The sequence below is a fragment of the Carassius auratus genome, chromosome 41 (genome assembly GCF_003368295.1).
Source record: "Carassius auratus strain Wakin chromosome 41, ASM336829v1, whole genome shotgun sequence".
Taxonomy (NCBI): domain Eukaryota; kingdom Metazoa; phylum Chordata; class Actinopteri; order Cypriniformes; family Cyprinidae; genus Carassius; species Carassius auratus.
Window position 1 is genome coordinate 6,253,237 of NC_039283.1, and position 144,179 is coordinate 6,397,415.

The 144,179-nt window shown below is 36.5% G+C and overlaps 9 protein-coding genes and 1 long non-coding RNA gene across 24 annotated transcripts in view; 6 read left to right on the forward strand and 4 right to left on the reverse strand.

The window, feature by feature from the left end:
* The first annotated feature begins 8,997 nt into the window (after window positions 1–8,997).
* On the forward strand, window positions 8,998–31,766 carry LOC113059935 (protein kinase C alpha type-like). 5 transcript variants are annotated; one of them, XM_026228641.1, is made up of 18 exons: window positions 8,999–9,209; window positions 9,294–9,355; window positions 10,302–10,665; window positions 13,133–13,164; window positions 14,813–14,895; window positions 17,375–17,486; window positions 18,209–18,337; window positions 19,695–19,851; window positions 19,973–20,174; window positions 21,973–22,155; window positions 24,603–24,776; window positions 27,123–27,214; window positions 27,868–27,930; window positions 28,013–28,151; window positions 29,595–29,675; window positions 29,778–29,885; window positions 30,045–30,185; window positions 31,007–31,766. In XM_026228641.1, exons 3-18 carry the CDS (start codon window positions 10,436–10,438, stop codon window positions 31,166–31,168), a joined length of 2,088 nt encoding a protein of 695 aa, XP_026084426.1. In that variant the 5' UTR covers window positions 8,999–9,209; window positions 9,294–9,355; window positions 10,302–10,435; the 3' UTR covers window positions 31,169–31,766. The 5 variants fall into 5 exon arrangements, 4 of the variants coding, with proteins under 4 accessions (XP_026084427.1, XP_026084428.1, XP_026084426.1 ...); XM_026228642.1 differs by lacking the exon at window positions 9,294–9,355 and having other exon boundaries at window positions 8,998–9,209; window positions 10,435–10,665; XM_026228640.1 differs by having other exon boundaries at window positions 8,999–9,355.
* A 2,658-nt stretch (window positions 31,767–34,424) lies between these two features.
* LOC113059937 (voltage-dependent calcium channel gamma-7 subunit-like) lies at window positions 34,425–66,212 on the forward strand. The gene is made up of 6 exons (XM_026228645.1): window positions 34,425–34,721; window positions 56,037–56,232; window positions 56,976–57,062; window positions 57,148–57,288; window positions 61,026–61,171; window positions 62,941–66,212. The coding sequence occupies exons 2-6, from the start codon at window positions 56,037–56,039 to the stop codon at window positions 63,409–63,411; spliced, it is 1,041 nt and encodes a 346-aa protein (XP_026084430.1). The 5' UTR covers window positions 34,425–34,721; the 3' UTR covers window positions 63,412–66,212.
* On the reverse strand, window positions 52,168–52,653 carry LOC113059938 (uncharacterized). Its single transcript, XR_003278176.1, has 3 exons — window positions 52,518–52,653; window positions 52,306–52,391; window positions 52,168–52,193 (listed from the first exon to the last, which is right to left on the reverse strand). It is a non-coding gene; the product is annotated as an uncharacterized LOC113059938 (long non-coding RNA).
* Window positions 66,213–76,859: 10,647 nt separating the features above from the next.
* Window positions 76,860–84,858, forward strand: LOC113059936 (voltage-dependent calcium channel gamma-3 subunit-like). The gene is made up of 5 exons (XM_026228644.1): window positions 76,860–76,995; window positions 77,168–77,392; window positions 81,086–81,169; window positions 81,926–82,066; window positions 82,543–84,858. The coding sequence occupies exons 2-5, from the start codon at window positions 77,170–77,172 to the stop codon at window positions 83,370–83,372; spliced, it is 1,278 nt and encodes a 425-aa protein (XP_026084429.1). The 5' UTR covers window positions 76,860–76,995; window positions 77,168–77,169; the 3' UTR covers window positions 83,373–84,858.
* Window positions 84,859–85,380: 522 nt separating this feature from the next.
* On the reverse strand, window positions 85,381–104,666 carry LOC113059942 (voltage-dependent calcium channel gamma-6 subunit-like). Of its 2 annotated transcripts, XM_026228655.1 has the most exons (6): window positions 103,169–104,666; window positions 99,384–99,880; window positions 99,117–99,305; window positions 91,049–91,123; window positions 89,622–89,759; window positions 87,817–88,080 (listed from the first exon to the last, which is right to left on the reverse strand). In XM_026228655.1, the coding sequence occupies exons 2-6, from the start codon at window positions 99,472–99,474 to the stop codon at window positions 87,857–87,859; spliced, it is 717 nt and encodes a 238-aa protein (XP_026084440.1). In that variant the 5' UTR covers window positions 99,475–99,880; window positions 103,169–104,666; the 3' UTR covers window positions 87,817–87,856. The 2 variants fall into 2 exon arrangements, with proteins under 2 accessions (XP_026084439.1, XP_026084440.1); XM_026228654.1 differs by having other exon boundaries at window positions 85,381–88,080; window positions 99,117–99,880.
* A 334-nt stretch (window positions 104,667–105,000) lies between these two features.
* On the reverse strand, window positions 105,001–111,835 carry LOC113059940 (splicing factor U2AF 65 kDa subunit-like). 7 transcript variants are annotated; one of them, XM_026228650.1, is made up of 12 exons: window positions 111,358–111,835; window positions 110,663–110,721; window positions 109,222–109,348; window positions 109,019–109,128; window positions 107,823–107,974; window positions 107,522–107,638; window positions 107,244–107,412; window positions 107,074–107,153; window positions 106,542–106,664; window positions 106,355–106,453; window positions 106,016–106,267; window positions 105,001–105,935 (listed from the first exon to the last, which is right to left on the reverse strand). In XM_026228650.1, exons 4-12 carry the CDS (start codon window positions 109,038–109,040, stop codon window positions 105,801–105,803), a joined length of 1,149 nt encoding a protein of 382 aa, XP_026084435.1. In that variant the 5' UTR covers window positions 109,041–109,128; window positions 109,222–109,348; window positions 110,663–110,721; window positions 111,358–111,835; the 3' UTR covers window positions 105,001–105,800. The 7 variants fall into 7 exon arrangements, with proteins under 7 accessions (XP_026084435.1, XP_026084438.1, XP_026084433.1 ...); XM_026228653.1 differs by lacking the exon at window positions 110,663–110,721 and having other exon boundaries at window positions 111,690–111,835; XM_026228648.1 differs by lacking the exon at window positions 110,663–110,721 and having other exon boundaries at window positions 106,355–106,441; window positions 107,274–107,412.
* A 554-nt stretch (window positions 111,836–112,389) lies between these two features.
* LOC113059943 (isochorismatase domain-containing protein 2) lies at window positions 112,390–115,988 on the forward strand. Its single transcript, XM_026228656.1, has 7 exons — window positions 112,390–112,452; window positions 112,668–112,790; window positions 113,417–113,541; window positions 114,496–114,708; window positions 114,866–114,936; window positions 115,281–115,398; window positions 115,766–115,988. Coding segments are annotated over exons 2-7 (594 nt in total). The 5' UTR covers window positions 112,390–112,452; window positions 112,668–112,789; the 3' UTR covers window positions 115,832–115,988.
* A 1,150-nt stretch (window positions 115,989–117,138) lies between these two features.
* On the forward strand, window positions 117,139–123,426 carry LOC113059946 (forkhead box protein J2-like). Of its 2 annotated transcripts, none has more exons than XM_026228661.1 (10): window positions 117,139–117,422; window positions 117,723–118,043; window positions 119,497–119,571; window positions 119,738–119,815; window positions 119,893–119,988; window positions 120,657–120,807; window positions 120,954–121,235; window positions 121,318–121,419; window positions 121,792–122,160; window positions 122,588–123,426. In XM_026228661.1, exons 2-10 carry the CDS (start codon window positions 117,738–117,740, stop codon window positions 122,689–122,691), a joined length of 1,563 nt encoding a protein of 520 aa, XP_026084446.1. In that variant the 5' UTR covers window positions 117,139–117,422; window positions 117,723–117,737; the 3' UTR covers window positions 122,692–123,426. The 2 variants fall into 2 exon arrangements, with proteins under 2 accessions (XP_026084446.1, XP_026084445.1); XM_026228660.1 differs by having other exon boundaries at window positions 117,140–117,422; window positions 120,654–120,807.
* A 692-nt stretch (window positions 123,427–124,118) lies between these two features.
* On the reverse strand, window positions 124,119–135,280 carry LOC113059944 (epsin-1-like). 3 transcript variants are annotated; one of them, XM_026228658.1, is made up of 13 exons: window positions 134,890–135,280; window positions 132,969–133,118; window positions 132,476–132,576; window positions 131,347–131,505; window positions 131,123–131,251; window positions 130,519–130,639; window positions 130,174–130,316; window positions 127,706–127,777; window positions 127,078–127,161; window positions 126,436–126,688; window positions 126,160–126,324; window positions 125,294–125,545; window positions 124,119–125,214 (listed from the first exon to the last, which is right to left on the reverse strand). In XM_026228658.1, the coding sequence occupies exons 3-13, from the start codon at window positions 132,542–132,544 to the stop codon at window positions 124,727–124,729; spliced, it is 1,935 nt and encodes a 644-aa protein (XP_026084443.1). In that variant the 5' UTR covers window positions 132,545–132,576; window positions 132,969–133,118; window positions 134,890–135,280; the 3' UTR covers window positions 124,119–124,726. The 3 variants fall into 3 exon arrangements, with proteins under 3 accessions (XP_026084443.1, XP_026084442.1, XP_026084444.1); XM_026228657.1 differs by having other exon boundaries at window positions 125,294–125,548; XM_026228659.1 differs by lacking the exon at window positions 127,706–127,777 and having other exon boundaries at window positions 124,727–125,214; window positions 125,294–125,548.
* A 7,909-nt stretch (window positions 135,281–143,189) lies between these two features.
* The window catches only part of LOC113059947 (serine/threonine-protein kinase SBK2-like), a 4,917-nt gene continuing 3,927 nt past the window's right edge, over window positions 143,190–144,179 (forward strand). Inside the window, exon 1 of the mRNA XM_026228662.1 lies at window positions 143,190–143,723. Within this exon, the coding sequence (XP_026084447.1) occupies window positions 143,718–143,723 (6 nt within the window). The 5' untranslated portion in view covers window positions 143,190–143,717. The remainder of the gene's footprint in view (window positions 143,724–144,179) is intronic.

Below are 144,179 nucleotides of genomic sequence, written 5' to 3' on the forward strand. Positions count from 1 at the left end.
TGAATTTCAGCAGCGTCTGTATGAGTTCCTAATAAAACCACCCTGCAAGCTGGAAATAAAGAAAGCTGCTGGTTTTACTAAAATATGTGTGTGTTTGGCTTCTTGATGGGTATATAACTACTTGTTTGCTCACCAATGGTTTCTCTGCAGTGAATGGGTGCCGAATGATCCACACGACTCCAGTTCATCAATTAACATCTTATGATGGGAAAAGCTGCACGTCTGTAATAGACAAATAAATAAACATTAAGGCATTTTAACTTTAAACCATTGCTTCTGGCAAACCTGTCAAAAATCCATAAAAACATGTTCTCCGGTGAAAGTCCATCTGCTGTCCAAAAACAATATTTGTTTAGAACTTTTTTCATCTGTTTTCGTTTGTAAATGGTACTTGTGCAAATTTCTCTCCTGAATCGGATGAGGTGACTTTTTGCACTGGAGAAAGCAATATTATGGATAGAGGACTCGATTTTTAGTGGGCAATGATTTGAAATTAAAAAAGGTTTATTGATGAATTAATTTCTTACAAACGTGCAGCTTTTTGCTTCAAAAAAAAAGTTTATTGATTTGTTTTGATCTATTGTTGAGCAAGTGATGTAATTCAAAATTTCTTTCGATGAAGAAATAAACTCTAAATCTACATCTTGGATGGCCTCGGGATAAAAAATTAACATTTTCATATTTAAATAAACCATGCATTTAAAGCAAACACTGACTACCCATTTGAAATAGTCACATTGTATAAAGTCTGTTTGAAATAATCAATGAGGTCTTTAATTGCAGTAGATAGAAGTTTTTAAGCCAATCATCTGAGCCATAAATGCCGTGTGACTGATCAGCCGCAGGAAAATAATGCAATGACAATGCTGATCGACTGATGCCACAGTCCTAAGCTATTTACTAATGACAGTCCTGTGACGCCAAAGGCACCAGACAGGGAAAAATATAAGCCCATTTCATGCTTTTAAGATCATTCCAAAGAAAATGGGCACTGACAAAATATCTACTATAATTTAATTGAATATTTACATAACACACTGCCATTTTTCAACGTCAATAAGGAGAGATGCTTGGAAATATGAAATGTTTATCATATATATAAATATAAAGGACATTAAGCATGTACACATATTGCTGTGTTTACGGTGTCGATAATATTGAATTAGTATTTTAGTGCAGACGTCATTTACATATTAAAGTCTAAAAGACACAGTAACAAAAATAGACTAGCCAATAATAATACTGAAAGGGTGAAAAATTTTGTAAACCTACATAATGACTGCTTTTGGTGTAAGAAACCTTGACTAGTAATAATGAAATGATGGCCCATTTAATCTTTTCCCAGGAGAGTGTACAGGTGTACGCATCAAATCAAGTGGATAAATGTACGTCTCAGATTTAAATCTGCACATTCATGAAAATCTTTCAGATGAGAATCACTACAGCAAGCCTGCAAAAGGTTTAAGGAAAATCCTGTGAAAGGGAAGTTATTAATATCCTCCTGCCATTCCTCAGACTCATTTAGACAGCCTCATCATCCTCATTCATATCTGTCAAACGTCACACAGGAGGTGTCAGTGACTCACTGATGATTTAATGAATGCAGCGCTTTTTCAGAAAATAGGCTGCCATGTTTCAGGTTAGTTTAACACTGCTTTTGTGCCTGAAGCAAAAGTGTCTGTTATCAATGTCTCTGGAATTAAATGCCTCAACCTTTATCAGCAAACTTAGAGGAAGAAATTGGCTCTGAAATGCTGGGGCTTATATGGGTACTATGCAGTCAGAATCAAAAAGTTTCAGTCGGCAAAAAGTGTAAATACTGGAAAATTCAAATTCAAATAGGTGAGGGTTATTTTACAGGCATCCATACTGATGAATTAAATTATGCTGGTTTTGTGTTTGCTGGGGTTTTTTACTGCTGAAATGCACTGTAACGGCATCTCGAACACAGATCTGTATGTAACATTTTTCTATGTGTGTAACATAGTCATTTTAACACAATAATGGCCCCAAAGAGGTAATGAAGGATGAGTTGTGAATGTCTCCAACTCTGAACTACCTTCCCTCTGTCCCTTACAAGCCTCCAGATAGTCAGTGACTATTGCCTTTGTTCCATTTTATCACGGCCCCTCTATTTTTTAGCAACTAATCAGTAAAAAAACAATCTCTCTCTCTTGTTCTATGTGAGAGAGGTGTGTTCCCAGAGTACTGTGGGCATGGTAGAGTGCTTTATGGCGGTAATGTATTTCCACTCAGCATTGCCATAGTTCATTTTTACGAGCAGGAGCAGGGCATTGTAAACCAGGCAGAGATAGCGCTGTGAAATATTCCTCCCTGTGTCCACAGCATGACCGCTGCTCTTGTAATTTAGGCTGCAATCTACCAAAATAAAACAAGGATTTTATTACTGTATGTGTGTGGGTGTGTGTGTGTGTGTATATACAGTGGGGAAAATAAGTATTTGGTCAGCCACCAATTGTGCAAGCTCTCCCATTTAAAAAGATTAGAGAGGCCTGTAATTTTCATCATAGGTACACTTCAACTATCAGAGACAAAATGTTAAAAAAAAATCACATTGTAGGATTTTTAATGAATTATTTGCAAATTAAGGTGGAAAATAAGTATTTGGTCAATGACGAAAGTTTATCTCAATACTTTGATATATACCCTTTGTTGGTGATGACAGAAGTCAAACATTTTCTGTAAGTCTTCAGAAGGTTTTCAAACACTGTTGCTGGTATTTTGCTCTCTAGCGAACTTCAGACATGTACTGGCTTAAGCAGTGGGACACGTCTGGCACTGCAGGATTTGAGGCCCTTGCGGTGTAAAGTGTTACTGATGGTAGCCTTTGTCACTTTGGTCCCAGCTCTCTGCGGGTCATTCACTAGGTCCCCCTTTGTGGTTCTGAGATTTTTGTGGTAATTTTGACCCCACGGGGTGAGATCTTGTGTGGAGCCCCAGATCGAGGGAGATTATCATTGGTCTTGTATGTCTTCCATTTCCTAATAATTACTCCCACAGTTGATTTCTTCACACCAAGCTGCTTACCTATTGCAGATTTAGTCTTCCCAGCCTGGTGCAGGTCTACACTTTTGTTTCTGGTGTCCTTTGACAGCTCTTTGGTCTCGGCCATACTGGAGTTTGTAGTGTGACTGTTTGAGGTTGTGGACAGGTGTCTTTTATTCTGATAACAAGTGGAGGACAGAGGAGCCTCTTAAAGAACTTGTTACAGGTCTGTGAGAGCTAGAAATCTTGCTTGTTTGTAGGTGACCAAATACTTATTTTCCACCATAATTTGCAAATAAATTCATAAAAAATCCTACAATGTGATTTTCTGGATTTTGTTTTTTCATTTTGTCTCTGATAGTTGAAGTGTACCTATGATGAAAATTACAGGCCTTTCTCATCTTTTTAAATGGGAGAACTTGCACAATTGTTGGCTGACCAAATACTTATTTTCCCCACTGTATATACTGTATATACACACACATACAATGTAAAAGAAATTTGGGTTTAATCTAAATTTATACGTGATTAGTCGAATCATTCATTTAACCATTTTTTTTTCAAATAAACACTTTTTCAAACTGTGTTTGAAATTGCTTCCTATAACTTTATTTAATTCACTAATTGAGGGAACAGCCATATGTAGTGTCCAAATGTAAATTTAACATTATCAAGTGCACTCATAAATCCAAAAAAGTGGTTACAAGTGTACAACCTTTGTGTTCAACAGCTGTTTGCTAGAGAATATATATGTAGATGCACTGTGGGGATCGCACAGAATGAATTCCTGCATCTCACCAGTTTTTTCGACACACTATGTATGAAGTACATACTTGTTTTCATTGACTCCTTAAAGTGGACTTTATTAGTGGACTAATAAGGGAATAGTGAATGACTGTATAGGGGATGGTTTCAAATACAGTCACGGATTTATCTAGAAATTTGTCACTGAAGTTAAAAGTACATTTTTCTCTTTGCACTGCCCTGTATCACACTTTTTTTAATGCAAAAATATATATTCACTGTGCATGTCACAGTGTAAAGGCTGGAATGCTCTACACAACATTTTATCACACTAGGTATCATATATTTTCAGATTTTGTAAATAGTTAAAGAAGAAAAACTGGACATTATACACTATACTGTACAACCTAGAATTACACACAACCAGACTTTCAGGTAGTTCCAAAAACAACCATATATATATATCAAAATATCAAACATGTTTGAAATCCTCTGATTGGAAGGAGTTATATTCTGAAAAATAAATTTTGTGCCCATATACGCAATTTATTTGTACAATATCTGTCAACGCAAATCAGCAACTATTTTCGATGGGAAAGAAAAAAATGCATAATTAGTAAGAGTGCTGGTGCTGTGATTGCCTCGAGTATATTCCCCTCTAAGGTGATGTTGAAAAGCTCCCATTTAACAAAAATGACAGGTGTGAAAAGGCTAAATATGATACATATCTGTGATTTGCCTCATGGCCATGTTTTTAACATGAAATTGAAAGCCTGCCATACTGTGGCACCGTATATCAACAAATATGCTGTTCAAGTGTTTAGAGGTAAAAATTAGTTTATTATTAATAATATATATATATATTATTTTGTCCTCTTTTCCATCACATTTTCATTCAATCTGCACAAATCATTTCTTGACTAGTTTGTCCTTGTATTCTTCATTTTTACAAATGTCTTATTACACTACAGAAGCCTGGTATTGCAGTTGCATCTTTTATTAAAGGGATGGTTCACCCAAAAATGAAAATTCTGTCATCATTTACTTATCTATGAATATAGAATGGGGCTCAATGCTGGAAAAAAAGACCATTTAAAATGGTTAAAATGATTTGAATGGTAATTGTATTGATTCAAACAGAAACTGTAATGGTCCCTATGGGTCTCTACTGGTAATTTGTTTCTTTCTATTCATGCCAGAACACACAACTGGACAGGGTTGCCAGATCAATATACTAAAACCAGCCCAAGGGGCAAATACAAAATAGCCCAGTATAAGTTTAAAAGCCCTATCCAAATATCAAAACTCAACATACAGTATGCCATTGCCAAAATATATATTTTTTTATTTGTTCTTTTGAACTCTTTGTAAAATAATACTAAATTTTAATCGTTTAAAATCATGGTTACAAATTTATGCAATATGCCAAACCTTTAAACCAGGGATAGGCAACTCCGGTCCTGGAGGGCCACTATGCTGCAGAGTTTAGCTCCGACCCTAATTAAACACACCCGAACAAGGCAATCAGTGTTTTCGGGATTACTAGATAGATACAAGCAGGTGAGTTTTTATGAGGGCTGAAGCTAAACTCTGCAGTATAGTGGCCCTCCAGGACTGGAGTTGCCTATCACTGCTTTAAACCATGGCAACAATATAAGTAACCCAATTCCACTTGAAAACCGGAAACTTGCCAACACTGCTCCTGGAAACCATTAGATAATTATTTTAATGGTTAAGAGGTTATGGCTTGTAATGTTTGTAATGGAAACCATTTCAACTTCTGCAATGATTTCTTCAAGCTTAAAGAAGGGCTAATCATAGAAGTATCATAAAAGTGGTCCACATGACTTGTGCACTATATTCACGGTCTTCTGAATTTGTACACAAGCATCGTGTGAAGAATTACTGTTCTTCACTGATGGTATTGTCCTCCAATGAGCTGTTAACTATGGAAGCTTGTTTCTGGCATTGGATAAATTCTGACTGATTCAGTATTTATCTCACATTTCTGACTTTTTTCTTGCAATTTCTAAGAAAAATATTAGAAGTGTAAGATAAAACCGCATTTCCTTTTTATCTTCATAAATTCATAAATCAGTCGAAAATTTCCTGTTCCACACACTAAAGCTAAATGGCCTTAGATGATTTGGAATAAAGCAAATGAGTGATATGGCTCTATTTTATGATACGTTTATGGTGCTTTTACCTTTTTTTGAAGATTTCATTGTAATTGCATGGAACTGAGTGACCAATATAATTTCTCAGAATCCTTCTTTTGTATTACAAAGATTAAGAAGGTCACAGGTTTTATACAACATTAGGATCAATAAATAATAAGTGATTTTTTTATTTTATTTTACGGTGAACTTTCCCTTTAAATGCAATCTTTTACCCTCTCCACATAACAATATAGAAGATGACTATAGATAAGTGAAGGCCCTTCACTTTGTTAAGCCCATCTAAATTCTGCATTATGATGCTATTTCAGCATGACCAGAGACATGAAGCTGGTATTGATTTATCACTGCAGACATTAGACACTAAAGCTCTGAAATCATTGCTGCAGCATGTGCCTCTATCTGAGATTAAGATATACAGCACACTGACCTACACACCCTCCCTTTCAATGACAACAACACACACTCACACACCTAAGTCTCCATACACATACCTGTCCAATGACACCGTTTTGCTCTCTAACAATCTTGATAATTATAATTGTTAATTAATTTTCTCACAGTGTCCCCATCCGGAGACTAATAACCTACATTTTACATAATTAGACCTTCAACCTTTTACTCGCTCTCCCGTTCCCTCCCTCTTCCTTTCATCCTCTCCTTCCCTTCACATCACCTTCTGGGCTCTGTCTCACTCCTGTTCTCTGAGTGTTAGTGGGTTAGTGTTATGGCCTAACACCGCTCCTTGCTCACTTTTCCCAATATAACAACACTATGGCCAGATCCCTCATTGTCGCCCTTCCCTTTGGTCTTCCTCCTTCTTTTAATGTCAGTCTGACTGTCATCTTGTCTGCCTCCTCTCTGTCTCACATACACTGTGACCTGGTTTCAGATGCAGACGGGAGAGCTACAGATAGCCACCTGTGTGCAAGTGCATCATGAACCTGTTTGTTTTCAGGGAGCACCAGGGGCACTTCTGACTCACTTATGCTCTAGGCAAGATAAGACATGAAATCTTTTTGTGTGTATGATGTCCAGAGGTATAGTGTGCAGGGTGAATCTATCGATTCAAATCCTCACACAATACAATATATACGTGTGTGTGTGTGTGTGTGTATACATGTGTGTATGTGTGTACATATTATGAGGTGCCAAAAAGGAAATAATTATGTAAATATCTGAATATATAGATGTAAATCTGAATATATAAATGTAAATTGTGAATTTATTATGTCTGAATATATAAAAGTACATCTGAATATGTACTTGTAAGTCTGAATATATAGCTAGATGTAAATCTGAATATTTAAATGTAAATTATGAATATATTGTTATGTCTGAATATATCAAAGTAAATACGAATATATACTTATAACTCTGAATATATAGAAGTAAACCTGAATATATAGTTATAATTCTGAAAATATACACCTCAATCTGAATATATAGTTATAAACTCTAAGAATATATAAATTCTTAACATATTCAAATTAAATTAAATTAAATTCATACATTCAGCAGATGCTTTTATCCAAAGCGACTTACAGTGCATTCAGGCTATCAATTTTTACCTATCATGTGTTCCCGGGGAATCGAACCCCCAACAATGCTCTACCACTTGAGCTACAGGAACACTATATATATAACCTGAATCTGAATATATAGTTATAAGCCTGAATATATAAATGTAAGTTGTGAATATATAGAAGTTAATCTGAATATATAGTTATAAGTCTGAATATATAGAAGTGAATCTGAATACATAGTTCTGAATATCTGAATAGTTATAGTTCTGAATATATAAATGTACATTTTGAATATATAGATATAAATGATGAATATATAGAAGTGAATCTGAACATATAGTGTAGTTATAAGTCTGAATATATAAATGTAAATCATGGATATAAATGCATATCATGAAATCTGAAAATAAGTATAAATCCTGAATATACTGTATAAATGCAAATATTGATATATATTGTCTACATCTCAATATAACTATATCAAAAGCAGTAATATTGTAAAATATGTATTTTACTATTTAAAATAACTGCTTTTTATTTGAATAGCATCATCACTCGAGTCTTCAGTGTCACATGATCATTCAGAAATCATTCTAATACTCTGATTTGTTGCTTAAAAAAACAAAAACAAAAAAATTATCATTAATAATTTTTAAAACAGTTTAACAAAAAAAAATCTGCAAATCAGAATGTTAGAATGATTTATGTAGGATTGATTTTAAAAATCAGCTTTGAAATCAAAATATTTCACAATAGTACTCCTTTCGCTGTATTTTGGATCAAATAAATGCAGGCTTGGTGAGCAGAAGAGAATTCATTAAAAACATTCAAAATCTTATTGTTCAAAAACCTTTGACTGGTGGTATATATATATATATATATAGAGAGAGAGAGAGAGAGAGAGATACTTTTGTTGTATGGAATGGTAATGGTTTTACATTCAGTTTGTTTAGTATGTTTGTATATTATATGAGACATATAATTTACGAGTGACATCCATTTTATTTACATTAATTGTGCATATAAAATTAGAATTTATATTTATTTTTTGTTATTTATTTATTTGGGCTTACAAATCTGAGAGGGGCACATGCCCAATTTGAATGAACATGACTGCTCTGTCTGCATAAAGAGATGAAGCACTGTTAAATGCTGTTTAATGCTTTATGTTGCTCTTTTCAGGAATGCTAAACTTCCTGTCTCATTCTTACATATGAACAACATGGCTGCCAAGACACCTGTCTGTCAAAACACTTTTATTGACTGAGGCTGGCAGTGTTACAGACTGAGGCTGATTATTGATCACTGATCAGATTTCTTTGCTTTCATCACTCGTCTGCACTGGACGAGCTACAGGCTGACCGAGGATGAGCGAGCTGCTGGCCAACATCTCCCTCCCTTTCTTTCTCTGTCCTCTTTCCTCACCCTCCCATCATCTGTCTCTCTTTTACTCTCTAGAGAGGGGTAACCCAGATTTCAAAAATGAATTGCTGCCTATTTCTCTTCATCTACCCCCCCCCCACCCCACCCCCTCTCTGTCTGTCTCACTTCTCCTCATCCCCTCTTTCTGTTGGTAAAAACAGAATCAATCTTGGAAAGTGAAATTCGCCTCTTTTCCTCACCCCCTCTATACTCTCTATTGGATAAAGGAATATACGGCCATACAATACTCCTTCTTCTTTCTTTCCTGGAAAGCTGCTGTATCATCGTTCCCTTCATTCTTAATTTCCTTTTTGGGCTTTGATTCTTTTTTCAGGTGCGTTTCCTCTCTTGTAAACCCTCTGTTTGGTGAGCTTTTTTTCCTTTTCCTTTTTTATAAGCCAATAGATTGATTGCATAGAATAACAAGAGCCTTGAGAAGAAGTGAGAGGAAGAGGAGAAACCATACTGCCACATTTACAGGTATCTTTCTTTCTTTCTTTCTTTCTTTCATAAATGTAGTCGGTGTCACTGGTGGATGCCCTAAATTCTTTGTGTTTCCTTTCTTCAGTCTCCTGCTCTGTAGATCTCCTTTAATTAATGTGACGATCATTTGTTCAGTGTTGTCTCCTGTGTGTCATCATTCATTTCAGCTTTTCTTGATGCATTCTCTTTTATTAATGTGAGTCTGATCGATCCTAAAGCACTCCACTTCTGACTGACCTCAAATCAGCCAAAAAACAGCAGTCAGTTTATATAACAGATATTCAGTTGTATACCTTATTCATTGCTTTATATATATATTTATATATACGTATATATAGTGTGTGATCGCATTAATAGTACTGTATAATAATTATATTTATTTAAATTATAATTCAAAGCATTTATTGTTTTTGTAATTTTAGTTAGAATTTCACTACTGAACACTATAAAATACATACACAATTGCACACACTAACACACACACACACACACACATTTATATATATATATATATATATATATATATATATATATATATATATATATATATATATATATATATATATATATATGATACTGTAATACTAATTTAACAAATTGTATAAAATTATAATGTGGGGAGACAATGAGCTTGCTGAAAGTGTGTAAGAGCAGGTGGTGGGAATCTGGTTGACACGGAGAATGTAGGGTGTGTGTGTGTGTGTGCTTGAAGTAGGACAGAAGGTACACTAATCGCTATGCATTTTGAAGTCCCAGTGGAAGTTTCTCTTAGAGTGTGTATTAACCTCTTTTTCTCTCTCTGTTTCTCACCCTCCCTTTCCTCCTCCTGGGAATCTCTTCCTTTTGTTTCTTCAACATCACAAACTAAACTGCCGTCACATCCTATTGAATTCCTTCCTTTACATTCCATGTGACCTCTTATGCTTGATCTGTGTTTTTCCAGACATTTCTCTACTTGTTTATTCTCCCCCTTTCATAAATCCTCTTGTTGGTCTTTAACCCCTCGCTTCCAAAAACCCTGCATCCTTCTCCCATTCTTCTTCTTTGCGTCTTGCTCTGTCCAACTCAACTGGTAGCATGTCTACCCCAGTCTCTCCATCTCCGTCTCTGTCTCCCCTGGCCCTGTCCTCCCCATCTCCCTCCTCCTCCCCGCTCCCCTCTCCTCTTTCTCCTCCCCCCAGGCTGCCAGTCTTCCAGAGGAAGGGGGCTCTCAAGCACAAGAGGGTCATTGAAGTGAAGGACCACCAGTTCACAGCCCGATTCTTCAAGCAGCCTACTTTCTGCAGCCACTGCACTGACTTCATCTGGTACTTTACACCTTTAACACTGCTGGCCACATCAATAACTCCTAACATTATTATGCTGTAAACCGATACTTCTACCTTAACCTTTACACTGGACTGCATTTGTGTATTGATTTAATCCTAAAATCTTAATGCTCATTTCATAACTCATATCATAACTCCCTCTCAGTGCTGTACTGGCCTCGTCATGTAATTTGTAGTTCATTGTGAACTGTTACGTATAATCTCTTCAAATACAGTCAGCCATAACACTAGATCATTATTTATGTATTAAAAGACAATATTTTAAATGTATTTTTCATAATTTGTTAAGTTATTTTCTTTCAAATCTTTTTTGTACTACACTATTGTTCAAAAGTTTTGGGTCAGTAAGACTTTTGAAAATGTTTTTGAATAGAGTTTCTTATGCTCCCCCAGACCACATTTGCTTAATCAGTAATGTTATTAAATATTATATGTATTTCAAAAAGCTGTTTTCTAATGTAATTTTTTGTTATGTAATGTATTTAATATGTCTATAATTTATTCTGGTGATGGTCATTACTCCAGTCTTCAGTGTCACATGATCCTTCAGAAATCATTATAATAATCTGATTTGGAGTTCAAGAAACATCTCTTAAGTGTTTTTGTGGAAAATGGGATACATTTTTGCAATGTAAATGTCTTTACTGTGATCTTTGATCAATTTGATTCATCAATGCTGAATAAAATTATTCATTAAAAAAAAAAAAAAAATATATATATATATATATATATATATATATATATATATATATATATATATATATATATATATATATATATATATATATATATATATATATACTGATCCCAAACTTGGATGGTGGTGTATGTACAAAATGTCATTCTAAAAATTGCTATCTTCCAACAAGGCATATTTCCAAATGGACCATACAAAAACTTAAGCCGGAATAGAACTTAATCAAGCTTGTGCTTGAAAAAAAAAAAAAAAAACACCAACAATGTGCTAAGAATAAGTAATACACAATTCAACATATGCTGTTGCCAACTGTGTAAAGAAGTTAATTTATCTATAAATATTTTTATATTTCTACTGGAAAACAAGTCAAAAGAACTGACATTTACTAAAAGAGTTGGCATTTACTATGGGTACACTTTTGATGACAGACACAGAGAGTGCAGAAGAACACTGTCCCACACATGTATTACATGACCACACTTGTTCTCAGTTTCCTCCATGCCTCATAAAACTCATGCCCTGAAGGGCCTCCTAAATTATGCAGTCCCCTCTGTTTGAGCTGCCATTTAACCACAAGCTCCACAGAACATGCTTAGAGCTGCGACTGGCCATATGGCCCAAGCATTGCCCGTTTGTAGACCTCATGTTCATTAGAACTGCTCAGATAGCTTCTGATAGATGCACCTGTTTCTCGCTCTGTCCTTTCACTTGAGTTCACAGAAGTTTTATTGGTGGGTCTATTGGAATACAGTACAGCATGTCCAAAGTCTTGTGAAGTACATTTGTGTATATTTCTAGGTTCATAATTTTCATGAGCTACTCAAAGTACTATTAATCTACTATATGCAAGTGGTATGAGTACCATCAGAATATTTAGAGAGTTTTTTAAGGAGAAAGACAAGACATCAGACTTTTACCATTACAAAGCCAACTGCAACATGTCCAGGAAAACTTTTTTTTTTTTTGTAAAAATAAATAAATAAATAATATTCTGAAATATTATAACTATTTCAGATGCTCATAGTAATAATAATTTCCGATCCTTCAAAAATCATTCTAACATGCTGATTTGCTGCTCAAGAAATTTTTATAAAATATAGGGCCAAATATATGTATATGTACATTTTTTTATTTATTTTTTCAGGATAGTATTTTATTATTATTATTATTATTTTGGCATTGAGATGACTGTGTGACTACAGCTAAATTTACCTACTGTAAGCTAACCCTACTGTAGATAAATCACTACTGAATCCTATTAACTTGAATCCTCTTTTCCCTCTCTCTGTCTCTTTGCCCTTGTCCTGTCTCAACCTATATTTCTGAGTATATGTTGATGTTGATGGCTCACACTTCTCAAACCTTTTCAACTGGTCTGAAGGATGCTTATAAAGAGCCGTAGATAGTCTCAGATGCATTTAAGAGCAGATCATGCCCAAGTGTTGGGTGTCAACGTATTTTATTTTAGCACTTGAGGGATTTATGCTAAGTTGTGTTTTGCATAGCAAAGATATCAGGAGCAGAGCAACCTGCTATTATGGTGAACTGAAGAGCCCTTAAATTGCCTGTCAGATGAGGATATTTTGAAATGACCGTATCTGTCATGGGCACAGGAGCTCATGTCTTCTGTTTGCCCTCTGTGCTCATACACACACACTACAGCTCTCTATGATCTCCTCTTTTTACAAATCGCAATTACACACATAATAATTAGATGGCATGATGTGAGTTGTTCTTTATGTTTTACAGGGGAATTGGAAAGCAAGGATTTCAGTGTCAAGGTAATCATTTTCAATGTATAACACATTTTACAAACATTTATTTAATTTACACTTACATTCCACAGACAGGAGACAGGTACAGGAAACACAAAATAACTTTAGATTCTGCCTGGGACTTCTCGTCGGAGTTTTTTATATATCTAATTCACAGCAGTCTGTCTTTTGTTTTCATGTACCCTTTATTTTATGGGCTACATATGAAATAAGTATTGCTATCATGCATGAGGATCCAAAGATGTTACTAAATATTTACTCAATATTTAAAGGGGTCATCAGATGCTACATACACTTTTACAAGTTGTTAGAACTGACATGTGTGTTGGGAGTGTGTGTACACAGCCACCCTATAATGATACAAATCCACCCATTGTTTTTATTTTTAATTTGCTAAAATCTTTACCCCTTTCTCAAATTGTTCCGATCTCTGATGCCTGTCTTTATGACATCACACAGACAGGCCCCTCCCACAATAGTTTGATTGACAGTAGTGTTTCAGCACAGACTGGAGTGGCGTCTTACCTTAGACCTGCCCTGAGTGAGCGGTCATTTTAACCAAACTATTTTACAGACTTTTCATTAAGACCCTTAATAATCATATTGACTTGTGGAAAATGGGCATCCGATGACCCCGAGGCCAATCTTAAAGTATAGGCCTCTTTCATTGAAAAACCCATCAATTTGATCTGAATATTGGGGGAAGATATGTTCCACAGTATGTCTGTAGTGGTTATAGCCCTGTGAATATCTGAAAGTGTTTTGCTAAAGCTGAGGCAGCAAAATCTGAGCAAAGACATTTTTTTGTCCCAGCTTGTTGTCCTTTCTGATCTCAACCCACCCCCCACCAACCCTCTCTCTCTCTCTCTCTCTCTCTCTCTCTCTCTCTCTCTCTCTCTCACTCTCATATATATATATATATATATATATATATATATATATATATATATATATATATATATATATATATATATATATATATATATATATATATATATCCACCCCCCCAAAAAAAGGGTTCAAACATTTAAGTCAGCATGAATTGACAGTTCACCATTTTTTTACAAGCATGTAATTGATCTTATTGTAAACGAATCATCCATGCATATGCTTATTTTTTGTTTTACATTTTCATTTTCATTAAATATTATAATCATTTAGTCAGCTTAAAGTCCACCTCTTTCTGATAATCAACTGCAAGCTCACATTTAGCATCACTACATTAAAAAAAAACCTATAGCAATTTAACATGTTTCCTCTATTTAATCCCACTACAACAGTGTATTTTTGCTGCATCATGATTTTTATCACAAAATATGACATTTAGGCCCAGATTTACTAACAGATTGCTCCAAACCCTGTCTCCTGCAGTCTACTGTCAGGATACGCATTGAAACAGTAGTGATGAAACATTTATATTTGCATCTGACCTGAACGCATATGCATGTGTAAGAGTTTCCCTTACAGAAGCTAAATTTATGGGAAGAGAGTGTTTAAATGAATCATGCAGCGTGATTTACTATGGTTTGTGGGAGTCAGTTTATTGGTATGTACTTTATTATTTATCACCCAAAAGAAGCATGCACCAATGTGATATCATCAGCTCTGATATGGTATGTGTTTACTGACGAGATATGGTGTGTGTTTCTTTTAGTGTGCAGTTTTGTGGTGCACAAACGCTGCCATGAGTTTGTCACTTTTACTTGTCCCGGAGCCATTACTGGTCCCAAAGCAGAGGTATGTATGTTGTTCTCTGTTCATTTATACAGTAAAGTAATAAAACAAAACGCACACCTTTTAGAGGTGTAAGTTATAGGGGCAAACTAAATAAAGAAAAAAGTTAACTGCATACTCACTTAAGTGTCATTTGTTAGTTAACAACATTTCGGGAAAACAAGCAGCATTTGTCGAGGTATGTAGGTAGTAGGTCATTTGTACAGCTGGTCATCTTTTGCCATTTAGCATTATTATTATTTTTTTTTCCTTTCATTATTTTAGCTTGATCAGCATATAACTCTTCTTTTCATGCTTGATGTTCTGCTATGATCGCTGCAGTTCATCTTTTATTCTACTGTATCATCCATACCCCAACTGTCTCTCGCCTCTTCATTTTCACATTTTTGCACTGCAGGCCATTTATTTATTTTTTTGGCTGAGTAAGTCAATATGGAAGTAGGTCTCACGGTCACACTCATCTTTTCTTTTTCCTGACGAGCCTTTTATTGCTCTCTCTTGCATACCTTCTTTAAAAGAGGAGGCTTTAAAGAAAAGAATATCAATTTTCACTCTCTCTTGCTCTCTCTTATTCTTGCTACACTTCGATAAAACGTGCAGGGGATGTGATATGATGGTGTTACACTGCTACTTACACTCAGGTAGTGCAGAGTGAGTGTGAGAATATGTGTGAAAAAGAGAAGCAAGGAAGGGGCTATATTGTAACACACTTCCATTGCTCCATGTCCTAGTTTCATCAAAGGCATCATGGGCTGCTTCCAAAGGCTGTTTCAAAAGGCAGACAACTTAATTTTGCTGCCTCCAAATATACTTTCTTTATATCTGCACATCTTTTGTGGGGAAGGCATTCCCAGAATACACTGGGATAACGCTGAAGTGAGATAAATGTTCATTAGAAACGTACTGACTGTATATTTCATTCAATACAATTAAAATGTTCAGAAAAATGTTTCAGTGTAATTAAAAATAGATAATCTTACTCAATATCTGTGTTTGTATGTATTATGCATAATATAATATAATATAATATAATATAATATAATATAATATAATATAATATAATATAATATAATATAATATAATATTGTTAAATTTATTCAATATTAAGATCACATTAACTAAACTTTTACAATTATTTTGGTATATACATGTTGCTAGCATTTACATTTAATTCTGCTAGCCATGCAAGGATATAAAAAATGACTATAAATTATACTATAATAATATTATTATTCAAATAATTTTAATATTAGAATAACTTTTCAATTACTCTGATTTTTAACTTGTGGGAGTCTTTGGCTATATCTTGTGTTTTGCAGTCATTCCTAGATTGCATTGCAACAAGCTTGCTGAAAAAAAAAAGTGTTGAAAAGTATACTTAAATTTATGCATTTAGCAGACGCTTTTATCCAAAGCGACTTACAGTGCATTCAGGCTATACATTTTTTCTTATCATGTGTTCCCAGGGAATCGAACCCACAACCTTGCACCTGATAGCGCAATGCTCTACCAATTGAGCTACAGGAACACTACTTAAAATGTACTTATATAATAATATATTTGTTTATGTATTTTATCACACTGTTAGCTTAGCATGCTTATGTGAGACTCGTTTGAAATCAGTGGGCAAGTGAAGCTGGCACATGGCATGTAAAGCATTCCAAATAAGCCACTTCTTAAGATGCTGTCTTAAAAGTCTGCTTCCTATGGAGGTAGCATGACAACATACTAGGTTTTTTTTTTTTTTTTTTTTTTACAAAGCACAGTTTTATTTCACACTCTCTTTCAGGAGAATAGTTACAACTTTTTTTGATATTTAAGCAAAAAAAAAAAAAGTTGTAAAATTAGGTAAAGGAGGAGTGCTTGTGTACGGCTGTGCATGAGCGACTAGGCTGTATACGGAAGGGTAGACAATGATGCCTGTGTGAAAAGCAGATGAGGCAGACTGACAGAGAGGAAGAGAAGTGGAGAGGAAGATTGTCAGAGGATGAAGAAAAGGAGCAGGCAGCATGCAGAGAGTGAGAATGAGGAGGAGAGAGAGAAGCCATGCTGGGGTGGAAAGGGTTTAGGCATTTAGGAGGATTCAGTTTTCACAGCTGAGCTGAACTCATATATTCATCCACCATTCATGCTCAAAATAGCCCTAGCTAATTGGCTCCCAGTGAAAAAGTCACTTCAAAATGAAGCCTTTCCTCTGGACCTTTAAAGAGAGAGAGAGAACCAGGGGAAAGTAGTGTATCTGTTTATTTGTACATATGCTTGCTGTGTCAATGCATAAAGATAAATAACAGTATGACAGGGTTTCTTATCAGACACATATTTTGAATCTCTTTTTCTTTCTTTCATGGCCAACCTACTTTCAAGAACTGAACTGGGTGTACATGACGGCCCTCTCTGTTAAATACAATCACATCAAAGTGTTTTTTCCAATAAACAATTCAATAATTAACTTAGTATAAAAAAATTGTATCCCTCTTTCCAGGATCTCAAGAGCAAACACAAGTTTAAAGTACATACATACTCCAGTCCCACCTTCTGCGATCACTGTGGGTCTCTGCTCTACGGCCTCATACATCAGGGCATGAAATGTACCAGTGAGTCCATTTATATAGAGATCCAAATGAAGTTCATCTAGATTAGTAGGCTGACATTATTTTATTTTATTTTATTTTATTCTTAAGACCACATTAGCTAAACTTGAAGTTTTTAAGTGGTTACTTGGTTATTAATTTACTTGCATTCTTGGTGCATGTTAAGATTTGCAGCTGTGCAAGGATATATAAATGACTGTAATTTTTTATATTTATTAATATTAAATATTCAATTTGAGTTACATTAAATATTATTATTACTTTCACTTTCAGTGATTTGATACTTAATTTCATACAGTTATATGTAACTGCAGAGTGATGTTTTTCAGGCTTTTAATAGATATCTCATACTGTATATTAGATTGAATTAATTCCCTGTAACTCTGGTTCAATCCATTTAATAACAACCATGTCATCTAATATAATTGCATGACATGATACGCTTTTAGAAAATAATAAAGCAGGCGGTGGAAACTCACAGCACTTGCTGTTTCAGCATGTTGTCTCGTAAGGTACAATGTACTGCAATGGCTGTTGACACTGTTTATGATAAATTTAGAAGGTTTACAGTATTAGGCAGACTGCTTTTTATAATTATTGTTTTTGGACTAGTGGGAGACTGTAAGTCCATTATATATAATTTTTTTCTCTTTCTCTTTCTCTTTCACTTTTTCACCCTCTGTTATTTGTGTGTGTATGTGTTTATTTGTGTCTGTGTGAGAGAGGTTGTGACATGAATGTACACAAGCGCTGTGAGAGCAGCGTCCCGAGCCTGTGCGGACATGACCACACTGAGAAAAGAGGACGGATTCGCCTGACCGTGCGTGGAGAGAAAGAAGACATATATGTTACAGGTGAATATAACTGTAACTTCATGAGTTTAAAACTAATGAACACTGTTAGACTTCTCAAACAGCACATTCATCAAAGCATTACACTGTATGCCCCATGACTTTTCTGTGGAAGCTTACCGTATTTTCCGGACTATAAGTCACACTTTTTTTCATAGTTTGGCTGGTCCTGCGACTTATTTATCTAAATTAATTTGACATGAACCGAGAGAAATGAACCAAGAGAAATGAACCAATAGAAAACATTACCGTCTACAGCCGCCAGATGGCGCTCTATGCTGCTCAGAGCGCCCTCTCGTGGTTGTATACGGTAATGTTTTCTCTTGGTTCAGTCCAGTGCTACTTATATATGTTTTTTCCTCGTCATGACGTATATTTGGACTGATGCGACTTATACTCAGGTGTGACTTATAGTCCGAAAAAATGTTTTACTTGTTTTTAATGCTACAAAACAGATACAATAATGTATACGGTATAATTTAGCCCTTTCCACAGCATTATGGGAAGAATTAGTAGGAAAAGTTTTTTTTTTTTCTATTACACTTTTATTAAGAAAAGATTCAAAAATTAAGCTTTTGATAGCTTTCCCCAAGCTCAACCATTCCACCCTGTTTTTCAAGTTATTGTAAGAAAAAATTACATATCTATATTTTTTTCTTTAATATAAATATAAAGGTAAGTTTATCGACATATATCATCTATAATTTGGTTTTAAACGAGATAAACAGTGACAGCCTAATATAATCTACATCATATAATCTTCAAATGTATCTATTCTATAAGTTTTATGTAATATTTATTACTATGTAAAAAAATTACAATGTAAACTCTCTAGGATCAAAAAGGAATTTACTCATGCCCCACGTTAAGATCCCCCTATTCATACCCCAGTGAAAAATTACTCCTTCGCTCACTGAGAGAATTTGCTATTTAAGGAAGCACACTGAAGATGCATCATGTGCCACATGGCACAGCTCAGCTTTCCTCCAGCAGAGAGAAATGTGTGCATATAGCATCATGAGGAAAAAGATAATTATACACACACACAATCTGCTGTTTTACAATGCATTAGCTGCACTGTGTCAACTTAACTAAGCCTGTGGCTCTTAGATCAGCACCACCATAGAGAGCCTAATGAGTACTAGTGAGAAGACTACTAATGCTCTACAGAGAATGTGAGCATTTCAAATGCATTGTTCTTTTAAAGGCAACCGGCTTTCTGACTGTACAAAGCCTACCATCACAACCACAGAAATATTCAGTTTGCTCAGTTGCATAATATAATTAATGCACTATAATTTAATACGGTTATGTATGAACACACATATAATGAGTTCTCAATGTGTAATGTTTGTTTTAGTGCACGAAGCACGTAACCTGATTCCCATGGACCCTAACGGCCTGTCGGACCCTTATGTGAAGCTCAAACTCATCCCTGATCCAAAGAGCCAGAGCAAACAAAAAACCAAAACCATCCGTTCTACACTCAACCCTATCTGGAACGAGAGCTTCACCTTGTGAGTCTTATTCATGTTTCTTTGTTTGTATGCGCATACGATGCAGAAGATGTTGCCAGGGTGCTGCTGTGGTTTTCTGAGTGGGTGCTAGGCTATCTCTCTCAGTCCTGTCTGTGTGTAGTTCGGTGCGTGGGAGGCAGTGGGACAGGCGTTTGTCTGTAGAGGTCTGGGACTGGGATCGGACCTCACGGAATGACTTCATGGGCGCTCTGTCGTTCGGCGTCAGTGAGATATTCAGACGATCGGTCAGCGGCTGGTTCAAACTACTCAACCAGGATGAGGGAGAGTATTATAACATCCCTGTACCTGACGCAGACCTGCAGGTACTCTCTCATATCATCTGCATTTTATCATAATTATAATTCATTATACTGATTCCAGTTGATTTTTTTCTGTTATTTGATCTGACCAGATTTCCAAATTTTTAAACAAAATCTGATTATTTAATTTTTGGTAATATTCTTGGTAACATGTTTTTTCTATCCCACTTTTCTATTGTCTTAAAACTGAATATACACCAACTCATAGGGACTCGTGTCACTGTCAGGTCCTAAACTGAGGTATCCATGGGGAAACAAGCATTTAAATCATACAGAATAAGTTTATTATTATATATATATATATATATATATATATATATATATATATATATATATTTTTTTTTTTTTTTTTTTTTTTTTTTTTTTTTTTTTTTTTTTTTTTTGAGAATATAAAAATGCTGAAAGTTTGCTGTGAGGGTTAGGTTTAAGTGTAAAGTTGGTGTAGGGTGATCAAATATACGGTTTGTACAGTATAAAAACCATTACGCATATGGAGAGTCCCTACAAGGATAGTAAACCAGATGTGTGTGTGTGTCTGTTTGTATGTGCGTGCATACGTGGTCCTAGTATTCCCTACATTATGGACTGAATGTAACCATAAAATGTACTAAATAGTAATACCAGTAAATTTTGACCTTGTGGGCATATTTTTTTGGTCCCAATAAGGAAACAAGTGTAAAAATCACACAAGAAATCTTTTGAAAATCTTAAAATACAGAAAGTTTTGTGTGAGGGGCAGGTTTAGGGGTAGGGGGATAGAAAATACAGTTTGTACAGTTTAAAATCCTTTACGCCAATATGTTCCCCATAAAATATGGAAACCATGGTGTGTGTGACATTTGTGTTCTGACCAGCTATACAGCTCATTTTTAAACATTTTGTACATTAACACAAGTTAATGCAATTACTAAAATGAAATATAAATGAATACAGCATTTATTTATCAATATTAGTTTCTACATTATACTTATACATTTTTAATATTTTATGTTTTTTAATAATTGTAATAATTGTTTTACTATTAACTAAGGTGAATTGATAATAAACAGTATATTTGTAAATTAAAATTAACAATTAACATTACTATGTTTTTAATAAATAATTGTATTTTCAATCAACAATACAGTAGATCCAAGTTTTGATCATCTGGATCACTCATTGGTACATTACTAAATTTCATTTAATTAACGATTCAAATAAAATATCTGTATAGCAACTTCTGTGAATTTTAACAAATAGAGATATATTGTCTCCCTATTAGCAATTTTTGTATTACCTACCATAAGCACTAGTAAGGTGTGCAGCCTGCAGCTTTTGGGTTGCCTTCCATAAGTTGTGGTAAAAGCAGAATCGTTGTTGGCTCAGATCTTCAAGACTAACTATAAAGCATCATTATTGTGCCCTTGAGCAAAGCACTTTACTCCATTTTGTTCCAGGTGAGATTATCCCTGTGATAGGTGTACTGTAAGTCACTTTAGATAAAAGTGTCAACATGCAATATTCAGCCAAGAGAGTGCTGTAGAAGCCTAGGGCCATCTCAGGTCCACAGATAAACACATCAAGCTAAAATTCTTCTTTTTGACACCATGGAGTCGCAAACAGCCAAATCTACAAATGTCCTCTTATTCTGACTACATTCTCAAGTCTTCCTTAGTGAGCACCTTAATTGTGTCGCTTTCATAACACATCCACAGGAGGGCAGTGTAGTTCTTTGTTGAAACAAAGTATGCTTGTGCTCTCTCTCTCTCTCTCTCTCTCTCTCTCTAACTCACTCATCCCATCTTTCTCCTAATTTCTGAAGGAACCAGATGTTGCTCTCATGCCCTCTGTTCCTCCTGCTCCTGTTACTGTGACAACGCCTGTTCCTTCTGTGACCCTGCCTGCTCTGAGTCCAGCTCCCACTGCACTGCACATGAGCAAAGGCCGAGTCAGGCTGCATGATTTCAACTTCCTCATGGTTCTGGGCAAAGGGAGTTTTGGCAAGGTGCTTGAAATAACCTAAACTTTTTTCATATACATATACACATACAGTGGGATCCAGAAGGCCGCAATGAAAAAGTGATATTCAAAATCAAATTTGAGCCTGGGGTTAGAAAAATGAGAAACAATGAAACGCTGTGATGCAAAATGCAAATCACTGACATTTGGACCCTGCTGGATGTGTAATAAATGGTTATATTTCTCCTCCTGGTTGTCAGTGGAACAGAAATCTTTCAAGGAGACTCTCCAGACTCAGACTCAGACAGCACTCCCACAGTCCACCCACTCTGTTCACTGATCGTCTGACGCATATTGAACACCAAAATGGCAAGCGCTGACTATAATCAACAAGTTTCAGTCTGTTTGGCTGAACTTCCAGGAGAAAAAGACAACATCTTTTTTTTTTTTCATTAGTCTATCAGTAAACAAATTATATTTACAAGGTAATGAGTTGATACAGTGATTACTTTAAAGGACAAAATAATGAGTCTGGCAGATTAGATACATCAGTGACAAAAATATGTATATATATTAGTCCCTTTCAAGTTAAAACAGCATATGCTGGTTAGATATGTTTTGAAGCATGGCTGCTGGTCATGTGCTGGTCCTAAACTGGTCAAAAGCAACTAGCTCGGGACCATCTTAGGATCAGCACATAACCAGTTCATTCAAAACATATCCAAAGAGCATATGCTGTTTTTTTTTTTTTTTTTCAACAGGGACTACAGGAAACAAAGGGTACAAAGACATTTTTATCGAGCTAGACTTCTGGTGAGAATTAACACAAACACTAGACCAGAGTAAAACTTTTAAGTGTGCATGTGTCAAATCAAATTTAGTTTTGAAGAACTGTTGCTGTATCTGAAATCAGATCCTGTTCAGTGGGGAGCTTGGGTACTTGAACTTTGGACTTGGACTTGAACTTAAACTCTGACATGGACCTGGACTTCGACTGCAGTTATGATATTTGTTTTAGGTCCTTTTTTGCTCACTATTTTATGAACGCTGTGAATTTGGACATACTAATCAGCTAACACACACTGGTTTTTATTTATTTATTTTAATTATTTTTGTCCACAAGGTGGCAAAACTGGCCCAGATTGTGGTTTCACAAAGAAAAGGCAGAGATGGAACACAAACTACTGGAGACCGTAACAACAATAGATTTCATCTAAGTATACTTTGGGCTTCAGCCTAAGTTAGTGGGTTTGGGACACAGAACAGATTTTTAATGCCGAGCGTCAGGCTACATGAGACTGCACTCAGCCATCAACAAACACGTCTACTTCCATGTTCCCTATAGATGCAATAAGGAGTGCAAAGGGTACCGTGTCCTTGGAACTGAATTAGGCCCTTGTCTCATTCGTTCCTGCTGCTGCTAATTCAGGAAGAAGGGGAAACGCTAAAGCTTTGGTCTCAGCTGCAAGAGGAGGGGGCTGATTTCCCTATCTAAAATTTGCAGCTGTGGCTCTGCTTCACTTCCTCTAGGAGGCAGAAGCTCTGACTCAAGGCCCAGTGAGATGCAGACCTCATTCACCTTAAAATACCTGAAGCTATGTTGGCACACAGTCATTTCTGTGTTCGGCCAGTCCGGTTATGTGGTAAAATAAGGCTGAATTTGTGATACGTGTAAGAAAAACAGCTTGTGATTGCGAGTCAAGAGAAGCCCTGGGAGTGTTGGAATATTTCAGTGTGAATGCATTGTTTCGGTCAAACAAAGCACTGTTCCTCTGTCTGCGCTGAACAGAATCTAAATGCTGTTGTCGTGTGTCAGCGCAGAGCACACAAGTAAAGGACTCTGAGCTGTTTGATCCCTGAGGAAGAATGACATGAGAGTGTGTGTGCATTTACACTCTTTGCTTGAGCGTGTGGGGGAATGTTTGTTGCCTTTGTTGTTGTGCTCATGTACAGTATATAAAATCATTTTAAAATAGTGTGTGTGCATGAGTATATCTGGTGAGCATGCACACATGCGCACGCTTTGTGTGTGTGTGTGTGTGTGTGTGTGTGTGTGTCCTCACAAGATATTTGGTTATATAAGAGGCCAGGGTTATACTCAGTAGACAGCACATCCTCCAGGGCATAGAACCGTGCTAAAGAAAGGATAGAAACGAGGGAAGAGATTAAAGAGAGGAGCAGAGGAGAGAGACCTGGGACCCAGAGATAAAAAATTACACAAAGCAGGGAAAAAAAGACATTAAGGGAACAGGATCACACAAGTAAATGAAATGAAAGAATATCTGTTCTTTTTTAATGTATATATTTTTTATTATTATTATAGGTAATGCTCCCTTGTGCATGTTAAACTCGCTTTGAATGATGTTTTCTGCTCTCGCTTGTGTTTGCCCAATTGAGTCGCAGATGCAGGCAGATGCAGCAGATGCAGATGATGAACTCTAAATGATTAATGTTCAAGAAGTGTTAGTGCAAGGTTTCCTTGTCATCCCGCAGGTCCTGCTTGCAGAGGAGAGGGGCAGCGAGCGCTTGTTTGCAGTGAAGGTGTTGAAGAAGGATGTGCTGTTTCAGGATGAGGACACAGAGAGCGCCATGGTGGAGAGAAGAGTGCTGGGCCTCGTGGGGCGACCTCACTTCCTGACCTCCCTCTACTGTGCCTTTCAAACCGAGGTCTGTGTGTTCATCACTGTGTGTGAGAGCGTGTTAAAGATTAATGATTAAAAGAGAGTCGGAGCCTGGGGATGAGGTTAATATATGCTTATGCATATTTGTAAATCATGAAATATATTTGGGCTTCATCCCTTAGTGATGGAACAAATCTGCTCTTCACCTTCAAGGCAAGTTTTAAATCGCACTTCTGACATTCTTGCACAGCTGGAACACAAGTATTTACATTTTATGGGGACACATGTTCACATGTGGTCTCCTGGGGCAGAAACTGGCTATTTTCAAATATGAATGCAATAAATCTTTCGTTTTTGTTGTGCTGGTTGATAGTACACTGACACCTAGTGACATGGATGCAGCATCACACTTTTTAAGGTACTGATGGCATTCTGCAAGTGATAGTGTTTGTGCACACAGGATTACCAAGACAAAGCAAAGCATGTTGGATTTACCATAACTACATGATTCTGAATTATAAAAAAATGTTTAGTATCTTTATAAATCTTGTAAATAAATTTTGTAAACTCTGACTCTCAGTCTCTTTGACTGTTGCAATGAAATGCTGAATCTATCAAATGATGGCAGCTTAATGTAGTAAAATGTAGTAAATACTAAAAGTAGTTATCATGTATTATTTCTGTTTAATAATACCTATAATTGACTATTATTGTCTTATTAATCCAAGGTTTATCTGAAAATGAGCAAAAGACTTACAATACAGTTTAATGTAGCTAGAGGCTTTGTCTGTTGATTACTCAAATTATACATTTGATTTGGGTGAAACAGTCTGAGAACAGTCTAGCATATCCAGATTGCCATCTAGTAATTACAGTTATTAAACAATGTAACTGAACAATATTCACCTGGGCATATGATTTCAAAATGGCCACCCCTCTGAGTTAACCCACTCCGTGTAAAATAAAAAAAAGCTTTTATTAGGCTACTAATAAACCTGGATTCTTCACCATATGTGTACATCATATATCTAAAGAAATGTTCTTTTAAAAAAAAACTGCACCGCTCTTGAGCTTCCTACAGATTAATGACTGTATCAGCTATGGAGTAAAGGTGTTTAATCATAGTTAAAATGCAAGCATCTCTGTAAATATATTTCTCTTACCTCATTAAATGGTTGTTTACAGTGGCTAAGAATGAGACCGATAGATGAAATGAATTTGCCCTGAACAAAGCAGTCTTGAGAGGGAGACAAATCACAAGAACAGATTGATTTTACAATATTGACTAACGGTGTATAAAATGTCAACAGGAACAATGGGTGAACAAAATAACAGAAGCTTCTGACAATGTAATAATTATGTTCTTGGAACGCTGTCATGTCAAGTCCCAAACTGGCAACCTGGAACAGCCTATGTAATAAAAGGTTATTCGTTGATCATTTTGTCTATTTCACTCTGAAATGATAATAATTTTTGTACCTATTGAATCTGAAGGGCTGTTTTGGAATGTCAGTTGCCTCATTTTGCTTTGAAAAATGACTTTTCATAAGGCTAATTGTCTGACCTCTTTCAGTAGACACGTATTGCAAAGTGGCAATCAACCTAATTGAATACATTGGCAGCTTTCTCTCTGAAAGAGTAAGAAATATGAGTGTGTGTGTGTGTGTGTGTTTATGTTTGGCTTTAATGGTTTGTGAAGGTTTGAATTACTCTTGTTGAATCACTTGAATTTTTTCTCCCCTGTCGACTGAATTTGTAACACACACTCTATGTGACTGTGTTTGGTAATGATTTCTTTGTGTAGCCTATGTCTCATTGTATCAAGTGCAAGAAATGGAGTTTCCTGTCAAAGCTATCAGTTGCCCAGTGGAGAAATGCAGCATCCCACTGGTCAGAAGTTCAAGTCCTACAGACACCAGATGCTGTAGTCAGATGCGTCTGGAGATAGAGTGGGCTGTTATCTTGCCTTGGCTGTAGGTGACAAATACAGAAGCAACAGATCAAACTTGCTGGTCTCATCTTACAACACAGAGTTCATGCAATTCATTGTACAGGGTTTGTAAATTACAGTTAGATTTTCATCATTACTCCAGCCCCCAAGTGTCAAACGATTCCTCAGAACGAATTATTTTGAAAATTTTTGAATCTTTACCCATGCTTTAATGTAAGAAAAATTAGATTTTTCTGCCAGTGAGTGATCACAAGATCTCATTTCTATTCATGAACTTTTGTCATTTAATTTGACTGATTGCTAATCTGCTGTGACATTTGCTGTATTATTTACTTGCACAGCATGAGAACAAGCGAACTGATTGATGATTCATTTCTGATTCCTATTAGTATGATGAGATTGCATATCTGCTGATTACTGATGATGAGTTTTGTGTTGTAGGATCGTCTGTATTACGTCATGGAGTACGTGAACGGTGGTGATCTTATGTTTCACATCCAAATCGTTGGCAAGTTTAAAGAACCGCATGCAGCGTGAGTTCAGCACAGCGTTTTATCTTAAAGGATTAGTTCACCGGAAAAAATAAATAAATAAACATCTGCTTATAATGTACTCACCCTTTTTGAGAAATTTGGAGAAATTTACTATTACCATATTTTTCGGACTAAAAGTCGCACCTGAGTATAAGTCGCATCAGTCCAAAAATACGTCATGATGAGGAAAAAAACATATATAAGTCGCACTGGACTATAAATCGCATTTATTTAGAACCAAGAACCAAGAGAAAACATTACCGTGTACAGCCGCGAGAGGGCGCTCTATGCTGCTCAGTGTAGACTACAGGAGAACTGAGCAGCATAGAGCACCCTCTCGTGGCTGTAGACGGTAATGTTTTCTCTTGGTTAATTTCTCTTGGTTCATGTCAAATTAATTTTGATAAATAAGTCGCACCTGACTAGAAGTCGCAGGACCAGCCAAACTATGAAAAAAAGTGTGACTTTTAGTCCAAACAGCTGATAAAAACATCACAATAATCAACAACAATTTCTTTAATCGTACTTGCCTTTTCACTTTTTGTACTGTTGAAGTGCTTCTTTTTTTTTCGGTTTCTAAATACACCTGTTTAGTTTCATCCTGTCTTGCAGTGGAAGAATGTGTTTTTAATGAGAGGTTTTCTTGTTGGCAGGTTCTATGCTGCTGAGATCGCTGTGGGTCTGTTCTTCCTGCACAACAAAGGCATCATATACAGGTACAAGACATGATGACGGTCTCCTGTCACAACCACACCATATGTAACAGGCACTTAATATCCTCTCGCTCTCGGTCTGCAGAGATCTAAAGCTGGACAATGTCCTGCTGGACAGTGAAGGACACATAAAGATAGCAGACTTTGGGATGTGTAGAGAAGGCATGATGGAAGGGGACACCACTCGGACCTTCTGTGGCACACCTGATTACATCGCACCTGAGGTTTCCTTTACTCTGTCTCCATCCTTCCTCTTGCCGTCTGATTCATCTTCTCTTCTCCATGACCTTGGCTCTGTGTTTACGTGAACACTCAGTGGATGTGCGCAGTCAGCACATGTCTGCGTGTATGTGCATCTACGTGTCTCTGTGTGATTTCATTTAGGTTCACTGCGGTGTTTACCACACGGCGACATGATGGACATCCCGCTCGAGTGATGTATGTGCTAAATCGTCAATGTTTGTGTTTTGCTGTGTGATGGATGGAAAGGCGATGTAAATGTGGGTCTAGCATCAGTACTGTATTATCCCAGCAGTTAAACTGGCTCACATTGATCACATTATGTAAAAAGAAAAAAAAAAGAAAAAAAAAGTCATCGATCTTTGTGTCCCTGCCATTTTGAAAAGATGCAATATGTGTCCCTGCAGGCAAGGAAATTAATCTCTCTTTCTCATGCTGTGACACACACTCATGGCTGACACAGAGACACTGGCATATTTATTGTGTAATTATCTTTAATATGATTTTCATGAGCTTATCTGCACATTGAAGGACTGTAATAGCATCCATCTAACTATGTAGTGGGAATATTACTAATTTATATGATTTTGAGAATCACTTAAGTTTCCAACATGCTTCATGTTGATTTGCTCTATCTTTTTAAAAAACATAACAATGTGTATTAATTGATTCTATATAACTAGTATGCTACTGTTTAATAGTTTGAGTTCGCTAAGTTTTCTTGAATGTTTTTATTTTAAAGATTTTTAAAGAGAATGCTCATCAAGGCTATTTTGAAATATTTACTTTAAAATGTTTAAAAATGTAATTTATACCAAAATAATTGATTCGTGTGATGTAAAATCAGATTTTTCAGCAGCCGTTACTCCAGTCTTCAGTGTCACATGATCGTTCAGAAAGGAACCATTCTAATTTGCTGATTTGGTGCTTAAGAAACATTACAATTATCATCGAAGTTGCGTTGCTTAATAGATTTTTTTTTTTTTGGATTCTTTGATGCATTTATTTGAAAAGGAAATCTTTGGTAACATTATGCTTCCTTGCTGAATTTTTTTTTTTTTTTTTTACCTCCCCACGTTGACCCCACACTTTTGAACGATAGTCTAGGTATTTCATTATATTGAATAAATAGCTTTTTAATGATATACATATTTTATAAATGATGTATTTATAAATGCAAATGGAATAATAATATAAATACAATAATTACATCATCCCATATATTCATACTAAATGTAGTTACATTAAATATAATTTAATTTTACTTTAAATAAACAATTTTACCTTAAATCCAAACTATAATTCTACATCCTGTTTGCTACCTCTATACAAATTACAGAATTTAGTTAGAAGTCAAAAGGCATTCTCAGTTAACATTTTGGGAAATCTTCACTAAAACCGTTATAACAGATCTGTGTTGTTTTCAGATTGTGGCGTATCAGCCGTATGGTAAAGCAGTGGACTGGTGGTCATATGGAGTCCTCCTCTATGAGATGCTGGCTGGACAGGTTATTTTTCATCCTCTGCTTCCCTGAACCTTTAATTTAGTCCTTTTCTCACTAGATCTTCATTCCCGGCACCCTCTCCCTCTGTCTCTCTCTTTTCATCAGCCTCCTTTTGATGGCATAGATGAGGAGGAGCTGTTTCAGTCCATCATGGAACAGAGCGTTTCATATCCTAAGAGTCTCTCCCGGGAGGCTGTGGCCATCTGCAAAGGGGTAATCTACTTCCTATTCTTTCATCTCTGCTGCACAGTGCAATCTATTCCATCGTTAATACTAACATAACCTCCAAAAAATTTACTTAAATTAGCATACAAGTGTATTTCCATCCTTTCTGTTTTTCTTACCCTCGTTCTCCATCTGTTTCTCTCCCAGCTCCTCACGAAGAACCCTGCCAAGCGTTTGGGTGGAGGAGAGGAAGCAGAGAGAGAGCTGCGGGAGCATCCATTTTTCCGCTGGATAGACTGGGACCGGCTGGAGAGACTGGAGATACAACCTCCCTTCAAACCCAGAAGTGTCAGTATCACCTATCACCTCACCTGTCTCTGTGTGTGGGTCAGGCTTCACCCCAGAAATGCCCCACAATGATAGTAAAATGATAGTCTGGATTATTAAACATGCTCAGTAATGTCTCACAACAATTTCAAAATACAAAAAGCTTATGGTTTAAGCTTAAGGGTAGAGAATATAAAAAAAATCATTAGCTGAATAGAAACATTAAATTAAATGGAAACTCCCTACCATGATAGCAAAAAATGTGTATTAAATATTAAATAAACAAAGGATTCAGGATTCAGTCAGTAATTTATTGAAAATAAATATATGGATGGAAGGATGGATGGATAGATTAAAACTTTTGTGTACATTTTACACTTAGTTAACTTTATTTAAATTTTTTTTTACTATTTATTGTAATTAGCTTTAAATAGAACCAATATACATTTTGTTATTGTCCTCATTTTCTTAGGAAGATAAATGTTGCCCAGTGTGTGTATGTGTGTGTCTTTGTTTTGTTCATTTAAAACCGTAACCATGTAAATGCCTGCTCCTCCTTATTATTTTCAGTGTGCATCTGTGCATGTGTGCGTGCACATTTAGTGGGGTTATTTTGTCTTGTAAGCGGTAAGCCTGGCCTTTATTGCCTGTAGCTCTATGCCCATATTATGCATGCTAATCTACGTGGATATTATGCTGTGTCAATGTATGTGAGCATAGCAAATAAGCAGAGGTGCGCTAAGTTCACAGCACTGAACTGATGTCAATAGCATTCACATAATTTCCTTGATATTTAATAGAAATAAACTTAACCCGATGGATTCTTTTTGACATTCCCACAGGGAGGCAGAAAAGGAGAGAACTTTGATAATTTTTTCACATCGGCCCCCTCTGTCCTCACACCTTCTGACCCGGATGTTCTTGCCGCCATAAGTCAAGAGGAATTCCAAGGCTTCACCTACATTAACCCCGAATTTCCCCCCACACCCCTCACAGCTGTCTGAGAAAACCTTGATCTATCCACACCAAACATCTTTGGACTTTTTCTGCTCCTGTTCACGATTTAAACTACAGTGACCAAAAAAAAAAAAAAAAAAAAGGATTGTGTAATTTGTCTTCAGCTTGCATGCAATAGTCTTAATTAGACCAGCCATCACATTCTAAAATGATACCACATTGATTTTAATCATCTTAACGGTAAAACAACTAAGCATTAATAATATTTAGCCAGTCCACTTTGAGAGTATCAGCCTGAATTATTTAGGGATCAGGCATTCATGCCATTATCTCATTGGACAATAAGATCTTATTGGATATCCCTTTGGATGCTAGTAGTTGCCATGACCTAATTATAATGGAGTACACCATAGAAACCAGCATGAACATGATTTCCCCAATGTTTTAAAGTTCACTTCAAGTAGATTTTTTAATCTCAGATCAAGCTAATGTGCTTGTCTTTTTGTAAGATCATGTTTGGTTTCGGTAACTAAATAAGTGCAGAGAGGTGAGCAAACACTGGCAATCCTTTCATTTAACTGGTATAGAAACTCTGTATTATAATTTAGGAGTCACACACGTGATGGCTAGATGCAAAAAAAAAAAGATTAATGCTTAAGCATATAAACTATTTGTTTGTGACATGAATGTTAGTGCATACTGTATATCTCTGTAGATGTGTTAGAATTCAATCCAAATATGATTCTATACAATCTATACAAGTTTGTGTCGTTTTAGTATTTTACAAAAATACGTTTTTGGGATCCATGTTATTAATACAAATGACTTTATGAAAAACACAAATTAAGATAATTATGATTTATCCCATATATTTATATACATATCTATATAAAGTATGTGCAGTGTATTATATTATATTATTTCAATAATAGAAATTTTCTATGAACATTTTAAACTTCATCAGCATTTTTACATCAGCATAAAATAAAAATGTGCATGGCATCATGTTTTGCAACCTCTAGTTTAAGATAAAACATTCCCAAATTTTACAAAAAATTTGTTTATAGTGCACAGGATTAATTAAATGAAATTATTTCTTACTATTTAATCAATTTGGTCTCAAAACAATGTAAATTTGGTCTCAAAATCTCACATTTTTGGGTGAATTCATTTAGTGTTTTTTTTTGTATAAATATGGTTAGGTCTCAGAGATCATCATGCACTTGTCTTGTAGATTGAAATTCATGATGCCTGACCTGGAATGACCTACAGTAAGTCAGCACGCTGTGCCCAGATTGTAATATAATTCTAATATAACTTGAAAGTTACACTGATGACATAATACTGCCAACAGAAAAGTGGGAACATTTCACTCATTACATGGGGACTGTTAAGAAAAAAAAAAGTGTGAATTTGGAATGGAAATAATTGAAACATACTTATTAATTAATAAGAAAATTGATAACTGCCTGATTATTGTCGACATTTCCCAGCCTTTAATTTCTATCATCATGTTGCTGGTCTTGTGGTTGTATATTTTGTAAATCAGGCTGTTTTCAGTTCTGCTCCTGGAAGTCCAATCTCATTTCTACAGATTGGTTCCAGCTATACAGCACACCTGCCAAACGTTCAGATGAGCAGCCGTGCTTGTTTTGAGGTTGGAACAAAATTCTGTAGTTAGAATTACATAAACAACTGTTACAAATGTTCTAATTAGTGAAAAATCCATGTATTGATGTATTTATGGTATATACTATGTCCCTATGTGTTTCCAATCACAATAAACGATCCAACCTCAGTATCAAAGATAATTTGATTAAATGTGCAATTGTGCATAATAGATAGATTTTAGTTTTGAAATAAAATAGTAGTTTTGTGTTTTCAAATTGTGAAAATAAAATAGATGCAGTAAACTGAGTACTTTTGTGTGTGTTTACTCCATCATTCACTTGTTTGGCCTCGTCTCACTGGTCAGGTCTCTGGAGTCTGTGCTCGTGCTGATGAGATGACAGACCTTCACGCTCATCTCTCAATCTTAAGACGTTCTCTCTCCACTCATCGCTCCATCAGTGCCATCCCAGTGGGCTCGAGTGATATAACAGGATACCCTGCCTATTAAAAACTACCCTAACCTCCTTACTGTAACTGTCTTCATCTCCGTCACTCCTCTTTTTTTGTAATGCTCCACTCTTACTTTCTTTTTAGTTCTGTGACCTCATCTTTTGTGTTGAACTGAAGATTTCCGGCCTCTGAAATTGATAAAGGTTTGTTAAAAAAATCCAATGCTTTGAGAAACTCTTGCTTGTCATGCATAATCTTTTTCTCTCTCCCTTCTTCACTTCTTGAGGTCAGAGTGTACTATGCTATTGATATCATGCCTAAAAATACTTTATCATGAGGATGAGGCCACTATGAAGTGTAATGGGACTAACAGAGAATTAGATGAGGTTTGACTCCATCAGGGATGATGAGAAATGTGAGCATTTATCTGAGCTTTTTTTTCTGAATTTAAAGTGTACATGTGTTTGCAGATAAGAAAGAAACATCACATCTCTGTAAAATCTCAATTGTTTCTCTCAGATTTTGCTTTTGTCGGCTGCTTCTCAAAAGACCCCAGTAATCCTACATTTATCTAATTAAGAGTTTCAGAAGAAACTTTGTCATCATGCTGCACATTTTCCTTTGTTAAATCCAACAAAGATTCAGAGACATGTAAATCTTGGGTGTCCCTGCAAAGACCCTTTGAATTATGACCAATTGTTAAGGGAAATTGCACTAATTATTCATTTAAATTATGCTGCTCTGTCTTTCCTTCATCACCTGAACTAATCTACTTAAATTCTCGGTCTCTTTACATAAGGGAGAGTGCTGGAATTTGGCAGGTCTACACTTTTAGAGAGACACCAATTTTAGTCACACACTTACAGCCATATTAGGGGTGTACTGATATTAAAATTCTAATTAATGGGCCAATTTTATTTGTTATAAATTATTATTTTTAATTTATAAGTTATGGCTATTACCCAATTAAAATGATATAAAATATAATTTAGAAAAATTGCTGGCTCAGATTAACTTAAAGTGAGCAAAATATGACTGCAGATGTAATAATGCAAAAACTGAGAAAATTAGCATGGATATCCTCTACTGGCTGTAAAAATCCAGTATCGAATAAAACTAAACCTACAATCAATCAATCAATACTCTCTTATCGGCTGATAACTGGTATTTGTAAGCCATAAATGGTTTGCAATAACTATTTTTTCTTGTCAAAGGCACTGACACCACACATTGGCTTCCTTCTTTCCATCCATCCAAAATACGAAAGTACATTTTATATTGCGCATTACTACGCACAACGTCTGCGTTGCTTTTTGATCGCTTTCGTTTTGCCGTGAAAAAAAGAGAGATTGTAAGCGTGAAGATGTAAGGGAGGAGAAGAAAACGGGCTATCAGTGGGAAATACGCACGTAAGGAGAGACAAAGAAAAAGGGAGGGAGAGAGAGAGACAGAGCGCGGATATTTTGCCAGGCACCCCTGGTGTGAAGCTTGTGTCTGCGCGCTCGCTGCTTACTTGACAGCTGCACGCGCACGGGTAGGGTGAGTACACGCTTCTTCGGTCTGCTTTCATTGTTCTTTACTGTTCTCGGCTAATGCGAGTCAAAACACATTTTAACTTTTGTCAGGTGTTACAGATACACTGTAAAAAGTTTAACTATTATTTACTCAATTTTTTTGGTGAAACATTTTTACACTCAAAAAAATTGAGTAAATTTTAAAGCTGTGAAATCAATGAAATGTACTGTTTAAATTGAGTAATTGTAAGTAAAAAAATTAAGTAAATCTGAATAACTGAATAACTTTATATGAGAAATAAAATTAATTAGATATAATCAAAATTATAAAACACCACAACTGTAATTCTATGTAAAATAAACAAAAAATATTGAGTAGATATAATTGAAATATTGGATGAAATTTAACCAAACAAATGTGCTATGTTTACTACATGTAAAAGTGAATTTAACTTAATATTGGACTATAAATTATCAAAATGTTGCATTCACTTTTTTTACACCATTTACCATTTACAATTAATATAATAAAACCAAATAAAGAAAGAAACACATTTTTTATTAAACATTTATTTATCAATTAAACATCAGACAAAGTCTAAAATCAACCTTTGAAACATTTTATCCATTTTAATATTCCGGTAGATTGCAAAAATTAAAAACTGTAAAGCAGCCATAAGGGAAATGATTAAACCTTATGAAACATTTCATCCATCTTAGTATTCAAGTAGATTACATGTAAAATATGATAGCCGTAAGAGAAATGACATCTTACTTTGTTCCTGGTGCATATCAGCCATTTGCAGTCACACTCATTACCACTCATTAAACCATAAAAAAAAGCAACACTTACATCAATATTAAAGGAATAGTTCACCCAAAAAGATGCATGTTGTCATAATGTACTCGCCCTCAAGTTGTCCCAAACCTGTAGAGTTTCTTTCTTCTGTTGAACACAAAAGATATTTTAATGAATGTTGGTTAACAGACAGTTGAAAGTTGCCATTGACTTCCATGGTAGAAAAAAAAAAAAAAAAAGGCTACTATGCAAAGTCAATGGCAACCTTTAAATGCGTTAACCAACACTCTTTAATACTTGGCTGAATGTCACGTCACTTCACTTAAAATATCTTTTGTGTTCAACAGAAGAAAGAAACTCGTACAGGTTTGGGACAAATTGAGGGAGAGTAAATTATGACAACATCATCTTTTTGAGTGAACTATCCCTTCAACAGAATTAATCCGATAACAAAAACACTTCCATCAGGAATACCCATTCTGTGGGATGATCATGAACCACTACTGTGCAAGAAGATCATTTTTTAACCTCTGAACATTAACAGAGTTTTGGAGAATCCAGCTCAAGAAACAGTTTTTGGAACAACTCAAGTGAGTACAGGTCCTTCTCAAAAAATTGTTATATTATGATAAAAGTTCATTATTTTCCATAATGTATTGATAAAAATTAAACTTTCATATATTTTTGATTCATTGCACAACAACTGAAATATTTCAGGTCTTTTATTGTTTTAATAGTGATGATTTTGGCATATAGCATTATAATATAGCATAAAGCAAATTTTGCACGTCATTCGGAAATCAAGGTGCCAGAGTCTGGAGGAAGACTGGGGAGAAGGAAATGCCAAAATGCCTGAAGTCCAGTGTCAAGTACCCACAGTCAGTGATGGTCTGGGGTGCCATGTCAGCTGCTGGTGTTGGTCCACTGTGTTTTATCAGGGCAGGGTCAATGCAGCTAGCTATCAGGAGATTTTGGAGCACTTCATGCTTCCATCTGCTGAAAAGCTTTATGGAGATGAAGATTTAGTTTTTCAGCACGACCTGGCACCTGCTCACAGTGCTAAAACCACTGGTAAATGGTTTACTGACCATGGTATTACTGTGCTCAATTGGCCTGCCCACTCTCCTGACCTGAACCCCATAGAGATCAAAATCTGTGGGATATCGTGAAGAGAAAGTTGAGAGACGCAAGACCCAACACTGTGGATGAGCTTAAGGCCGCTATCGAAGCATCCTGGGCCTCCATTACACCTCAGCAGTGCCACAGGCTGATTGCCTCCATGCCACGCCGCATTGAAGCAGTCACTTCTGGAAAAGCATTCCCGACCAAGTATTGAGTGCACAACTGAACATAATTATTTGAAGGTTGACTTTTTTTTTTGTATTAAAAACACTTTTCTTTTATTGGTCAGATGAAATTTGCTAATGTTTTGAGAATTTGGGGTTTTCATGAGCTGTATGCCAAAATCATCAGTATTAAATCAATAAAAGACCTGAAATATTTCAGTTAGTGTGCAATGAATCTAAAATATATGAAAGTTTAATTTTTATCATTACATTATGGAAAATAATGAACTTTATCACAATAAGCTAATTTTTTGAGAAGGACCTGTATTTGTGGGTCTTGGGATATCTCAAATCCAATGCATTCGTGACTCCCAAAAGATAGCAGCAGGCTCTGCTGAGATTCCCAAGACTGCGGAGGACAGTGATGCCCTCAATCACAACTCCTACATCGCTGACTGCCCCATCATTGTCCCGAAGGATGTAGATTTTTATGACCTCCTCTGCCAACTCTGCGTGTACGAAGACGGGTAGATCAGCTGAACCCTACAGGCAAATTTTAAAGATAACTGGTTAGAGCTAACATTCAAAACTGAATGTTACAAGAAAGCGATAAATACACAAAACAAATAGCACCTGAAGAAGCAAACATTCTGTTGGACCATATGATAGGTAAAATCTCAAACAAAGTTTACTAGGGGGAGGAGTTGCAAAAATTAACAGCATTCTTCTTAACAAGAGGACAGGTTAATTTTCTACATAGGGACATTTATTTTTAACTATAAACCTAAAAGAAAAATGAAAAGAGACCAACTGCGAGCTTCTATGCTTTAAATCAATGCTATAGGCTTTTATTGAGGTCCGCATTATTTCAACCAATTTCTTTATAAACATGTTTAATATTTAAGTAAAATGACTAATGGTTTTGAAACAAAAAAGCTTGTTTAATTGCACTACTTGAAAAAAAATATGCATTGCATTAACCCTCACACTCAACCCTTAACCCTCTAAATAATTCTGTGGCTTAATAAATATTACAATAATATTTAACTTTATGAACTTAATAAAATCTCTGAATATTATAAGATTGTAAATGTGTACCTTGAAATGCAATGTAGTTGCTTTGGATAAAAGCGTCTGCCAAATACATAAATGTAAACATAATAATTGACAAAAAATACAACAGTTAATTTTATCTAAAATGTACAGTTATATTTTATCTTTTTTTTCCACTAAAACAATTTAGTATTTGACTAACAAATTGTTTATTTATAATACACATAATATATTTGTAAAATTTCTATCAAACTATTTAAGGATGCAAAATTAAACTGATCTGTTTCAGGGAACAAAAATATTACTTTAATTAAAATTAAAACAATGTACCCCTCCCCCAGCCTCCGCTGTCCTTCAATACCCACCAGGTCTGGATTTGTTTTGAAACAGCTGCGGTGACTGGAGTAATGGAATGAAAATTCGGCTTTAATGTATATATGTATGTATGTATGTGTATATATATATATATATATATATATATATATATATATATATATATATATGTATATGTGTGTGTGTGTGTGTGTGTGTGTATATAAATATTATATCAGTCTGGCGAGTAACCCTAAAAAAATTACCAGCCAAATAGCCATAGAGGGTAGGGGGGGATAATAGACGGTTGTTTTTTCTGCATTATTTATTTTTTTAAATAAATGCAAGCTTAATGAGCTTAAGAAACTTATTTTAGAAACATTAAAAAGCTTACTGTTTTCAAACTTTTGACCGATATTGTATGTGATCTAGGTTTCAGTGCACTAGAATGATTTTACAACGGAGCAGGCCTTAAACTGGCTGACTCCCTATAGTGGGAGCTGATTAAAACGCACCAGTCTATGTTATGTCCACGCCATTTTAAATACTTTTGCATGGCGTATTTTTAGTGGTTATTTAAGAGCTCATACTTGAGTTAATGTAGTAATTATGATGTTTTACAACAACGTGACAGCTTTTTACAAGACAGAATGTCATTTGAAAGTTCATAAATGATGTGTTCCCTTTTGACAAGCCACTGACCCCAAAGGGGAACCTGTACAAAATCGTTTTCCATTGGGCATGTATAGTTATAGTTGCTTGACCACAGTACACTTATCGTTATACTTTCAAATGGCGGTTAAACGGTGATCCAAATAGTACGAAAGTTAATCAACTCCAAAAAAAAAACCCTAACATACATATCGCTGCCCCACTAACTAACTTAGAAAACTACACTGTTATGTACACGTACACACGGTCAATTTTTAATCAACTTTTGAATAAAGTATTGCAAATATACATCGTTATAAAATGACTACTTACAGGAAATTCGAGTAATGCTGTTCACGTCGTTGCTGAGAAAAGCAGTCCTTCAGTGACAGGTGCCTCTTGCTACTGCGGTCAAGCCAGCCGCGCTTTGAAAATACACGGTCAAGCCAGCCGCACTTTTTTTTCCTTTGCGCGTGTAATCATGCACGTACGGTACGGGTGCTGAGAGCAGTCAAAATGCATGTAAAGAAGCAGTCGTACACACGTTTCCTTTATACTTTCGCTTATTTTAACTCATTATTGTATATAAACGTTTGTGTTGTACATAAATCATTTTAAATCGTTTATTAGAGATTATAAATTACAATATTAATGATTTTCAGTGTGTATATATATATATATATATATATATATATATATATATATATATATATATATATATATATATATATATATGTGTGTGTGTGTGTGTGTATATATATATATATGTGTGTATATATATATATACACACACACACATATATTTATATTTATATATATATATATATATATATATATATATATATATATATATATATATATATATATATATATATATATAATGCATTCTACCAATTGCACTGTCCCAGTTTCCTACACAAAGAAGTGTTCCTTTATATGTTAGCTCATTCTTTCATATCATATGCATTCAGAATGACCCTGACTATCACTGTAGTCATTTTCAAAGCATTTTAATGTATAGTTGTGGAGAAAGCTAAAAGCAAAATCACCCCAAATAAAAAATGCATCCGAGAAATTGCAGTGTGTCCCATTTTTCAACATTCATAAAAAAGGTTGCTTTATAGGTTAGCTCATTCTTTCAAATCATATGTATTCAGAGTGATCCTGACTACCACTGTATTAATATTCGAGGCATTTTACTGTATAGTTTTGGAGAAAACGAAAAGCAAATTCCCCCAAAACATCAAAATCCATTGTTGCACTTAAAATTTTTCCCATTTTCCAAAATTCATATAAAGTGTTCCTTTATAGGTTAGCTCATTCTTTTAATGTATATGTATTCAGAGTGACCCAGACTACCACTGTATTAATTATCAAGGCATTTTACTGTATAGTTTTGGAGAAAACTAAAAGCAAATTCACCCAAAACATCAAAATCCATTGTTGCACTTACACTTTTTCCCATTTTCCAAAATTCATATAAAGTGTTCCTTTATAGGTTAGCTCATTCTTTTAATGTATATGTATTCAGAGTGACCCAGACTACCACTGTTTTAATTATCAAGGCATTTTACTGTATAGTTTTGGAGAAAACTAAAAGCAAATTCACCCAAAACATCAAAATCCATTGTTGCACTTACACTTTTTCCCATTTTCCAAAATTCATATAAAGTGTTCCTTTATAGGTTAGCTCATTCTTTTAATGTATATGTATTCAGAGTAACCCAGACTACCACTGTATTAATTATCAAGGGATTTTACTGTATAGTTTTGGAGAAAACTAAAAGCAAATTCCCGCAAAACATCAATCTCCATTGTTGCACAAACTTATTCCCATTTTCAAAAATTCATATAAAGTGTTCCTTTATAGGTTATCTCATTCTTTTAATGTATATGTATTCAGAGTGACCCAGACTACCACTGTATTAATTATCAAGGGATTTTACTGTATAGTTTTGGAGAAAACTAAAAGCAAATTCCCGCAAAACATCAATCTCCATTGTTGCACTTAAACTTTTTCCCATTTTCAAAAATTCATATACAGTGTTCCTTTATAGGTTAGCTCATTCTTTTAATGTATATGTATTCAGAGTGACCCAGACTACCACTGTATTAATTATCAAGGCATTTTACTGTATAGTTTTGGAGAAAACTAAAAGCAAATTCACCCAAAACATCAAAATCCATTGTTGCACTTACACTTTTTCCCATTTTCCAAAATTCATAAAAGGTGTTCCTATATAGGTTAGCTCATTCTTTCAAGTCATATGTATTCAGAGTGACCACTACTATCACTGTATTAATATTCAAGGCATTTTACTGTATAGTTTTGGAGAAAACTAAAAGCAAATTCCCGCAAAACATCAATCTCCATTGTTGCACTTAAACTTATTCCCATTTTCAAAAATTCATATAAAGTGTTCCTTTATAGGTTAGCTCATTATTTTAATGTATATGTATTCAGAGTGACCCAGACTACCACTGTATTAATTATCAAGGCATTTTACTGTATAGTTTTGGAGAAAACTAAAAGCAAATTCACCCAAAACATCAAAATCCATTGTTGCACTTACACTTTTTCCCATTTTCCAAAATTCATATAAAGTGTTCCTTTATAGGTTAGCTCATTCTTTTAATGTATATGTATTCAGAGTGACCCAGACTACCGCTGTATTAATTATCAAGGCATTTTACTGTATAGTTTTGGAGAAAACTAAAAGCAAATTCACCCAAAACATCAAAATCCATTGTTGCACTTACACTTTTTCCCATTTTCCAAAATTCATAAAAGGTGTTCCTATATAGGTTAGCTCATTCTTTCAAGTCATATGTATTCAGAGTGACCACTACTATCACTGTATTAATATTCAAGGCATTTTACTGTATAGTTTTGGAGAAAACTAAAAGCAAATTCCCGCAAAACATCAATCTCCATTGTTGCACTTAAACTTATTCCCATTTTCAAAAATTCATATAAAGTGTTCCTTTATAGGTTAGCTCATTATTTTAATGTATATGTATTCAGAGTGACCCAGACTACCACTGTATTAATTATCAAGGCATTTTACTGTATAGTTTTGGTGAAAACTTAAAGCAAATTCACCCAAAACATCAAAATCCATTGTTGCACTTACACTTTTTCCCATTTTCCAAAATTCATATAAAGTGTTCCTTTATAGGTTAGCTCATTCTTTTAATGTATATGTATTCAGAGTGACCCAGACTACCACTGTATTAATTATCAAGGCATTTTACTGTATAGTTTTGGAGAAAACTAAAAGCAAATTCACCCAAAACATCAAAATCCATTGTTGCACTTACACTTTTTCCCATTTTCCAAAATTCATAAAAGGTGTTCCTATATAGGTTAGCTCATTCTTTCAAGTCATATGTATTCAGAGTGACCACTACTATCATTGTATTAATATTCAAGGCATTTTACTGTATAGTTTTGGAGAAAACTAAAAGCAAATTCCCGCAAAACATCAATCTCCATTGTTGCACTTAAACTTATTCCCATTTTCAAAAATTCATATAAAGTGTTCCTTTATAGGTTAGCTCATTATTTTAATGTATATGTATTCAGAGTGACCCAGACTACCACTGTATTAATTATCAAGGCATTTTACTGTATAGTTTTGGAGAAAACTAAAAGCAAATTCACCCAAAACATCAAAATCCATTGTTGCACTTACACTTTTTCCCATTTTCCAAAATTCATATAAAGTGTTCCTTTATAGGTTAGCTCATTCTTTTAATGTATATGTATTCAGAGTGACCCAGACTACCACTGTATTAATTATCAAGGCATTTTACTGTATAGTTTTGGAGAAAACTAAAAGCAAATTCACCCAAAACATCAAAATCCATTGTTGCACTTACACTTTTTCCCATTTTCCAAAATTTATATAAAGTGTTCCTTTATAGGTTAGCTCATTCTTTTAATGTATATGTCTTCAGAGTGACCCAGACTACCACTGTATTAATTATCAAGGCATTTTACTGTATAGTTTTGGAGAAAACTAAAAGCAAATTCACCCAAAACATCAAAATCCATTGTTGCACTTACACTTTTTCCCATTTTCCAAAATTCATAAAAGGTGTTCCTATATAGGTTAGCTAATTCTTTCAAGTCATATGTATTCAGAGTGACCACTACTATCACTGTATTAATATTCAAGGCATTTTACTGTATAGTTTTGGAGAAAACTAAAAGCAAATTCCCGCAAAACATCAATCTCCATTGTTGCACTTAAACTTATTCCCATTTTCAAAAATTCATATAAAGTGTTCCTTTATAGGTTAGCTCATTCTTTTAATGTATATGTATTCAGAGTGACCCAGACTACCACTGTTTTAATTATCAAGGCATTTTACTGTATAGTTTTGGAGAAAACTAAAAGCAAATTCACCCAAAACATCAAAATCCATTGTTGCACTTACACTTTTTCCCATTTTCCAAAATTCATATAAAGTGTTCCTTTATAGGTTAGCTCATTCTTTTAATGTATATGTATTCAGAGTGACCCAGACTACCACTGTATTAATTATCAAGGGATTTTACTGTATAGTTTTGGAGAAAACTAAAAGCAAATTCCCGCAAAACATCAATCTCCATTGTTGCACTTACACTTTTTCCCATTTTCCAAAATTCATATAAAGTGTTCCTTTATAGGTTAGCTCATTCTTTCAAGTCATATGTATTCAGAGTGTCCCCTACTATCACTGTATTAATATTCAAGGCATTTTACTGTATAGTTTTGGAGAAAACTAAAAGCAAATTCCCGCAAAACATCAATCTCCATTGTTGCACTTACACTTTTTCCCATTTTCCAAAATTCATATAAAGTGTTCCTTTATAGGTTAGCTCATTCTTTTAATGTATATGTATTCAGAGTGACCCAGACTACCACTGTATTAATTATCAAGGGATTTTACTGTATAGTTTTGGAGAAAACTAAAAGCAAATTCACCCAAAACATCAAAATCCATTGTTGCACTTACACTTTTTCCCATTTTCCAAAATTCATATAAAGTGTTCCTTTATAGGTTAGCTCATTCTTTTAATGTATATGCATTCAGAGTGACCCAGACTACCACTGTATTAATTATCAAGGCATTTTACTGTATAGTTTTGGAGAAAACTAAAAGCAAATTCACCCAAAACATCAAAATCCATTGTTGCACTTACACTTTTTCCCATTTTCCAAAATTCATATAAAGTGTTCCTTTATAGGTTAGCTCATTCTTTTAATGTATATGTATTCAGAGTGACCCAGACTACCACTGTATTAATTATCAAGGGATTTTACTGTATAGTTTTGGAGAAAACTAAAAGCAAATTCCCGCAAAACATCAATCTCCATTGTTGCACTTACACTTTTTCCCATTTTCCAAAATTCATAAAAGGTGTTCCTTTATAGGTTAGCTCATTCTTTCAAGTCATATGTATTCAGAGTGACCCCTACTTTCGCTTTATTAATATTCAAGGCATTTTACTGTATAGTTTTGGAGAAAACTAAAAGCAAATTCCCGCAAAACATCAATCTCCATTGTTGCACTTAAACTTTTTCCCATTTTCAAAAATTTATATAAAGTGTTCCTTTATAGGTTAGCTCATTCTTTTAATGTATATGTATTCAGAGTGACCCAGACTACCACTGTATTAATTATCAAGGCATTTTACTGTATAGTTTTGGAGAAAACTAAAAGCAAATTCACCCAAAACATCAATCTCCATTGTTGCACTTAAACTTTTTCCCATTTTCAAAAATTCATATAAAGTGTTCCTTTATAGGTTAGCTCATTCTTTTAATGTATATGTCTTCAGAGTGACCCAGACTACCACTGTATTAATTATCAAGGCATTTTACTGTATAGTTTTGGAGAAAACTAAAAGCAAATTCACCCAAAACATCAAAATCCATTGTTGCACTTACACTTTTTCCCATTTTCCAAAATTTATAAAAGGTGTTCCTATATAGGTTAGCTCATTCTTTCAACTCATATGTATTCAGAGTGACCCGTACTATCACTGTATTCATTTTCAAGGCATTTTACTGTATAGTTTTGGAGAAAACTAAAAGCAAATTCACCCAAAACATCAAACTCCATTGTTGCACTTACACTTTTTCCCATTTTCCAAAATTCCTAAAAGATGTTCCTTTATAGGTTAGCTCATTCTTTCAAGTCATACAGTATTGTTCAAAATAATAGCAGTACAATGTGACTAACCAGAATAATCAAGGTTTTTCGTATATTTTTTTATTACACACCCCTTTCAACTAATTCAACTAATTGCCCAATTGCACAGCCTTAAGAGCGTGCATATCATGAATGCTGGGTCTTGTTTGTTTTCTGACAATCTACTGAACCTACTGGTAACTTGTTTGCCACGTAGCAATAAAAAATATACTAAAAACCTTGATTATTCTGGTTAGTCACATTGTACTGCTATTATTTTGAACAATACTGTATGTATTCAGAGTGACCCCTACTATTACTGGATTCATTTTCAAGGCATTTCACTGTATAGTTTTTGAGAAACTAAAAGCAAATTCACCCTAAAAAAATGCATCCTAGCAATTGTTGTTTGTCCCATTTTCCAACACTCATAAAAAGGTATGCTTTATAGGTTAGCTCATTTCTTCAGTGGACATGTATTCAGAGTGACCCTGACTATCGCTGTATTAATATTCAAGGCATTTTACTGTATATTTTTTGAGAAAACTAAAATCAAATTCCCCCCAAAAAACTAAATGCATCCTAGCAATTGCACTGTGTCCCATTTTCCAACACTCATAAAAAGGTTTCCTTTATAGGTTAGCTCATTCTTTCAGTGGACATGTATTCAGAGTGACCCTGACTATCAATATATTCATTGTCAAGTTTTTTTGTGAAATGAGCTAACCTATAAAGGGTTCCTTTATAGGTTAGCTCATTCTTTCAAGTCATATGTATTCAGAGTGACCATAACTATCGCTGTATTCATTTATAAGGCATTTTACTGTATAGTTCTTGAGAAAACTAAAAGCAAAATCATCGAAAACAACAAAATGCACGACACTCCTCCGCTGCCCAGTGGATGGCGATGGCTCTACCAGGTTTTGGGCAGCCGGGAGGAGTCCCCGTTCTCTGCTCCTCCCCTTTCCGGGGGATGGCAGCAGGCTCGGGCCCCTGGCGAACGGTGCCATCTCCTCCGCTCCCTCAAGCGTCCACGGCGGCACACTGCCTCGCCCTGCTCGATGGCACCGTAGACTCACCACAGCGACAAGTTATCTTCAGCAGCGCGTCCCTCCTTCCTCCCAGGTTTCGGCACCAGTGTAACACTATAAAAGCTTCTGAATCTTGGGAAGGAGGCAGGAACCAGCGGACATTCAAAATAAGCTTTAATAATAAAATTAACACAAAACAGCACGACAGCCACGTGCGGACGGCTGCAATTCAACCTAATGGAACTTAAACAAGAGTTTCATCAAGACTGAAAAACCGAAATAAGATGTGATAGGGATTATTTAACCTATATTATGACATTTCACAGATACAAATGCAAATATGTAATTTTTTATGCAGTGAAACAAAAACCTAATATGAGAAGATGATTTAAGGTGTACGCATCAGTGTGCAGAAGACAGTCAATAATTGTTCACAGGTGTTGAAGCCACACTAGGCACTGTTGTGCAGTCTGATGGGATATACAACAGTATGCCCAAAGTGCTATTATTCCTTAAGATGCACAAAGTTGTTTTCTAAAACAAGAAAGGCAAAAAAAGAAGAAGAAAAAACCCACAAATAAATGTATAATATATATAAATATCATGTATTTATATAAAATGCATAATGTTTATAAAAGTACAAAGAATATGATAAAATAAAGATTAGTAAAATTAAAAATTAAAAAATTTGTGTTGTCACCTAGCTTACCATGTGTAATCTTGTTGTATCAATGGATTTTAATTGAGATTGATCATTCTAAAATCCGTTTTAATACAATTATAATCGATCAGTTACATTTAAGGAGAAACAAGAAATTGCAGCTAAGCAAACCTATTCAACAGACTTATGATTATGGGAAACAAACAAAGCAAAACAAATAATTGCTTTTCAAGCATAATCACCATTAACAATACAACAACCTCAGGGCTATAAAAGCAAAGACATAAGAAATTTAACTAAAAATTATAAACCATGGACACAAATAAGGACTTCTCAGAGGTAATTAACCTAATCATTTTCTATGGTTAAAATTAAGATTTGAACTTAATTAAATGTGACACTAATAATTAAAATGTAAGAAGAGGTTGAGTGTATCAGGAGGGTATTTCCTATTTCCACCTTATGGGTGTTTGAAAATTGGTAATGGTGCAACTGGTAGAATGAATTTTTATTTTTAAGTGATTTTGCCATTAATCTTATTCAAAACCATACAGTCAAAATAAAAAAAATATGATCATCCCACCCCTATCAGGAATGCTGAATCCCTGACAATTTTCAAGCGACAGCTGAAAGTTCATCTCTTTCAAAACTACTTGGCTTCATCGAAAAAAAACAACAACTCTATTTATTCCTTCTTTTTCTAGCTTTTACTTATTTGAACAATGTCTAAAACTTGGTATTACAAGCACTTCCTGTGTCTGTTTGCCTCTAAGAAGAATCACTTTATGTATCCCGAAATTGTGAGTCGCTTTGGATAAAAGCGTCTACAAAATGACTAAATGTAAATCCATCCATCCATCCAGCATCTTCCACTTATACGGGGCCGGGTCGCAGGGTCAACAGTCTAAGCAGAGACGCCCAGACTTCCCTCTCCCAAGCCACTTCTTCCTGTCAAGCTGTCAGTCTCTTTTTTCCTGGGTGTCCCCTAGTGAGCTCACTTCTCCTTAGGCACTTCACCATAGGCACTTTAATTCCGCTAGTCTGGTCGTGTCGTCACAGTAATTGCACTCCAATTAAATCGCACAGTTGCTGACAATCCTTTGTCATTAGTCTCCCTATATAGAGCTGTCTTTCTCTGTTGTCTGTATGGAGTCCTTATCCTATGTGTCTATGCTCTCGTCTCCCGAGACTTCACCTACCTTCTCGTTCCTCCGAGTTTCCCGTTTCATCCGGTTCCCTCTTTTGGTTTGTTTGTCTATCAAGACTGTTTATTTTGTATTTACCCTTCTGTTAATAAAACCCATACCTTGCTATTGGATCCTGCCCTCTCCGTGTGTTTATCCTAAACCCAACCGTCACACTTCCAGGTCAGCCAGGAGACATAGTCCCTCCAGCGTGTCCTAGGTCTTCTCCAGGACTCTGCTTCTGCTTTGAAAATGAATCCAGTGATAGTATGGGTCACTCTGAATACATATGATTTGAAAGAATAAAGCAACCCTAAAAGAATGAGCTAACCTATAAATCAACCCTTTTTATGAATGTTGGAAAAGGGGAAAAAGTGTAAGTGCAACAATGGAGTTTGATGTTTTGGGGGAATTTGCTTTTAGTTTTCTCCAAAACTATACAGTAAAATGCCTTGAATATTAATACAGTGATAGTACGGGTCACTCTGAATACATATGACTTGAAAGAATGAGCTAACCTATATAGGAACACCTTTTATGAATTTTGGAAAATGGGAAAAAGTGTAAGTGCAACAATGGATTTTGATGTTTTGGGTGAATTTGCTTTTAGTTTTCTCCAAAACTATACAGTAAAATGCCTTGATAATTAATACAGTGGTAGTCTGGGTCACTCTGAAGACATATACATTAAAAGAATGAGCTAACCTATAAAGGAACACTTTATATAAATTTTGGAAAATGGGAAAAAGTGTAAGTGCAACAATGGATTTTGATGTTTTGGGTGAATTTGCTTTTAGTTTTCTCCAAAACTATACAGTAAAATGCCTTGATAATTAATACAGTGGTAGTCTGGGTCACTCTGAATACATATACATTAAAAGAATGAGCTAACCTATAAAGGAACACTTTATATGAATTTTGGAAAATGGGAAAAAGTGTAAGTGCAACAATGGATTTTGATGTTTTGGGTGAATTTGCTTTTAGTTTTCTCCAAAACTATACAGTAAAATGCCTTGATAATTAATACAGTGGTAGTCTGGGTCACTCTGAATACATATACATTAAAATAATGAGCTAACCTATAAAGGAACACTTTATATGAATTTTTGAAAATGGGAATAAGTTTAAGTGCAACAATGGAGATTGATGTTTTGCGGGAATTTGCTTTTAGTTTTCTCCAAAACTATACAGTAAAATGCCTTGAATATTAATACAGTGATAGTAGTGGTCACTCTGAATACATATGACTTGAAAGAATGAGCTAACCTATATAGGAACACCTTTTATGAATTTTGGAAAATGGGAAAAAGTGTAAGTGCAACAATGGATTTTGATGTTTTGGGTGAATTTGCTTTTAGTTTTCTCCAAAACTATACAGTAAAATGCCTTGATAATTAATACAGCGGTAGTCTGGGTCACTCTGAATACATATACATTAAAAGAATGAGCTAACCTATAAAGGAACACTTTATATGAATTTTGGAAAATGGGAAAAAGTGTAAGTGTAACAATGGATTTTGATGTTTTGGGTGAATTTGCTTTTAGTTTTCTCCAAAACTATACAGTAAAATGCCTTGATAATTAATACAGTGGTAGTCTGGGTCACTCTGAATACATATACATTAAAATAATGAGCTAACCTATAAAGGAACACTTTATATGAATTTTTGAAAATGGGAATAAGTTTAAGTGCAACAATGGAGATTGATGTTTTGCGGGAATTTGCTTTTAGTTTTCTCCAAAACTATACAGTAAAATGCCTTGAATATTAATACAGTGATAGTAGTGGTCACTCTGAATACATATGACTTGAAAGAATGAGCTAACCTATATAGGAACACCTTTTATGAATTTTGGAAAATGGGAAAAAGTGTAAGTGCAACAATGGATTTTGATGTTTTGGGTGAATTTGCTTTTAGTTTTCTCCAAAACTATACAGTAAAATGCCTTGATAATTAATACAGTGGTAGTCTGGGTCACTCTGAATACATATACATTAAAAGAATGAGCTAACCTATAAAGGAACACTGTATATGAATTTTTGAAAATGGGAAAAAGTTTAAGTGCAACAATGGAGATTGATGTTTTGCGGGAATTTGCTTTTAGTTTTCTCCAAAACTATACAGTAAAATCCCTTGATAATTAATACAGTGGTAGTCTGGGTCACTCTGAATACATATACATTAAAAGAATGAGATAACCTATAAAGGAACACTTTATATGAATTTTTGAAAATGGGAATAAGTTTGTGCAACAATGGAGATTGATGTTTTGCGGGAATTTGCTTTTAGTTTTCTCCAAAACTATACAGTAAAATCCCTTGATAATTAATACAGTGATAGTAGGGGTCACTCTGAATACATATGACTTGAAGGAATGAGCTAACCTATAAAGGAACACCTTTTATGAATTTTGGAATATGGGAAAAAGTGTAAGTGCAACAATGGATTTTGATGTTTTGGGTGAATTTGCTTTTAGTTTTCTCCAAAACTATACAGTAAAATGCCTTGATAATTAATACAGTGGTAGTCTGGGTCACTCTGAATACATATGACTTGAAAGAATGAGCTAACCTATATAGGAACACCTTTTATGAATTTTGGAAAATGGGAAAAAGTGTAAGTGCAACAATGGATTTTGATGTTTTGGGTGAATTTGCTTTTAGTTTTCTCCAAAACTATACAGTAAAATGCCTTGATAATTAATACAGTGGTAGTCTGGGTCACTCTGAATACATATACATTAAAAGAATGAGCTAACCTATAAAGGAACACTTTATATGAATTTTGGAAAATGGGAAAAAGTGTAAGTGCAACAATGGAGATTGATGTTTTGCGGGAATTTGCTTTTAGTTTTCTCCAAAACTATACAGTAAAATGCCTTGAATATTAATACAGTGATAGTAGGGGACACTCTGAATACATATGACTTGAAAGAATGAGCTAACCTATAAAGGAACACTTTATATGAATTTTGGAAAATGGGAAAAAGTGTAAGTGCAACAATGGAGATTGATGTTTTGCGGGAATTTGCTTTTAGTTTTCTCCAAAACTATACAGTAAAATCCCTTGATAATTAATACAGTGGTAGTCTGGGTCACTCTAAATACATATACATTAAAAGAATGAGCTAACCTACAAAGGAACACTTTATATGAATTTTGGAAAATGGGAAAAAGTGTAAGTGCAACAATGGATTTTGATGTTTTGGGTGAATTTGCTTTTAGTTTTCTCCAAAACTATACAGTAAAATGCCTTGATAATTAATACAGTGGTAGTCTGGGTCACTCTGAATACATATACATTAAAAGAATGAGCTAACCTATAAAGGAACACTTTATATGAATTTTGGAAAATGGGAAAAAGTGTAAGTGCAACAATGGATTTTGATGTTTTGGGTGAATTTGCTTTTAGTTTTCTCCAAAACTATACAGTAAAATGCCTTGATAATTAATACAGTGGTAGTCTGGGTCACTCTGAATACATATACATTAAAAGAATGAGCTAACCTATAAAGGAACACTTTATATGAATTTTGGAAAATGGGAAAAATTTTAAGTGCAACAATGGATTTTGATGTTTTGGGTGAATTTGCTTTTCGTTTTCTCCAAAACTATACAGTAAAATGCCTCGAATATTAATACAGTGGTAGTCAGGATCACTCTGAATACATATGATTTGAAAGAATGAGCTAACCTATAAAGCAACCTTTTTTATGAATGTTGAAATATGGGACACACTGCAATTTCTCGGATGCATTTTTTATTTGGGGTGATTTTGCTTTTAGCTTTCTCCACAACTATACATTAAAATGCTTTGAAAATGAATACAGTGATAGTCAGGGTCATTCTGAATGCATATGATATGAAAGAATGAACTAACATATAAAGGAACACTTCTTTGTGTAGGAAACTGGGACAGTGCAATTGGTAGAATGCATTATATATATATATATATATATATATATATGTGTGTGTGTGTATATATATATATATATATATATATACACACACATATATATATATATATATATATATATACACACACACTGAAAATCATTAATATTGTAATTTATAATCTCTAATAAACGATTTAAAATGATTTATGTACAACACAAACGTTTATATACAATAATGAGTTAAAATAAGCGAAAGTATAAAGGAAACGTGTGTACGACTGCTTCTTTACATGCATTTTGACTGCTCTCAGCACCCGTACCGTAAGTGCATGATTACACGCGCAAAGGAAAAAAAAGTGCGGCTGGCTTGACCGTGTATTTTCAAAGCGCGGCTGGCTTGACCGCAGTCTCTTACTTGAGCCGCGAAACTAGTTAAACTTCTTAAGATGTCGCAAAATACAAACACAATTGTTAGGAAATCCTTAATAATTAACTTCTGAATTAAACATCACAAACATATTTAGTTTAAGCTGGCTAAATTACATAACGTACCCCGATATGAGAGGAGTGCGGGTCTTGCCGTTGCTGAGGAAACTCAGGAACGCCGTCCTTCAGGTGACCTCGATTAAGTTACGAAACTTGTTGAAGATGACGTAAAATACAAAGACAATTGTTAGGAAATGCTTAATAATTATTAACTTATAATAAACTTAACTTAACTTATAATAAAGTGTTACAAACGTAAGTAGGATTAGCTGACTAACCTTACTTAACCAGGAGTTGTGAGGAGTATGGTTAGTCGACGTCTCTGCTGAGGAAAGCAGATTTTTTTTTTTCCTGCGGAGCTGCACACGTGATCACTTTAGCCGCGAAATTTACTTAATTTATTTAAACCGTTTTTTATTAAGCTGGAACTTTATTTAGGAAAATTGGTAGGAAATACTTAATAATTTTAGTTTCTAAAACAGATCAGTACAAGTAAATAATTATCAAATATTTATATTAGAATTCACCAGAAATATTGAGGGTATGTTAAAAATATAATTAGTTAGTTAAATACTTATTTATTTTCATTAAATAAACTTAAATAATATATGTAAATTTTAGAGAAATTATTTGTTGGATTTTTAATTATTATTTTTAACCTGACCCACTCAAAATATCACTTAAATGATTTCAAAAGATTTTATTAAGTAAATATAGCTCTTTATTTTTGTGAAATTTACTAAGCCACTGAATTATTTTTTACAGTGTAGAAGTTAAAGAAGTCGAACGTTTATGTGTCTGTGGCTGCACGTCGATCGGGTAACAGACGCGTTTCCATAATCCCAGCAGGTCTGTGAGCCAGTCGCATGTTGTGTGTGTCGATACGTGAGGTGAAGATTTATCATATAAGACAGTTGTTTGTGGTCCGCTGTGAATTGTAAAGCTCCAGGGTCATTTAGGAGACCGGTATGCAGTGAGTTCTACTGACATTTCAAGCTGTTGAGCATTTTTGTGGAGGCAGAAGTGAGTAAATGGTAGCTGAGGTGGTCGAAACTGTAACTGGCTCAGTCAGGTGCCCCAGGAGGCGCGCGCTGGCATGTAGGTGGGAACTCCATCATTACTGGGCCAAGGTCTTTCCATACATTAGCCTACATCTGGCTTGGCACTCTTTCTGTTCTCTCTGTCCCTGTTCCTCACTGTACTGTATGCCTTTGGCTCACATTGTAGTACATCTATCAAACATCGTAGTGTTCGTTTAAACAAAAAAATATTTAAAGAGACAGTTCACCCCCAAAATTGTGGTATTTACTCACTCTCATGATGTTCCAAATCTTCAGACTTACCTGCTACTGTGGAACATAAAAGATCTTTCTGAACTGTGTCCGTACATTGAAAGTCAGTGGGGTCCAAAAAAACATGAGACCTCACTGACTTAGATTTTATGCTCAAAAAGATTTTTTTTCTAAATATCACCTGTGGTTAACTGTTGCTTAAATGTTTTGGATCAAGTGCATTTCTGTAACTCTTACTGACATCATTCACACTTTAAAGGGACCATTCAAAAAAAAAAAAAAAAAAAAAAGTAACCAACACTGTTCATAATATCATGTGTTCAACAGAACATACTATGTGTGGCTCCAAGTTCAAGGAGAATTACCTCAGGTTGTGTCCATGCATAAAGATTTTCTAAGACAAGAGTCAAGATCAAACTAAATAATTTGCAAACTGATGTGCATACCCCACAAATATGCAAAAAAAGTAATATGTGGCTGACCGTGCAAGTTTGAGGTTGAACTCTGGCTGACTAATTTTGTCATGGAGAAGTAACCTATCTTCTTCATCAGAACACACGCAGAACCTGATTTTACCAAGTGAGACATGTTCCTGGGACAACATCTTTGTTGACCCTGGAACAACAATTGTGATTAACCAATCAGATTTGACAAACAAGTTTATAGATTTTGTGAAGTTTATGCTTACCCACACTGTTTGGTGCTTGTACGTCAGTGTCATTCATGTATAATTTCCTCGGTTTCAAGGGATTACTCGTGATTAAGGTTAGGTTTAGGTGTAGGGATATGGTCAAGATCACATTTTTGGAGTAAAATGTTGTTCCAGGGTCAACAAAATATGTTGACCTACTGTAGGAACACATCTAACTCGGCAAAATCAGGACGTGCAGAACACACGGCCTTGAGGAAGCAGAAGAGCTGTGAGCAAAAGAGTTCAGAGGAAAATGAAATTCTCGGTGTAGACGCTCAAGCTGGATTTTGACATTGTTGGTCTCTGCCTCTGTTGTATTTGCTTCAGAGCACTCAACACCAGCACATTTCCTCCACAGTCATTACGCTGTGCCTTTTTTCACTGCATTGCAAAATCTGTCCATCATTTGCTGAGGTACATCTTCTGTTGGCTGCTGGTGTTAAAGCTTGTGTCATTCTATGCAGCAGGATGAATGATAAAAGGTTAAACTCTCTGATATCCTCATAGATAGCACTAAAACCTCACCTAGACACCTGAAATTCATTTTGGAAGCCAAGAGACTCATTCTTCTTTTTTCTCTTTCTTACTCTTTCTTTTTCTCCCTCTCTTGTTGCTCAGGGTGCTGCTCCGAATCACCAGCTCTGAGAGACACACAGGAAATGACAGCAGGAAAACACACACACACACATACACACTCAGACACATTCTCTCACAACACACACTTTATTCAGCTTCTTCAAAAATATCCACAATAAAAGACACCATAGCACCATAGTGACTGCGGAGAAATTCTTTCAGCCTCACGCATATAACCAAATAATAGCTCTCATTGCATTAATCACGTGTCAGATCGTTAGCTTTAAACATGTAGCAGGAAAGTGTTCCTGTATCAGCTTGGCACAGATGCAGAGACAGTGACGGAGAGCAATACACACATTTAGCTTTGAAAAGCTTTCAAGTTGTCATCAGCGCTGTCCTCCATTCACAAGTGAGACAAAAATCATTGCTCATTAATTAAGAATAGATCAGCTCTGCCCTGGGAGAATCAGAGAGGTGCACAGGGTCACAAAGAGGATGTAATCTTACATTTACAACACATTTCACATAGAGAATACTAGTTCATAATGTACACTCTGACCTTTACATACTGCCATTTTTAGTTAGTTGCCCCATATGGCCTCTCCTCATTCCAGTGCCTTTTCTTGTCCTGTTTCTGTTCCTTTACAGCCTGTACCTTTCTTTCTCAGTTTTAAAGAAGTGTTGCTATTGTTAACTTAAACTATTAAAAATTATACAAATAAAGGCCAAATTAAATCTAAATATTAAAATTATATATAATATATGTTATATTCGTGAGCAGGAGTTTGTGTTTACTCGTGTGTGTGTGTGTGTGTGTGTGTGTCTACATCTGTTTCTTTGGCCGTACGGATGAGGTCTGTGTCTCACAGTAAAGCTGTGACTCATGACTCTGTAGACGCTTGTGTGTGATGTGTGTGTTGTGCCATCTGAATCACTGCCGATCACGTTTCACGTTCTGCTTCAATGAATGCCACACATTAAGCCTGGTGAACTTTGTCCTTTTGTGCGATTGGCTGATTACAGCCACAATGGCACAGGAACTGTCTGTTGTGATCATTACAATTCCTTCTGATTTCTCTTGCCATTTTTACTGGTGAACTGGAGAAGAACGCAGAATCGTGTAGAAGTGTGTAGATGTTATGGTGCCGTTTCACTCCCCGCTAATGTTTTTGCTGTGATTTGGACCTTGGGTGCAGACGGTTGATATGTATGTGTGTGTGTGTGTGTGTGTGCAGATGAGCTCTTGCAGCAGCAGGGCTCTGACTCTGCTCTCCACAGTGTTTGGGGCGTGTGGACTGCTGTTGGTGGGGGTTGCTGTGGCGACGGATTATTGGCTGCTGATAGAGGAGGGAATCGTACTGCAGCAGAACCAGACTGTCGATGTCAGGATGGCCTTGCATTCTGGCCTCTGGAGAGTGTGTTTCATAGCAGGTGCGGACACACACATATTATATACACTAAGGTCTTAGTACTTCTTTTGATAAAATGTTCGGATGTGAAGGATCTCCAAACACATCATATATATAACATTTTATATATATATATATATATGTATATATATATATATATATATATATATATATATATATATATATATATATATATATATATATATATATTTGTTTCTATTTCAAATCAATTATGACAATGTAAATGAAAATGAAAATTCAGCTTTACCATCAAAGTAGTTAATTACCTTTCAAGGTAAAATAGAATATATTAAAATAGAAAACAGTTATATAACATATAACGTTATTTCTCAATATTACTGTTTTTACTATATGTTTGATTAGCATAAGAGACTTTTTACCCCCCAAAACATTACCCCAAACTTTTAAATGGTAGTGTTAATATTTAAAATATATTGTATGTTTTCATGTATAAAGACCCATTCATAATTTGTGGGAAAAGTGATAATTTTATAGTTGAATAACTTTTCATTCTACTAACTTCAAAGAAAATGATTTTCTTCAAGTATTATTTTATTCATTATAATAAACGTATAATGAATTAATAAGTTTTATAAATTTTGTTAAATTTAAACAAAAATGAAACAAAAGTGATGATGACAATAATAATAATATAAAAACGTAATATACTGATATTAAATGTGTATTTATATGTTTATGTAATTTTATATCTCTTTCATTATATCCTCTGTCTCACCGCTTTAGGTACAGAGAAAGGTAGATGTGTGGCCTCTGAGTATTTCACAGAGCCAGAGATTGAAATCACCACAGAAAACACTGCTAATATCCTCAGTGAGTGAACGTGACTTCAAATCAAAGGAACACATCCACATTTACACACACAGCTCTCACACACATGTGTTTGCTGTTCTGGCAGAGATGGTGCGGACAGCTACTCCCTTCCCCATGGTGTCCCTGCTCTTCGTTTTCATGGCCTTCATCATCAGTAACGTGGGCCACATCCGTCCACAACGCACCATTCTGGCCTTGGTTTCTGGAATCTTCTTCATCCTCTCAGGTAGCGGGAAACCTTTCCATCTGTAAGGTGAACATAACTGGTGCAATGAATCCATATTTTATGACCCTTTATGAGTTCTATCTAAAGTTTCTCAGTTTTTAGACATTTAATATTTATACTGACTAAATAACACATTTAGAATAGGACCATCTATAATTATGTCATCACAAATGGGACTGGAGGAACATTCTTTTGAATTAAGTCTCTTTCTAAAATACTCTTTGAGTTAAAAATAGTTCAGAACATATTTAATGCAGATCCTTTTTCAGGACGATTAAATGTGTGAGGATTTTGTGTTCTGCACTCATCAGAATGCAGCGGCACCATCTGTATTACATGAATGATGTCTCCTTAAATCATAAACCTTTGTCTGCACATGAAATCTCTCCGTCTGTTTATTATTCTGACGTTTTTGGAACCAGTGAACGCAGTGATAAAGTTTTCTTTGGTGGATGTGCTGTATTTTTATTTTATTAGTTAGTCTGTCACATCTATCATATGAGTAGCATGTCTTATAACCCTCTGTCACATAACAGCTCTCATTAAACAGTTGTATATCCTTTGCACTTATTGTTTTCTGCAGTGTTCTACTAAAGAGCAAAAACATTTATTCATGTTGGCACAACTGCCTGATGTGTCCCATATTATGTAAATGTGAAGATTAAACTCATCAGTCAATGGTGCCAGATTTATTTCCCAGTAGAGACCTCAAATATCTGAGCATGCATTTCAGTGCTGTACCAGCAGAGGTCAGCAGATTCATAAAATATAAAAAATGCTTAATTAGAGAAATCAGACAGAGACCCTAGTATACATTGCAGCCCGGGCCATCACTAGTTGGGTGATCTCATACGACTGGCTGAGGCCAGCCTAAAAAGATGCTCAGGACAGTTGACGGGCCACTGCTGTGCATCGTCACGAAAGCTAATCATTTGCACGTGTTTTTAAGCCTTGCCAATTTAAACATTCAGAAGTGTTTAAAGCATTCGAACACAAAACGATGAAAAGCTCAACTTGAGTACTGACAAACTCTGTTCAGAGAGCCACGTCTTACAGACAGCAACACCGAACCGAGCTTTCCTTCACGAAATTCGCTTCCTCCTGTGCTTGAAAGAACAAATTCAAATCGCAGTTTAAACAAACAGAAAAAGATGTGAAAGATCCCTATTCAGCAGAATTTGCCTCTTTTTGTTATTGTACCGACAAATACATACAAAATTATCAAAAAAAAAAAATGTGTGTCATAAGTGAAAGTAAACAGTTGAGAAAAAAATTGTGTCCTTAATGTTAATCCAAGAAAACGAAAAAAAGAAAATCGCTCACTGCTCTTGATTGAATTACTTTGTAGTTTTAACAAGAATTAATGCACAGTCAAACCAAACATTATTCAGACACTAGATATCATTTTTGTAATTTTTTTTACTAGTGGGTGCAGGACACTATAGATAATTTATGTAAGTGAGTATTGCAAAATAAAGCAAATTGTCACATATTATAGTAAAAAATTCTTCATAGTGTGGACTGCCAGTGAAATTGATATTAAATATGAAATGTTGTCATACTAACAGTTTTCTGAAGTTTTGGTTGATTGTAATCCATTACATACCTTTCTTCAAGTTGTTCTGATACATTTTAACTCTGAGTTCTTGTTATATTTTATTACCATTTTCTAAACAATAGCAAATAAAGTGTAATAATGTGAGAAATGTTGAAGGTGTCTGAATAGATTTTGGTTTGACCGCATATTAAAATATGAAATATGCATATTATATAATTTGTAATGAAAAAAATGCTAAATAAATGCATTTTCCCTTATGAAATAGGTTTGAACTCCACTGTAAACATGAAATAGCACTTTAACAACAGTCCATAGGAAGAGACTTAACCTAACCTGAATGTAGAACTTATTTGTATGCAGATGCCACTGTTGTTTACTGCATCACTGCCTCAACCTTGCACATGGCTAGAAAAGACCTTCAACTTTATCGAAAACACCTCTATCCTCCTGCAGCACAAACTTCCTGACAGACTGCCCTTAAAAAACACCTTTTTACTTGTCCTTTTCTCTCTGTGTTCTCTGTAAGCCTGCTGCTGAATATGTAATGGGCATTTCAGACTGCTCGGGGCTGATAAAAGTGCTTCAGTTGAAAGAAACCATTAAAAAGTAAAGATCAAGTGTGCTGATAGTGCCGTTAGATGGAGCGGCTGTGAAATGTAGCTGATGTTTGCAGGAATGTTGTGTTTTTTATTTTGTGCATGTGGGTGAGAGTGTTGGTCGTTCGGCTGTTGTGATAAATATTACAGGCATTTCTCAAGTTTGTGCATGTTGTTTCTCGCCCTGTTGCTCAGTTTCGCCTTCATTCTCTGTCCAAACCTGCACACACACTCACATACCTCTGCTCGCCACAATCCACTTGTTTGAAAATTTACTCACCCTCAGGCCATTTACGGCCACTGGAGAAATGTAGCATTACATCACTTTCTCATCAATGGTTCCTCTGTAGTGAATGGGTGCCGTCAGAATGAGAGCCCAAATAGCTGATAAAAACATCTCAATAATCCACAAGTAATCCAGTCCATCAACTAACATCTTGTGTTTGAAAAGAAGTTGTCAAGTCTGAATCAGGAGAGAAATATGCATTGATCAAGTACTATTTACAAGTTCTACTCTGTGAATTTTGATGTTAGAGGACGACAGGGAATGGACTTTCACTGGAGGAGGCATTATTTTGGAATATGGACAGGTATTTTGGCCAGAAGCAATGGTTTAAAATTAAAATGCCTTAATGAGGGATTATTATTATTATTATTATTATTATTATTATTATTATTATTATTATAGACATGCATCTCTTCCCCTTATAAAACTGGATTACTTGTGGATTATTGTAATTTTTTTATCAGTTATTTGAACAACGGCACCCATTCACTTTAAAGGAACCATTGGTGACCAAGTGATGGAATGCTTATTATCTCCAAAAAAAAAAACCTCTTCTACATCTTGGATTCCTTAAAGCAAGTTTTAAGGCTGAACTTATCTTTTAACGTAAGGTATAATAAATCCTGTTCCAAGCCTCAACTCATTTCAGTTCAAATCATACATCTGTTTATGAGCACTATTTAATACATATTTAAGCTGAGCATTTAAAAACTCACTGTGTACAGCGTCCTGGACAGCAATATTTGAGTGATTTATAAAAGGTGAATCGCTGTCTGACCATCAGGATTTTCAGTGTAGATATAAAGGTTAGGATTATGATTTATTTATTTTTTGGGTAAAATTACAGCACCCAGTATGTTATCATTGTTTGCTGTTGGCATCTAAAAGAATGTGTAACAATCACAATCTCCTCTGTCCTCCGTGCATCTCTCCTAGCCCGCTGTGCCTGCAGTGAGGAGGGTTTGGGGCTGTGATTTATTTGGATTTAGCTGATGTACTCTCATCAGTGGCCGGGCAGAGCCCTGGAGTGTGTTTAGTACTTGTGTGTGTGTGTGTGTGTGTGTGTGTTTGTTGAGTTGGCCGAGGTTGAGCAGTAAATCCTCAGGGTCCCGACAGGAAGACTGATGTCCTTATCACCTTGCAGTTATTTAACTATATTATTTAGTTCTGTTGTTGGTTTTTCTCTAGTTTTCATACAGCTGCATTTAACACTTATTTAGCAGGTGGCAGCCGCGATGATGGTAGTCTGTTGATTTTTCTTCACTCTTTTGTTATTCTAACACTCTCTTTCTCTCAGGGTTGAGTCTGGTAGTGGGGTTGGTGCTGTATATCTCCAGTATCAATGATGAAGTAATGAACAGGCCGCGGGAGCCAGAGCAGTTCTTCAACTACCACTACGGCTGGTCCTTTGCATTTGCTGCCAGCTCCTTCCTGCTCAAAGAGGTCAGGGGATAAAATTTAAGTCCAAAATATCAGATCGTCTGCCTTTTTTGTATGTCATTTTCTGCTCAGAGTAAATGAATGGCCAAGATGTAGACATATTTCTTGTGAAAGCTCCTATGGATGTATCTGTGCTTCTAGGCCCGAGGGGCTTAACAAATGATGGTACTGTAATTATGTCACTTGATGCTGCTGAAGCAGATGCTTTTAACATGACCCTGCCCTGAAATACACTTCAGTCGAAGGCAGGAGCTTCGAGTGCGCTCTCTTAATGTATTATTTATGTGGAGCTTCAAATGTGCTCCATTTTAGTTACTCCTCAAGGCCTGAATACTGTATTTGGAGCATTTGATCCTATTGTTTCATTGACAGCAAAAGGAAAAAGTTAAGAATCCTGAGCTCAAGGAGGTTAAGAGGATTTTCGACATGTACAGTCAAACCTACAACATTTCGCACATTATCACAGTTTATTCGCTGTAGTTTCAAAAATGGTAATAAGATATGACAAGAACTCAGAGTCAAGCTGTGTCAGAACAAATTCATCTTGATAAATGTCAGATAACACTTAAGCAAAACACGATCAGGTCAAAGTGTCTGAATAATTTTTGGTTCCAAATTGTATAATCAATTTTACTGGTAGTCCACTGTATGAAGAATTTTGGGGTATATTTCACAGTTTACTTTATTTTGCTATCCTCACTTACATAAATTAACTAGTGTCAAGCACCCAATAGTAAAAAAAAGAGTGAATAATTTTTGGTATGACTGTATATATTTATTCATGTTTCTACATGATATCCACATGAGATTGGGTTTGAAGGTTTTCAGGTATTTCAGATTCAAATGTGGATGCTACTGGGGTGATTATGCAAGTCAGAAGAAGATGAAGCGGATGATGGAGCAGTCAGAGCTGCAGATCTGTCAGCCGTTTCTTGTATGTGCACTTAAAGTGAGGATTAAGCAAAACTGAAGTTCAGGCTCTAACTCTTTTTTTTCTGCTCGATTCAGCAGGATCCTTTTACTATTATGATCTCCAAAGGAAACATTAGTTTGTCAGTGTGTGTGAGAGAGAGAGTATTAGAGCAAGAGCAAAGAGGAATTGCTGTAAAATGACCTCATATATTCACATCAAGTTTTTCTTTGTTTTAAGGAGAGTGTAGTCACTTAAACAGAACCAGAACAGTATTTCCTGTGTGTGCTGACGTTATTTCCAACCTCTTACAGATGCTTTATTGATTTGACACAAATACCCAAAGTAAATAAATGATCAAATGAATACATACCTAAAGAAAGGCCATTTCTTTTGTTCATATTAATTTTTTTTATTAATCATTATAAATATGATATATATATGACCAGCACTCTCTTCCACCCTAAATACCACGACTGAGGTGAGACCCTTAAGCCAGACACCGAACCCCCAACTGCTCCTTGGGTGGCGCAACAAAAATGGCTGCCCATTTCTCTGGGTTTTCACATTGATATAGTGTGTGTGTGTGTGTGTGTGTGTGTGTGTGTGTACACTACTCACTGCTGTGTGTGCACTTGGATGGGTGAAATAAAAAGCACAAATTCCAAGTATGGGACACCATACTGGAGTAATGATGCTGAAAATTCAGCTGTGCATCACAGGAATAAATTGCTATTTTACTGTATTTTTTAAGCAAGAAAATGTAAAACAAATTTTTCCCATATACTGGATATTTGACATGTGGCAATTATGACATCACATCTCTTCATTCTCTCTATTAAACTTTCTCTCATTCTCTCAGGGTGCTGGTGTGATGTCAGTGTATCTCTTTATGAAGCGTTATGCTGAAGAGGAGATGTATCGGCCTCATCCGGCTCTCTACCGCCCCCGCCTTTCTGAGGGCAGCGACTACAGTGGCCAGTACCTGCAGCCAGAGACCTGGCCTCCATCCCAGCGTGCTCGGAGCGCCTCCGAGATCTCCAGTGACATCTCCATCCAGCTCACGCAGAACCCCCATCCCCCGCAGAAGATCAGCGGCCAGCAGAGCACATCATCTCCAGGAATCACAGCTGCTTCCAGCCCCACCCCTGGAGCTAGATACCAGCTGCCATCACCAGGTTCTGCAGCTCCATTCCCCCACAACCATCCCCTCCACCCTGGGGCGCACAGGGCAGCTGCAGCATCCCAGACCCTGCCTCTGTCTACAGCACCCCCTGCAGTGCCGCCCCCACACTATCACACACACATGCGCATGAGCGCTTCACCATGCTAAATGCAGATGGAAGGGAAAGTTACTGGAGTGTTTGTTTTTACTAAGATAATGCTTAAACAATGAGAAAATATGATGTAAGACAAGATATAGTTTTTTATATTGAGAAAAGGAAGTTAGAAAAAAATACTGTTTGTAAAGGCCTCTTTTTAAGACTGAATGTTGTGAAATTGTAGCATATTAAACTGCAATGGATCGAGTGAGGGTTCATGCAGAACACTTGACAATCACACACAACAGAACTGACAATTCATGTACTTAGACATACACATTAGAGCAAATAAGAGAACTATTGCCTTCTATAGGTGATAGGAAAAATATTATTGAACATATATTATTTTTCATCATGGAACCTGTGAATTTTTAGTTCATACGCCTGAGATATGCTTTCTTTTTTTTCTTTTTTTTTGTCCTAAAGAGTTGAGAAATATTGAATTTTTGTTGGATAAATATTGTGTACTTATGTGTTTTGGCTGCGATTTGGTTCACTGTCTTTCTGCAAAATGTTGACAAACCTAATGGGGAAAAAAACTAAATTAAAATAATTTAAATGTTCTTATTCTGTAGGACTCTTTTCTGAATGTATCATAATATGTAGGTCCACAATATTAACACTTGCCTGACAGCATATTTTAAATTGTCAGCGTTCACAGTGCCCTCTAGTGTTTATGTGACTGTATTAACACTGCGTCTTAAGCGCTGTCCGTGGTCCTGAAATCGGTCAAGGCTGCTTGTCAGCACAGACCGTGAGGCAAAAATAAACACAGTCAACCGCTCCATAATGTTTCATTGCAAAAACAAATGTACTGTAACCATACAACATCATTGTGAGTGAGTATAACAAATCACAGCTACAAATAGATGTTGACCAGATTTAAACTTTTAGGCATTGAAACTAATAAGACCCATTCAAACCTGTAACGATAATCATAAAGAAAGATTTTAACCACGTTAATGACTCAGGGGAATTATATAATTGGAAGCACTTTCAGAACGATGCTTCCCAGCTGATGAATGATAAAAAAAAATAAAAAAAAACATTGGCAGCCAATCAGAATCCATCCTGCTTTAACGAGCTAGAGCTTTTAAAGCAGTAGAAGACTAAACTGCAACACGTTTATAATAAACAGAACTTTGACATGCAACAGTGTAGATGCTAGTTATGGTTATCTTTATATTAATTGTTCTTGGTGTTTTTGTTGTGTGTTTGTTACTGTGGCCAATAGGGATGTGAGCTGAAGTGGAAATGTAAGCATTATGGTATGCATTGATCAGCTGAAGTGTATCATTTCTACGCCACTAGCGGCAACAAATGGATTTGCAGAAATAATGATCGTTTTCAAACACATTTCCTGAACACTCCCCTTTTCTATCATTGGACGAACACAGCCCCTCCCCGGATTACGCTTTGGTTGAGCCAATGTTGTTGTGTCGCGCTGTTTGACCTAGAATTTTTTTATCCCGCCACAAAGACAAAGAGTTAACCTTTTTGGAAAATAAGGTACCAATTGCTTCCTCATAGTTATCCCTGTACTCCAGTGGAATAGTAAATATAAAATACTAATAGTAAATTTCAACATCAAAAACACACTTTCTTAAGCTTTAAAGGACAGAGCAATGTGCATGTGTATATTTGCGTGTGTATTGTCTGCACTGGGACTGTTAAGTGCTTCTCTGCTCTGCGGTTCATCGTTCCATTGCCTCAGGGAAGCGTGCGGTCCAATTGATCAAAACTGTCTCTCTGTTTCTATCTCTGCTTGTTTGTGTTTGAGTAGGATGTTATTACAGCCGCATTTCAGTAATTCCTTTCGCCATGGTGTTGCACTTGTGTTTGCTCTTATCCTACAAATATAGTATCTCAAACAGCTAATACACAATGTGTGTGTGTTAATGTGTGCTTATATGAGGGGGTGGGGGAGTCTGCCCGTGTGTGTCAGTAAAGAGTTGGATATAGCTCTTTTCACCAACATTACTGCATGAAAGAGCTGTCACCCAGCATTAGCCCATTGCCTTTTCCATGTGTGTGAGTGAGAGAGATGGAGAGAAATGAAGATGAATATCGGTCGTAGTTCACTGTACTACTGTGCAGATGTCTGAGTTTGGTGAGTTGACAGGCTGCTTAATGAGGAACATATCTTGGCAATTTCATCCACTTGAAACGAGCCCATACCAACGAGTGCCCAAAAAAAAAAAAAAAAAAAAACTGGGACTAGCCTTTTCACATGATTACCCATCATCACGCTTTCCCACCATACTCGACCTCGGAAGCCACACACACACACACACACACACACACACACACACTGACTGAGTGTATATTGGTCTTTGAAACGACAGAAAGCATAAGAAATATATTCGCACGCTATCTAAGCCAATTCTGAGGCATCTGTCGCATTCAACCTGCCATTTTTCACATCCCTCCCTCCATACACCCCCCTCTCCGTCTCTCTCTCCCTCTGCGGAACTCAGTGCTCTTTCTCAGGCTGGATAACATTGCATTTAATTAGCAGTGCGGTACTAACATCATCTCCAAGATGCCTGCTTCTCTCATCTCCTGCAAAAACCAGTGAGGGCAATGTTGAGCATTTGTGTTTCTGTTATGGTGCATGGGAACTTTACATTGACTACTGCTATTGTATTTTTCTTTCCCATAAATCTAAGGCTGACACAAACCTTTTTTGCATTATAAAATTTTACATACAAGACGTTAATCGGTGTGTTTATTAAACATTTTTGCAAACACATTCTTAATAATATCAGCAGGTTGTTTAAGAATTATGTAAATGTCATATAAATGCATCAACCCATAAACGGAATAAGCTAATATTCTGGTTTATAGAAATCTGAATAAACAAATGGCTTATGCCTGAATAAATCATAATTGTTAGTCATTCTTGGTGATATTCGAATTGTAAATAAAACAGAGATTTTTCTGCGTTTTAGAAAGAAATACGTCTTCTAAACACTTTCACGTGTACTTCAGTGTGTTTCTTGCTGTTTCTTTGTAATTATCTGTGTTTGCTAGCAGTTTCTGAGGGAAAATTGGTCCAAAGTAAAGTGCAGTGTCAAAAGTCAAACTATTGAAAAAACACTTTAGGAAGAGAGTTATTTATTGAAAGTATTACAAGAAGTGAACATGAAATCAGTATACAGACACATTAAAGTACCTCATCAGCTAAATGTTGCAGTTCGTTGTATTCTTGTCTGCTGTAGTCAAAGACAATATACTGATTAAACAACTATTAAACAAGTAGAAATCACCTGACACAAGTTTTATGCTTGTCAAGCTTGTAAAATTGTGCAAGTCAGCGCATTTCATGTTGCACAGTAATTGTGGGAACATTTGGTCCCCAAACTGCAGGTGAAACCTTTTTGAAGGTCTGGGGGAAAAGCTTTCATTTTTCAAAAGCACAATGGCGCGAATTTCCTCTGGTCTGTCAGGATTTGGTATGCGACAAGTTGCGTACGACTCATCCTCTCTCTCTCTTTCTCTCTCACGCACACTCGGGGTAAGGAAGGGGACGGATGGAGCGAGCGAAGGGTTGCGGCGCGGGCGGGGGAGACGCAGACGCGCACACGCACCGGCTACACGCGCTCTAGACAAATCCGTACTCGAGTGACGTGGGGACGTGTGCGCGTCGAATATATCCTATATACTGTCTGCCTTGAGAGAGATTCATATTTATAACTATTTTTTTTAATCAATATTATAATTATTGGACGACATTTGTAAACGCTTTTTGAGACGCACAACCCCCTCCGTTCTTTTCTTTTCTAACTCGTTTACGGTCCATTTCTCTTGATATGCAATCATCTCTCCTAGTCTTCCGCTCTGGGAGTGCGACGGTCTTCAAACACAAGACAAACTAAACTGGTAAGCAATAATCTCAGATTTTTCTGTGTCTACGTGTGTGCTCGCAATTTTGGGGGGCTGTTTGGATGTTTCCGTTTGCATGTGTGTGTCCATGTGGAATGAAAAGAGCGGAATCAATCGATGCCAAATTGCAAGCCTGCAAGCTCAACTGTCGATTTTCTCAAAGCTCTTCGCCTGCATTTGGTTGTCTCTGCAAATGTTTGTTATAGCAAACATAAAGGGGGTAATACGATAAATTAAATCGTCTTCATTGTGCATCGGCAAGCGCATCTTCGCATTCATTATGCATGTGCAGCATAAACTCTCCTTATCTGGAGCTCGATGGAACAAAAACCGTTAATACACTTCCAGAGCAAGTCTGTTGCGGCTCCTCGAACACATCCTTTCCCTTCAGCTTTTTGAAGCGAGAATAGAGGGCTTTTTCAGAGAAAGGCGTCCATTTTCGGTGTCGGTGGAGGACTCGTCTAATGAATGCACTGCGGTTCGCATCAGCGCCCAGCCTCTGCTGTCAGCTCCCACACTTCACCCTGACCATTTATCTGATCTCACTGAACACAAGCGTGGACCTTTTCACATCCCTGCTCGTGCATGTTTGATCCATGCTTTGCGGTCACATTATGTGACCTTAGGAGCATAGCTTTTGCTGTCAAGAGGCCTCTGTTTCAGCATAAGGCAAATTTGTCACACTGACAATAAAGGCCTACACTGTAAAAATGTTTTACAATCAAGTTAATTATAATAATATAATAATATGTGTATGTGTGTGTGTGTGTGTGTGTGTGTGTTAATAGTGTTTATTGTTATTGAAACAATTCATGTAAAAATGCAGTAAAATCCTGTTAACTGTAAAATAACATATGGTGTATTTCGTAAGAAAAAAATGCTTATTTTAAGACAATACATGTTTACAATTTTACTGTCAAATATTGTAAAAATGTTTGTTGACATTTTTAGAAAAAAAGTTTCTTATTTAAGTTTTCAGTTACAAACAAAAGGGTGATTTATGTTGCAATGTATTAATTAGCCCTGTATTTTACGATTTTTGTCATCATATGGGTTATTGGTCTATTTTATATATATATATATATATATATATATATATATATATATATATATATATATATATATATATATATATATATATATATATATATATATATTATTATTATTATTATTATTATTATTAAAAATGTAGTATAACTGCATTTGTGTAAAGTGTAAAAGTGTAAGAAGTGTAAAATATGCTGTCACTAAAACACCCCAGCATTCTGTCAACTACAGCTGCCACCGTTTACCGTAAATTGACATTTACATTTATGCATCTAGCTGACACTTTTATCCAAATTTGAAATATAATATATTGTGCAATATACAATGCCAGATAGGAAACAGAAGTGTTTTTATTTTTTATTTAATAAAGATAGGCATTAAAGTTGATCTGAACTGTTATTTCACTTGCTTATTTAAGAAATAATGTGTGTTTCATGATAACAATAAAAAGTGAATGAATGAGGTAGCAGTTAAAAACCACAGAGTGGTTTAGTGATGGCAGTGTCTAGTTTTGGCACATACCTTAATCAGCATGCTTGTGTGCTCGCAGTGTGCCTCCATCATTTTCTTGGCCTATGACCACACAGAATTGTTTTATTGAAAGAAAGCACCTGGTCAGGGCTCAGGTTGTATCGCTCTCGTTTGGAGAATTCTGTTTAAGCAGATTGCCTCTCCTGGGATCGTAATTATGTAATACTCTGTAGAGTCCTGTGTCAGCATTGCTGTACCAACACCATTTCCCACAATCTATACAAGAAATGAGAGCATTTCAGACAACAGTAAAGTTTTTTTTTTTTTTTTGCAATTATTAAAGAGCGGACCCCTGACTGAGATTATTTTCTGTATAATTTAGAGGAGTAAATGGTAAAAATATGACAAATTTTATCTTAGTGAGAAGAGGCCTCTGCATGGTTTTGAAACTGATAAATAGTGGAATATGATCAAGACATGGATTGTTTTCGCTTATCTTCGCCATCCCATGAAGTGTACATTGTGTTAGTCATAACACATTTCCAGGCACACTTGTTCTTTCCCACTAGACCAATACAGTTTTTAAAACAGTCATACTGCAGCAGACAAACAAAGTGGAGTGAAGTGACCCCTCATTCTCCCAGTAAACCTGTATCCTCACGAACGCCAGTTTTTCTACCTACAGTACATCAGTGAAGGAGTGTTTTTTGCCTAAATTATCTAAACATAATTAGATGTTGGTTTGTGCATTGTTGATATGTAGATTGCTTTATGGTCAGTGCGGTTCAGGTCCTGTTCATGGTTACATTAGCGTGGCTTTTTAACAGACAATGACATCAGATGAGTCAGGCAACATCTGTTTGCAGTGTTCTTACTTTCACCCTAGTGCACTGATGCATTAGTACTGATTTTAAACCATTTTTTGGCTCAGATGACAGATGTATTTTTCAAACAGTGGATACAACTAGTAATATTTAATAAAGAAACACAATTTTTGAAGTAATTTACATAATCTTCATATTTACATTTACATTTAAGTCCTGCATAGAAATCTGCCATTAACATGCAGTCAGTTAGATCTCGCACAGCAAATTAATTTTGTGATCAAATATAATATAATATAATATAATATAATATAATATAATATAATATAATATACATGCAAAAGTTAAATACAATTAATGCTTTTATTTATATACACTTTAAATGTTTCCTGAGCGACAAATTATCAAATTAGAACGATTTGTAATAGCTGCAAAAAATTCAGCTTTGCCATCGAAGAAATAAATTGAAATTTTTTATATATTAAAATAGAAAACAGTTATTTTTATTTAACTAATATTTCAAAATGTTACTGTATTTTTGAACAAATAAATGCAGCCTTGCTGAGCATAAGGGACTTGCTTGAAAAAAAAATAATCTGAATCAAACTGAACAACTTACAGGCTTTTAGATTGTCCTTAAAGTTGTGTTAATTAAATCTCCCTTACATCTGTCCCAACTGGGACTGAAACTTTTATGGAAGGAGAATCCTCTACCTTAAATACAGATGAGACAGAGTGCAAGAGACAGACTGTGATCATTTGTTCCCTTCATGCGTAGTCATCAAATAAAACCTATAGCAAGCTGTAAGCAAGAGAAATAATTAATTCAGTCAGTTCATACATTGCTTATCTGGATCTCAAAAGGAATTTAGAAACAAGGTAATGGCACTTGTTTAGAGACTCCGTTAATTGCATGTGGGAGGAGACATGGACATCCAGGTTAAGCAAATGAAATGAATATCCTCACTTGCTCTCTTCCTCCGAGCTTCCTACACAGATACAGCAGCATAACTGCAACTATATCATTGTTCATCGTTCAGTGAACAACTGCCTCACGGCAAATGATCTTTATGTCTGAAGTTCATCTGAAAAGAACTTTACTGAAAATAAAAGAGCCATGGATATATTAATGTATTAGAGGGGATATCCCTGAGCAGAAATGCTCATACTTTCATACACGGCTACTGAATCATTTTATTCAAACACCTATCAGATGCTCTCAGAATGAGTGAGTGAGTGCAGGTGATACATTATTGGGAGGGAATGAAGCCTAGCTGTGCTTGCTTGTTTGTTTGAATGTGATTTCTCATGTTTATTAAGAATAAATTGCTATTTTTATTCATTTATTTATTGTGAAATAAAAAAAAATGTGGTGATGTAATACTACCATTCTGTGTTTTAATCATAAAAGCTCTATTTCTTTTTATCAAAACATACAGTATAAACAGTAATATTGTGAAACATCATTACAATTTAAAATAATTGTTTTCTGTATTTTAAAATGTAGTTTATTTCTTTAATGGGGCTTAAATTGAATGAATTGGGGCTTAAATGGATGTTATTTTATTGAGTGATCCTGTGCCTTGTGCTGTCTTTTTCGACTGTTGAAACTGAATCGCTAAGGTGACCTCTTCCTGAAATGAAATCCATGTATGTCATTGCATATTGTTATTATGCAAATATTGTCCCCTCTGCTAAAGTATAAATGTAGTGCCTGCTGACTCATCACAAGAGCTCTTCTCACATTCATTTCTTCATAATAGTGGTCATGTCAGTTGATAATCTGGTGTAGTGTAGAGCTTGGCTAATAAGAAAAAGATTGTGCAAGGGATGATTCATGAACTATCACCATCACTATTGTATTCTTGAGCAAGGCACTTACCCCGAGGTTGCTCGAGGGGACGGTCCATCTAACAAAAAATATACCATTAAAAGTTATTTATGAAATGTGTCAGCTAAATGACTAATTAGTTGTGGACACATTGTCTCGAAGCACAATATAGGCAAAATTGCATTCACTTCTTTTAAGGGGAAACATGGTCTGAAATAAACACAGCATTTATTTTTCATTGATGGCTCTTCTAAGAGGTCTGTGTTTGTAGTATAAAATGAACACAGCAGGTGTCAGCCTAAACTTAGTCTCTCAGCCTCAGATGGCACGCTCATTTCCTCATTCTGGCAAGCTCTAATCTGATTGGCTGACTTCATGCTACATGATATGTTGCTTTTATGAATTGAACCTGTGACCTTGTGCTATCCTCTACTGTTAAATGTTAAATTACAGGAACATGATGTGTCGAAACGCAGTCAGAAGACATAAATATATATATATATATATATATATATATATATATGATGAGGCAACACATTTTGTGTGTCCAGAGCTGGGGCACATTTGAGGTGAGGCTGGTTGATAATGAGAGCAGTGGGAATGTGAGAGGTGTTTTAAAGGGTATGCGGGGACGAGAGCTCAGGTGTTATGCTCTAATCTTTCATAAGCGATGTTATCTCTGAGCTCAGTGTGGTCTTACACCCTCAGTATGACGATGATGCCGCAGCAGCTCTAAATTCATAGACACAGAAGGGTGAAGGTAGCCTTTCACTGCATTCATTTGATGTACAATGCTGTTCAGTTTTCTCAGTGAATAACAAGTATTTCAGCTTCAGTGGGCTGACTTTTGTTTGATTTCATTCGGACTCCCCATTATTATATCGCTTCTGCTCTGTTCAGTCTCTCTCCATCTGCTTGTGTCTCCCTCTCTTCTGAACGGTGCAGAAGAGGTCATAATTGACGCTCTTTGTCATGACTGCAGCAGGGACTTAGGTGCTAATTATTTTGATCCACGAGTCATAATAATTGGACGCATTTCCCATAATCACGGCTTCGCCTTTCACGGTCGTGACACGATTTGTCTGAATGATTGTATAAATTGTCTGTCATTTTGATTGGTTACTCGACGTACACATTCTTGACATGTCGAATGTATGATGAGGAAGTAATGATCTGGGGGAAATGAGTAAGTTTGTGTCTTTTCCTCCCACCAAGCCTTGCAAATCAATTCTTACATGGCAGCAATCACTGTGAAATTATGAATGGAACCACCATTCTGGCTGATTACGTGACAGTCTCATGAGAACAAGATCTCTGCTGTTTTTTCTTGTCCCAGTGTGATTATAAATAGATGTAAAATAAATATGTGATTTTTGTGGTCTGTAAAGCCATATGCTTGTATTTATCACGGATGGACGTGGCAGACTGGAAACACAGAGGCGATCTGCTTCATATCATGTGTTATGTGTGAGGTTCTCAATTTGATGCTCTTTTTTTTGTTTTAAGTACAGGCATCACACAGAAACTGTCTTGTGAGTGACTCTCAGGCTGATTAGTTTGATAGAAGAACAGTGTATTTCATCCTACCTTAGTTAATGTTTCTGTGGCCTGCAGAGGTGGAGTTAAACCCTTCAGGGCTGTTCAGTTCTCACTGGCTTTCTGTGGGCAGTCATGTGAACTGTGAAAAAAATGATGGCCTATTATTAATAATCAGTAACACTTTTGGCACTGTGTTTGGGAGACGAATGTACAAATTATTCTAATGAAGTTTTTTTAAAGCAGTGAATGCTGTGATGCAGTGGCTCTCAGTTGTTGTTTTTTTCTCCAGGATCCAGTTTTAGCCAAAATGTCCGCAATTTATTTTTTTAATTATATTATTATGAACTCGGGCTTGCATAGATTAGTCAAGTAGTTGAGTGATTGACTACTTCAACCACTAGTAGGCACTGTCAGAAACAATCGGCTACTCGAGCATGCATTAACCATAATGCATGCAAAGTTGGCAAGTATGTGAATTTTAGGATTACAAGAGTGCCTGTAGCTGTTACTTTCTATGACCTTGTTTATGTTGCATGTAAAATTTAAATATGTAATGTAATAACAGGTGTGCCCGAAGCAGACTACCATCGGAATGGCACGGATATAATGGCTTCAAAAATGAATAACAGACAAGGAATAATTCTGCCTGAATACTCGGCCGAGGCTGGCACAGTCTAGTTTTTGCTAGATAACAGCTGAGCCAGGGGATCACCGCAATATTATACATAGCAAAAAAACAAAAACAAACATTGTACGACGCTCCACCTAGTTTTATCCAAATGTAGATACGAATAATTTTGTGATTATTGTGATTATGCTGTTCTTTAAACTTTCTATTTATGAAGGAATCCTGAAACTTGATTGTGGTTTCTATCAAATATTTAAGCAGCACAACTGTTTTCAACATTTGATCATATGAAATGTTTCTTGAGTACCATATTATTATGATTTTTGAAGGATCGTGTGACTCTGAGGACTGTAGTTATGGCTACTGAAAAGCTTTGCCATCACAGACATAAATGACATTTTACACTATATTGAAATATAATTTTTTTTTAAATTGTAATAATTTCATGGTATTAATGTTTTACTATATTTTTATCAAATGAGCACAAGAGACTTATTTCAAAAACACAAAATCTTTCTGACACAAAGCATACTACATTTTTGCAGTGCACAGTAGTGCATAATAGTGCATGCTACACATGTACTGTACATTCTATACACATACCTCATATTATATACAAAAGACTGACGTACAATTCTATACTGTGTATGTACAAAACAGTATGTACTATTCTATGTATTTATACCATACACTACAAAAGTGTACACAAGCTGTCATTGGTGCAGTTCCTTTTTAAAAAAGTACAGCTATGTGCCTTATTTACCCCTAAAGACTGCATATTAGTAGTTCCTAAGGGTGCATATTTGCACATAAGTGGTGCATTGTAGTACTTATTGAAAGGGTACCGGCCCAGTGATACATAATGCAGTTTAACTTAGCACTTACTGCATATTCATCACATTTCCCAGGGCACAGGGTACTTTCTGCAACAAATTTTTTAGAGCATTGAGCATGGAAGTTCACACTGCATAGTGTACTTTACTTTGTGGTAGTAGTTTCTAGTTTTTGCACACTAGATTTGTATAGTGTATTAGTAAATTTAAAGTGCACATTAGATTTAAAGTTCATAGTACACCAGTAAAATATTGTAATTATCGTTTCAAGCATTCTCCAAGCAACATTTTTAATTAAATTAATATTTATAAGTTATTAGTATTAGTTAGTAATAACTTAGAAGCATACAATATTGCTGCACTGCAGTTAGCTACTTGGCAACCTACATTTTTGAAGTTTTAAAGCCTCCTTAATACAGGCAATGGTATAAAGCACCATCAATCAGCGCTTACTCAGCAAGAAAAGAGACGTTTGTGATCTGTGACTTTGTGACCAGCTCTGCTGGCAGAGACAGGAGCTGTAATGAAGTCTTGGTCCCATTTTACACAGGTTAATGTCACATGATGCTTTATTCCCTGCTGAGACTCGACTGAGAGTGCAGAAACAGACTGTTGCCTCTCTGTCTCCATTTTTCACTATTTCATTCAAAGATTCTTGCATTGATCAAAATAAACTTGATTACTTCACTGTGTGAGAAGAGATTAAATGAGAGCTTATCATCTTTTCCATCTGCTTTTATCAAGTTATTTTGTCATTTTGGTTTTCTGATTAATACCTCTACCTTTATCTGTGGTCATAGAAGTCATTTGTAGATATTATTTAAAAAAAGAGTCTAGTAGTGATTTGTAGTAGTGCAATTCAGATCTTAAATGTAAAAAGTCATTATATTGTAATAATCATTCGTCATGTTTTAAAGCGTAGACTAACCTACTAAAGTAAAAGTACTTGATTATAACTTTAACTGCACTGTGGTATTCATTAATAAATGTAAAATTAATATATTAACTAAACTGCAGCTTTTTCTATTCAAATGAGTAATTACAAAAATATTTAGTATAATATATTTAATACATTTAAACACATAACATACACGTTTCAATAGAAATGACATGTATATAAAATATATAACCTATTTTAAAATTTTGAAATCACATATAAAGTTGTAGTTAAATCTTACCGAAATTGCATTTAATACATTTTTAATCTATAATACATTTTCTTTTATTTGCAATTGCATGAAATTAAGTTTCTGAAAATATTACTTCTAGCTTGCACTGCAGTGTAATATTATATTATTTTCGGTATATTATTTCCATGATAAGTACTCATGTATTCATATACTTTATGAACATACAAAAATATGCTAAAGTGTACTTTTACACAAAGATTACAATCCCTAATAAATGTATTTAACAGCTGCTTGAAACTCATACTGTGTACCATTTTTATTGGTTGTATTATATTGGTTAATATTGTGTAACTTTTGTACAGATCATATTTTGTTTGTTTGTGCTATTTTTGTATTTGCAGTCTATCAGCTTCTCTAACAGCTTACAACTGATATGTGTCTTTTGTTAGAATTGTTTAGATTGCCCCATTGCAAAATTCCACATATAGAATATTTTTGTGTTCATTTTTCATGCCACATTAATATGTCACTGACACATAAGAAAACTGCTCAGATTTGACATCCTTGCTTTACTCAAAAGGGATTTTTCTATGAGGGCTACAAATCTGTACCGCAGACGCTCACCATGCGAGCATGGTTTAACCCATTTTGATGGCTGTGCCATATTGCATTATAAATTATTAACAGCCAAGTCAACCCTTGCGTTATGTTTGCTAAATTAAGTTTGTTAAATTATGTGTACTGCACAATTGTTTTATAGGTTTTTCACTGTGTGTGTGTGTGTATTCTTGAGCATATCTGTCTCATATAGGTGTGGTTAACATAAAACATCCAGTGCTGTGAAGTAACATTTCTCCTCCTGCTTGGTCAAGGAGTCTATACAGACTGACTGCAATGATCCATTTCATGTAATGTTGCTGAAATGCATGTTTCTCAGTTATTCCCTTATCTCAGCCCAAGGGATGAAAGCACAGTCCCCTCCCATCTCGCCATGTTTTTGCGATTCAAACAGTGGAGCCCTGCCATTGCTCCTCTCTCCCCAAGGTCTTTAGAATCATTCCTTGCTAAAGGTCCCCCAGTGTTTTTGTTTATGGCAAAGAAGTTGCAGCAGAATGTTGTCTCACTCTCTTTTCATTCTTTTCTATCTCCAGGTTTTTTTATTTTTTATTTTAATCAGCAATGACTAGAACTGACACAAAGTAAGACTATACACACACGGAGGCACCGACACAAGCTTCTCCATTGTGGTCCAGAGAAACAGGGGGAGTAAACGAGTACAGGAAGGAGAAAAGGAGTGTGCGAGGACAGTCGATGGATGCTGCCCGGATTGAAGGGACAGCACATTCTCATCTGACGAGGAAAAGAAAGATTTCAAAATTGAGTCGAAGGACAGAAACTCGCCGTCAGGTAAGCTCCACAATCAGGTAACAGTACTCAATGATCTTTAGGCTGATGGCAACAGAGGGAAAGAGGTCGGACATTTCTCATCTCTCCATCTCTACACTATCAGTATAAAACAAATGAGAGGAACGATAAATGGGCAGGCAGTGATTCTTGCTTCTCTCACTCTCTCCCATAGGCATGGTGTGTGAGAAGGGCATTCAGATCCTTCTCACCATCGTGGGTGCTTTCGCATCCTTCGGCCTGATGACGGTGGCTATCGGCACGGATTATTGGCTGTACTCTCGGGCGCTCATCTGCAACAGCACCGCCAACAACTCACAAGAGGATCCCCATAATAAGGAGAAGAAGGACCCCGGGGCCTTGACGCACTCCGGCCTGTGGAGGATCTGTTGTCTGGAGGGTCAGCCGCTGTCTTCACTCTTGGTTACATTGTGGGGGTCTGGGGGCGTATATGTGCAGTTATTTGAGAGAAAATAAGAAGAGTTATGATTTATTAACATTTGCCTTCATCCGGGCAGCCCTAGGATAAGAGTTTTTATACTAAAAATATACTAGGCCACAGTTTGAAAAACAGAAAATAGTACATCAAAATAGGATATGGAACATAATATAGTAACTGATTATATATAGTAACTCATCATTTTCATAAAGTCTGTAGAATTAAAAATGACTAAAAAGCATGAATCATTACAACATATTTACTTATTCACACACACACACACACACACACACACACACACATATATATATATATATATATATATATATATATATATATATATAAATATATAGGAATGTATATTAATAAATATATTTTAATGATGGAAATTATGAGATTAATCAATAACTTTTTTCCTATTGACAGCCCTAGTTTTTAACAGTAAGAAATTAAACATATATTTGCCTATGACCTTGCGTAAAAGAAAAATATATATGATAGATAGATAGATAGATGTAAAAAAAAAATATATAAATGTAATACTTAAAGAAAAATTATTACAATTTAAAATAACTAGTTTCAACAAATATTTTAAAATGTCATTTATTTATGTGATTGCAAAGCTGAATTTTTTGCAGGCATTAATCTAACCTTAACCCTAGTCTTCATATGATCCTTCAGAAATCATTCTACATGCTGATTTGATGTGTGTGTGTGTGTGTGTGTGTGTGTGTGTGTGTGTGTGTGTGTGTGTGTGTGTGTGTGTGTGCGTGTGTGTGTGTGTGTGTGTGCGTGTGTGTGTGTGCGTGTGTGTGTTTGTGTGTGTGTGTTCTAAAAATGGCTAATTTGCCTGTATAAGGGATGAAACCATTTCAAAAGGAGTTAAATTCTTAATATAAATAGTATTTAAGGATAATTAACACACACAATATCATAAAACATATACACGTCTTGAATCCTGATATGGTCATTTACCGCTAAAGAGATTTGAGTCTAGGAGCGAAGCCCAAAAAAGCCTGTGAAGGCCTAATTAAAAGGCTGGGCTGATTGCATTGAGAGGTCGCGGTCTTAGGGCCGTTCTTGCACCTCATGCTCTCACTCATCCTGGTATAATGTGCTCTCCGCTCTGCCTGCAGCCGGCCATTGTGCTCTGCTAATTTAGCCTCATGGCTAAGCTCTCTGATAACAAAGCATTCAATTAAAGATAAGCCTGGATTCCCAATCAACACGCGGCCTCTCTCTCAGTCGTCTCTCTTTGTTTCCTTCTCTATCTCATTAATTTCCACTCTTTCTTTGCCCCTTTGGTCGCTGTAGTGTTACAGCACACTTGGCATAGTTTAGAGGTCAAGGCATCCTTACTTTTTCCCCAGGGATTAGAGCCAAGATGGATGCTTAGTAGAAACCCAATTAGGAGCAGGTGAAGTGGAAAGCGGACATTTTAGATCTGCATAATGAATGTCACAGCTAAACCGGCCCAAACAGCAAATACTGTTGGCTGTGTGATGATAGGTGCACAGATTGTTACATCACCCAAACTCGATTCATGCACACACACACACACACACATTGGGCCTCGTCCTGACCTTCATCTATGCTCCCCTGCTGCTGTAGCAATCAAAAGCAAAGGCTAATGATACTCTTAAAGCTACGAGTTGCTTTCATGTTTATATATATCAAAGAAAACAAGGTCATATACCTGCTGAGAAGCCCAGTTTAGACCAGCAAGAGTGGCTTGGTGCTGGTCTTAACCAGCTTTGTTTTTGTTTCTTGACTTTTTTTTATATTAAAAGAACCATAAGCACAAAGTTAATTGCTATTATTGGTTGAGTGTCGCACTACAAATAATGAATGCATTCGAAGACATGAAATATTATTTCCATGCATAGACCTATTGTCCCTGCGATTATATGACTGACACATGGTATGATTTCAGTAATCCCACATATATTCAAATCAGTTGCCAGGCCACCGGAATTTCTTCCGGTGCTCCTAATCTGGGACATTTGCATGCGCAATATAGACTATTTTCTCAAAATATTATATCTTTGATCTCGTAAATGTTACTAATTTATTCTCATATTTTTTACTTTATTCTCAAAATATTTTGACTTTATTCTCATAGTTTAAATGTATTCAAAAAATATTTGGCTTTTATTCTCAAAATATTTAGACTTTAATCTCATTATTTTAGATTACGCTTTTTAATGTGGCACTTAAACGCCGTCGTAAAAAAGTAAACAGTGACTAGCGCTGATTTTTACTCGGGGTTGGACATTTTTCAACCTTCTGTGTCCAGAAACAAAAAATGTTTAAGAATTAAATAAAATTATAGTGAGTAATAGTGTCAAAAATTTTAATTGCAATTTTACTGGAAAATTATTATTGTAATTTGTAAATTATTAATTGTATTAATAGTACAATAATTAAAAAATAAATACAAATACTTTTAATAATACTGATTGTCATATATTAAATAGCAACAATGTGAATGTTTCTAGAGTGGTCTGGTGACACAAGGCCATTGCTGAAAGAACTGAAACAGTGATGCCAGATTCTCCTCAATGACATCTTTTCCTTTTGTGCCCTCATCTCTTTCTTATAGACTAAGCTCCATGAAAGAAGGAATATAAAAAGAAAAGAATCCCCCTGTGAAAAGAATCCCCCCCACACCTGCCCACCTGTATCTCCCTTCGTCTGTCTCATCAATCCATCACATTCCCACAGCAGTCATGATGTCATCATAGTGCGTCTGTCTGTCTGCACTAGAGCGGGTAGCTATTCACTCCCCCACTGACTCCAGGGCTGATTTCTCTGGTGTATGTGTATGTTTCCAGTTCCACATCTTAACAAATGAACATAATGAATTCAGAGAATTAGATCTGTATCAGGCGCTACAATCCAAAAATGACTTCCCTGTCTGATTTCAAGAGGTTGGATTGTGGATTAAACCATTAATTGGTATTTCAGCGGTATTCCTAAATGAGTTTTAAGGGTGTGTGTGTGTGTGTGTGTATGTGTAGGTCTATCTGTCTGTCTCTCACATTAATGCTGGTTTCATTTAAAAAAAAAAAAAAAAAAAGTTAAAATGTACCTGTTATAGCAAAAAATCTGTATATAAAAAACAAGTGGCTATAGTATCATTTTAGTAGGAGAAAATAATTATTAATTTAATTACTTCCCATATAAGACACTTTTTTATTTAGCAAGGACACATTTAATTGGTCAAAATTGGCAGTGAAGACCTTTATAATGTTACAAATAATGAATGCTGTTATTTTCTCTTCATCAACACTGAATGTATAATGGTTTCCGCAAAAACATTAAATAGCACAACTGTTTTCAACATTGATAATAAAAAGAAACGTTTCTTAAGCAGTGATTCAGCATATTAGAATATTATGATTTCTGAAGGATCATGTGACCCCAAACTCTTGAATGGTTGTGTAATGAAAGAGCAGTGTCACTTATTTATGCCAGAAAGTGCAGTGAGAGCTTGTACATGTAGACTACATCTGCAGGAAAGTGTGAGGGGTTTTTATGGAGGTACAGTGATGCAGTTCATTCTCAGTTAAGCTCAGAATTACCATATGCGCAGTACGTGCGGGTTGTTGCGAGGATGTCTTACCTCTGATGTTCCTGTCTTTATGCTTGTAGGGGTGAAGCGTGGTGTGTGCTCCCAGATCAACCACTTCCCAGAGGATGCTGACTTTGATCATGATGGAGCAGAATACGTCCTGCGTAAGAGGCTGCCCTTTATTACTACAATAGATTTTATCCTGACAAAGGATTTCTGCTGTATGAATGGAATGCAGTTACAACAAATGCCTTTGCCTTGTTAAAGACGTAAAAAACGTTCACCCAAAAAAAAAACATTGCCACTATTTACTCATTCTGGAGTAGTCTCAAATTTTTCTACACATTTTTTAAGAATCATTTTTTAAATATGTATTTGTTTTAAATGCATTTTTTTAACACCATGGATAAAGATTCTATAATGACAGAAATTTTCTTTCTTTTAAATAACTATATTTTGTGCAGGTGCTTTTTTTTTTTTTTTTTTTTTTTACATATTGCGGATTCACAATAATTCTGCAAATTCTATGCTTCACATACCCTGAAATGCTCAAAGACATTTCTGTGCTACAGCTTCCTGCGTGCATGTCACACGCATAAATGCATGCATGCACCCAGGTTGGCATTTTGGTTGGTATTTACATAGCATTTCCGTGCACTGTCCCAGCTTGACTGGTCCCAGATGGGATGAAGATTTTTCCTCTGGGGCTGTTTCATATACAGTGCACAGTGGCATTATTTAATTACCCAGGTGCATCATTTCAGCGTGATATTTATATCTAAAAATGTGCATAGATATCAACGTACAGTGTGAATGTACTATTGATTCCACTGCACTCATCATGTCTCACGCTTCTAATGCTCTCCGTCTCTCACCCTCTCCCATCTGTCTCTCTACTCCTCTATTCTCTTTCCCTGCAGGAGTGGTCCGGGCCTCCAACATCTTTCCCATTCTCAGTGCCATCCTGCTGCTAATGGGAGGAGTCTGTATCGCAGCCAGCCGTTTCTATAAGAGCAAAAGGAACATCGTGCTGGGCGCTGGCATTCTGTTTGTAGCGGCAGGTAAAGTGTGTGCATTGTGTGTGTGTATATACATTTGTCCAGGAGTAAATGTGAGATTACATCTAATATTTACTTGTACTAGAAAAATGTGTGGTGCACTGTGGTGTCCTGAAGTCTTGGGATTTACAAAACTGCCAATTTAAATGAAGGAATTTTATATTTTAATAATACAGTAAAATTCTAGAATTCACTTAGTCTGTATAGTCTAGTATATAGTCTACAACAGAAAACACCACAGAATGCAATAAAATGCTGAATACAAAAATACTAAATGTATTTAACTGCAAGTCTGTACGGAATGATCCACAATATAACTGTAAAATGAAAATATTTGATCTGATAAAACCTAATTACCAGATTGGACTGTGAATGCTTCTGAATCTCTGTTATTCTGCAAACAAAAGCTGCATATCACTGTATTTCTCTGTACCTGACTGTTTTGATCAGTTGGCATGTTTTTGACCATTGATCTTTAGGCCTGAGTAACATCATTGGTGTGATAGTGTACATTTCTGCCGCTCTGGGTGACATTTCCCCAAAGAAGGATGAGGACAAGAAATGGCAGTACTCCTACGGCTGGTCCTTCTACTTTGGTGGGCTGTCCTTTATCCTGGCTGAGATGGTGGGCGTCCTGGCGGTAAACATCTACATCGAGAAGAACAAGGAGCTCCGCTGTCGCTCTCGCACTGATATCTTTAAAAGCACCACTCACGCCATGCTACGGCTCCCGAGCTACCGTTTCCGCCGCAGATCGCGTTCCAGCTCTCGATCCACAGACCCCTCGCGCTCACGAGACCCGTCTCCCGTGGGTGGCCCACCGGGGAGTAAGAACTTCGGAATGCCCCCGTCTGCTTTACTCTCCCAGGGGCAAATCTCTGTGTCCACTCTTCCCAACCACTCTTCTCGCTCTGCTCTGCCAGGGGGCGATATTTCCCTTTACACCCTCTCCCGAGACCCCAAACTGGGTGGTTTAGGAGGGCTGGGAGCCCCTCCGCTATACAGCACGGTGGACCGTGCTACACTATACCAGCTGCACAACTGCTTCCCTAAAGAGAGCGGAGGGGGCGGAGGAGGCATGATGATGAGTGGGACGCTGCCCTCGCTCAAATCCCACAATCCCTCAGCTGTCCAGAATTCTTCCAACTCCAACACGCCGCTCAGCAACTCCGTCCCATCCTCCCAGCCTCCACCTTTCTCCTCCTCTACGGTGGAGCGGGAACGAGGGATGGGAACGCTGGATAGGCTAGGAAAAGGTGACAGAGAGAGTAACTCCAACACACTAAATAGGAAAACTACACCAGTGTAGACCGATAAAGAGGGCTGGCGTAGATAATGAAGATGGAAAGACTGGAAACACTCACGGCATTGACTAAATGTTTCACTTTATGAAAAAATAAAGAGGAAGAGTATTACAAACATCTCATAATAACAACAACACTCATGTGTTTTTCAGTACTGTTTTATAACGTGTAATCTTAATGAAACTATAATCATGGGATACTGTGATATTATTTAGCTTGATTTTAGATGTGGAATTTCAAGACGGTGAAGTGTTGTTGTCATTCTGACTAAGTTTGATCTGCTAGCTCTTAACATGTTGAGTGGTTCTAGTTCTTAAACTAGGAAGACTGTTTTGCTTTTCAAAGATTTTGACTGCGAGTCCGAAACGTGATACTGAGCACTGCAGAAACATGAGTGTATTCAGTATGTGAGAATGAGATTATTATTATTACAACTAACTTTGTGCGAAGCATTTTATTTATTTTAAAGAAAGTTTTATTTTCTACCCTTTGATAACATGCAATTTAGTGTGTAATATCTGTATATCTGTCTTCCAGCGCAGTAGAGAGATCAGCACCATGATTGATGGACTGAAATGACAGAGTTCAAATGAAAAAAGATTTTTATATAAACTTACCATCATACTATTTTTGTTAAAATCACTGTTAGCAGTAGACGTAGCACTTGTTGAATTGAAAATCCTTGTTTTGGGGCATTAAAACATTCCCTCACTTGGTGAAAGAGGGACAGATGATATATTTGTATATATCCCAGAATAGGGACTTCTATCCAAAACTGTGCTTTTCAAATCGGAGCGAGGGAGGGAGGATAGGGAAGATTTTGTTGAGCAAATGTATATTATACATAACTTTATAAAAATTAAAAAAAGACACACTTTAAAGATCTAGAGTACAGATCAAGGTCTTCATGTATTGAAAAGGGCAGAATGGGTGGGTGGGGCTTTGTTTTATTATTTTTTTGAATATGTATGAGGACACTGTCTTCCTTGAGCTCTGATTGGCCTAAACTCATATGTTGAGGCATGCCCTGTGTTATTTGTGTGTTCCCTTCACTGTCATGTGATCATGACAGCATCCCAAAGGCAAAGCTCCCCTCCAAAAAAAAAAAAAAAAAAAAATGCTCACTGTGCTGCACCTGACTCCCTTTGAACCGTCAGCTTCTCTAAATGAGAGATTATATATATGTGGACATTCTGCTAACCTTTAACCTTTATCCATGATCCCGGCCAACAAGAGGTCAACACAGGACATTACATAACAGAGTGCAAGTGGGCATCAAATCACAATCTCCTGCAAGTGGGAGTCTTCTTTTTATTCATTTAAAAAAAAAAATGTGGAAAAACTTCACAAGACAGCATTCATGTGGTCAGTTATAAATATTATGTAGATGAGAATAGATATATCTAGAGAAAATATGGTTTATCTTAATGTGTGATCAACTCTAACACTGTATTGCACGAATTTTATATATATAAAAGAAACAACAGACAATCTACGAGTGATGTCATTTGTGTGTTTTTAACATCTTGTATCCATAGATGATAACTAAGATGATCTTTTATGGAAGTGTGTTTTCATCTCAAAGTTACAAATAGAGACAATTGAGAGATTAATGTTTAAAATACAGAACTCATATTATAAGATACAAGGTCACAAAAATAAAGTCACCATTATCTTGTTTTCAATTTTTTACGCGGAGGATAAACTAATACAGTGGTTCTTAACCAGGGGGCCTCGCCTCGGCAAACTTTCAAGGAGGACACAAGATGACTTAAAATCATTAAAATAAAACAAAATTTGAATTAAAATAAGCCAAACCAATCAAAATATTCCTTTTTTTTAATTCACCCCCTCATCAACAGTTTTTTTTTTTTTTTTTTAGTAGCAGGGCCTTTGAATATTGTTTAAAACAATAGGGGGCCTTGGAGTCAAAAGGTTAAGAACCATTGTTCTGATAATAACCTTAAAAAAATTGATAAGAGAATGAAAAAAAAAAAAAAAACACATATCTTCCTTTTAACTGCACCTTAAGATGTAATCTAGATATTTCGCAGAATCATATTAGATTTCTTTTTTTTAATTTTCTGTAATATTGTAGACAATTATTGACCAAATTTTTTCCTAATTTCCAGATGGGCGGGCCATCACTTTCTCACTATTGGAGGACTGTCTAGAGAGGGTTTCATTGTACCCACCCACAAACATGCATTCATTTCAGTATCGACCGACAATTAATAAACCTGTGCCAGCAGATCCTGTTTTATCCTGTTTTCCCCCTATGCTCTCGTACACATAAAAAGTGAAAGAACAGCTCGCTAGTCTGACAAGCACTATTAAAGGGCTATATATACAAGCAGACCTCTGGCTTGAGTGTCAGCCTACAGCTCCAATTTCCCAACTCCGCACCCACCCTTAACTCCCCCCATCAGATCAACCGACATGCTCTCATGCTACAGACCTGATAGAGATTCACCAAATTAAAAGAGGCAGTAATAAGCACACTGTAGGGCATGTTGAGACGGTTGCTCCTGGAACATGCTCTCCACCCATTATTTCTGCGGTTTGAGGAAATCTAGATTGTTACACACAGCAGAATGGAGGCTCTAGTTAGACTGGATGGATGATGTCATATAGTCCCTTACTGAGACTCAGACCTTTCCTCACTTCCCAAATGTACTGGCACTGCATTCACAAACACTCGGGTGGGAGCGGAGGAACGGGACAGCAGACACAGCGAAACAGCAGCTCCACCCAAACCCGTAGAGACACCTAAGAGCGATCAACATTGAGAGAGAACGTCGAGGGGGGGCATAGTTGACATTCTAGGATAATATTTCTCATCCACTTCAACTTGATGTGCTTAGATGAGCAATGCTCTAATTTTAGACTGAGCGAGTGGCAAAAGAGAAGGAATGAGATTAAGAAACAAGTGCAGGAGACTGTCTTAGGTGAAAGAGATTTAATCCTCAAGCAAACGGGTAGTGAACGGGTAAGAGCGTGACAAATAGAGAATGACACAAACAACCAAGTGAAGAACATCCAGCAAAAGAAAGAAGTAAGTTCAGTGAAGGACAGTGTGTTAAGTATGAGGGATGTGTCTAAAGAAAAGCTGGAGTACAATATAAACACACAGTATTTACATAAAAAATGTGGCTTAACAGTGAGTTTGTATCATCCACATCAATAGATTTCGTACATCATTATTATACACACAATAGAAACGCATCGGCTTCATACGTTTAAGTATTAAGCATCATTTTACATTTATATAAATAAACCATCCTAAATCTATGCACTGAAATCTATTACATCAAGTCTGCTGACTGCTAGACCAAGTATAACTTATTTAAAAGAAAGACGGTACAAGGACACGTCCCAAGTGAAACATTAAATACAGAAATTTGCAAGGTTCATAAAACAACTGATATATTGTTAAACAGTTTCTTTCACATTTTTAAATGTGGCCAAAAGTGTTACATTTTAGGATCACTGGAGCTGGTCACGAGCGTGTGTTATGATGCTAGTGTGCTGATGTCCCCATTTGCTTTTATAACTAGCCTCACTAGCTAAACTTTGTTGGTCAACCAGCTTCAACAAAAAGATACTTCTGGTCAATGAAGCTCACCTGCCAAGTTTTGCTATTAAACAGCAAGGCTATGATGGTTCACAAGCCATCACTTCCTAGCATAAACCAACTTCAGAAGCTAGTTATCAGTTGAAATAACAACAACAATAAAGGCCTATTTGCACCAAGGATAACTATACTGGTTACTGTATAAATGATAACTGTAAAGTTTGAATAATCATACTAATTCCATGAGAATAGAGAATTCCACACCACAGCTATAACAATAATGCCACAGAGGAACAATATCGCTGGAATCATTTTCATAATGATTTTTTTTTTCTTCTAGCTGATGAATGATAAAAACACTGACAGCCAGTCAGAATCCACTCAACTTTAAAGAGCTCAAGCATTTAAGCCGGCGTATGACAAAAGCGTATGTGCTCTTTTAATAAACAGAATGTTATCTGACACTTATGACACTTGGTGTGAACAGGCCTTTAGCATTGAAAGGATGGCATATTTTTCCATAAAAACAAAAGTACACTTTTAACCCACAGATACTTGATAAGCCAGTATTATATGCCTAGTAATCAAATAAGGTTTCTTCTACCACTGCACAGGGAGAATGCATAACAGCACAACATGTTGTGTAAATGAAGCCTTTAAAGACAGTAAACAGATCTGTTGGTCGCTGATTTTATGTACATAACCATCATAGAAATATCAGTTCAAATTTCAGAGTCGGTGTATGAGCATTAAGGTCTATAATCTTATTGATAAGCAAACTAATGCTAGTTACTGCAAAACATTATGAACATTAGCATTTTTGAGAGTCCTTTATAACATCAGTCAATCTCCACAAACAGCATAAGAGTATAAAAGATCTTGTGCTGCTCAACTCATGGGCAGTCCCCCTGACAGCTAGGCATCACTACTGCTCTGCTGACCAAAACATTTCTCCAGGGGGTTGTTGGGGAGGGAAAGCAACAGGAAAATAAGCCCTCCAAAAATGAGAATGGCCCCAGCCGAGCCAAGACATGCCACTGACCAGGACAACTCGTGATGGAGAGGGAAACTGTGATCGCTTGCCAATAACGCCAGCACAGACTGGTGGAAAACTATGATGGACAAGAAGACCAGGATACCTGGGGAAAGTGGAGATGAAAGGTCATTTTATTGAAATGAACGGTTCACCTATTTGGATTTAACATGAAACATTTAGTAGCAGAATTACATATATAGCTGGCAAATTCTGAAATTGCTCAGAGATGTTTTCAGTAGCGCTTCACAGTACATAGCTTCCTACTTTAGCTTGTCACTTTAGCTTTCACTGTATGCTGACAGTTTAAGTTATATAAGCACATTTAATGTAAATTAGTTCCAATTTGATATTCTCACTTTATTTTAGTGATAAGAATGTCATTGAATTTTGGAAGAATATCTGTGGCTGTTTAAATAACTTAAATGCAAGTTAACATATACTAAATTACTGATTTAATAAAATCTAGTTTTTTTTTTTTTGATAAGCTAATGAGTTGATCATTACATAAATGATCATATTAAGCATACCTGGACATTTTTATTAACTGATTGTTTTTTTTACTTAATGAAATTATCTCTATTACAAAAAAATTGGACCGGGAAAGACATGCTATTGTTTGTTATGCTCGTGTATATTATGGTTGGCAATTCAAAGTTGACATTTAAAATGTTGGTTTTTGGGGTTGAACTGAAATAGCCATCAATCAGTTGTTGAAATTAGTAAAAAAAAAACAAAAAAAAAACACTTAAATTGTGTTTCTGCTACTATTTAGGTTGCTCTAAATCAGAAATCAGAAAGATTGATGCAACCTGTTGCTTTTGTTTGAGCATTAACATTTTTTTTTGTTTTTGTTTTTTTTTGTTTACAATATTGAAATGTTTTCTTGTTATGCAACTATTAATTGATTCTAACAAATCACTATTTTTAATTAAGTCAAGTTAAGTACACATCACAGTAGCGCTTTCTGGTTAATTTTCATGACTTGCGGATCAGTAAGAGAGTGGCTTATGAAGTAAGTAACAATTCAACAAAAATCAACTTGAGTCTGATTTAAATGTGTAAACTCGTAAACTGAGGCTTATTCATTTTTTTAAGTGACTCATTAAAAGTTCACTTCGTTGAGGTCAGACTTAACTGAAAACATGAACACACTGAAGAGCTGCTTTATAATAGTAACTGAGGTTATAATTCTAGTTGAAAGTGATGCTGTTTTTTTGTGTCATGTTTAATACTGTAAAGCTGCTTGCTTTAAATGATCACATGCTTTCTCAACTGCTAATTTCTCACTGCTGTCTCACCCCGTTCAAGTGTAAAAAAAATAATAATAATAACTTCACCGGGAGTATATCAGGGAGTTTCTGCAATATTTTCTTATTATATACCTCAAACTCAAAATAAATATGAGAGATTACACTGGATTAGTGAAGTGACACTGTTCACAGCTGTATTTCTTGAGATGCCTGACAATGAGATGATTGAGGTTTATTAGAATCTCAGCAATGGGACACACTGCGCTTGACCATTGCCAATCCCCAGGAAGCTTCAATAAAACTGAGCCTCCTCCATGACTACTTTTTAGATTTACTGCAGATACTGGTGTTATTTAAAGTTGCTGAATAAAGTCAAAAGGTATTTAAAAGGTACCTGAGAAGATGAAGCAGATAGTAGCAGGCTTGAGGAAGAAGGGCACGCTCTTACTGAGGGACATAGTGATACACACAGAGCCCATGATCATCAGAAACAAACTGAACAAAGCCAACATTGCACCTGCTATATGCAAACCTACGAGAGAAACAAAGCAAACAGAGTCAATTTATTTCTAATACAAAATTATCCATCATTAAACAATATAGCCACACACATGCGGTCAACTAAACCCTGGTGTGTTTATTGAGCCTTTAATTTCAAAACCACTGGCATTAATGCCCCTCCCTAACAGCTTGCACACTTCTAGCACTTGATGCTGGAACATGGCTGAAGGGATTTTGCTCCCATTCAGACAGAAGAGCATTAGTGAGGTCAGGGACCGATTTTGGCCAATGGGATCTGGCACACATTCAGCACTCCAGCTCATCCCAAAGGTGTTTAATGAGGTTCAATCTGAATTTTAATGCATAATTTATGCATTTAGCAGACGCTTTTATCTAAAGCAACTTACAGTACATTCAGGTTATAATTTGCATTTATATATTTGTATGCTGACACAAGGCTTTACCACTGAGCCACATAACAAAAACATATGCTATATTCAGGCAAAAGACTACAAATTAAGTAATTTTTCACTAAAAACCTTAATCTTGTTTCATACATGCTTGGTGAGAATCTGATTAATCAACCAATTATTCTTTTGAATCAGGTCTTTCCAGTTAATTAGTTAATCCAGTTCACAATACCAGAGTGAATGATTTCATACTGACATGGAACACTAACTCAATAACAGTTAACTGATTTTATACAGCGATAATGTTGTTTTATACAGAGAAAATGTTGAGATTTTTAGTGAATAATAACTTAAACTTCAGTCTGTTTCACACAAAGCTATCATATGAATTCAAAGGACATGAAATATAGCGTATGGACCACTTTTACAGGTTTTCTAATGCTTTTGCATCGTTTGATTGAAATTGCATGGGAAAAAATTACATTACATTCTTTAATATACCTCCTTTTGTGTTCAACAGAAATAAAGAGTTGTACTGATTTGGAACAACATGGTGAGTAAATGATAACAGGAGTTTATTTTTTTATTTTATTTTTTTGGTGGACTATACCCTTAAATGCCCTAGCCAAAGAGTTTTGGCATATGTTTTGATGGGACATTCAAGAATTATCCCAATGCACTTGAAAACTGAAATATGATTTCAACAACAAATAGAGCTCAAGTATGATGAATTCTTATGCATGTGCACAGCATGGGATGTGGAGAGATGGAGAGACATAGAGCAGGGGGAGGAGACAGAAACACATGACTGATTTTCAATGAGAGAAACCACGTGGAAGGAGAGAGAATGAATAGACGAGGGACTACATTGCAGAGAAGAGAGAGAGCAGACTATAAAGGAAGAACTTACCTTTTTCTGTCGTTTTCTTAAATATGACAGCATTCTCTCCAGAAGTGTAGACTTTAAAGTACGTGCAGTTTGATTCTGAGGGCAAAAAAGGAGACAGTGAGAGGGAAGGAGACAGAGAAGGTGAAGAATAAAGATCAGTCAGAAACACAGAAAAAGGCACTTGAGCTCTCTGTAAGCCCTGTGAGGGTCATTGTGTATTAATGTGCTGAGGACACAGAGCAGCCCTCTCACATATGGCACTGAAAGAACAAGAGAGACACGGAGGCAGATGGAGAGGGAGGGAACGAGAGGGAGGCAGATGGAAAGAGAGGACGAAGCACATACTCAGGTTAATATATACAACATCAAATCCACATTCACTCTCTCTTGTCCTCTGCAGCTTGTGTGCTGTCTTCTTACATTTCCATTTTTTTTTCCACTCATGTCCTCTATATTTAGACTTGAAACCGGGCAGCAGTCAGACTGCAGTTTATCCATGTGCAATGACTGACCCTTCTGCTTTAACTTTGACCATCTTTTCCATAACTTTCATCTTTCAACTGAAAATGATCTGTGTATACTACAAACTTGCATATAGTCGTAAACAGATTTAAAATAAAATCTAATCATACACATATACACACATCAGATTTTTCATTTTGGAGATTTTATGTGCATTTACTTTTTTTTTTAAATCATTTTCAAAACAATTTAATTTTAATTAATTAATGGATTTAGTCACAAATAATTGCGCATATACAAATATTTGCTGAGAAAAGCCCCCAAATGGAGAAACTTCAAACACTTTATTCTAAGTTATCATTGTAAGCTTTAACTAGACATAAATAAAGTGTCTTTAGAAGTCAATATATTGTTTGTTAGTTTTTCACATCAGTGAACATAAACCAATCACTGACCTACAGTCCACAGCAATCCATATTTTGTCAATTCGTTCAAAGTTGATTCAGGGTCACACTTAACACATTTCTCATCTATGCTGGGTTTTTTTTAGGTACACATGAATCGCAGTCATGTTTTTGTCCATTTTATTGTATCCTGTGGCTTTTTTCTAGTATACCTCAATATATATATATTTTTGTTGTATATATTTACATTAATGTACAATTACTAATGTTTTAATAAATATAATAATTGTACTAAACTATTTCGTCAGCCTAATATAAATACATGCACTTGCCCACACACGCACGTTCAAATAAGGTCACTGCTGTGAGCTGCACTACATATGATTAGCATAGAGCTGGTAATGTAATATTGAACAGATCTCTTAAAAATGCATCATGAAAGTCTGAGAATGAAGTCAAGGCATCTCTATATAATGGCAGGGTTGCAGCATTAAACCATTAAGAAATTTTAGTCATCATTAAAGGCACTATATGTAATTCTTCAAAACAGTCTCACTCCCAACTCGTCACATATTGACAATTGGTCAGGACACTTTGGCGTCGCTTTTTGATGCACAGGGTATCCCTTTAGCATAATTTTTCTACATGCAGTGTCCTCCATTGCTTTAAATAAGAAACCTTTAGCATCAATATGCTGATGCAATAGGCTTATAGTCATGATTATATATTGGGCAATAATATTGCCATTATTGCATATATGTTGAGGTGTGATTTTTCAATGCAAAGTCACAACAGTTTTATTTATATTACATTATTTACACATTTATGAGCAGGTAACCCAGCCCATGCCCCTAAACCTACCACTTGTCAATAAGGAACAATATATAATAGGCAGATACAACTACCGTCATAATTTATTCATGACATCACTTACAGATGGCACAATGACACAATGACACGGTCCACAATTTTCTAGTGGTTTTTTGATATATATATATATATATATATATATATATATATATATATATATATATATATATATATATATATATAATTATTATTTTTTTATTATTTTTTTCATACATACTGTGCCTTTAACAGCATGTAAAATGTTCGATGCAGAAACCATGCCTGCCTTGTCTCTGAATTGGCAGGTAAAATTTGGCTCAAACTTTGCTGTTCTGCATTCTCAGCTAAAGGGGTGTCATGTTATTATCTGTTATGACAAGTAGAGAGTGGAACTGTTCCTTAAAAGAGCTGACAGTCAGACCAGTGGCACTGTTACAAGAGTCTTCATCACGGTCCTATGGGCCTTGCAAACTGAGGCAAATTAAACTCCCTGGCTCTCTGTTCATGCGTGTTGTTATGTGAGAGGTAAGATGAATATAACAAACCAGAACATGGAAAACAAATCAGCTAATACTGCATCTCATAAAGTCAACAGCCTTTAGTAACATCACTGTTTGACTTTAGTTGAGCTGAATGCTGCTTTGTATCTTTAAAAACAATTGTAAGTACATATATGGATGCTATATAATGTTCTCACATTTCCAAAAATACATGAAGAACAAATAATATATTAAATGATTAAAGCCTAAAACTATTTTGTGTATGTGTTTATTAATTTAAAATTATTATTTTGTATTTTTATCTCATGATTTCAGTCTCCAGTTTCCCCAGGAGCAAAACAAACAACACACTGGGTGTGGTAGGCCGTGTAATATGGTGACTACATTCAGAATAGAAAACTATCTATCTATCTACTGCCTACTAGGGGTGGAACGTTACACAGATGTCACGATTCAGGAATCACGGTTCGATAAGATTTCGGTACAACAGAAAAAAAAATCTACTATGCGTGTTTTGTTTTTTTTTCATTTGTTTTGAACTGACAGTAGTACAAATTAAAAAAGATTTCCACATAAATGTGAAAATACTAAATGTTATTACGTTGTAAAATATGTATAATCTGCAGTACATATACAGTATTGTTCAAAATAATAGCAGTACAATGTGACTAACCAGAATAATCAAGGTTTTTAGTATATTTTTTATTGCTACGTGGCAAACAAGTTACCAGTAGGTTCAGTAGATTGTCAAAAAACAAACAAGACCCAGCATTCATGATATGCACGCTCTTAAGGCTGTGCAATTGGGCAATTAGTTGAAAGGGGTGTGTTCAAAAAAATAGCAGTGTCTACCTTTGACTGTACAAACTCAAAACTATTTTGTACAAACATTTTTTTTTTCTGGGATTTAGCAATCCTGTGAATCACTAAACTAATATTTAGTTGTATGACCACAGTTTTTTAAAACTGCTTGACATCTGTGTGGCATGGAGTCAACCAACTTGTGGCACCTCTCAGCTGTTATTCCACTCCATGATTCTTTAACAACATTCCACAATTCATTCACATTTCTTGGTTTTGCTTCAGAAACAGCATTTTTGATATCACCCCACAAGTTCTCAATTGGATTAAGGTCTGGAGATTGGGCTGGCCACTCCATAACATTAATTTTGTTGGTTTGGAACCAAGACTTTGCCCGTTTACTAGTGTGTTTTGGGTCATTGTCTTGTTGAAACAACCATTTCAAGGGCATGTCCTCTTCAGCATAGGGCAACATGACCTCTTCAAGTATTTTAACATATGCAAACTGATCCATGATCCCTGGTATGCGATAAATAGGCCCAACACCATAGTAGGAGAAACATGCCCATATCATGATGCTTGCACCTCCATGCTTCACTGTCTTCACTGTGTACTGTGGCTTGAATTCAGAGTTTGGGGGTCGTCTCACAAACTGCCTGTGGCCCTTGGACCCAAAAAGAACAATTTTACTCATATCAGTCCACAAAATGTTCCTCCATTTCTCTTTAGGCCAGTTGATGTGTTCTTTGGCAAATTGTAACCTCTTCTGCACATGCCTTTTTTTTAACAGAGGGACTTTGCAGGGGATTCTTGAAAATAGATTAGCTTCACACAGACGTCTTCTAACTGTCACAGTACTTACAGGTAACTCCAGACTGTCTTTGATCATCCTGGAGGTGATCATTGGCTGAGCCTTTGCCATTCTGGTTATTCTTCTATCCATTTTGATGGTTGTCTTCCGTTTTCTTCCACGTCTCTCTGGTTTTGCTCTCCATTTTAAGGCATTGGAGATCATTTTAGCTGAACAGCCTATCATTTTTTGCACCTCTTTATAGGTTTTCCCCTCTCTAATCAACTTTTTAATCAAAGTACGCTGTTCTTCTGAACAATGTCTTGAACGACCCATTTTCCTCAGCTTTCAAATGCATGTTCAACAATAGTTAAATAGGGACCACCTGATTCACACCTGTTTCTTCACAAAATTGATGACCTCAGTGATTGAATGCCACACTGCTATTTTTTTGAACACACCCCTTTCAACTAATTCAACTAATTGCCCAATTGCACAGCCTTAAGAGCGTGCATATCATGAATGCTGGGTCTCATTTGTTTTCTGAGAATCTACTGAACCTACTGGTAACTTGTTTGCCACGTAGCAATAAAAAAATATACGAAAAACCTTGATTATTCTGGTAAGTCACATTGTACTGCTATTATTTTGAACAATACTGTACATACAAGTAATAAATTCTTGAAATATATTTGATTTGGTTTACAGATAAACGGAGAAAAAATAGCGCGACACGAGTTTCAGTTCACTTTTATGACAGGCTTAATTTGCTCACAAGAAAGGAAACTCAAATGGCAGAAAGTGACATCCTATTTGTTTTCTTAATTTTATAAAAGCACAATATTTTATTTTCATTGTGAGTGTACACAAATAAAAGCAGCCCTTTATACAGTGATGTATTATTAAGACAATAAGTGTTTAAAGTTGATTCTGCTGTTATAAGGAAACAGTTGAAGTGATAGAACTGGTGTGACACACACACGCACACGCACATGCACACACAAAAGACATAAGTTCCAGCACTGCTAACTTGACAGCACAGTTGGCACTTTATCAAAATAAAATACAGTGAACCAAACATCAGCTGTAATTTACATAGTAAATCATAGTTTAGCATTAATATACATTACATTGCAAATATAGATATTATATTTAGAGTTGTGCCGAATGAGAGAGGTAGGATACAAGAACACAAAGCTCCATTTTAAAAACAGTTGAGTGCACCAGCCTTTAAAGTATACTCCTTTGCCAGTCTGTGAGAGACCCATTCAGACCCTGTGTTCCATTGAGAAGGGCTCATGCCTATGCCCTAATGCCTTCAAAGGGTTAAACCATTCAGAGTAAGAGCTTCGTAGGGTTGAAGAGTGTAGGGGACTAAACAACTGTTTCTTGAAGTGTCCTTCTGCTTCATCATCACATGCCCACACAGAGGTGCCATCATCATGCAAAGAATCTGTGCAAAGGATCATGGGAGCCCAAAGTTTCCATCAGTTATTCCCTTTAAAATTCTTCATTCCGAAGGCCCTTTGAGGTGGCCAGTTTTAAAAACTTAGTCTTGTAATGACCCTTCAATATGGCGGCCATGATTGTTTTCACTCCCGAGTAGGGCTGCATGATGAATCGAAATGGAATCAAAATCGCTATTCGACAGAAGCTGCAATTGTCAAACATATCTTTCTGTGAAGCACATTTCTTTGATCAGCAGTAAATCTCCATCCAAAGGTGCTGAAACTCCAAATACACCTAGCAGAAGAAACCCAGGAAATGCCTATAGCGGTAACTGGATAAACAGATTTAAAACTGCTTTTATTGATTCAATGTGACTAATAAACACATGATTATGACAATATATGGTTTATCGGAGTTATTGGGTCTCATTCATGAAACATTCGTAAATATACGAGTAAATATCTGAGTGATTTGCGCGTAAAGAGAACTTCCCGAAAACTCTTCTCCTGATTCACAAAAACTTCGTAAATGTCAGATGTGATAGTGAAATGTGTGTGTGTGTTAATGAATTCCAATCAGTCGTAAATGGGACGCGCGTGCACGCTCACTCTCAATTACCATAAATCCCTCCCATTAAATCCGACTGACAACTATATATGAGCATCATATTATGACACCAAACGAAGGATTTCAACATGTCTTCTCAAAAGCGACTGAAAAACAAACATTTCTCAGCTGCAGAAATTTAAGTTTTATTATCAGAAGTTCATTCAAAACGCCATTTAATTTTCAAGCGTACATAGTGGCGTATCAGGTCCTAAAAAAGGACGTTTGGCAGCATATTACAGATCCTATTACTGGCTCTCATAATAAAAGTTAAAAGAAAAACCGTATGTAATTAATATATATAATATTTTTTCAAAATGCTGTGTAAATATGTACCCGATTAAGGTGAATTAAAATGCAGCCATATTAATGAGCAAAACGTTCAGACGTTAAACGCACTATTTACGCGTGGCTGGGAGCAGGTGTAGATTTCTTTCGTACCAACTAACATTTGGAAAATACGAACATTTAATGAATCCGAAAATTTACGCCAAAACCACTTTACACGCGATTTACACAAAAATTCGTTCTGCTCGTGTTTCATGAATGAGACCCAATATTATTAGAATTTTCATTAAAATAAAGTATATTTATAATGCAATGCCTTTATGACGGCTTAGAATACTATGAAATATGTTGCGTGCCTTATTCTATATAAAAAGCCACGTCATCTAATAGAAGGATTTATTTCAAACACTCGACTGACGTTTTGAAGTGATTTTGGAGTAAAAATATGTTATTAAATGTGGTATTTTCACATGCTTTCAGATTCAGTAGCATTTACTACACAGAGCTGTAGTTCACTGAGAAGCTATGTGAAGAGCTGTCATTATTGCGAACGATTTCTTTGATTTCATAATCGAGTGATAAAAGCAATTTTTTTTTTTACATAACTTGTCAGTGAACTACGGATCTGTGTAGTAAATGCTGCTCCATCTGAAAGCACGTGATGATGATGATTTACTGCTGATTATAGAACCGGCTTTACTAAAAAAAAATGCGCATGACAATCACATTCGATTAATCAAGCAGCCCTACTCCGAAGTGCCCTTCGGAGGGCGATATTTCCCATTTGGAATGCACCTAGAGTCAGCCATGGTCACTGTCTAGTGGCCTTTTCGCTGTTCTTCTGCTGGCGGTAGGTTATCAAACAGTGTTGCATTGCTGTTGGCGCCCCTTTCTGGATTGGGGCCTGTATTTGTTGTAATGTCTCATGCACCGAACAGAGATGTCCATACCATGACAGTTCAGTATGAATACACATATCGTTCCACTCCTACTGCCAACTGAAAACTACACTATGCAACTTTTAAAAAATAGTATGTGAAACAGAATGCATTCTGTAAAAAGAAATGCTTTTAAAGTAAATAGTTACAGTTATTTTAAACTGCAATCATTTTTACTGTATTTTTGCCTCGGTGAGTTAAAGCTGCAGTAGGTAACTTTTGTAAAAAAATATTTTTTACATATTTATTAAACCTGTCATTATGTCCTGACAGTAAAATATGAGACAGATAATATGTGAAAAAAATCAAGCTCCTCTGGCTCCTCTCAGTGGTCCTATTGACATTTGCAGAAAGTCATGCGCTCCCGGTAAAAAATAACCAATCAGAGCTGCAGTCCGTAACTTTGTTTGTGTTCAAAATGTAGAAAAATGTATATAATAAGAGAGTACACCATGAATCCATTTTCCAACCATGTTTTTGGCTTGTCCTGAATCACTAGGGTGCACCTATAATAAGTGTTTATATTCGGACTATTTTAAATTGCTTCGGGGATACCGCGGCGGAGTAACCAAGTATCTTTGTGATTCTTCATAGACATAAACAGAGAGAAGTAGTTCTCTCTGTTTATGGCAGATGTTCTTCCGCAAGACACAAGCATTTCTGTTTATTAACCGCTAGAGCGTCAAAAGTTACCGACTGCAGCTTTAAAGAGACTACATATAAATAGTGAGTCAAGTCAAGAAACAGATGTTAAAATTCATAGAATATATTACAATTCCAGCACACTGCATTGTGGGATACAGTATGCAGCAGTTCATCCAGAAGTTAGACATAAAGAAAATTTACATACAACACACTGCAGAAACAGTGAGAAGTATGTTAGTTTTCTGTTCTGTGGGTGGGTGGGTTTGGTTGAGTGAGTGAGTGAGTGAGTGGGTGAGAGAGTGAGTGAGTGAGTGAGTGAGCGAGTGAGTGGGTGAGTGAGTAGGTATTTTCTCTCACCTCCAGGTAGCTCTGCAGGTCCACAACTCTCTCTCTCCGGGTCAATATCTGACACCCATAGCGTGCGAACGCATAATTTCCAAAGGCCGTAATGTGCCATCTCACATGTCTGGTTGTTCCTGGAGTGTTTTGGCTGGGATAACTCCACCCAGAACTCTGTACCCATGCCAAGTACCGTCAGTGTCACGCCTATGAGGGCGACAAAAAATGCCAGCTTGATCTTGCCCTCTTGGCTGTCACTCATTCGAGGGGGCCTCGGCCGTTTACCTTGACGCCCGCTCTTACTGCCAACTCCACCCAGAGCCGCCGCACCTACTCTCCCGTCATCTTCCTTTTGCAAAAAATAGTTGGACCACATGGCAACCACAATACTTGAAGATGAGAGGAGGAAATTCCCAGAGGTAAAGTCACGAAAGGGGACAAACAAATAACTAAAGCAAAAAACAGGAGACTAGAGTCTTGAGTTAGATGGATAGATAATAAACACGCAGAGAAGTATATTAATAAGAAGGCTCAAAAAAAGAACAGGAAGTTATTACAAAGTTCTGTGATTGAAAAAGAATCCAGCGTGCAAGAAATTCAGGCAACAGGGGGTCATTTCTGAAGAGTGTAGAGTGGGAATTAACTGATGTCTACAAAACACAAGAAGGTTTGATAAACTAGACAGGAATAATGGGTAGATGAAAAGAAAGACTTGATGACAGACACTGGATATCGGCCTTATAGAGCTGTGAAAAGATGATGCATTCCTCTTTTTGAAGAATCTGCAGAAAAAAAAGAGAAAAAAGGCTAGTATTCAAAACAAATAGAAAATTGCAGAACTGAAGAATAAATTGATCAGAGATATACAATTGAGCTTTCCCTTTAGTCACTATTTCTTTTTTTTTTATTTAATTTGGCAGTGTAGTAGAACAAATATTCAAGATAATTACTACACCTAATTATTTGAATTCTTAATAAAATTCTTAAGTTTTATTTTAATTCTAACACTACAATAAGGATGAAATTGTTATTCTTTTGTTTATTGTAATCTGTGTAGAATTTGTTCATTCATGGCAAAAGCATAAAAAAAGAAGCTTTTCATTTAGAAATAAAATGAGAATTTCTTCATGAAATTACAATTCAAATTACTATTTAAAAGCGTCTTCTTTTTAGAGAACTTTGGCAGAAAAGAGGACATAACTAATCCAGTAATTAGTGGCAAAGAGAACAGCCTTAAAAGGATAGTTTACCCCAAAAATAAAAAAACTGTCATTTACTCATCCTCAAGTTGTTCCAAGCCTGTATGGGTTTCATTTATCAGAGATCTACAACCAGTTGACAATCCCCACTGACTTCCATAGTATGAAAAAAACATTTGCAATTGGAAGTCAATGTGGACTACCGACTGTTTGGTTACCAGCATTCTTGAAAATATATTTTGTTTGTGTGTGTGTGTGTGTGTGTGTGTGTGTGTGTGTGTGTGTGTGTGTGTGTGTGTGTGTGTGTGTGTGTGCTCGCTCCGCAGAAGAAAGAAATGCATACAGATTTGGAACAGCTTGAACGGGATTTAATTACAGAATTTTCATTGTTGGGTGATTTATCTCCTTAATATCTTGAAAACCACATTATACCTTTGTCCTCTGTTGAGTAAACATACAGACAGTAAAGCTTACAGAGAAAGTTAATATGGGTCATGATTAGGTCACATTGTCTAAGAATTAGCTATGCCAGATGCGACTCCAAGAAATCAACACATACCCGCATAACTCAGCCCACTTTAGCCCTGCCTGTTTGATCTGTGCCATTTTAAGGCTTCATAAATACCCCAGCATTACATGTACAGAGAACAATTAGATGTGAGAGCAGGAAGAGTTTAACTTGGACTGAACAGACTGAGGGATGAAACACAAGGTTGTTGAGAATGGAGGCGAAAATAGGAACCAGGCAGTAGGTGTTAATTCATGTCTGACCGGCAAAACGACAGAGGGTCTAAAGTCATTAACACTGTACTCGTGCAGAGAGGGAGTACTACAAGACAAGGCTCACTGAGGCCAATCACCCACACGGGAGAAATAAGAATACAACAAGGCTAGAGACAAACATGTGGCCCATAGCCAAAATTATAGCATAAAACACTCATAAACATACCACAAGCATACATTTTTGAATGAGCTAAAATTATCTCTATATCTGTATAATAAAATATAGTACAAACAAATAATAATTATAATTAAAATGTGAATAAAAATACATTTTAATGATAATTAATTATATTTTTTTCTAGAACTTTTTAAAGCACTAGAATAGTATATAGTATGTGACCCTGGACCACAAAACCAGTCTTAAGTGTCAATTTTTATAATAAAATAAATAAGTTTTCCACTGATGTATGGTTTGTTAGGATCAGACAATATTTCGCTGAGACATCTATTTGAAAATCTGGAATCTGAGGGTGCAAAAAAATAAATAATAATAATACTGAGAAAAACGCCTTTGAATTTGTCCATATGTGTTCTTAGCAATGCATATTATTAATAAGTTTTGATATATTCAAGGTAGGAAATTTACAAAATATCTTCATGGAACACGATCTTTACTCAATATCTTAATGATTTTTGGCACAAAAGAAAAATCTATAATTTTGACCCATACAATGTTTTTTGGGGCTATTGCTAAAAATATACCCCAGCGACTTAAGACTGGTTTTGTGCTCCAGGGTCACATATATACTTAAGATTTTAATACTTATCAGACAGTATATATTTTGAAGTAAGTTTATTTTTTTATTTAGTTTGCCCCATTGGCAAATAGTTTTTAAAGTATACACTACCTACCGTTCAAAAGATTGAAGTAAGTTTTTTTTTTTCTTTTCTTTGAAAAACAGCATTTTTAAGAATGCTATCAACTGATCAAATGTGACAATAAAGAGTTTTACTTTGTTACAAAAAAGTCAGATAAATTACAAATTTTATTTTCTATTCAAAGAATCAAAAAAAAAACTCTTTTTAACATTGATAAGTAATGCTTAAACACAAAAATGTTATACATTTAAAAATATAATAGAAATGACTCTCAGAGTACAAGGCTTTTCAGAATATGTAAAAAAAAACATACATGTAATAAATATAGCAGGCTTTAAGCTTAAAACAAAAAATACTGTCAAGTCAACTTTAAAGTCAGTACACAAATACAGATTATGCAGTGTGACTACAAACTGTTCTGCAGATATAATATTAGATAGTCAGTAATGGTTTTTGGTTTCACATTTTGTTGTGTAAGTTACAGTCATTTGAGATATAACAAACTGTCAAAACACTATCCATGACCTGGACATGTAACACAGGGCAGGCTATAATTAACCCACCAAGATCATCTCCATCTCCGCTCTTTATATTACCCCAACTCTGTCAAAACTACCTTCAGAATAATTTTGCTTCTATAATATGTCCTATACTATGGGTGCCGACTTGCCAGCTGTTGGCACCCATAGCAAAGGGGCTCACATCTCAGTCAAGGCAGTCAGAATGAAAGAAACCAATTTTCATTTTAAAACAACTGGGCTTCAGTCCCACTCTCACACATTAGATCCGTGATATCAAATCCAGAAACAATGTATAAACATCTCTCAGCAAAATAAATTACATCCAGACCAACGTAACTGCCTAAATGTCAGTAGCTTATTAAATAGCAAGACAAACACAACGTCTGACAACATCTGCAATAAAAGTGCTAAATTATGAACACATATATTTTTTTTTTAAATTCAGGTTAACATACAAAATCAGCTTCACCTGTAGCAGTGTACAGACTATTTAAATTTTATACTCATATCAATACATCATAGATTTTATTCTAGAAATCCTAGGTTTAGAGGAAAAAACAAGTTTGCAAAGTTCTCAAATGTCTTAACAATCAATTTTCCTGAGTGCATAATAAAATACACATTTTAGAAGCTGCACAGTGTTAAACTATTCAATGAAATTTAAGGTTTATGTCACAGATTTTTATTAAATTATGACAGTATGCGTGTGTGCAGCAAGTGCATTGAGTGAGAGCAATGAAATCCTGACCTGTTCTGTGTGGGTGCAGATCTGATGACTACATACATGAAACTCAGCTGAGAGAGGAGGAGAAGGAGGGATGTAAAGAGAGCGAGAGAGAGAGAAAGAAAGAAGGGTGGAGAAAACTGAGACTGGGGCTCATGAAATCAAGTTGTAGAGACCGTGTTTGACTGCTCAGTCACCCAAGTATATGGTTCATGCAAGAGTATTTATCTACTCATGGACACATTTGATATTTTTCAGTGTATATCAGTGTGAGTTTTGCATGTCTGGGAAAGTCAGTCGAGGGAAAGTCAGCTGATCGACGGATGTTTGTGTTTGTATATGGGCAAGGGTTCTATTTTGGACAAGCACCTGTTAATGACATTAAGAGCGCGTGTGGGAGTTACAGTTGCAAAGACAGAAAAGAGAGAGGACTGTTTATAAGGCGAGAGAAAGCAGCTGATTGAGCAGCTTAGAAAATTACAGATGGCATTAAATCAGAAAAAGGATATAAAATTAAGAAGGATAGAGGGCTGGCTGTAAGACATATTGGGGCATGATCAGAAGGTGAAAAATAATAAAGCCAAAAAGACGGTCACTAATTAACCAACAAAACACTTGCCTATCCATCCAGTAGTATTAGTTCAATCACAGCCGTTCCATAAATAATTAGAAAACATTTGTTGTCTTTATGATAAGAATTTCTGTCTCTCCGAAGTTCTAAGAACTATTTCATTGAACTTTAACAAAGAAAAATATCAAAGCAGCATACTTCAGGATATCATTTACTAGCTAAATGCATTAACCTCTTTCAAAGACTTGACACCATCGATGTCACTTCCTACACTGCTGCAAACTGCTAATCTGTCGCCATGATAATGTTATCTAGCAGGCTAACATAGGTGGTGTCAAATTTGCAAAAACTGAAAACTTGAGTACGTTTTGCACCATATGCCTTTGTTTTCCAGCAAAAGCATGTAATGTTTTGCCTTCCATTGTAGCAGATTAATTTCCAGGTGCAAATTGTGAAAAATAATGTCAAGTTGTAGAAACGTCTAAAGAGAATTACTGGTCAGACTGGACCAGAAAAAATCCTTACTTTTGAGCTCCTCTTGTGTAAATATTTTTTGCACGACATGCATCAGGTAGACTGTAGTTAGGCCTTAGAATCAGATACTTGTAATACAATTGAGCAATACAATTTGATTTCTACATAATAAAGATAATTAAATTATATCCATGTACTTTTGCCAAGCAGCTAAATGTCGTTTTATTATATTCTATTAAAATTAGCCACCCGATAAAGAACTATTTTTCCCAGTCTTAACAGTGGACTTTATTTAGTTTAATCTACTGGTTTTGTGAAGCACATTAAAATCTTCAATCTCTATTTCTCTGCATTTCATAATTTCTAGTCAATTTATAGAAACGCGTGAATATCAGCAATCAACATATTTATGATATCATGTCCCGTTTCTTTTTTTATATATTTATATCAGGAAAAAAACACAAACATATACCACCCTAGCCACCCCCCACAGAGGCTAAAAACAGTCTGACTACTGACTGACCCATTGCTCATAATACTCAGATTCCATATCTGGGACGTGAGCGGTGCCTGTTAGCACTATCTGCTGGCAGAATACAGATACAGTGTGTAGAAAGTCAATTCAAACGCACTGAGTTTATTTCACCAGATGTTTCTCTGGTCCTCATTACATAAACGCACCGTATTAAATCAACTCAGCTTATTACAGTTTTAAAAAACAGCAGTGGACAGTTAGATACAGAATGTATAAAAAAGAAAAAGATAAAGAAACAAAGAAAGGAAAATGAGACAAGTATCTTTTTCACTGTGCATAAATTTGGTTAGGTCGGGCCAGGAAAATAGGAAAATAGAAAATAGGGTTGACAAGAAACAGTACAGCATTTATAAAAAGAGGGAGAGATAGCAGGAAAAAGACAGAGAAGGAGGGGGAAAATAGAAGACAGTGTAGATGTTCATCCTCTTCAAGATCGCGGCTTTACCTCATACATGTATGGTGTCAAAAGACGACCCGGAAAGTCCTCTGGCTTTTTGAACTCTACACTTTCACACAGGAAACCTTATTCACAGCCTAAATAAAAACTATATCCAAATAACAAGGAGTTCTCTCCTTAAATACCCACTCTCACCTTCTTGTTTGAATGTAACATTCATTTTTGTAGTTGTCATTGTTTCTCTTCCCTCACTTGCTCCTTTACATCCTCCTCTCACTCCTATCTGACCAGTCTGTAGAGCAGAAATTCAACATTGAGAAAAGGTCACATGTAAAATATTCACTATGGGCCTAAATAAAACTGGAAGTTTAGTGGCATGTCTAGCTGAATCCTTTTTTGTAGACAATGACACGGTACGGTCCATTTTCCCATCTTAAAGCTTTGCACATACTCCATTGTTGTTGCCATAAAAAATAAAAAATAAAAAAACAAACAAGAAAAAAAAAACATGACAAATGAGTGGTTCGCTACATTCTGACCAATCACAAGTCATGTTTTTAAAAAAATGCTCAGACCCTCTCAGACCTCATAAATCTACAAAATAAGGGGCTTCTGAGAGATTGAAGTCACACCATGTGCATCTCTCCGAGTCTCTCTCACTCTGGATTCTGTCCCATCTCTACCAGAAGTCGCGGCGGTGGTAGGCATCAGGGTCGCAGTATTTAGTCACCACAACTCTGTTGGCGAATTTCCTTCCTGTTAAGCCCTGCATTGCCTTCTGGGAGTCAAACATTGACATGAACTCCACGAAGATCTACGACAAAGAAAACCGAAGCATGAATAACTTTTAAAAGGTCACATTGAAATTTGACAACGTACAAGCAGATATCAAACCTTTCCAGTGCCGGGAACTTCCACGCCGTCGACCGGACGCGGGATCTCGATGCTCTTGACCTGGCCGTATTTGGAGCACTCTTCTTTGACGTCTTCCACAATCTCCTCATACTCTTCATCATCCAGCAGCTCCTCTGGAGCCACCATGTTCATCAGACACAATACTTCTGTGGGAATGCCACCCATCTGAGTCATCGAGTTGTTTATGAGACCTGGGACTTGAAGGGTAACTGGAGTTTGGTTTATACCCGTCTTGAGAGGAAAGAAAGAGGGGAAGAGGGTGAGAAACAGGACATAAGGCCTACATGGCTTTCATCCATTAAATCAATTTTCCCTCACCAGTGTGGTGTTCTTGGAGCCGACGCTTGCTCTCTGGACCAGGAGCTTCTTGTCCCCCAGCTGCATCCCGTTTAGTCCAGCGATGGCCTGTGAAGTGTGCTTTGGAGAGGTTAGCATGCATGTCAACCAACAGCTCAGAGTGTTTACAGGCTGATTATATAGATATGATGCTTTTTGTTGTTATCACCTGGTCACTGATGTTGACGTCAACATATTCACAGAAGGCATAGCCCTTAGAGAGGCTTGTTGCACTGTCTTTCACCAAATTAAAGGCCTTCAGAGGGCCAAATGACGTCAGCAATTCCTTGACCTGAGGAACAGAGAAATATCACTGTTCTGCATTAAACTGATCCAATGTCACAGTAAAGATTGACATTTATAAACACATGCTTTTTAGTGTTCTATAGTTCTGTAGAACAATTTCTGAAAGATCATGTGAAACTTAAGACTAGTAATAGTTGATAGAAATTCAGCTTTACCATCACAGGAATAAATTACCTTTTAAAATGTACACCCTGACACAAGTGAGCTTATTGGCTTCAAATTTCAAAAGCATGGAAGCAACTGTTCTGTGGAGCATGAAAAGGTTTCATATTTAATTTGGTAAAGCATAAAATGTAAAACGATTGGCAGATCTGGCCATGAAAGCTCCACTCAATCGAGAGCAAATTCAGCAAACCTTTGACAGCGAACGAACACAGTGTCATTTAAACACAAACCTGGTCATCGTTGAGGTAATTTGGCAGACCGCCGATGAAGAGTTTATGGGCCGAATCAGGCACCACCGTGGAGACGACGCCTACAGAGATAGAGCCAGAGTGTGACCAACAATGATCCAAATCAAGAACTATTAAACTTTTGATCGAAAAGAGCAAAACATTGGGCGTACAAGAATTGGGGGAGCAAAAGAGAGACGTGCCTGGGACATAGACACTGGGGTTTTCACTCATGCCTGGCAGAGGCTGGTAATCGTGTGGTCGGCGAATCTTTAAACTCTGTCCCTGGAAAATGATGCCATCAAATGCCATGGCCTGTGTCGTCTCATCCACCGAACGGAACTATATTAACAAACATAAAAATAACATTCATATTACGCTCCCAATACTTCCTGAAGCATTTATGTGAGGATCTACAAAATGAGCTCTACCACTCTGAATGAAGACTGACCTCCAAGAAGGCGAAATTTTTGTCCTGGTTGATCTGAACAGCAAGGACTGGGTTACCTGGGGCCTGACACAGGCCACCTAAACGCATCTGAGCATTGAAGAAGTCCATCATAGACTCCTATAAGAACAAACAAATATCAGAAAACAATGCTATTCATCATACTGGAGAACAGAAGGTGTACTCCGGTTAATGGATGCCAGCTAGAATAGTACTGGATTCATGATAATGTTGACAGAAAGATCATCACACCTTCTAATACACCATAATATTAATGAATGTGAATGATAATACTGAACCTCACCTCTGTGATGCCAAATGGGATGTTGCCGACATAAAGCCTTCGGGCCTGTCTAGTCATCTGACTGCCCACGACAGGAACAGGTGTTGGAGTCACAGCCAGACCCTCAGGGGTCATTGTGGGCAGCAGAGCAGTGGCCGGGATCTGACCAGCAGCTGAAGTCAGAGGAAGGTTCAGAAGGATGTTAGACATATGGGGCCAATTGCACCAGCAAGACATAAAAAAGCTGGGCGTAAGTCCTACGCTGGGCTTTGCAACGTCCAGCTTTACGATACAAATATTAACACCTGTTGCACCATGATCAGGAGCAACTATGTCCGGCGTAGACAATGTGCGTCCATACCTACACATTCTCCTGCAGTTATAGATTTATCTGCGACGCATTCACGCCACAATGTATATTTGTTTTAATAGAATGCTTCTCTCAAGAGTTTTTTTTTTTTTTTGCCGACTGCTGACCATTTATTTCTGATTAAAAGTAAGCAAGCACAAAACTTATTGCAATTATTGGATGGCAGGCCACTACAAATAATGAATGGAATTAAAAGACATTAAACTTTCCAAGCAATTACACTGTCTAATATGTCAAATGGTTCAGTTTCTTTAACTGAACCATGTGGACATATAATATTTAACTGCATAAATATTAGGCTACATGATGTACATAAATATATTTTGTATTCAATTACTGTCGGCAGTGTGGTAGGCTACTGCTACATCGAGCTTCACGATATATTCGCTTATCCTGCCTGAAAAGACAAGTCCATAAGCATTACAGTTCACGTCTGCAGTAAGAATTAACTAACAAGACTGTGAATCCTGAAAACGAATGTCCGAGCAAATCATGACTTTTCACTTTACACCTATCTCTGAGTAGGCGTAAGATTTAGTCTCAGATGCAGCACTACACAGAGAAGGTGAAACGGGTATAAATTATACGCACGACTTAAAGTGCATTTTACGTCCAGCGATATTTTGAATAAAAGTAAGAAGTTTTCAAAAAATAAATACAACTTCTGAAAGGTAGTGTGTGCTTTTCCAAAAAAAAATTTGAGGCAGCACATAACCAGGAATGTTTAAAACCCTTGTTTTAACCCAGTGATTGGCTGACAGGAGAGCAGGTGGACCTTCATTGTTGTCCGGGATAGCAGGTGTAAACAGAGAAAGGAAGAAAAAATGAATGAAAAACTGATTATTACCCTGCATGGCTTTGTACTGCATGGGCGTGATGTGTTCAAATCCAGGAGGAGGAACATCCCAATATTTCTTCACTTTAATAATCTTTTTCTTCTCACGGTGTGGAGAGCGACTGCATATGGAGAAACACAGACCAACAGGAAGGTATTTTGAAAATCGCTAGGCTCTTGTCAAGACTTCAGTGAATGGCACTAAGAATTTCTACCTGCGTCTGTGTCTGCGGTCCTTGCTGTCTCCATGCCGATCACGGCTCCTCCTTTTCCTGTCCTGGTCTCTGCTCCGACTTCTTGAGCCACTGCGCCGGTGGTGCTTGTTCTCCTTGTCTCTGTCTGCTGCACAGTTGAGCACACAACATGATTGATATGACCATGTTCTTTAATTTAACATGGTCATTTAAACTGATATCTGCTTATATATGCTCATCTAAGCACCACTGTTGTCTATTGGTGGGAGGGGGGGGGGGCACGTTTTCTATTTGTGGGGAAAAGTTCATTTAATTATCAGTATTGGTCACTTAAATATATAAATCCTTAAAGGGAGAGTACAACCAAAACTTAAATATCTTCATCAATTAGCTACTCTTCCTCACGTAATTCCAAACATGTATGCACTTCTTCGTTCTGTGGAACATGAAAGTATTTTGATATATACATATATATCAATATACATTGGGGAAGTCGTGGCCTAGTGGTTAGAGAGTTTGACTCCTCACTCTAGGGTTGTGGGTTCAAATCTAGGGGCTGATAATACCACAACTTAGGTGCCCTTGAGCAAGGCACTTTTCTTGTGACATAGCATAAATGGCTGCCCACTTCTCTGGGTGTGTGTGTGTTCACTGCTGTGTTTGCACTTTGGATGGGTTAAATGCAGAGCATGAATTCTGTGTATGGGTCACCATACTTGGCTGAATGTCACTTTATATGTATGTATGTATGTATGTATGTATATATATAAAACATACAATGGAAGTCAGTCAGCACCAAAATCTATTTGGTTACCAACATTCTTCAAAATATCTTTGGCTTTGTTCCATAGAAGCAAAAAAGTAATATATGTTTGTAAGTTAATGACATGATTTTTATTTAGGTGAACTGTCACTTAAACTAAACAGATCTACAACTAAATATTATGAAATTATCAAATGTTAACTTGCAGATAGGAAAAGAAAAATAGAGGGCTTTTTATCAATCACATTTTGCCTAAGCACTACCTAGATAATATTTCTCTATGCATGCAAGTATTAGCAGTCTACCGATACATCGCCAAGGCCAATATAAAAAAAACATGGTCTATATATTGGCCGATATTTGGCAATTTTTCAAATATCGGCTGATAAGTTTTTCTGCTTGGCCGTGTTCGAGGCGGGACTTTTATTTTGGCGAAAGCTCTTTCACCCTCGTTCACTGTCATTACCAGTTCTGTCTAATACGGATAGAAAACTGTCTAATAATCAGATAGAACAGTTAAACAAAGGAATTATTGTATACAAAAAGTATTATAATGATTTATTTTATATTATTAGTAAGAAAGGCAAACATTATACTTTCTCGTTTGCAGTCAGCATTATGCAAATACGCATTTATATAATTTAATCAAATCTTTGAATGACTAATGAACATTTAATTTCACAAACCTTGCAAACTTACTTGAATCTAGCTGTGAGATCTAGCGAAGTGTGTATTTTTATCCAGCATGATCACATTCTCTGCGTGACAGTCAGTCCGTGGGAATTGAATGGTTTTAACTTGTGATTTGTAAATTATGCTGCACTTTATGCATTTGCCCATTCTCATATTTGTGTCATTTTCACTGTGTGCTGTATGTAAACAGTGTTACCTTGGCTTTATTTGAAAAATATGCACATAAACTTCCCAGAATACTGAGTTTCCTTTATAATTATAATTGTATTAAATATTTGTGAAAAATAATTGATCATCTAAAGTATAAGTATATTTGACACATTTATTTTTTAATCCATTGTCATATTTAAAATGTATTAAATATTAATTTTAAAAAAATTATATCGGTTTATATCGGCTGTCAAAAAAAAAACAATATCGGTCGACCACTAGCAAGCATACATTATATGTTCATGATCATTAAGCTCAGATTCTTTTTTTAAGTACCCCCAAAACCACATCCTGTGCAGATTAGGTTGGCAATGCATGCAAGACATAACAGTACAGATCTGTGCACAGTGATGCACTCTCCTTCAGGCTGCGCGCAGCCGCGCACGTCCAGCTTCGCCAGCAGAAGAGATTTACTGTCTGACCACTACCACATCAGCTCTGACACATGACCATACCCTCGCTCTCATCACTAGTACACCTTCATTCCTCACCTTGCTTGTTTTCGGTCAGCTGTCTCTCAAACTCGTCAAAATCTGACATTTTCCAGCAGCTCCAACACACTGACCGAGACTGAAGCGAGCTAGCTAGCAGCTAGCGATTCAGTGGTTGCGATTATCTCACATACAAAAAAATAAAGTTCACACCAAGCGTGAAGCAATTAAGAAACCACAGTTTCTGTAAGGGAAAAAAATGCGACCCTGACAAAGAAAAACGCAGTTTAATAAGTCGAGCTGATGTCTTCCAGAAGCGCACCTCAGAGCATACAAAGACTAGCATGAGGAAAACGTGATTTCAGAGAGAGCGAGAGTAAACACACATGTACCGGATGATGTACTGGAATAAACGACTGCTCTGCTCTTGGAAGAGTTCGTGCATTTCCCAAAATTACGTTACATACACCCTTTATTTTCCACAAAATCTCTGTAATACGACAAGGCCGCGAGAGCGCCCCCACTGAGGTCAGCGGCCACTCCCAAATACTTCCGGGTTAACGTTACAATTTTAAGACACTCAAATATGTTAGATTATTAACGATTGTGTATGTGCATTTAAAATCATAACATGCAGATACGCGTGTTCCGCATAAACAAAACTGAATAAACTAGACTGTTTTGTATCTGACTGCGCTCCGTAATGAGTGATCTGCTGCTCATAGGCAGAAAGCATCGGTGGCGATTTATGATTCAGTTTAGAGACTTTGACCTTTTGAATCCGTTGTATTGATCCGGTGATACTCTGTTTAGGTTAACGTTACATCGTCGCACCAGAGTGTGCTGACTGAGAAGACTATACTTGTGTGTTTTTGGTGTTATGGGTGAAGCAGAGAATCATTTACTCCACCGATACATCATTCATTCAGTTCGTTTACAAGCGAGATGACTCAGAACACTGACTCGTTCACCGAAGGGGGCGTGTTCGTTCAGCAGACCCAACCAATGATGTGTTCCTTCATATCCTTTCCTGGAATGCTATTGGCTCTTGGTGTAATCCGTCTGTGAATGCAGCGAGTGAGAATGATTCGTTCATTTAAAAGAGTCATTCAATATCATGACCCCACTACGAGTGGGCTGGGCTCTTATCTGGAGGTTTGTTTAATGTTACAGCGAGCGAATTGTGCTGCATTGTTGTAATAATCAAGGAAATATATGTGTTAAGGATACACGTAGATATTAATGTATACTTTTTTCTCTTTTCTGCATTTTATGTGCTGCTGTCGTTAATATCATGTATGACTCTGTTGGTGTTGTGCTCGGCTTACTCATTAACATATAAACTTCACGAGAGTTTGTTTCAACAACAGTTTTACCAATAAGAGCAGTGGGTGGACACTTATATAAAGCACATACACCCGGGTAACGGTGAGCTGTTTGTCTTCACTTGATCTTTGCGGTCTGCGACTCCCCCATATTGTACTGTGCAAACAGTAAGTACAGCTCGTCGGTCTCTGAATGCCATTGAACTCTTTATCAAAGCAGTATGACAGATGCAGTCTGTGTGTAAGCGGAAAAGATTCAACGCATTATTAATATGCAGGGCATTAGGAACACTGCCCACGTACTTTCACTTTTGCTGTTGCAATGACGGTGGCTCAAAACCCAATGACAGTGTTTATAGACGACGTAGTATTCATTTTAATTACACACACACACACACACACACACACACATATATATATATATATATATATATATATATATATATATATATATATATATTATTTTTTTTTTTTTTTTTTTTTTTATGACACAGTCAGACACTAATACTAGTGTAGTCGAAATATGGATTACTGCACTAGCTTTCAATCTTTTTGCTTCCATTGCCATTAAGATAATATGTACTTTTGTTGTACATCAGTTTCATGTTATTCAATGTTATTTTTAGTGTTTTATTATTTCAGTCAAGATTATGTAAATTGAAATCATTTTAAAACTTATTGGGGCCTCCATGGAAGTTTTCCGAGCCCCTCTGGTTGAGAAGCACTTTATTACAGTGTATGCTCAAAGACACAGAGATTCACGCGTGATATAACTGCTCTGTTTGCTTTCACAGTGGCAAGAATTGGCAGGCTGTCCACCAAAGGTTCAGTGCTGCTACTGTGTGACATACAGGAGAAGTTCAGACCCAATATTTTCCAGTTCACAAACATTGTGAGCAATGCAGCAAGATTGCTACAGGTAAGATCAGCACCTTCAGTTTATCAGAACTGCTGCAGTTGACATACAACATACTATAGTCACCTATATTTTAAATGTGCCATCTTCACTGCATCTTGTCAGCTGATCTTCTGTGCATTGTCTCTATCCATTCTATCTAATTTTGAATTTGATTTTTGGAATGGTATGAAACTTGGATTAATTTAGTTGCATTTGTGATTTGAAAATACAAAAAAAAAGAAATCATGATTAGTAAAAGATAATAGAATTTATAAATCAAGTCAAGTCTGCTTTATTGTCAATCTCCACATGTACAGTACATACATACAGAGAATCGAAATTGCGTTACTCTCAGACCCCGGTGCATACTGATAACATTAACATTACAGCCTAAAAATCTAGATCAAATATAAAATGTAGATACAACTATACAATAAGGGAATGTAAAAAAAGTCATATAATAAAATTAAAAATAAATAAAGCAGCGCAAGGCAAATGACAAACAGAGTGCAAAGATAGAGTTGTTTTTTTAATAGTTGTCACACGTGGTACGGCAGCAAAGTTCCTTGATTATTATGCCGGAATGAGAATATAGTTCCTAGCCATACCGGCCTAGAAAATTGCAACTTTTAACTACAGAAGAGTCAAGCTTTAAATAGGAAAAATATTGAAGCTCTCAGTCATTTTTGAGCGAGATGCTAGCGGTCTAATATGATTCAATGATCTATGCTAAGATAAGCTAAAAGTGCTATTGCCAGACCCAGATATCGCCTGAATGGATTAAAAATGATAAAACTAAACATTTTAACTTAAGTGGAGTTGGAAAATGAGCCAAAAATGTTTTCAAAAATAGTTGAGTGTACTTTTAAGTGAGGAATATCAGAATAATACCCAAGTCTTATAAATATCTTTATTAAGTCTCATTAATATTGCAATATTAATATTAACATAAGCTGAATTCTGATTCTGTTCCAGGCATGTCGAATCTTAAACATCCCTCAGATTTTAACTGAGCAGTACCCTAAAGGTTTGGGCCCCACTGTCCCTGAGCTGGGGGCCGAGGGCTTGAAGCCTCATACAAAGACCAGTTTCTCCATGATGACAGAGAGTGTGGAGAGCACACTCAAGAGCCTGGGAGACCCTCAGCAAGTCATACTATGTGGCATCGAGGCTCAAGCGTGCATTGCGGTAACATCACAAAGCTGTTTAAACTTGTGCCACTGCACTTTTTACTATCAGCCACACATTTACTATCTCCTGATCATGACCTGTGTTGTATTGTATTGTACTGTATAACTTTATTGTCATACAATTTTAAAGCGTTAGGCTTCTTTTTCTGCTGTAGTGTACAACCTATGATCTTCTAGAACGAGGCATGGAGGTTCATATTGTAGCAGATGCTGTCTCCTCTCGAAGGTATAGAAATAATTTTGTTTAAAATATACAAAATGGAAAACTATTGTGATATTTTATATTGATGTATCTTGACGCTATGTGAAATTATGTTTAAATCATTGCAAACATAAGACTTCTACATTCCTTATCTTGACTCACAGCCACATCTTTTCAAACACAAAGTCAAGTCAAGTGATGGATGGCATCTTTAAGCTTTTTCTAAAGGTCTATAGAAACAGGAGGAATTTTACAGTGTTTGCTTACAGATATATGTTCATTTGTTGAGGCGGTTGTGTAGAATCTGCTGTGTCCTATGAGCCAATTCTGAAGTGATTCTCAGGGTTTTCTAAACGTGTCATTTTCAGTCAGACAGATCGTCTTTTTGCCCTGTCACGCCTGAAGCAGAGTGGGGCGTTTCTCAGCACTACAGAGGGAGTTTTATTACAACTAGTGCAGGATGCCAAGCACCCCAACTTTAAAGAGGTACCTGTCGACCTCTCTGTCAGACATATTTTAATTATTTTAAACATAAAGGCATTCTGTCATCATCTCAGACTCTAAATCCATCACATTTTTTCTTGTGTATTATGTCTGCCTTTATATATATATATATATATACATATATAATGTATGTGTGTATATATGTATGTATACATTTAAGAAATGTAAAATTTAAATATGTACAGTTGAAGTTTCTTGAATTATTATTTAATTTAGGTTATTTTCTTTTTAAGAAATTTGAAATCTTAATGAATACTGATGTGGTTGGGATTTTATAGTGATTTAAGTTTGTATTTGGCTATTGTTCTGTTCATGTTGTGACCTGTCCTCCTTAATTTTTTGCACATAGATCCAGAAGCTCTTGGCTCACCCCTCCCCTGATACAGGCCTGCTGGCCCTCTTCAGCTCTCTGTAGGGCCAGTCACACACCTAACCCAGCAGACATCATTACATAAATTACTCAAAATCAGCTCAAACCGCTCATTGAACCTGTTGGACTCGTGTGAGCTCTGAGCATTTGTGTATCCAATGAAAATTATTTACAATAATAAATACCTGAAAGTATGAAAATGTTTCAAATGGCTCTACAATTCTGTGTCTGAAGAAGAGTTTTTGGTAATGGTAAAATAATGTTCTGCATGTTGACATAAGATAATGCATTAACAAAAAAAAAGCAATACATTTATAACAGCATTTATACATCTTTGTTAACATTAGTTAATAAAATACAACTTTTTATTGTTAGTTCATGTTAACTAAGGTCCATTACATAATATCTTACGTTAACATCATTACGTTAACATTTTAACATAAATTAAAACAGTTAAGTTTTAATTTAGGAATATATATATTTTTCATAAATAATTAACAATGTAGGCTATATTTTAACACAACTTCAATGTGTATGATATGTATAAATTTAAACCAATGTACACTACTTCATTGTTATGCCGCCTTCACGTGCTATCGGAAATTTCCTATTATTTCTCGTTTAAGAAGTCTTGATTACGATCTTGTCGTATTCTATTGACTTAATTTCGGATAGAATAAAATGTAGCATCCCATCGGTTGACAATAATATAAACATTCACCGCGCTATACATGCATTTAGCTTTCGATTCAGTCAAATACATGCTTATTTCACTTGCTATAAAACATACAATATGCTTCGTACGGTCATTCATATCTAGAAATACACTGCTGCTGGTAGTTGTTGTGAGAACAGCGATGAAAGCAGCAAAAGTTGTCTCTCCACCATGTTTAAAGTTTATGACCCGCCCAACTCGGAAACATTGGTATTACAATTATTTTCCAGAAGTAAATACGACTGCAGAGGCCGTTCACGACCAGTTTCCGAGTAGGACACTCGCACCCTCATGTAAAGAGATATAAATGCAAATCCACACGATTATATTTCTTACATTCATTAATATAAAATAATAAAAAAAATATGTGTCAGCCTGATGATTGTGCATATGGTGTTGACCTTTACCCCCTCATTGCATTATTACAAGCGTGAAATCCACCAGGATGCAAAGATCGCCGTGTCACAGGACCAAGAAAATCTGAATGGAAATTATTACTGTGGGTTCCCACTCCTCTCCTATTTCAGCAGAGAAACAGGAACTTACTCAGCAGTAAAACACCACAAGTGCAGCCATGAGAGGAGGAGAGAACGAAAGAGAGGTGGAGACACACGCCGAGTGCTCAAATGTCAAATGAAGGGTGGAGTGTGTGACGCTCAACGCAGTCAGAAAGGGAGGAGGAAATAGAAAGAAAGGGAAGAACTTTTTCCGACTATTTTTTTCTTCTTCTTCCAGAAATTTAATACAAAACGTGTTAACTTAGACGCTTCAGGTAGCGAATGAATTCAGCGATAAACATTAGACAACAATGAAGAAGGATAAATGAGCATTTACTGAGATCCCTCAGATGCCACTGAGCAACAGATGCCAGCATGAAAAATGAACACAGAGTGAAGCCTGTGGCCTTTTGACAGAACAGAGGTATGTTTTCACTCATTTCAACACATATTATTCTCTTATAATAGGCTATTTTCGAAAAAATAGGGCTAAAAGTATATCCAACATTTGATCCATACAGTGTGCAGTAATAGCTATCTGTTTGTTCGTCTAACCATTACTTAATGATTTTAAATAGGATTGAGATTTCTATTGCAACATACTCGTAAATCATTTTGTTTTGCAACTGCGGATGGCATTATTAAGGTTGGTTTCACCGCTTAGCTGGAGTGCATGGGATAACACACAGTTATTACATTATGTTTAGTTTTCTTTGCACCTCAGATATCCCCCTTCAGCATGACTTCTGAACTGGACTCTAGCTTGACCAGCATTGACTGGCTTCCTCAGCTTGGAATCAGCACTTTGCGATCAGGCAAAGAAAGAGTGGAGCGAAAGAAAGAACGAGGAAGAGAGAAGGACATCCCTCCCATACCTACACCGTCCCCTGGAACTAATTCCAAAGTGAAACCCCCTCACAGCTACGCCACTCTGATAGCCATGGCGATAAGTTCTGCTCCGGAAATGAAGCTGAGTTTGAATGATATTTACACCTGGATCAGCGACACATTTCCTTATTACAGCAGAGCAGGAAGAGGATGGAAGGTAAGGGCCAGACCACTGCATGACCACTTCCTCCTGCTAAATAGTGCATTGAGGCATAGTTGTGTTTGCAGCTGTGCACGAACAGGGCTTGTGGTTTGGATTAACTCTTTATTGACGTAATAAGTTTAGAAAGAAATGATGTATAAATGTAGCTCAGAGCGATTATTTTGAATATTAGGGTCAAACACAAAGTTAGACATATCATGACTGATATTATCTGATACTATAATAAAGGAAAATGCTTCATTAAAGGAATGAAACTCTTGAAAAGAATACATTATTGAGTTATTTTTAGATTTTCAGCATGCACATTTCACAATTTAACATTTTTTAATTTGTCAGCGTACAATTTTATGTGTGCTTTAATGTTTTGGGGGATTTTGGCCATATTGAAAAACCATAGACTTGATAGATGTTAGATTTCCGAGCCCTGAATCAATCTCTCTGAGCCCATGGAGCAAGTAAACATGACATTTCTACTGTCCAGCAGCACACTTTCTCTCTTGATAGATATAACACTAACTTGAATTCCTGGGGAGTTTGGTTTTGCATTATATCCTACCATTAAAATAAAGCTTCTGTTTTAGTGAGGAGTCGGAGTAAACAGACTTCTTTTCTTTATTGCGTACTTAATTGTATATGATTCATTGCACAGATTTATAACATGTTTGCTTGTCAATGTGAAATGACAGTTTGTAGGTGTGTAGTGATATTTTACAGGAAACGTGTCGCAATCTGTTCTGCTTCACGAGTAAAAAATGATATGTGATGCTCTTTAACTGGAAATGGTGCTGATTATCTGAGGAGTCTGAACATGTTTTAAAAACAGTTCTTAGAAAATGATGCCCAGTACCGTTATTTTTCAAAGAAGTCTCTTATGCTCACTAAGGCTGCATTTATTTGATCAAAAATAAAATGTATAAACTGTAAAAAAAAAAAAAAAAAGTTATATTGTAAAATATTATTTTAATTTAAAGTAGCTTTTATAATTTAATATATTTTAAAATGTTAGTTATTCTTGTGATGGCAGAGCTGAATTTTCACCAGTCACTACTCCAGTTTTCAGTGTCCTTTAGAGATTATTCTAATATGCTTTTTGCTGCTCAAGAAACTTTCTGCATATTATCATTGTTGGAAACAATTGTGTACAGTAACATGTTTTTAGTGTGATTTTTGATTCATTTAATGCATCTTTGCTGAATAAAAGTATTAATTTCTTTAAAAACGAAAAAATCTTACTGATCCCAAACCTTTGTACAGTAATGCACAGGATGTCATATATATATATATATATATATATATATATATATATATATATATATATATATATATATATATATATATATATATATATATATATATATATATATATATATATATATTTATATAGATAGATAGATAGATAGATAGATAGATACAGTATGTATAGACAAATCTCTGTTTTGTTTCCTAGAACTCAATTCGACACAATTTGTCCCTCAATAAATGTTTCCGGAAGGTTCCTCGACCACAGAGCGATCCTGGGAAGGTGATGTAGCCTAATTATTTTGTTCATTAATATCTGAGGTTTATTCAGTTTAAATAGGAAAAACTAACATTGCCCTGCAATTAACTATTTTAACAGTTTTTATTTAAACTCTTAAATCCACTTTTCTGCTTACTAATACTGAAGCTCAAATAATCGCCTGTTTTAGGGGTCATACTGGACGATGGATGTACCTGACTCAACTCAACCCAGAGGAGTCAAACGTCCTTATCCTAAAGAGGAGGATGTAAGAGTACATCACATGAAACATTATCATCACATCTGTGAGATCAGTATTTAACTCATACAACATCCCTCTTTCAGGCTGCATCCTCCGAGGCCCAAGTGCCTGTCAGTCAAGCAGAGCTCCTCCCACCTCAGCCAGACACCAAAAGCACGTTCTCTCCCCCTCCTTGCAAGGTTCAAAAGTCATTTCTTCTGCTTTTCTATTTCTGTTAAGGATTAAGATCCTCTTATAGCAGAGCTTGAGGTCTAAGAATGAGGAAATGAGAGTGTGAGGTAAACAAAAGAGAGCTAGTGACTGAGAGCTAGACTTCATAATTACTTTCATTTATAGTGAGTTTAAATGCATGCATCATCAATCATGTTGTTTTAAAACTGCATGGTATCATTTCAGCCATGCAAACAAGCCTTTATAGCTGTTTTGTCAGTGACAGTTGTACCAGAGAGACCATTTCTGTCAAGCTTTCAAAAGAGCTAAAAGCATCACAAAAGTAGTCCATAGTAAGTAAGTCCTGCTTAACGTCAAGATGAAATGAACTCTGGCCTCTGCCCATTGGTGGTTGATTGGATTTGGTGACATTGGTGTTGCACTCATAAATGTCAATGTTAATGTGTTTGATTCTCACATATAATGTAACCAATGAGGTGCTTATTCTAAAGGTGGCAACTTAGGAGATATTGCCAGTTTATTAACAATTTACACCAGCACAAACCCACTTTTGGCATTCAAAAATCACTGTCAGCAATTAAAAGGTGTGGACAGTTACTTTTTCAGTAACTGTAGAGAACATTGTTTATCCAAATAACTCTGAGATGAAACTCTGCAAACACTATTTCCGCAGCAGCGTCCAAGCATCCCAACAGCTACCTCTCTTCCTTCAAACCCTCATGCTGATCCAACTCTCAGATTCTCCTTTGCTGATTTGAACCTACCGGATCTGTACAATTCCTTCCAGTCTCTCTGTCGCTCTGTGAAAGATAGAGTCACCTCACAATGTAAGTAAATCAATTATGCCACTCTTTTCCTGTAGCTTATAATTTACTTCAGTTTTGAGTCAGAATCAAGTCTGTATTAAAATGTGACAGTGTAGATGTGCTCTTTAATGGTTCAGAATCTCTCTCTCTCTCTCTCTCTCTCATAGTGGATGTTCCCAATTTACTTGGACTTCCCCATGACAGTACACCGCTCCATACACCAACCCTGCCTCCTCTCTCCCCCTGCCCCTGTCCCTTTCCAAACCCTAGTATTAACCAATTTACCAACCCTAACCCTGCCCTTAACCTAAACCTGAATAGCAACGGCAACTTCAACCCAAATACACCCAATACTAACTCTGGTTTTATCCACAACCTACACCCAAACCAGAACTCTAACATTCATCCAATCTCCAACACTGAGCCTGACAAGCTGCTACACAGTAACGGTGAGTCCAACTGCTCAGTAGTGATGTACTGATGGGCTATGAGTGTCCTGATGACCTGATCCTCTCATTCGCTCTCTTTCAGTTGTTCCTGCAGATTGGTTCAGTAATGCTGACTCTTTGAGAGAGAGTTTCAGAATTGCTAGCAGTCTGGACTGGGCTAACATTGATCTCACCAGTCACCCTGGTCAGTACTCAACTATACACTCAGATATATAATGCACAACATGCTTTCAATTTCCACTCTGGATTTACAGTTTAGTTTCAGTGTGATCATCATGTGAGCATTATTTTCCACTGTTTGGAAGTGATTTTGAAATGGTCTCTTGGCAAGCTGCAATTTAAAGTAGTTGAAAACTGTCAAATTACCATTTGGTAGAAACTTGCTAGACTACATTATGCAACCAACAAAACTTAACTAACTTCTCAAACCATTAAATGTCTTTTTAAATCCATAATCATTAATCATCATTTGTTACTTTATGAATGCATCCAAAACTGCTGACATCACTGTAGGGGAGATTTATTAAGTGTCTCTATTTGTGTTGTTCTCATGCAGACCTGGTAGAGAGCATGCGTCAGGCCGAGCTCTGTGACTGGGCGTTAGATTCGACGCTCTTCACCTCGCTATGTGATTCACTCAACCGATTCTTCACTCAGAAGGGTCTCATTAGCTCATCTTCTGGTGGTCCCTCGTCTTTTGGACAAATGGCCCCACCTCCTATCAATATACCGCCCACTAACCTTCCCAGCCTGGCTAGTTTAACTCAACCTTCTCCACTCATCTACTCCTCCCAACTCCCTCCAGGTACTGGTGAACTTCCCATCCAAAGTCCCAGGAGAACCCTGATCCCTCACACCCAGAACCAGACAGCACAGAGATCCCAGGGGCTGCAGCCCACCATGAGCCAGCCACTGACTCCTAATGGTATGTCGAAAACCCCAATTAAATCCTTACAAAACCACTCTGCATCTAAACTTAAAGGGATAGTTCACCCGAAAAAGTTTTCCATGACTTGTTTTCTTCTGTGGAACATAAAGAATGTGCTCTGGAGAAAGTTTTAATGGTTTTTACCCACACAATGAAAGTCAATCAGGTCTAAATGCTGTTTTGGACCCCAATGATTTTCATTGTATAGACAAAAAAAAAGAGATTGTTCAAAGTATATTCTGTAATGTTCTGCAGAAGAAAAATAATCGTACTGGTTTGAAATGCCAGGAGGGTGAGTAAATTATAAGATTTCTCATTTAGTGTGTGCGTGATTTCTTTAAGTGCTCTTATTGTCATTCAGAAAGTAAACGAGTGTTCCTCTGTTGGTCGAATTACTCAATATGATGTCATTGTCTTTATGCAGCACTTCAAACTCAACCACTTACCCCAACAGGACGTCCACACTTCAAGAAAGTCAACAGTGAGGAAATCCAGGATGATTTTGATTGGGATTCATTGATTGAATAATTTTGTTTGCAGATATACATATAAATACAGAGTAAAGAAGCCATGAGCCAGTTACTGAGGCAAGAGTATCTGTCAAAAAGGAGGTGAGGCTAGCCCATTCATCCTGTTTCACTTGAATGTGGAACAAAAGCAGCACAATTGTAATAATGTTCATCATTCAGCTGTTTGTTTCCTTCCAGTTCAGTTCTGCCTTATGATAGATATGGCACAATGGTGCTGCTAAAGTCAACTGCATGTTGAAGTTCTAGAGACAAATGATGATAACCCGTACCAAATTTGTCAGGTCAACAAAGACTTACAATTCAAAATATTTAGCAGTTTTTTTCTCCTGAACTTCTCCACACCTTTAATGTTGGGTAGTTTCAATCCATGCCAGGCTGCTTTTTACGTCAGTGTATTACAATGTAAATACCATTAGCATTTCCAAGCTTTAGCCAGTTGACAGTGGCTGTTTTTGCTGAATGTTGATACAGGCTTTCCTGACACTTTAGTCAGTTCAATAGTTATTGAAAGTCAAAGAAATATCTTAAATTGCACTTTTTCAACAAATTGCATGTACACTAACAATTTGTGATTGAAAAAAATGCAGTTTATCAGTACATATGGGTGTATTTTGACTGAAATCAATTATGACATTTATTGCTTAATATTATTACACTTTGTCACATGGCAAATCCCCTTAGGGAGCTAATGTCTGTCTTCAGTTACACAAAAAATAAAATAAAATGAAATGTCTCTTGTTTATCATTTTAATTGCCATTTAAAAGCAAACCAATGCAAACAAAAAAAGCTTGGACAATTTTTTTTTTTTTTTGTGTATCTTTTTTTCTTCTCCATTTTATTTTTCAATGTGAATGTTCACAGTCAACACCACACAATTTTTGACCATAGCCAATATTAGAGAAAGATCTCTAAAATTTTCATATATAAAATAATTCATTGAAAGTAAATAAAGATTAACAGCATGGATCATGTCATTCAGTCCCCAATTTTTTATGATTTCACATACGATCATTCAGATAATTCAGTTTCAGAAGTGCTGACACTTTCCCATTTTCTGTGTAAATGTAAAGGAAAAAAGGTGCTGAAGTGAAATGTAAAGACAAGCTCTGATTTTCATGTGAACAGGTGTCAAATTAATGCTTTGATTCATCGACTGCAAAAATAAATGTGTGAAAAGGAGGACTTTTATAACAAGTTAAGAGTGCTGAAAGTGAGGCTATGCTGATGAAACCCCATCAGAAGCACAGCAGAGGACCGGCTGAAAACAACGCACACATCATACACGCTCTCTCATACACACACACACACACACACACAGAAAGCATTTCTTCATGTGTACCACGTGACGTGGAGTGAAATTTTGCAGGTGGTCAAAGGTGACCAAGCAGGCATCTGCTTCAATGGCAATTTCCAGTGCGATTTTCCTTGGTTGAATCAATCCCAGGAGACATATGATTAAAATAAATTACACAAGATTACACATTAAATTAAATTAAAAGTAATACATCTATTGAATGATTTTTACTAGAGTTGTGAATAAAACAGACACCTGAATTTTTCTCATTCTGTTCAGGGCAAGCCCGTCACAGTCATCCTTCATGCACTCTTTCATCAGAGGGTCATCAATGAAAGGGGGAGAAAGGGGTGTTTGATTGAGTTCATTAGTGGCTTGTTTTCCTCCTCCTTTAACTTCATGTTTCTGAACAATAACAATCATCCTAATAATATAACAATATTAACAGCCTGCATTCATTGAATGAACCCACCAATCATCCATGTCTATCAAAGAAAAAAAATTAACTAATCGGGAAATAAATAGACTTTGGATACTGTGTAAAATAAAATGAAAAAAAAAAATTGAAATGCTGTTGTTTTGTGAAAGAAAATAACACATTTTTGTTTGTACTTTTTTCATTAAATATAGAGATGTACACACATTTCTTTTTTTTGTCACACACAAACTGTTTGTGTTGTTAGGGCAGGTTTGGATTGGTTGTTTAGTGGAGAGGGCACGTGGGATTGGTGAAGTCTCTCAAAGAAGGAAAGGATTGGTGCTTGTGCCTGTGTTTCCACCTCCCATGGATCCTCCTGTTCCCATTACTCCGCCTACCCCCGGTGGTCCACCCAAAATCAGTGCAGGTGGCGCAGGCCCTCCGGGGCCCATTAGCAAGGGATTTCCTGCAGGACCCATGGGGGATATACCACCAAAAGGCATGCCCATTGGGCTGGATTGTACCATTCCCATGCCCATACCAGGGGCCACCATAGGGACCCCCATTCCTGGCATGCCCATGCCCGGCTGAACCATTCCCACTACTGGTGGAGGCATGTGACCCAGCATAGGATTCTGGGGAACAGGGCTCGTGCGGAGCTGGTTTAGACCGAGCGAAGAAGGTTGAGGGGAGATGGATGCCATCTGTGTGGTGCCAAAAGGATTAGAAGCGGAAGGCGGGGTTGGAGACACCCCTCTACTGGATATGGTACTGCCTGGAGTAACTCCCATACCTGTTGATGAGGGAGCTAAATTAAAAAGAGAAATGTTAGAGGGCTCAACAAAACATAATTCCTGTCTAAGGTGTGGTCTATTTTAAATACTCACCCTGTGTCTGTAGGAAGGGGTTGTGAGATGTGGAGGAGATGCTTGGTGGTGGTGGTTGTTTAGGTTTGGGTTTTGATGATACTAGAGAGTCCAAATCCACAAGTGCAGCATTGGGACCCAAGAATGACTCTGGTGTTTTTCGAACAGGCAACGAGGAACTGAGCGATGAAAGGTCAAAGGGCACCGGAGACCCTGTGTTGCCTCCACCTCCTGTATCACCTCCTGTCATCAACGAGCCTCTTCGTTCTGGGTCTGCTGTGAATGTAAAAAGAATGAGGCAAAAAGAATAACATGTAAATGGTTTAACAATAATTATAAAAAAAATAAAATAAAAAAAAAAACAGGATTGCTGTCCAACTTATCCTTTACTAAGCCCTGCCTCAGACACATTACTGACCAATACTCCATTGGAAATTAATGACTTCTGGACTGTTGTTTCTCAGAGATAGTGAAAATGTATAGTTCATTATTATTATTATTTTTCAACAAAAAGCAGATACAACTCTTAACAACATTCTTCACTACCAGCCCACATAACAACATTGTCCATTTTATTTCTTGAAATTTTCAGATCACCCTCTGAAACCATCCGTAATGCCCGTCGAACGAATAGATGTCATTTATCTTTCGACAAGTCGGGGGTGTCCAATCCTGCTCCAAGAGAATCACTGTTCTGCAGAGTTTAGCTCCAGCCTCCATTTAAACACACCTGAACCAATGTAATCAAAGTCTTCAGGATTACTAGAAACTTCCAGGCAGGTATGTTCAGACTAGTTGGAGCCAAGCAGTGCAGAACATGCCAGACCAAGATTGGACACCCCTATGATAAGTGCATCTATGCATTCACAGTACATATGCAAGTATACCTGTGCCGTTAGTTTGTTTAACAGAGCCACTCCAGGGGTCAGAGGTCAGACCGTCAGTGGCAGGGGCAGCTCCTTCCGCTGCCCAGGGATCGGTTGACCCTGAGAGCGGGGTAGGGGCCGGAGCCACTGAGGGGGCCCAAGGGTCGGCACTTGGAGGGGTCACAGCTGGAGGGGATACGAGGAAAGTTCAAGGATCAGAAGACACCATGAATAGAGAGGAAAAGCCAGGGTAAAGTCACAGAGAATACTGGGAGGACACATCCTTGGCACTCTCACCTGTGGACGCCCAGGGGTCAGAGTTCACTCTAGAGGACGAGTCGCCCCATGGGTCCAGGGCTACTGTTGCTGGTGCTCCTCCCCAGGGATCAGTACTCGGGGGAGAGGCGGGGGAGGTTGCTCCCCATGGGTCAGCGGGGCCCCATGGCCCAGCAGTAGATGCAGGAGCCAAAGTGGGAGGAGGAGAGGGTCCTGCGGAGCTTGTCGCAGGAGCCCCCCATGGATCTACAGCACTCAACTCCATCAGAGACGACTGAGAGGGAGACATGTCAATAAGAACGTCCTCATCGGAAAGGAACGCTCGAGAAAGCAAAAGTGTAAGAGGGAAGCTTGTTTATACAGGAAGGACAGACACTTACACTTGCAAGTGGTTCAATAATAGCTAATGTGGCGAAATGGTAAGGAGGAGGAAACTCTAGAGGAAGTGAAACAAGCTCACACACATTTTGTGCTAAAGCGCGTACGCAGGGTGAGAGACACAGACAGAGCAGGTAACTCTTGGAGAGTGAGAGGCAGGTACACAAACACGCAACCCTCGGGAACACAACACACTACCATGTGTACACCTCACGCTCTCGTCCTATAAGAACAGCTTGTCAAGCATGAACTCTTGCGGACACAATCGTACACAATCACACACACCTCCTCGGGCTTGGCTTTCTCCCTCTTACTCTCCTCGATGGCCATCTGCAGCCTCAGGTCGTCTCCCCTGCGCAGACGCTCCTCCTGCCAATCACACACCACCGTCACATCATCACAGTGAACCAAGTTCTGTGGGCTGATGGGAAATGGAGTCTAATGAACTGTGGCAACCCGACTCCCATGTCTCACCAGCTTCAGATTTGTGCTTCACGGCTTGAGTTAGACAAAAAAAAAAATCAACAACATTTGGAAGTAGAGGGCAGTGCATCTACTCTGATTTTGCATTGAAAAGTTCTAGTGGAATTACAAAGAATGAAAGATTACTGAGAATCATAGGTACTTTTGAAATTATTCATTGGTTTCATCATGCAAAAGTCAGAAGAAAAAAAAATCAGAAGAATTGAAACAACGGAAATGATTAACAAGAGGTAAGCTCAACACACACAAAAGAACAATGGAAATTTTTGACCTTTTAAAAGCACTTACTAGATATTTCTTAGATTGTTCAATAGTTCCATGATCAAACTGATGTATGTATTAATTCAGGCGGATCTGAGATTTGCAAAGGAAGAGGATAGCAAAGGAAGGGTTCATCCACTGTGACCTGGATGAATTTTTGCTCCCTGACCTTTTGGTGAGTCTCCTGGCTGACTGTGAGTGCGTAGCGGAGCTCTGCATCTTCCAGAGGGTCATTGCTAGTCTGAAGGAGGGGGGCAGGGTGAGGACAGTTGTGAGTGAAGGAGTGAGAGGGGAAATGTGCAGAAACTGTGTTGAGGACGGCTTCTAATGTTTAATGTGTGTTATTGTACTTTATTAGAGACCAGCCCATATTTCTATTTTATGATGGCAGTTAGGGAAGAGTTAGGGGAGCTTTAAAGATGGTTATTATTAGCAGAGCTCAACAGTAAGGATGGCCCGGGGCCAGTGGGAGGGAGTTGAGCCAGTTGCCAGAACTGTCACTTTTTGTACATGCCTTTTTATAATTTGTAAACATCTTGTATTGTTACTACAATTATTACTACTATCATTTATAATTAAAAACAATTATCACAACAGATAATAATAAATATGATGATGATGACAATGAAATTAAAAATTACTAAAAAAGTTACATTAAAAGTGTAACAATTGTGAGAGTAAATATAAACTGAAACTCCAATATACGAATCTAAAAATATATGCTATATATATATAAAAAATCTTAATAAAAATGTATAATTGTGTTGGGTGCCAGTTAAATGATGCCAGGCCAATCTTAACTACTGGTCTGACCCAGCAAGCAGAAAAAAAATAAAAACTCACTGTTGAGCTCTGACTGGGAAGCCACAGTTATTGTATTATTATATAAATGTAAATACTAGGAGTGGGATGAAATATTGATATGGCGATATATTGTCCTTATCCAATGCAATACGAGAACTGATAGTCTGGTGCCAAATATCGACATTTTAATCAATAAAATAAGACACTCTATATATTTTCCTTCTCCCAAGATTGCTACTTCCTGGCTCCTCAAAGTGGCGAACAATACATGAATGAGGAAACGTGAATATAAGTTAACTAGCCTAAGAAAAAAGTTTTTTTAAATGGGATGGTGGACAGCATTGTGAGTAAAATAATAGATGCCCCAGCCACGTTTAAGTCCAAAGTCTGGACCCACCTCGGCTTTAATATCAGTGAAGGGACAAACAAAATCGACAGAGCATGTGACGTGCAAGAACTGCATTATTTGCATGTCATTATTGCTTAACCGATGAAAGAAACGTAGTCAGGTTTAAAACAACTTGAGAGTGAGTATGTAGGTGCGGACAAACCAAGCTGACTTCAAAGAACTTAGCGGCAGTGTCAAAAAGTGACCAAAAAGCTGCGCTTGAACACAACGCAGACTACAGCCGACGGCAAACTAACACATGCATTATGAGCATTCGTGATAGGAACGAGCTGTTCATATCAGCGGCTATTAAATGTATATTTGTCATTCAAAAGGAGAAACCGAAACAAAGATATACAAGATAAACGCAGATATACAAAATATAAACAAAGCAACACTTTTAATGATTTTAAGCGGCTCATGTTATGAAAATATTTGCGTATTGGAATGATTTGGAAAGATCATGTAACATTTAAACAGCCTTCTGTCTGTACCGTCTTCATTCACATGCTTGTTTCCCTCACTTTTGCTTTAATTCTCGGTACTGACTCGTTCGCCAAATTGAACATCCAATCAGAGCTCACACTCTCACCATCAGCCCCGATGGCAAACTGCAGCCAATATGAGCCAAGTGGAAATGGAACAAACCAAACAAACTAGCCCGATCGTCGCTCGCCGTCGGGCCGACGATGGCCAACGGCCGATAGATGACAGGATCTTCAGCAGTTTGGACTTGAACGAAGAAAGAGAACCTACACTTAACCTTTTCACAGGCATTTTGTTTTCATAGTTAGACAGATAACATGATGTGTCATTATAGGATTGTCTATAAATATATCGATTATCGTAGAATTGATGCATCATGATATTATCGGTATCGTGAGCCATGTATCGTGTATCGTATCGTGGGGTACCCTGTGATTCCCACCCCTAGTAAGTACAACTTGTAACTCACTAGCATATTCTAAATTCAAAAAAATAATGGTTTACAAAAATATATTTCAAAACTCACACTGTCCATTAGAGCATTTAATTACAGGACTATCTGGAATACTTGATTTGAACAGAATACATTTTCCTGTCAAAATTTTTATATAATGGCCACTACAGTATATAATTGACCACTGTCCCAGGCTAACAATTTTCTGTGCTACCTTACAGCATGGTCTCATCTTTCTTTACATGTCAATTTGTTCATTTCAATGTAATAAGCAGGATAATGTAAAGTCAACCGGTCATTATCACAAGATTTATTCTGCACTAATGACCAGCTGACTGCACTTGATCCCTTATGTATAGTTCTGCTAATATACAATTACACATCAAGCATGCCTACACAGATCTTTTCATTTCTGGTATAACAACTATTCATCTTCCTCCGTCTCTGAACCACCGCAGTTCTACATTTTACCTGCAGCCTGAAAACCTGATCGCTGAGATTTTACCTGCTCCGCCTCCTCTTTGCTCATGGCCAGTGCCAGCTGGAGCTGCAGGTCCTCCTCTCCAGTGCTCTGGGGCCACGCCTGCTCAGCGTCTGCTCCCGAGTGCAGTCCTCCCCCTAAAGCAGGAGCAGAAGGGGCCGAAGATGCTAAGGGAGGAGTCAAATGACAGCCATTATGATGAATCAATAGAAGGAGGACTATCGGTCCCTAAAAGAGCATTCAGAGCAAAATGCTTGCCAACCTGCAGACTCGGCCAAAGCGTTCTTATAAGGGTGCTGACAAACATCTGAGTGTCCGTCCTGACCCCTTCATAAGCCCCTCCATCTGCAAAGCACTTCTAGTTCTTACCACTGCTGGTCTGTGCCATCTTCTCTTTGGTCTTGAGTGCATGGATCCTCTCCTCTCGTAGCCTCTCCTCATCTTTTAGCAAAGTCACCAGCTGCTTGGCCTTCTCCCGTACATTCACACCCTGAAACACACACACAAAATGTAACGCTACATTCAAGTGTGTGCCTTATCTATGAACTCATTATGTTTTGTACAAAGCATATGCACAATTCTAATATGTTTATTTGTCAAGAATCAGAATGAATAATTAAACAACCTGAACTGTAATTGATAAGTTTGAGGTAGTGATTGTGACAAATGTGGTATGGAAATAATGGGGTGACTAAAATAAAATAAAACCTAGAGGGTTGAATGTTTTTGTGGTTTAAATGTGAGTGGGAGAAAGACCTTGCTTCAAAGTCAAAGCGTTTGAATTGCCTGCGCATTTAGACCTTGAGTGAGAGATTGCTGTAGTGTGTGAATCACATATGAGAACTGTTACTAACATGTTGAAGGACACTTCATAACTAACACTGAGAGCTCTACTTTTATTTCCTTAATGAAAGAGAGATAACACGCTTCATTTGCGTGTGTGTATAAATATAAGTTCCTGTTTGTGTTTTACCTGGTCCTTGCCGTCTCTGTCTATGTACTGGAAATCTTTGAGTGTCTGAACGGCGTAGATGTTTTCCCTGCATTGCTGTGCCACTCTCTCTGAACCCGTCTTTATCAGATACTCCATCAGAGTCATAGCCTGAGAAAAAGCAAGAGTATAAAATACAATCAGACTGTGTTTACAGCCCCATATACCAAATCTGCTACTAGCAAGGGTAAAACCGTCAAACTGACTTTATATACATGTCTCCAGTTCTTCCCATGGTCGTTGAGTCTCTTCCAGACCATGCTCATAATCTCTGAGAAGGCCACAACATTGTATGTCAAGTCAGCAATCTCTGACATCAGAGAACTAGAGGGACCCCATGGGTCATTAGAGGTTGCTTCCCTAACCTGGAGAAAATACAAAATAAAGTTAAATGAACTTCACTTAAAAGTATTGGTTTATGCTTACAGAACACATTGTATGCTGCCTACAATTTTTCTTTTTTTCTTTTTTTCTTTTTTTGTATGTGAAACCATATAATGTATGCAACTAGAAATATTTTAAACAGAATTAAATTAATTAAATTAAATTAACAACAGATTAAGAATCGCCATTGAACTATTTATACCACTAAAGTGCCCATGTCTACAACAAAGATTGTAGTTGTTATTGCTTCCGGCATTTTTGGTCACCAGTTTTCAGCCTAAACTGAAATAACTGATAAAAACTAATTAATGAATTCCTGCCTCTTTTGTATGACTGCTTACGGTTTCATTCAATCCAAAAAATAAAATGAAGGGCAGAAATACAAAACATTTATCAGGAACTAATAGTGGTTTTCCACCATGTGTTACAACTCTGCATGGTTTGCGTTTTCACTGCAGTTTAGTGCCTCTTCATTAGGGCGGGATTATTCACATGTTGTTATAGTGGCGCCGCCTCTACTGCTGCGACTCCTGAAAAACTTTTCCATTCCCCGTCACCCCATCAAGCTCTCGCTGGATCCGCTCCTCTGTTATCAATGAGAGGAACGTCTGTACTTCCTCAACAGACAGGGTGCGCTCGTTCAAAACGGTTGTGTTCGATCCTTCACTGGCTGTGCTGATTTAAATTTTTTATTGTGTTTGTGTTCGCAAGTTCAGTGACACAGCTAGGGACGATTCTCTCTGGCCAATCAGTGATCAGCAGAGTTTACACGTCAGGTTTTGGTAATGGTACAGTTAATATGGAACCTCAACCGAGGTGGTACAGTGCCATACCATACGAAAGCACCATAAAAGACTTGCATAAGAAGACCGTTTCAAGGCCAAGATGGAGAAGAGTTTGACAAGAAGAAGAGAGAGAAGGAAAGCTGGGTTACAAAGGTAAAAGTCTAACCTTTATCTCTGCCTCCGAGTAATTGTGAACAATGTTCTTCACTTGTCGCCGCAGCGATGATGTCGACATGGCAACAGACTGGCTATCAGGTTCTGCAAAATCTGGGACATTGTAAAGCAATGTCAATAAAACATTAATATGGACAGGTACAAAGGCAAACAAAGGCTACACATTTTTCAAAAGGGAGTGTATCAGCTCTGAGACTTAAAAAAAACTGTCATATCTAAGAATGACCATGAGGTAAATCGAAAAACAAGAAGGAAATGTTTTGGCTGCTATTAAAATGCCATCCATCTCTCCACAGATTAAAACAAGAAAGAGAGAGACATTATGTTAGACCCAATCTTAAACATAATATCTCCAGTACCGTGCACCCTCTGTAACCATGGGAGTGCAGCCCCAGGAATTCCCCAACCTAAAAGCCCTGTGAACACAAGCGCATCTGATGACGTGCGAGTCTGGCTGCAGGAAGCGTCTGTGAAGTGTACTATACCTGGGAGTGTCAGTCTCTCTCCCCCCCTCTCAAGCTCTGTCTGAGTGTGTGCTCAGGTCGGGGTCTCTCAGTGTTCAGCCTGTCCACTGCTCCAAACCTCTGCACGGCGGCCACATGAGGGCCCAGAAGCACAGATGTGGGGTGATTTAACTACCAGAAGAACACAGATTTAGACGGGAGGTACAACATACAGGGAGGAAAGCTGGTGCAGCACGGAGTTGGCTTAAAAACACAATAGACATTCAATTCCACTCTTTGACAAAAGAGAAAATGCGGTAATAGCGGGCAGTGCCTTGTGCTCATTTGTAATATCAGCTGGGTGAAGTACTAGAGAAACAACAACAAAGCTGAAGTTTAACACCTGCTGTGATGTACAAAAGAGAACATCTATAACTTCAATCAACAACAAATCAAACAGACGTTTTAATCCTATAAAGCGTACTATCATATTTCACACATTGATTTCTAAGGTCGTTAAATTAACAGTATAATCAAAACTTTCCTGAAAATGTTGTTGAACTAATGACTACATGCCTTCTGCTCTCTGATTGATAATTTTAATTGTTTTAGTAAGAAAAAAGCCTTTAAGTATCGCAGTAAAAATGCCCACCTCCATGTCGTGGGACTTTTTACCATGAAATCTTTAGTAATTTTATATCAAGTAATCATAATAACAGTTATACTGTTTAAAAAATATTTTAAGATGAACATTTACTAAATGGAAGTCATTTAGGTATATTTGATTTCCTAAACATCAAATGCGTATCAAATAATAAAAAAAATATAAATAACTCTATCACAGTACTTCTTTGAATTCTATGTTTTGGACCCACAATTGAAACTACAGAGCTTTGATCATAAAACTAAGCATTTAAATATTGTATTAAGACAAAATATTACAAGATATAAAGTCACAACTGATATTTTATATGCATTTTCTGTAAGAGTTTGTTACGGTGTTCTCAAAATCTCACTGGTTTATAATTTAAGATATCAGTATTTAATCCCATTTTGGCCATAAAAGCAACATCTGTACCAAACTTCATAGGTTTGCTCAGTTTGGGCTTCTAAATAAAATAGACGTTTGTTTTCCCTCCTTAAATTTCAGCTCCATATTCTAACTATATCATACATGAGCCATAAAACCCTGGTGTATCAAATAATATAAAACACACACGCAAACTTCTATATATTTTTTTTTAATGTATTTATTTGTGTATAAAGGTTCGATAAACTGTTCCATTAAAAAAAAACTGACTATTATTTCATGTTACACTTGATCAACATAAAATAAAAAACACATTCTATAACACAGGAATAATGGAGATACTAACGTTACATTAGCACCCTTGACTACATTAAAGTGACATTATATTTAGGCAAAAATACTAAAGATGTACTTCTAAGTGTCGGTCAATCCAGAAAAACAGGCGTTAAGCAGTGTTTCATGACAGGGTGTATTAATATCTCGTTGCATAAGGCTCTGCTCTGATAACAGTCCCACTTGAGGATGTCAGGAACGAAGTACAGAAGTCTGAATGAACCACAGACCTTTCATTTCAAACTCCATTCAAAACAGTCAAATAAGGGTCAACAGGTGGTTTTTCAAAAGCAAGCTGATGAGGTGATAAACAACATTCAGTGAACTTATCTGCGACAACTGTTGCTTGAGAAAAGTGTGTGAAATCTGACGGTTGGTGAAGAGGATCTGCATCAGATCAGTTCAACTGGCGTGTTGTTTATCTTTGTCTGAGCAGATGACAGACAGTGGGGGTATCAGACATCTGCTCAAACCAGCTAGCATTTATTCCCAGCAGTTAGACAACTCTTCTAAAGTAACTTCAGCACCGAACAAGTCTCAAACTGATAGAAAGAGAGCACTGCCAAGTCCACTAGAGACCAGCTAGCTGAGGCTACTTACCGCTGAGCCCCTGTTCTTCCTCTCAAACACCAGCAGACATTCAGCCAAACAGCAGAAAGCGGGTTATTGTCACTGAAGACGGGATTAAAAGAGCGCGCTGTTGCCTGTCACGGTGCTAAATTAAAAACACTCATCTAGAGCCGTGAGCGCGCGCTATGCTAACTCAACTCATAAAGAGACGCGTGAGTGCGTGACAGAGTTACTCGACAGCGGCTTCCCTTCACAACTATCACCCCTCGAGTCGTGCTCGGCATTTACATATACAACGTGTCATATAACCACTTTTGCGAATATAGTAGCGCTACTTTCGCATATATCGTATGTTCTGACCCTGCTGTTGCTCGGCTGGAGGAGATGGCGGCACTTCCGCTTCCGCTTCCCGGAAGCCGGACGGACCGCGCCCCCTTGCGCGCTCCCTCATTTGAATAGTCATAAACCATGGTAACTAGAAGGCGTAACGTTACATTAAAGCAACTAACTGTATTAATATAGATTAATTCCCTATGTGAAATGTAAAAATATGGCATCTGAACATTATATATAATAATATAATAATAATAATAATAATAATAATAATAATAATAATAATAATAACGTTTGTAAAGCACCTTTGAGAGTTCTTTCCAAATAGTTTTGGTAGCAACGGCTGCTATGTGCTTTTAACATTTGTGGCATTCGGGTGTCATGTTAACCTATTCAATCCTTTGAGTTATGAAGAGATGACAAATAGCCTCTGATATTTTCTTTCCTAACTTTATAGTGATGCTTTAGCACGCGGTGCCCACAGAGTGGCGGTGTCCTCAATGAAATTACATCAGCTGAATTTCTTTGAAGGACATCTAGAACCTCTAGAACAGGGATGGGGGCAACCTGCGGTCCGCTACTTTTTTAGTACGGTCAGCTTGATCATATTAGACTCGGATGGTCAATTTAAAAACATTTGAAAAGTATTAAGTCACGGAAAGATTGTTTTCTGTTTATGATGTTAGTATTAACTCACCACTCACCATATTAGGATGTGCACGGTGAAATGTAAACATCCACTAATGCAAGCAAATAATAATGAAAAAATGCATATCCAGTCAAGATGGACTTAGACTAAGATATATTTATGTTATTAAATGATAATAATTGTTTAAATTAATATAATACTTGATACTTTTGACTCATTCCTTTTCTTTAAAAAGTGTTTAAAGGCTGCAATGTGAAGTGTGTTTCATAAAAAAGGTCTTTTAAAATTTTACATTTGATTTTAAAAATCCTGCAGATACCATGCTATGTTTTGTTCACTTTACCTGAACAATTCATGTTGAATTAATGCCATTTTGGCTATTTTTTATTTCAACATGATTGTGTCATGTTAAACTGACTTACAACTGTCACTCGTTGCTTTAACATGAAGTTTTCATTTTAAAATAACATGTTTCAATCACTTAGCTCAGTCAAACCATGTAAGTTTTAAAACTTTGCAATTAAGTAATGAAGTGATTAACTAAGTGCTGATTGAGAATTAGTGATGAACAGCTGCTGTTAACAAACAGAATCACAGAAGAAAAGAGAAACACAAGAACTACTACAACTGACTTCAGACACAGCCTTAGATGAAATCAACTGAAATAAAATACATGAAATCTCTCAAGATCTGATTAAACAAACCCACAAACAGCATCACCAGCTCCACTTATTAATAACCAGACTGACTTTATTTTTGTCAGACGTCTACAGAAGATCTTATTGAGAATGATCTAAGGTTTAGATGTTGATTTATTATTTAATTTGAAGTAACCATGTTAGAGATCAGTGTTTGCTTTAGTTGGGCTCTTGACCCTTCACTTCTGTCTTCGTGTTTTCTCTGGCTGTTATAACCATGTGTTTTTAAAGCATGTTTGTTATAACTCAGAAAACCAGAGAAAATATTATCAGGTATTGGTTGTTGTGCAGCTTACTGGTGATGACAATCATCAATTATGGGGCTGTTCAGAGCTCAAAATCTGACTAAAGAGGTACTGCATAATTAGTTCAGTTTATTATAAGAGAAGCTGTTCAAAGAGCCAGTTGTTTTATTGTTATCAGTTTACATAAAATTACCGAACACTTTATGCTCATACATTTTTCTTCAATGGCAGCAGTTAGTCACACACAGACATCAACAATCAGAATATGTACCTCAAGAATGACGACAAAAAAAAAAAACATGCTGCAATGCATGCTGGGTATTATTATAGTACAAAACGAATCTATGGCTCCCAGCATGCTCTGCTGCATTTTTTTATGGTAACCATTGTTGAGGTAAATATGCTGATTATTGATGTCTGTGTGTGACTGTTTGACACCCTATAAGACCAAACTGTTTGGAAAATCCTTTATATGAACTATTTATCACAGAACCACTGCTTCTTAGAATCGCTTTTACTATTTTATCTAACTAATTACACAACACCCATTTCATCAGAGGTCACACTCCGAACAGTTTAATAATTGATTATCATCATCAATGGGTTAAGTTAAAAATGCTAATGGATTTCGAGATACAACAAAAATGTTGAGAGCCCAACTAAAGCAAACACTGATCTCTAACATGGTTACTTCAAATGAAACAATAAAGCAACATCTAAACCTTACCTTAACAGCAGGTGTTCATCACTAATTCACAATTGTCACTCAGTTAATCACTTAATTACTTAATTCCAATGTATAGCTTCTTTTTCTGAACTCAACTGAATCATGTTAAAGGGGGGGTGAAATGCTATTTCATGCATACTGAGTTTTTTACACTGTTAAAGAGTTGGATTCCCATGCTAAACATGGACAAAGTTTCAAAAATTAAGTTGTAAGTTTGAAGGAGTATTTTTGTTCCCAAAATACTCCTTCCGGTTTGTCACAAGTTTCGGAAAGTTTTTTTCGAGTATGGCTCTGTGTGACGTTAGATGGAGCGGAATTTCCTTATATGGGTCCTGAGGGCACTTCTGCCGGAAGAGCGCTCGCTCCCGTAGAGCAGAGCAATGAGAGCACAACAGACATTCACTGATCAGAGCGAGAGCATCGCGAAATGTCACAAAAGGAGTGTGTCTTTGATTGCCAGGGCAAGACAACCCTGCACAGATTACCAAAAAAAAAAAAAAAACAGCATTAAGGGACCAGTGGATGGAGTTTATTTTTACAGAGCATCAACGGAGTTGTGCAAGTGTTTGTGTTTGTTCCCTGCATTTCGAAGATGCTTGTTTTACAAACAAGGCCCAGTTTGACGCCGGATTTGTGTATCATTTATTTTTTAAGGATGATGCAATCCCAACGAAAAGGGGTCACGATCGTGTGTTGGAACCGCAGGCGGTAAGTAACTCTGCTTAAAATATCTCTGCCTCCTTGTTAGTGCGTCCGCCTCCCATGCCGGAGATCTGGGTTCGAGCCCCGCTCGGAGCGAATTGTTGCTGCTGCTGCTCTCGTTCAGTTTTAGCCTCGGGATCTGATTCTGGATCATAAATAAACGACTGAATCTGACTGTTAGCCATGGTTTGTTTTGTCCTCACGGTAATGTCACAGCTTCCAAACGCTCTCAACGCAAAAGCCTACTGGGGCTCGTGATTCTTTAGCTCCGCCCACACGTCACGCCTCCAGCGGCTCGTGTTTTTCCGGGAAAAATCGGTACAGACTATCTTTCTCTTATGAATATAATAAAACTAAAGACTTTTTGGAGTTATGAAGGATGCAGTACTACTCTATAGGTACTCAAGATTAACAGGATATTGAGTGAAAACGAGCATTTCACCCCCCCCCCCCCCCCCTTAAATGAACACAAATATTTCAAGCTGGTTGAACATCATCCATTGTTGTTAAGATAATGTGGTGTAATTCGACGATTAAATCATGTTCAACCAATGTGCTATTTTTTTGAGTGCACCTTGATATAAAGGAAAAAAAGTGCTAGCCCTCGTCACTATCAAAGAAGACCAGTTTTTCTTTTCCTTTTTTAATTAATAGAAACCACGTCAATTCTTCAATTTGGCAATGTTTAAATAATTCTATGTTCTTTAATAACAAAAAAAAGGTGTTGTTATTACTTATTATTATTAATTACAATTTAATAAAATAAGATTACTTAGTCTAAATCATTCTGCAGATCTCTTAAGTTTGCTGAGGCACCCTTTTTGTGAATATATGTAACGGGCATGCTTTGTCATATAAAATAGTCATACAAATACTCTTAAGTCTCCTGATATAATAATTGCTCTTTATTGCACAGAATACTGCTACTGCACAGAAATGTAACGATGGCACTAAAGGGAAATGTATTACCATAGTGCATAGTACACTGCATACCTAAGCAATAATCAATAATCATTCTTACGTTCACATTTTTTATGTGTCTGCTGAACTAAAGTCTCACTTTCACTTCAAAAGAATATTTTAAGGCCCTTTTTATTTAAGAATGACAGTGTGTGGTGTTTATTGCATTTAAATTATATAACAGTTTAGAAAAATGATTTTAAGTCTGAAAATAACATGTAACAGATTACTTTGAGCTGGGTGCTCTTCTCACAACAGCATGCTTCTTTCTTCTTTCAGACAAAAATGGCGAGTTCATGACAGAGATTTTACATCAAGACACTCAAGCTGAATGTTTGCAGAAACCATTTACTGTATGGGTTGTAGAAAACAGACACTAAGCCTTCCAATACCACTTGAAAATAAAAATACACATAAACACTCACAAATGCACACACACATTCATCCAGAAGAACTCAAGACTACCCAATCTTCTGTAAAAGAATTAGTGAATACCTTTTGAAACGCTTTTTAATTAGCTGTTAATGTAAATATCTAAATCCAGTAATTGGAGTACAAACACATATGATTCATTGCTGCCTGTCTGCATATTTTGGGTATTGGGTAACTTGTTAAACTAATTTTATGATGTCTCAGACATACCATATGACATTCCTGAACAGCAGGGGATTGACAGAAGTGTAGTGCAGATTCTGAATGGAAATGAGACCAGAGGGACTGATGAAGCCTCACTGAAGTCAACAGCGGACTGTATTAGAAACCGCTTCATGCATGTAGAGCAGCTGGAGAAACAGAAACGGCCACGGTTGTGATAACAGGGATCGTTTGTCTTACATAATATACAGTAGTCATGTTATAGACTACTTGAGATATCAAGGGACATCTTTCTGAGATGTAAATGTAGAAACGAGTTAGCTGTGAAGTGCAGAGAGAGAGCTGAGGATCAGGGTAAACTGAGAGTGAGATATAGAACTGGCAGCACTGAGCAGAGCTTTGACATGAAGAGGATGGTAGTATTAGGTTCTGCAACCTTTCAGCTGTTTGTTTTGTCACTCAAACAGATGGCAAAATGTGCAAGTTAAATACCACTGAAAAAAGCTAATAAACAAAATATGAAAGAGGGGCAATTTAAGTTTATTAATCTTTGTTAATAATTGCATTAAATCAATAAAATATGACAGTTTTGCCATCACAGAAAAAAAGCACACTGAAAACCCTAATAAGTTGACTGAACTAAATTTATTGAGTAAACTTGTTGCCTCAATTTAATTGAGTAATGGAGTCTCCCAAAACTTACATATTTAAGTTTATTTAACTTGACGGTTTTGTAGACTACCTAAATCCCTCAGAGGTTTAAATGTTGATACATGATTCATTTGAAGTCACCATTGTGGTGGAAAGTGTTTGGATTAGTTGGGATCTTGGTCCAGTTACTTCTTGGGTTAATTTGTCTCTTGCTGCTGTATTGGTGTATTTTAAAACGCTGTTTTTGTGGTGAAAAAAGACAAATTTAAATGAGCTCAGGTGTTATTTGATGTTTTTTGTTGGTGAGAAAGTCATCACATAATGCGTATTTGAGATCATAAAATAAGTTTTGTTTGATATTTTTAACAGGCACCAGGAGTAAAATACTTATTTTAAAGATGGACGAAATGAATGCGTTTGAAATAATTTGAGTAAAAGAATCAATCAAGTACTCACACACACAGACTTCTAGATTTAGCATATGCATCACAATAATGGTGACAAACAAAAGAGCTCCATAGCACAAACTCATCCTTATTTTACATCCTTTTTTTGTTCTGATTGTCACCATTGATGTGATGCATATCCAAAATCTTGATGTCTGTTTGTGACGACGTGATCAGTTTTCTAAAAGTAAGTACATTGTTTTATCTACAAAGTTTATATCCATAAAAGTATATCCATAGTTGCAGCAATACATTTTATTTTACTATAATTAGTCACCATTACAAGCAAGATATGTGTATGTTAGATCTCAACTCTCTTTGCCACAGTAACAGTGTTTTACAACACACAAGTTACAGCAGCAAGAGACAAGCTTACACCAACAAAGAGCTGATAACACCTGAGCTCTTTTAAACTTTGTCTTTTTTCGCCACAAAAACAGCATTTTAAAATATACTGTTATAGCAGCAAGAGACAAGCGAACATAAGAAGTATCTGGACCAAGATCCCAACTAAACCAAACATTTTCCACCACAATGGTGACTTCAAATGAATCAAGTATGCACATTTAAACCTCTGTTACTTCTCAATAAGAGCTTCTCTAGATGTCTGACAGAAATAAAGTCACAGAACCTTGTAAGGAGGATATGTGAACGTCTATATCGGATGTACAGAAGACATAAAAAACATTAAAAAAAGACGTCATAAAAACATTCTCTCCTCAGTGGATGTCTTTTCAATGTCTGCAAAGACATAAAAAGACTTTTTTTTTTGTTTGTTTGTTTTTTTTTTTACAGTGCAGTATAGGGTTTACTGTATTTTCATAAATATTGAGACAGTTTGTCAAAAGGTCAAAGTTTAAATATGCTGTTATTTGTTTTACTTCAGTGTGCTGTCAAAAATAAGAACATCATTTTCAGTTAAATTTACATGTTGAGTTAACTTAAATATATAAGTACACTTGAAATTAGTACCAAGTTAAGTGAACATAATTGTTTAAGTACGTTAAATTAGCATCAAGTTTGGTGAACTGATTGATTTAAGTACAATCTACAAAACCGTCAAGTTAAATAAACTTAAAAATGTAAGTTTTGGGAGACTCCATTACTCAATTAAATTGAGGCAACGAGTTTACTCAATAAATTTAGTTCAGTCAACTTATTAGGGTTTTCTGCAAAACCGTCAAGTTAAATAAACTTAAATATGTAAGTTTTGGGGGACTCCATTACTCAATTAAATTGAGGCAATGAGTTTACTCAATCAATTTAGTTCATTCAACTTATTAGGGTTTTCGATCTAACGAGTTAAGCAGTAACTTTAGCTGCCATGTTCTTTCGCTCAAAGGAAAACGATTGGGCCACTTCATCAAATACTTAAGTTGTCGTTTCAATAATCATCTCAAAATCACGTACCACAAGGATTTAAATTAACATATTTCACCAGTAGAAATCATGCAAAACAACTTTATATCTACATAATTTTAGTCACCGAACATAGTACAGAAAGAAAAACTTCCTCTTGAATTGTAGTTCAGCAACCAAACAGACCAAAAGGACGAATTTTGTAATCCACCAATCAGTGCTTTTGTTCTCTTGTTGCTAGGCAGAATTTCTCCAATGGCCAATCACATTAAAGGAAGAACAGAGTGATGTTGAGTTTTTCGAAAGGATTACTCATGATTTTGAGCTCACAACACTTGAAATCTTAAGTTTATGCATTTTGAAGGTAAATTAGTTAAATTAACTCATATTTTTAAGTGACAGGGCCAAAATGCAAAATTTTAAGTAATGTTTAGTCAACATTACTTGATTTTTTAAGTCAAGGCAACATTAGGGTTTACAGTGCATTTTAAAATATTAAAAAATAAAATAATTTATTTTAAAGATTTCACAACCTTTCTGTTTTTACTATATTTGTGATCAAATAAATGCAGCATTGGTAAGCATAAAAGATTCTAAAATCAAGATTCAAAAAATTTATTTTATCCAAATTTATTTCAGCTGTTTACATGAATAAAAATATGTGTGACTGGCACTAATGTCAAGGCACTCTCTCAAATTCTCTCTAAATTGATTAAACTAGGATGATTTGTATTCTTTCCAAAATTGCTGCCACGATGGACTGTGCAGTCTTAAATACTTCCTAAAATGGGCATTCTGTGATTTCACAATGTTTTGGTCAAGAGCCTATGGGTAATTTGATCTCAAAACTATAAATGTCTTGTTATCTTCTTTGATCTCACTTGATCCAGCAGAGCTGCTGACTGGAGCTGCTGTTCTGCACAATAGGTTTTTACTAAGTATAAAAGTGATAGTATTAATAGGAAGAAGGGATATCAAGAGAGAGAGGGGAGGATTAGGAAATAGATTGCGGGAAACAGCAAGAACTCAATAAAGTGTTGCAGATAGCTTGACTGACAGGTGGAACACATTGGGACGCTTTACTGACGTACCAGAGAAAAGAGAGCGAGAGAAACGTCTGGGAAGGGGCAGCATACCTCACTGTTGTAGTACATGGCGATTTGGAATGGAAACAAGCAGAGGAATTTTGGAGGGAAAAAGGGAGAGCGAGGGAGAGAGAGAGAGAGAGCAGAGGAAGGTGGTAGGCATGAGTTAGGGCCGTCAGACTCATTGAGGATCAAGAGAAGAGAGAACCCATATAAAAATACTCAGTAGCAACTGGCACTCACACTTGCACCGTGACATCTGATTAACTGCTTGTCGATCTCAGTTGAATGTTGATAACAAGCAAAGGACTGTTAGACTCAGATCTCAGTCCAGTGCAGATGGGAAAGAAACAGTGAGAGAGAAACTGACTGTTTCCAAGACTTCCTGAAAGACCTGCAGCGTTGGACAATGACTGTGAGTCAAAAACTGCTCTTATAGAAAATTCTCCATTTCATTACAACACACATTAAGAATAAAAAAATATAGATCTAAATATAAAACCTGAAATGCACTTAAATGCTGTTCATTCACAAACCACATATCATTTTTAATATGCAACAATTGATGATTTCACTAATTGTGTGTGAATGGCAGTTTTACAGAAGTAAATCATCATTTCAGGTCTAATCCTGCTAAATCCATTAAAGCTGTGTTATACACCTGGGGTTAATATGAAGCGTTCCAGCCGTGCTTCACTGCACACACTGCACATATCCATTGCAGGTCATTAACTATTCAAAATCATTTTGAGTTACAAAAGTGAAAAGGGTTATCACTGCAATTAAATAAGGATGGTTGAGTTTAACAGTATATTTGTACACTACTGGTCAAAAGTCTCTGGTTAAGATTGTATATGTTTATATACATAAA

Excerpts from the sequence above, each read along its gene's own strand:
- LOC113059946 (XM_026228660.1), top strand. The coding sequence starts at position 117,738 with ATGACTTCTGAACTGGACTCTAGCTTGACCAGCATTGACTGGCTTCCT. Across the intron at positions 118,044-119,496 it reads GAGCAGGAAGAGGATGGAAG|AACTCAATTCGACACAATTT; the intron begins GTAAGGGCCAGA and ends TTTGTTTCCTAG. Across the intron at positions 122,161-122,587 it reads CCAGCCACTGACTCCTAATG|CACTTCAAACTCAACCACTT; the intron begins GTATGTCGAAAA and ends GTCTTTATGCAG.
- LOC113059944 (XM_026228657.1), bottom strand. The coding sequence starts at position 132,544 with ATGTCGACATCATCGCTGCGGCGACAAGTGAAGAACATTGTTCACAAT. Across the intron at positions 130,317-130,518 it reads GATGGCACAGACCAGCAGTG|CATCTTCGGCCCCTTCTGCT; the intron begins GTAAGAACTAGA and ends CTCCTCCCTTAG. Across the intron at positions 127,778-130,173 it reads GCAAAGAGGAGGCGGAGCAG|ACTAGCAATGACCCTCTGGA; the intron begins GTAAAATCTCAG and ends CCCCTCCTTCAG.
- LOC113059942 (XM_026228654.1), bottom strand. The coding sequence starts at position 99,474 with ATGTGGTCCAACTATTTTTTGCAAAAGGAAGATGACGGGAGAGTAGGT. Across the intron at positions 91,124-99,116 it reads ACCTGCAGAGCTACCTGGAG|AATCAAACTGCACGTACTTT; the intron begins GTGAGAGAAAAT and ends TTTTGCCCTCAG. Across the intron at positions 89,760-91,048 it reads TAAGAAAACGACAGAAAAAG|GTTTGCATATAGCAGGTGCA; the intron begins GTAAGTTCTTCC and ends TTTCTCTCGTAG.
- LOC113059936 (XM_026228644.1), top strand. The coding sequence starts at position 77,170 with ATGGTGTGTGAGAAGGGCATTCAGATCCTTCTCACCATCGTGGGTGCT. Across the intron at positions 77,393-81,085 it reads GAGGATCTGTTGTCTGGAGG|GGGTGAAGCGTGGTGTGTGC; the intron begins GTCAGCCGCTGT and ends TTATGCTTGTAG. Across the intron at positions 82,067-82,542 it reads CATTCTGTTTGTAGCGGCAG|GCCTGAGTAACATCATTGGT; the intron begins GTAAAGTGTGTG and ends ATTGATCTTTAG.
- LOC113059937 (XM_026228645.1), top strand. The coding sequence starts at position 56,037 with ATGAGCTCTTGCAGCAGCAGGGCTCTGACTCTGCTCTCCACAGTGTTT. Across the intron at positions 56,233-56,975 it reads GAGAGTGTGTTTCATAGCAG|GTACAGAGAAAGGTAGATGT; the intron begins GTGCGGACACAC and ends TCACCGCTTTAG. Across the intron at positions 61,172-62,940 it reads GCTCCTTCCTGCTCAAAGAG|GGTGCTGGTGTGATGTCAGT; the intron begins GTCAGGGGATAA and ends TCATTCTCTCAG.
- LOC113059935 (XM_026228642.1), top strand. The coding sequence starts at position 10,436 with ATGTCTACCCCAGTCTCTCCATCTCCGTCTCTGTCTCCCCTGGCCCTG. Across the intron at positions 20,175-21,972 it reads TACCTGACGCAGACCTGCAG|GAACCAGATGTTGCTCTCAT; the intron begins GTACTCTCTCAT and ends TAATTTCTGAAG. Across the intron at positions 24,777-27,122 it reads ACTGTGCCTTTCAAACCGAG|GATCGTCTGTATTACGTCAT; the intron begins GTCTGTGTGTTC and ends TTTGTGTTGTAG.
- LOC113059943 (XM_026228656.1), top strand. Across the intron at positions 114,709-114,865 it reads AGGCTCAAGCGTGCATTGCG|TGTACAACCTATGATCTTCT; the intron begins GTAACATCACAA and ends TTTCTGCTGTAG. Across the intron at positions 114,937-115,280 it reads GATGCTGTCTCCTCTCGAAG|TCAGACAGATCGTCTTTTTG; the intron begins GTATAGAAATAA and ends TGTCATTTTCAG.
- LOC113059940 (XM_026228646.1), bottom strand. The coding sequence starts at position 111,406 with ATGTCAGATTTTGACGAGTTTGAGAGACAGCTGACCGAAAACAAGCAA. Across the intron at positions 109,349-111,357 it reads GCTGACCGAAAACAAGCAAG|CAGACAGAGACAAGGAGAAC; the intron begins GTGAGGAATGAA and ends TCAACTGTGCAG. Across the intron at positions 106,268-106,354 it reads GCTCCAAGAACACCACACTG|ACGGGTATAAACCAAACTCC; the intron begins GTGAGGGAAAAT and ends TTTCCTCTCAAG.